This window comes from Phalacrocorax carbo, chromosome 1, assembly GCF_963921805.1.
Source record: "Phalacrocorax carbo chromosome 1, bPhaCar2.1, whole genome shotgun sequence".
NCBI lineage: Eukaryota > Metazoa > Chordata > Aves > Suliformes > Phalacrocoracidae > Phalacrocorax > Phalacrocorax carbo.
Window position 1 is genome coordinate 149,127,391 of NC_087513.1, and position 144,179 is coordinate 149,271,569.

Consider the following 144,179-nt stretch of genomic DNA (forward strand, 5'->3'; position numbering starts at 1 on the left):
ATTATGGATTTGCATGAATCCCGCATGAATGTAGACTGAAACTGAAAACATGGAAGGCATTATACAATCTATTTTTAAAGTCTGAATTACTACAAATGTTGCTTCATCAAGCTCTTATCATAGCTGATTAATTATGTAGAATGAATGATGATGAGTTCTCGCCTTATCTTCAATCTCTGCGCTGTAGAAGAAATTTAAGCAGGCTGTTTTGGGACATTCAGAAAGAGACATTTAGGCAGACAGTGGACTGAGTGCCACAACCTTATTTTTTTATCCTCCGGACATCCTACAGATACCAGCGTCTCTCCTCACGCATGAGATTATTGATCTCTGTAGCAGTAATGAAAGATGAAAAGGTCAATTTTTAAATGTGAACAGTAGGGGCACTTGCTAATACAACAGCTCATGTAGGAAATGTGTGCCCTTGCCTTTTGCAAAGATCTTAGTTATATTAACAATATTGATCTCCTGTGGGAAGAGCTTGTTTTCCTGCATTTTCTTTTCTTCTTCATACCTCTTCTGTCCAGTGCTTCCAGAACAAACCTGCTATTAGTTTTGATAGCTCCCCACCTTCTAATTTTCTTCTTTTCCAGCATGTGAGGCACTTGTATCAGGCCACATGAAGCACGGCCCCTGGCTGTGCAAGAGTCGTGTGTTTTCCAGCACAGCTCCTGGCAGCGGGGGCCTGGCTGGAGGGCACCCTCCCTGCTGCAGCACCCCAACCTCTCCTTGCAGGACCCAGACAGTGTCGGAGGGTGCCAGCACAGGAGAGAGCCCCTACAGCTGTCATTGTAGGTGTGCGGGGTAGCTGCCAGCTGCGCAGGTCCAGGCTTGGCTGCAGCAGACAGAGGTGGGACAGAGGAAACTAATGCAGTTGGGTGCAATCAGATGAGGAATGGGGGCAGCAGGGTATGGGGAGTTAGATTATTTTTATTAGGGAAAATTAAGAACGTGTGCAGGGGGTGAGAGCCTGGCAGAAAGGGAATTTAAGCAATCCCAGGACCAACAGCCCCACAGCCTGGGAATACAGGGACTGGGGACCACTCCACCCAACCCTGACATCCACGGTATGACAACTATAGCTGCTGCAAATATCAAGGCTTTTCTAAGTTGCAGATGCAGCTGCATTGTGATTCAGATAATAGAGTGCCTCAGTGTTGCCAAGCATTTTAACTTTCATGGGAACTTCCTAAGGGCTGTCTTAAAAACTCACTTTTGGAGTTATCCTGCCACACAAAAGATCTTTCCTCCTACCTTACTTCCTTTCTTCCTGCCTTCCTTCCTCCCTTTTTCCCCCATTATCCCTCCTGCCCTCCCTCTCTTTCTTTCTTTCTCTCTTCCTTTCCCTCTTTCTCTCTCCCCTACCTCACCTTTCTCTCTTTTTCTCTCTTTGATGCAGTGAAAAGTGTAAAAGTCTTATTCCCCCCCTTACTCCGCCCTGGTGAGGCCACACGTGGAGTACTGTGTTCACTTCTGGGCCCCCCAGTTTAAGAAGGATGGGGAACTGCTCAAGCAAGTCCAGCAAAGAGCTACAAAGATGATCAGGGGACTGGAGCATCTCTCTTATCAGGAAAGGCTGAGAGACTTGGGTTTGTTCAGCCTGGACAAGCGAAGATCGAGGGGGATTTCATCAATACTTCTAAATATCTGAAACGTGGGTGTCAGGAGGATGGGGCTGAACTCTTTTCAGCGGTGCCCAATGACAGGCCAAGGGGTGATGGGCACAAGTTGGAACACAGGAAGTTCCACCTCAATATGAGGAAAAACTCCTTTCCTGTGAGGGTGCCAGCGCAGTGGCACAGGCTGCCCAGGGAGGCTATGGAGTCTCCTTCCCTGGAGACATTCAAACCCCACCTGGACGCGTTCCTGTGCCCCCTGCTCTGGGTGTGCCTGCTCAAGCAGGGGGGTTGGACAAGATGATCTCCAGAGGTCCCTTCCAACCCCTGCCGTTCTGTGATTCTGTGAAAAGGATACCCCACATGCTCAAAGGACTGAAACACAAACAAAACCTGACTTCCTTCCCTGTTTTCTTGACCTTGCATGTTCCTTTTTTTTTTCTTTTTTTCTTTTTTCTTTTTTTCTTTTTTTTTTTTTTTAACAATATCACAGTTGTAGACAGGAAGGTTGATCTGGAAATTCTGATTTTTTTGGGTTTGGTGCAGCTGGAATTCTGTCAAGGAAGATGTTAGCCCAGACTTATTTCTGTTCAGCAAGAAGTGAATTAGGCACACAAGAGTTGTAGGAAAGTTTGATGCTGGTACTGACAATGATTCAAGTTTAAGTAAGCAAACCCCAAAAAGGCATTGTACAGGAGATTGCTGCTGATAACTAGAATTTTGGGATTAGATGTTTAGTGCAGGAGGTAAGAGGTGTGGAAGAAAATGTAGAAGGTGTTAATAAAATCAGTCACTATGATGCAATGGCATATGTCAATGAACAACCAACCAACATGAGTTTCTAAGAAAGTTGGAGAACTCTAAAAGAAACCACGGTTGCAGCATGTCTGTTTACAGTTCCCTCCCAAGAGAGAAAACAAAACAGAGGAAGAAGCAGGCAGTGTGCCTTTAGAAACCCTGCTTGTCAGGCCCTGCTCAAGTCCCCAGGAAAAGATAAAACCAGCAAGAAAACAAAACAAGTGAAAGGTAGCCAAAGGGGTATCAGATAAAAGGAGTCCTGTGCTAAAGAAGTGGACCCTTTTACAGGAGTGAAATAAGTTGTTACACAATGGGAATGATGCAGAACTATTTTCAAACTTTGTTTCGTAGAAAGAAAAATGAAGACGGAGTGCTGGCAATTAAGAAGTATCGACAACACTTTAATTTGTTGGTAAAAAAAGCATGTGAGAAAATATTTGGTAAATTAACTGCCCTGACTAAATGAATCCATATTATTGAAGGGATTATTATTGAATTACATATTATTTCTTACGTCTCAGAGAAACAGGAACATACACTAAGAGGGGGAAAGAATGTAGGGGAGGACTCAGCTTGCTGATTTAAGACACCCATAAACAGGGAGGCATCTGCACATGATGGAGGTATCAAATGTCCCATTATAATGGGTGGCAATTTTGGGCTTCGTTCAGTTGCTCACACATAGGCATAGCCTGATGGCCCCAGGGAACATGAGACAGGCCCTGGGGACTGACAGATATATCACAGGAACCACAGGAAACCCACAACTCTCTGGAGTATAGGTCTGGAGGCCAGACAGGACAGGACAGGCCTTGGGCATCTCAAAATGCACTGGGCACCTGTGGTTAACCAGCCAAATCAGGAGCTGAGAGCAGGAGGTAGCTCCAAATTAAGGCTCCAAATGCTCATCTCCACACATAAGCTAGATGTTAAAGGTCCTACCATATTTGCCCAGCGGACAGACAGTTCAGTATAGTTACTGGCATCTAGACATTGTGCCTAAAGATCATGTCAGCCAACCTAAAGCATGGGCACCTACGGCACTTAGAACAGAAGGCACAGCAGACAGCTTCAAGGCTGAACTGCTTGAGATGCAGGGAGGCCTCTTCCTAGTTATCTTCATTACCCTGGTCTCACTTCAGATGTCTCTGTTAGAGAGGTTTACGTTGGCGCAAGCTACCCCCTCCAGAGCTGATGAAGAGAGGCACAGAGGTGCAATCCCCCTCACGCCAAAGCAGGCCCCTGAAATAGGAGGGATTCCCTTGAGAATTGAAGGGAATCTTGAGAAGTGAGAAGTATTTGTTGATCCTGCAGAGTGATTTTTCTCAGCATTTACAGTGATGAAGCTAGCTTTCTGCTGGTGCAAGCAAAAGAATAATAGTTCTATTTTTTTTTTTTTTCTCCAGGGTTTGGAAGTGATTTCTCCTGAAGAAATGCTAGGAGGGCTAATTATATAAGGCAAAATGAAAGAGGAACTGTAACACGCTCCGGTTTGCTCCCTGGTGAATAGAGGCCTCAGCTCCCCTTCCTGCAGAGCTGTGTCTCTCCCAGTGACTGCCCCATGTCCAGCTCACCTGTGAGACTCCAGGTCCCATGGAGAGAGGCACCCACGCCCCATGGGGGGCAGCGTGGGTCACTGGCGAGGATGTGACACCCAGGGCGAGACTGGCCACCCTGAGTCACAGTGACAGGGACCAGGCTCAGGAAATGAGTCAATCGCTTGCCTTCATCTTCCATGGCCTATGCAGGGCTTGTTAGGCAGAGGTAGCTCTATTTAAAAACAAACCCTGTGTCAGTCTGTAAATGCATCATCACTTAAAACCATGGCACAGCAGACCTGGCCTGTGGCTTTCTCTGTTTGCTGTCTTCTTGGGGTGAAACAAATCCCAGCTCCTTGTGGGTGAGGGTTGCAGGAAGCATGCCCGCACCAACACAGTTGGATTGGCTGGCGAGTTGGGAAAATGCAAGGTGATATTTTGGAGGGGGAGTGGAGAATACTCCCTGCTGACAGTTCTGTGCCCTGATGAAATACAGCATTGCGTCTCTACCACTCCCACCACTGCAGAGGGCAAATAAAATGCCAAGGAGAGGGAGGCAATTCCTCCAAAAGCTATACCTCATGCAACTGGAAGAGATTAAATTTGCAGAGATTAAGGTGAACATTAGAGCAGAAATTCCATACAGATGACGTCTACAAAATAACAAGAGAGGAATTTGGAAAACACTGATTCTTAAGCGCTGAGGGGAACAACAGTGCATTATAAGGCACGGGATCTCTCAGGTAATAGCTGTATTACAGTGATGTAGTGTTCACACTATAGTTTAACATGAGTCACAGCACTGACTGATGCATAAATACCATATGATTGTATATAGGCTATATATACACCTTGCTTATGACATCATTTTCATCTGTCCCTGTAATGCAAGTTTAAAACTTCTCTGACATAGTCCCTAGGAGTTATGTACGGCACCTGGTAAAACCCTTATGAAGTTTAACTTAACCAGTGCTTGAGGCGTGTTCTAATTAATATTTTTTGCATTAGCAAGTAAATAAAATCAGGCGTACCTCTTTACAATAAGCATAACTTTATTTTCAAGTGGTTTTGGAATACAATACAGTACATATAAATGCAACTTGGGAATTCCAGTAGTTATCTGACAAGCGACACACAGTAGGGTTAAGAATGTGACCATCCACCATGAATAGTTCCCACTTACAGCTTCAGTGCATATATTTATAGAACTACTTATTTTAGGCTTAATGCATTTAGTGGTGGGGTAACTGGATTTTTTTCTTCCTGGGCCCACTTTCCTTTTAAAAAGCAGCATGGACTGCTGTCTGCTTGGGGTCTGACAGGAGGCTGTACTTAACATTTATCCTGTTTACACCTAAAAACGAGCAAACAGTGAGTTTGGTACCTGTAGATCTAAGCATTTGCATGTCCATTTGCTAGCTGAACATTCAATCACAGAAGTTGGACAAACAAACCTGGCATACAGCTATACAAACCTAGTTTAAAAAATTGGGCCATGTGTGGGTGTGTTGCATCTAAATATTTTACAAGCTGAACAATCACCCTGGAGTATTTTAGGTTAGAGATACGTAAATTATATGTCCATCTGAATTTTCATGTAAGCAAAGATTCAGAGATGAATATGCATAAAATTTTTCAATTATCACCAGGTTTGCAGGTGTTCTGGGTGTCCTTCCTGCAGGGCTGTGCTAGGCAGAGCTGCGTGCTTTTGCAGTTTGGTTCGGCGACATAAAAGCATCAATAAGGTTACTACCGGAGTCAGGGTTACCCAAAAATATTTATAAAAATCTATTTCATTGCCGCAGTATAGCAAATATTAACAGTGATACACAGACTCGACGAGCTAAATCAATGGAGTGACTGGGACAGGAGTCACCCAGCCCTGCCACAGTCAGCTGTGGTGGGGAAGGTTCACCACCAGGCTCAGGAGCTTCAAGGGGTTTTGGTGTCCTTCAGCAGGCATCAGTTCAGTGCAGCCCACAGGTCCCCATGCGATGTCTGGAGCCCACCAGTGTGGAGCTCCCTGCGGAGGGGCAGTCTGGAGCCTTGACTCTGTATCTCAAACTGAAAATGCATCGGCCACCTGGCAGCAGGCAGCAACACCTCCTCCATGCAGGCATTGACATCCCAGCATGGCTGGGCTCTGTACCTCCTTGATGGCTTCACCTTTTCCTTGCTGAGGGCATGGCTCCAGCAAGAGGGGTGATGAGCTGCTGCCTTTCCCTCCTGAAGCCACCTGGCTGAACAATTTTTTTTCCAGATCTGGGGCTTTCTTTTTATGATTGATGTTATAACTACAGAAACTGAGCTACAGGCCTGTGGAGCAGACTATCAAAGACAGGCCTATGACTAAGCCATGAGCAGAACTTGTGGACTTGTGGACAGGCACTGGCTTGGACCAAAGGACATAGTTTGTTTTCCAGCTGCAGACAGGTAGCTTAGTCTTGCTGTTTGAGAGCTCTCTCATGATTTCCCAGATGACTAACGTTACCTCCTGGCATTAAAGGCTTCCCTGCTGTAGTCAGTCCTACTACAAGGCTCATATTCTATCTGCTTAAGATAATTAGTGTTCGTATTGGAACACTCCCTTTTAATTAATGGGAGGGTTGATGATCTCATATGCTTATCTGTTAGCAGTTTTGTTACTTTTTAATAACTAGAGGCCTGGAATGACTCAAATGCACTGCATCAAACAATGGCAGCTGTCCATCACCTCAAATGGTAGAGGGGCCTGTAGTTTGGGGAAAGGCACTGGGGTTTGGGGCAAGCCCTGCCATTTGGGGCCACGTTGTTCCACCTGGCAGATGGTGTACACAGCCAGCTAACAACTGCTCCGAAAGGTCCAGCGAGTCTCTACAAAGGACAGGCAATGGAATAGATAAAAGCAAACCAACAACAATGAAGTAACAGCCTTTTACATGATGCATGTACAGGTGAGTAGTCCTCATTCCTAAGATGCTGGCAGATTACCACAGCGGTTCTTACAGCTGGCTTACTTTCTCAAAAATTAATAATTTCTCTTCTTTTCTTCAATGGAGATCTTTTTCTTTTGTCTGCTGACTTGAAGAAGCATCCCAGAAATATCTTTCCATTTCAGTTTCTGCTCATTTTTATCAGGATGGGGATGCAAGCAAGGGGAGAGGAAGGAAACAATAAGGCAAACATCTCTTCATGTGTATTTCCTGGTAGCATTGCCTGAGCTGGTATATATCAAACCCAGAAATACAGTAGACAGAGCACGCCAGAGCTGGCTCCAAACTAACAGCCTTACAGCTCTTCCAGCGGTGTTGCCAGCATTACATTTCTCTGCTCAGAAAGTCCCCAAACCACCAAGGCTGGGAAACCCTGCAGGGAAAGCCAAGCAAGCCCAAGATGCCTTACCTGCCCTAAGTGGTCCCTACGGGCAGCACCCGTGTGGGCACATCTACTCCACCTCTCCCTGCCCTGCTGGCCCCGAGATGCTGAGGGCTGGTATCTGTGGGGCTGTACAGGATGGGTGCTGTGGAGGAGGCTCAGCCAGCTTTTGGGCGTGGGAGGAATGCAGGCTGTCCGGAGAAGATCCCTCCATGTACAGATTTCAGAAAGTATGTTTTCTTCATCAGTAAACAAATGATGAGTCATTGGCTGTCGCATGGGAGAAAATGAGATTACAAAGAATGTATAAGTAAATAAATTAGTTCCCTTTAGTCATGGCAACAACTCAGTGTTTCCACCCAAATGTTTTATTCCAATTCATCTTTCTCTTCCTATTTTTGTAACATTGTTGCCCTTGTACTTTGGGGAAAAAAAATTCTAATAGGGTTTGCTTGGATATATATTTTTTCAAAATGCAGTTCTTGTGTTAGACTGCATTTGAAGAGGCAGTCTTCATTCTTTGACATTTATGTCCAGAGATGGAGCTGTGGGGGAAGGAATGGAGCTGCAAAACCCTCTGTTCTAATGGTGCTGCAGATCTTACATGTGGCATTTGTCACTCGACCTGTGAAAGGAGCTTTTACCATATGGGCATCTCTCGCTCAGCCCCCTGCCCCAAATGCAGGTGCATTAAGCTTCATCTGTTTTACAGATGCCATCCATAAGAAGAGCTTTGGAGGTTTTCTGATCCCTGTCCCTAAGCATCGATGCCAGAATATTGCGGTCCAAAGAGCTACCTCTCTCTGGGGATATCTCTATTTAAAAACATGCCTCTGCTCCAATCCTTTCCATTACATCTGCATCTTAGGGCAGCCAATGCAAAATTTTTTGTTTTCCCCAGATCCTGCGGAGAGGGAAATCTTGCAGGAGAGCTCTGTTTCAATCCTTAGTTTAAGTTCTGTTCTTCCAAAGGCCTTGTTTTGCTACTAGATAGTAAATAATCTAAAAATGATATAAGGTGTTTTAAAACTGCATATTTATTACAACTGCTGTAACCTCAGTCCATGCCAAAAGAGTGCTCTCCAAAGTAAGGGAAGTTAGAAACTGTTGGAGTCACATCTTGATTTAAATGTCTCTTAATACAGTCCTCATTTATAGGCTGACACAAATGGATGTTACCTTTTTCACTAAGATGGGAAAAAGACTTCAGAGAGCAATCCAGAGAACTGAATTATTTAAATATTACCTTTATTCATAGATTTCCCCAAAGCTATTTTCCCATTGGTTTTGTTCCTTATTATGTGAGATGGAAGGAATTTAGGTAGACGGCACAAGCACCTTTTCTGGTACACTCTTCAATGTTTGCAACAAAGGAAATGACTTCTTTTAAAATAATATGAAAAAGCATTTTCCCCTTGACTGCAACTGGTTTTATATCTGAGTGATGTTGTTGCATAAATCTGTTCTAATTGTAAAATTCAGTTATACTATTCCAAGCTATGAGGGTGATGGCATTTTCTTGGTCAGGACGACTGAAGAAGAACACATGCAGCCAGCATCAGCAACATAAATCTCTTTATACTATAAATGAATCAGTTTGATTTGGTTTGAATTTTCAGGTCAGTGAAGCAAAAATGTACTTTGACCTTTTGTTCTGCTGTATTTCCCGTACCTTCAATGACAACATTTTATTGAGAATATTGTCTTTAGTCACCCAAGAGATGATGCATGAGGGGAAGAGAGGAAGAAAAGCAGTGTGGAAGTATGCACCATCAGCTGCTGCAGGGTTTGCAAGTGGGCCTGGAGCTGTCTCTTCCCTGGCACTTATACAAGGACTCTTCTTATTCCTGGTCTTGCAAAGATCTTTAGGCTGCAATAAATTGAAACTGCCCTGTCAAATTCTCAAGGCTTTCAAAACTCGGAGACAATCTTAGTAAAGATTTAAAAGAGGGGACATCACAGATTATTCATGCAGGTAACTTAAAAGGCTGTGGGATTTGTTCCAGTATGGCAGAGAGCTTTTTCATTATCAGTGGTAGCAATAATCATAAGCTGAGGTTTGTGATTCAGTTTATAGTGGTCTTAATTTATGACGGAAGACTTTATTTTTAACAATAAAATTGAGGGGATAGGAAAATTCTGTTAAAGGTAATTAACTCCAGGGATGCAGGACTGAAGGCCACTCTGAAGAGTGCAAAAAAAAAATCTATATGGGTGATGGATTTTATCTTCTTTCTTCCTAGCAGGTTAACTTTAAGGTGTCTTTTTTAATTGAAACTCTTGATGAAACAATTTAAATGCTACAAAACTATATTTAGTTCCTGGAACTGTTGATGTCAAGGACATTTCCACATGAAATCAGAACAAGGACAGGTCAGGGAGAGTTACGTGTGGGTGAAAGCACTTCCTCTACACAAAGTATAGTAAGTCACACTGTATGTAAACAAGTCTTGTCTGTGAATGAAAGGAGCAGATTTGGTTCTAAATTCTCCACCTTCAGTTCTGAGTGAAGAACTGATTCTCCAATGCAGGACTGAATAAATCACAGCTTACGCTCTACTATTTGTTTTTTTGCTGCTATTTAGATGGTTTTTCCCTTTCAAGGATGAAAATATCTTTATAACAGTCTTACAGAGAAAAAAATAAATTAATTCCTTTCTAGGCATTCCATCTGATTTGAGTAGTTCTTTTAATAGGAAGAAAAGTGAGATTAATAACAAACTCTTCAAAGGCTGGTCTGGTAGACCAAGAAGGTAAGACTTTACCCACCTCCACCTGTCAGGAGCTGATGCTATTATCATGGAATCATAGAATGGTTTAGGTTGGAAGGGACCTTTAGAGGTCATCTAATCCAACCTCCCTGCAGTGAGCAGGGACATCCTCAACTCGACCAGGTTGCTCAGAACCCCGTCCAGCCTGACCTTGAAAGCTTCGAGGGATGGGGCATCTACCGCCTCTCTGGGCAACCTGTGCCAGTGTTTCACCACCCTCATTGTAAAAAATTTTTGTCTTAAATCCAGTCTGAATCTACCCTCCTTTAGTTTAAAGCTGTGACCCCTTGTCCTGTCACAACAGGCCTTGCTAAAAACTTTGTCCCCATCCTTCCTATAGCCCCACTTTAAGTACTGAAAGGCCACAATAAGGTCTCCCCGCAGCCTTCTCTTCTCCAGGCTGAACAGCCCCAACTCTCTCAGCCTGTCCTTGTAGGAGGGTGGCTCCAGCCCTCGGATCATTTTTGTGGCCTCCTCTGGACCCACTCCAACAGGTCCATGTCCTTCCTGCGCTGAGGGTCCCAGAGGTGGTTGCAGGACTCCAGGTGGGGTCTCACCAGAGCAGAGTAGAGGGGCAGAATCACCTCCCTCGACCTGCTGGCCACAATTGTTTTCATGCAGCCCAGGATACGTTTCGTCTTCTGGGTTGCAAGCGCACATTGTTGGCTCATGTCCAGCTTTTCATCCACCAGTACCCCCAAGCCCTTCTCTGCAGGGCTGCTCTCAATCTCTTCATCCCCAGCCTGTAGTGATACCGGGGGCTGCCCTGACTCAGCTGCAGCACCTTGCTCTTGGCCTTGTTGAACCTCATAAGGCTCTCAGCCTACCTCTCCAGCTTGTCCAAGTCTCTCTGGATGACATCCCATCCTTCTGGCGTGTCAACTGCACCCCTCAGCTTGGTGTCATCTGCAAACTTGCTGAGGGTGCACTTGGTCCCACTGTCTATGTAATTGATGAAGACACTGAATAATACCGGTCCCAGTATGGGCCCCAGGAGGACAAAACTTCTCACTGATCTCCAATTGGACATTGAGCTGTTGACCACTACCCTCTGGAAGTGATCATCCAGCCAGTTCCTTATCCACCGAACAACCCACCCATCAAATCTGTACCTCTCCAGTTTAGAGACAAGGATACTGTGAGGGACTGTGTCAAAGGCCTTACAGAAATCCAGACAGACGACATCCATAGCTCTTTCCTTGTCTACTAATGTAGTCACTCCATCATAGAAGGCCACTAGGTTGGTCAGGCAGGACTTGCCCTTGGTAAAGCCGTGCTGGCTGCCTTGGATCACCTCCCTGTCCTCCATGTGCCTTAGCATAGCTTCTAGGAGGATCTGTTCCATGATCTTCCCAGGCACAGAGGTGAGGCTGACAGGTCAGTAGTCCCCCGGTCCTCCTTTCTACCCTTTTTAAAAATAGGCACAATGTTTCCCTTCTTCCAGTCCCCAGAGACTTCACCTGACTGCCATGACTTTTCAAATATCACGGAGAGTGACATGGTGACTACATCAGCCAATTCCCTCAGGACTCTGGGATGCATCTCATCAGGTCCCACAGGCTTGTGTATATCCAGGTTCCTCGGACAGTCACGAACCTGATCTTCCCTTACAGTGGGAGGGGCTTTATCCCCCTGGTCTCCATCCTGCGGTCCATCGGTTTGGGAGGGGTGAGGAGAGAGGTTACCAGTGAAGACTGAGGCAAAGAAGTATTGAATACCTCAGCCTTCTCCTCATCTGTTGATACTAGGTCACCATTCTTGTTCATTGGGGGGTGCACTTTCTTTGACTTTCCTTTTCTGGTTGACGTACCTGTAGAAGCCTTTTTTGTCATCCTTTGCATCCCTCGCCAAATTGAGCACCAGCCATGCCTTGGCCCTCCTGACCCCATCCCTACACAATCAGGCAGCATCCCTATACTCTTCCCAGGGTACCTGTCCCTGCTTCCACTGCCTGTGCAGTTCCCTCTTGCTCTTTAGTTTGACCAGCAGGTCTCGACTCAGCCATGCTGGTCTCTTCCCTATTAGTTCCTATGCTGCCATATAGCACATTTGTGGGGCCAGTGATTAAGGGATGGATTTTTAAATTAATTTGGATTATAGATAAGGTAAGAAATTGAAGGCTGTGTTTATTTTTTTGAATACTTTTGAGATGTCAAAAGCACTTGAAGCAAAATAATTTTAATTCTTATTTTATGAATGCAAAAATATTTATCTTCCTGCTAAGACAGTGGGTGGGAGCAGTGGAATCAGAAGCTTTGTGCTGAATTTTGTCTCTGATAATAAACTGCATTTTGATCAAAGGCAAGTCTCCTAACTGCTGTAATTTCTTTGTCCTAAATGTAGCTGTATATAAAGCATACCTGCCTCATGGGATACTCCAGCAATGAACAGAACTGTATATATTGAAAGTACTACATAGTGCAACTATAGCTGATATTTAGGATGATATTTTACAGCCTGTGTCTGAGACAGTTTTCTCATTACCTCATTATTTTCTTTTCTGCTTATATGTGGCCTGTCCAGGCGGAATCAATTAAGCAGTGACAAGGAAGGAGGCAGAGGTGTTTATGGTCAAGGCACCATCTTTTTCTTTATATATTTAAAATCATGTGCAGCCAGAGCAGGGGATAGGGGGGAGATATGGGAGGGGGTGGGGGGTGCGGGGGTGCGGGGGGAGTTGGCATTTGCAGGTTTTTTGCTTTGTTTAGGGTTTTGAGGTTTTTTTTAAGACTGTGGTATTTTCAAATGTTTGGAAGGGTTTTGTGGTTCCCAACTGTTGTCCAGCTCAAGACAGTATATAAGATGCAAACGTACCAGCTATTCTCTGAGATTCTTGGGCAGTCACAACATAGGCAAAGGCTACCATCAGATTCACACTGGAAACATAAAAACCCGTGTGCCCCTGAGTATTTATTTAGGTAAGGAAAGTTTACTCAGTGTATGGAAGAATTACTCTGTGAGGAAATTCAATTTCTGTAGCTTTTTTATCTCATTTCCTCAGTTCCCCTGTCATCCCCCAAGCTCTACTCTTTCTCTAGGAGCCCAGAGCAACCAGGGAAAAATGTATTGAATTTAATGGTTGGCTTGGGAAATTCTTCCCCAAAGGACTGTTTGTCCATTATAACTGGCTGCCTGCTGCACTTATTTTATTTTGTTTTACTGGCTGTAAGGACATGAGTACTTACATTTACTCTCTTTCTCAAAATATTCCGGTTTGTCTAAATGGTTTAGACTAATCCAAAGTGTTAGATGGGTACTAGAGAGGATGGTTTATTTTGGTCTTTTTACCTGTGTGTTTTCAAACTCCACCTGTACCATGAGCATTGGGCTGTGCGTGGGAGCGGTGCTAAGGTGGGAGGATGCACAGGAGCCCCCATCGCCCATTCCTTTGCACTCACACACAGAGATGTGATTTCCCCAGCTGCTCCGCTCTGTTGTAGAGGGAAATTTGGAGATGGGAGCAGGGCCAGGGACCCCTGCACAGAGGGCTCAGTGCACTGGGGAAAGGCAGAGTTCATGGGGACTTACCGCCATGTCCCTCGCAAGTGCTGTGCAATTTAGCTGCAGGCAAGGTAGGGTTGACCGCACTGTGATTTTGCAATAATTGCACCGTGCAGACCGAGCCAGAGGACAGACTGTTGGCAAGGTCAACCGGGCCTGTCCTTGCAGTCACCCTGGCCTCACCTTTGGTGCAGAGGACCTGCACAAGCCCCTCACCACCCCTTCAGCTCAGCTGGGGTGCACTGCCATTCCCCAAGGACCTCATGCCGTTTCAGCTGCGACCCCTGGCTGTTCTGGTGAAGAAGGGGACAGCTACGTTTCACCAGCATCCAGTCACTTTGATAAAATGTTTTTTTAGAGGGACAGTCAAGACCCCTGAGACTTTGCAGCTTCCCCAGCAGCTTGGCCTCCACCTCCAGGATGTGCACCCCGGCACCCTGTCTCCCCTGGCCCCGGTTCCAGGCCATCTGCTCGCCCACAGACAGCTGGGAGCAGGCCAGGCAGCAGGGCTCGGCGCCCAAAGAAACCCGTTCGCACTCCGGCCACAACGAGTCCAGCAGCCTTTTCCTGGCTTCTTCTCTGGGAAAGACTACACTTAAGAGCCCAGCAAAGCAGCCCCGAGCTCGCTCTGGTCACGTGCAGAGAGGATTTGGGTTACAAGTCCTTAGCTGCATGGGCAGCCCAAGCATCCTGGCCTTGTGCAAATGCAGTGGATTTTGCCTGTTGATCTACCTTTTCCCTCCAAGAGGATTTTCATACGAGGACACAGTTGTTCAGAAATTAATTTGTGCTGCACTAGTAATTGCATTATTATTGCTCAAGTGCTGCTATGGATATAGATGACATTTTACAGGAAATCATGAAGAACACTATTGCCTTGAGTGGGTCTGTAATTTAAAGTTGTCCAGACAACATGACCTGTGCTCGTATCATCAATTCTATAGCACTGCAGCGGTACGGGGCCAGGCTAGTCCGGCTGACATTCTGACCAGTACCTACATTTTCAACATGTACATGTTTATTCTAATTGATAGGTTTAACATTTTAGACCTAGTTCAACATCCTAATATCTGAACTAGCGAGCACTTCAACTTGAAGCAAAATTTTCCTGTGTATGAATAAGAGATGCAGGCTTCCAGTATATATCCTCAATGCAGAGATGCCTCTCTCTTTACCTGCCTGGGTGGTATGAGATGCATCTGTAATTTATGGTTCTGTTTTATAGAAGGTATATTTTATTGCCTCAGACTTAATGAAAATGAAGAAATCAGTAATCATATTTGATTAGTCATTTACATTCTAAATGGCATCACTGCATCATTGGCAACAGGAAGCAAAATACCTAAAAATGTGCCAAAGTAAATTGCTTTTTGCATACATACTATTTCTTTTAGATCTGTCCTAGTGTGAACATCCCCCTTGAACGCTTTCCTGTATCAGACATACTGATTACTCTGTTCGTTTAGCAAGCAGTGAATGAATGGAAGTGTTATTAAAATACACCAAAGTATTTGGATTGGACTAAAGCCACTTCTCTGAGAAATGAACACTGGGAAGGGCATGTAGGAATAATAGCAAACGCATAAACTTAGGAGGAGCAGTTCAGTCTGGGAGCTGAATGCAGAGGCGATGCTCTTGTGTTTGGCACTGCCTGGGCAGGATGAGCCGGGGGTTCTGCTCTCCAGGGCCGGTGGTGTTACTGGGAGTGAGGGGAGCCGGGCGGAGAGGGCAGGGTTACTGCGTGCTGCCTCTCCCTAGCAGAATTAGAGTTGTCCACGTTCCACTGATTTATTTGTGGAAGAGGAGTTAGGGGAATTCATTTGCTAATCCTACACCCAGCCTCCCTCTTCCCTGGCTGCAGTCTTCCAATAATTTCCCAATATAGACTCTACCTCCCTCTCTGCAGCTGTTTTTTATTTGTTATTTTTAATAACAAAATGCTACTTCCTAAGGCTGACACTTGGAGACACTTGTTTCTTCATCAAATCCACTTCCACCTAAGGTATGTAAAGGATTTGTCCTAATACATAAAAATCTGTAAACACGCCACTTGTACTAGACTTTTTCTTGTCTAAATACATGTGACAATTTAATCTGAAGAAATCAGACACCTGCTCAAAGAGTAAACCAAATATTCAAGAAAATTAGGGAGAACTGGAAGGCTGATTTTCCAGTCACTCATAAATCATGAACGTACACTTTACTTTTGAGTAGCCATGAAATAGTTTGCAGGAATCGTTTTTAGATGGCTAACGATGGCTCACCACACTCCTGCAGTTGTTCAGCAGGGACAATGTAGGGGCAGTGGCTCTTTGTGACATCACTTCAGTTTCCTGACTGTATGACTGCAACTTAATGAGCTGCTTAGGGCTTGACCCAATGAAAGGTTTAAGTGACTAACAAAGGACTTATGTATTGTTAAGATGCCTGTGCTTAACATCGCAAATCCATACCTTCCTGTTTCATTTCATAAATCTCTGAACACCGCCAACTCTGTGCCTGAACATGCCTGGGACTGTCCCTGATGCTCTCATCGTGTCTGTGCTTGATGGGAACCCAAAAATACAGTGCTTGTTTGCCTTGAGGGCCTGCCAGAGTGGCCTTGGCACGCAACAGCAGGACGGATCCAGCACAGGAGGCAGCAGTGGTTATGGAGCAGCTTTGACTATGAATACCCTCCACCTTTGTTGTTAAAGGTAAAGGCAAGGCTTATGGGGCTGGAGAAAGGGTGTGTATCGTCACTGCTTAATATTTCAGACACTCATGTGGAAAGAAAGGAGTCAGTAAAATCCAGAGATCTCCATCTCTGGATGCAATGCAATGCAAGTTCGGGATCCCTTTGTCCTGGCCAGAAGAGCAGGGGTGGGATCTCTGAGAGACCTGTGTGCACCATGTCTCTTGGCACCGGACTGCAGGCGCTCCCTGCAGAAGGTGCTGGCTGAGGGTGTTGTTATCTTGACCTCTTTGCCCCAAGGGTTTTGTTTCGCAAGTCCTGGGGAGCCAAATAACCACATTGTGATCCCAAAGCTAGAGGTCCCACCCCTTTCTCACGTCCTTGCCACCGCACAGTCCCACTCTGTACCTCACAGTAACACTGGCACTCATGCATTGGCTTTGTACTTGAACCACCTCAGTTCAACAACCTGGAAGAAAACAAACTGCAGCGAAACCTACATAGCCTTATGCCACACTAGTGAGTCAACGGGGATGGTGCAGCCAGGACCAGACCTGGTGTAAGCAGGATGCAGGGCTGGGAAAGGAGGAGAGAGATGTGTGGCCTCTCCTCTTGGTCCTGAGCTGAGCATTTCGGTGGCTGCATCCACAGGCTCCGTGCGTGCTCTCCAGGGAGCACCATGAATAGCTCCAGGCTTGGGTCCTGCTTGCACATAATGAACACCTCTGAAAATATTAGCAAAGATCCAAGGAATGAAAAAAATTGGTATAATTTCATTAGGAAAATATTATTCCGTATGAACATAGGTGGCTGTCCAAATAATCACATATAGCCTAAACGGTGGCCAGTGAGGATATGTTCATACTAATACATGCTCTCCTAGATTTGAATAAACGTTTTCTCCCAGAGTATAAACATTTATGATTTAAGCTAGGAATTAGCCTTAGGGAAATCACAAATCTCCAGATTAATATTTACATTTGTTTCAGATAATCAATTATTGTTGGTCAGCAAATAATTAATCTGAATTAAAGAGGACTCGGGCAATACAGATCAAACACACACACTTCTGCATGGCTGCAGGAAAAGAACTGAGACCAAAATATAGCTCCGAATGGGACAGGTTGCTTCTTTCTTGGTGTTAGCTAAACTGATGTATGTAGGCAGCAGAGACCAAGCAGATTTAAAGCTTACCAATTCCTACCCTTCAGAAGGCAAGGAACTGCCAGGTGAGGGCACATATGCAGATCATAATTTGGCCCAGAGATACATACAAACAGTACAGCATTCCTCTAACTGAGAAAATTCATTGGCAGATATATTCCCCAAACTGCTTTATTCTATTTATGCAGAATGTTACCTTTAATTCCATGATATCTGCGTGCCTGCAGGTCTATTTTTCCAATATTTAACCAGCACTGATAAAAGACATAAGGAGGAGCGGCTGGGAAATTACAGCTGAGAAACCAAGTGGATTTGTTATAGGTCTAAATCTTAAATTATAGCAAAAAGACATACAAGCCTATATGAGATAGAAATCCTTTTCTCTATGTGTTTCTATATTAAAGAGAAAGAAAAAGAAAAAGAAAAAGAGAAAGGAAAAGAGAAAGAACGAAAAGAAGAAGGAAAGAGAGAGAAAGAGAGAAAGGAGAAGGAGAGGAAGAAGGAAAAGAAGAAAAAAGAAGAAAAAGATAAAGACAAAGACAAAAAACAAAAGGAAAAATAAAATGAAAAATTAAAAATAGAACAAAAATAAAAATAAAAATAAAAATAAAAATAAAAAATAAAATAAAAATAAAAATAAAAATAAAAAAAGAAAAAGAAAAAGAAAAAGAAAAAGAAAAAGAAAAAGAAAAAGAAAAAGAAAAAGAAAAAGAAAAAGAAAAAGAAAAAGAAAAAGAAAAAGAAAAAGAAAAAGAAAAAGAAAAAGAAAAAGAAAAAGAAAAAGGTCTTTTGAGATTTAGTTTTTCAGCCATTTTCCTCTCTTTTTGAGCTGGCACTCCATGACAAATTTCCATTATGTGCCATCTCTGGTGTATTGATATCAAAGTATACAGAATTTTTTCCATTGAGTGGAAAATTGGCAAAGCTTTCTTGTTTACAACTGCAAAGGTAACAACTCTGATAAAGTAATGGACATAATTATGCCACTTTTAGCCAAACTGTGGGAGAAATAACATTCTGTTCCGTTAGCCTGGCCGGTGCACCTGAATGTGTTATTCTTAAAACCAACACTGATGTTGCTCATTAGCAGCATCCCCGCTTGGAGTGGGCTGCATTCACGTAGTGACTTCCTGGCTTCAGCAAATCGTAAAAGCAAAAGCCTTTCCCTGCAAGTGTAGTTTAAGATTTTTCATTATGATCGGTGCTCTCAATAGGCTCAGCTTTGGCAGAAGAGTGGGAGATGATTGACTTTATTTCCACCCCACAGGTTAGAGGCGGGAAGCGAAGCTCTGGTCTAGAAGGGGACCAGGCGGTTGTACCCATCTCAGCAGATCCCTGCTGCTTGTGGGCTGCCTCTCACTACCTGCCCTTGACAGATCAAGTCAGGTATAAGACTGAAACATAAATGGGTAGATGCTGCACTGCTGTAGCGATCGTGCCACCCCCGTTATAGAGATTCACCGGCAAAGCAGTGCGGTGCAAGCCCAGTTAAGACAAAATACGCTGCGGTTGAAAGTAGACCTAGTCTATTTAGAAGTACTTAAAAACCACAGGACTACTACTCTTTCAATTCTTTGCCTGTGTGGATCTCAAAGCACTTTACGAACACTCTTCAAGCTTCTCCACTGCCCTGCAAGGTGTTATAACATCGCTACTTTCCCAAGGGTGGGTAATGCAATTTCTGGGCACCCACATGGTGATACGTGGAAGTTTCAGAGATACCAAACACCCAGAACTGCCAGCCACAGGTATGCATAACTCGTGACCCCAAACAGGCACTATTAAAAGTGCAACAGCAGAACTTATTTTTATTTACCACGTAGCAAAAAAGAGCTTAGGAGTACACATTTTCAAGAGCACCTCCACAGCTTTGAGAGCAAGAAACTTTTTATTTGCTTGTTTTTTATTTTCCTAAAAAAGCTGAGAGTAGACTATCTAAGCGACGATGCGATTTGGGCAGTTTGGTCTGTAAGCAAAACAAAGTACAGGCCATATTGGATGACTCATGGTGAAATTGCAAGAGCAGATGAAATCAGTGAGAGACATGAGATCTTCCATAAACAATTTCAAAGTTACAGACACCAAAGCACAAGGCAGCACAGTATTAGGCACCCGTTAGGGGAAGGTACCATTAAAACACACTGCACTGCGACGCGATATGCTGCACCTGGCAAAGTACGGTGCGGGGAGGCCAGCACAAAGCTTGGTTCACAACGTCCTTAGACCTACTTGACCTGTAACATCTCGACCAAAAGGCATAATTCATTCCCTCTAGCTTGGATACTTCCCAGGAATTCCCCTCCCAGGGGTATTTTGGTGGAGAGGGCCCAGTGACTATGAGGTTTGGGACAGGAATGGAGAGAATGCAACCACTCCCCGTTATCATTTTTCCCACCCACCCTCCTACGATGCGGAGCTCTTCTCCCACCCTGATGCTTTCGCAGGAGCTCCAAAGCCAGTAGCTGGCATAGGCAGGTGAGACAGCTACGGCCATGCTGGTGGGGGCTTTGAGGGGGGCTGCAGAGGAAAAGCACCTTGAGCCTTGACCATCCACAGGGTTCCCTGTGGTCTGCTAGGAAACTCCTGTGGTGAATGAACCTGTTTTGTGGGTTGCAGGCAGAGGAAATGGTCGTTTTCCTGACAGATCTGCAGAAGGACAGTCGGGACCTACCAGTATCAACACAAAGTAAATGAGCTGCAATTAAGGTTGCTCACACAATTTGCCCTGTCAGCTAGGGACTTCACCAACCAAATGTAAAATCCCCAGAGAGCAGCAGGGTATTACAGTGGTGAGCTCTGCAGGAAACCCTCCAGGAGAAAAGGAGGAAAACAGCATGTAAAAAAAAGTAAGAATTAACTCATTTCACATAAATTTAAACATCAACGTGTAGGTAATTTAAAACCTAGAATAGAACTGGTTGTTAGGTCAAACAGCTCCTTTATGCACTGGGCCACTGCACATTCGTAGGGCAGCTGAGCAGCGCGTGGCCACCCGCTCCTCATGCCTTGTGCCTCACAGCAGAGCATGCACTCGTGGGTACAGCGGGCAGTCTCCACTCAAGGGAGGGTTGGTATTGAAAAAGCTGCGATATTTCAAATCAGGAATTCGGGGAACTATGCGTACCCTTTGTCCGGAATAGCCTGTTTCTTGCCAGGAGCAGGAATTGCTCCCACTGCTGGCAGATGGCACCGGCTCAGACGCCCATCCAGACTCCTCTGCTTCATATGCCCATGTATGTCCACAGACTACAGATAAATGTGCCTTGACTTACGTTAATATGACAAAGGTATTTGTCTAATGAGTGTCAACACTATAAATACAACAGATCCACCCAAAATTTGTTGAAGAGAAAACCAGCACCCAGCAAGTTACAGCTGAGTGCTGGATTTTTCAGCTAAATCAGAACTGACTTCGCCACTGCAAGTCATAACACTAAAATACACCACCTGTATATGATGGCCTCCGTTCTTTACGTCTACAAATTAGCCCTCCATCATCCCAGCAAACTATCACTGTAATTGTATGAAAGATGGGAATGCTAAACTGCCAAAGCTTTACAGACTAAGCTAAAGCTATAGAGCACTTGGGCGACAGTGACGGATAGAAAAAAAAGAGGCCGGGAACACTGATTTCTGAATTATTTCTCTTGTCTCTAGACAATACTTGTACGCAACAGAGATCAGCTAAAAGAATGGTATCGGAGCAGATCTGAGGTTAGATATGCTCAGCCATTTGCTATTGCCAGGTTGCTGTCTTTGCAATAGCTGCTTAAAAATGGATTGCTTTAAACTTGAGAAAACCCACCCAAACCCAAGAAACCTGTAACTGTATTTTGCAACCTCATTATTTTTTTCCAGCTCTTTTGTCACAATTAAAAAGTAAGTTTGTTCCTTAAGAAAATTAACTGTACAGAACATGAGTTCTGTGTAAAATACAGTCAATATTTTAAATAAATCTTACTTTATCTTGGTTTCAGTTAACAACCTATATTTATAATTTCATATAGTTAAAATTTTCTCCATCTGATTTAACAATTCAGCATTTCCAGATTCTTTTATGTAATATTTGTATTTGACCAGTGATCTCTATATTGCTGTCTTGTATTCAGTTTTTCTACCATGTGTAATTGTTCAGCAATTTCAATTATAACTGATGGAGTCACACAACAATTTCTCTTTCAATCATGTTAGTTCTTTACACTATTTTTCTTTCAGCTAACTCTAATTTTAATTAGTTAGAGCAGCAATTGATTGCACTGATGTACTATTCAATTAATTCCATGGTGGTGATTGAGGTTATTTGCTGAGTGACAGCAAAATACCAGAGTACACCGGATTTTACAATAATTACGTACCAGTTCTACTGGAAACTGTGGTCCATCATCTTGTATATCCAAATGCTAATTCTAAAGTCACACCTAGTTAGATTTTTTAATCATATTTCTCATTAGAAAACATGAATGACTTTATTTGTTAAGTGTAGAGATCACAAGCTCTGTAACATTAAGAAGGAATTTTAAAAACTGATCATACAAAGCATCTTGAAGTTAGGTTTTCAACAGGAGTGGGTGGAGTCTTGGTTTGCTATTGTACGTGCGTTGTCTTTTACACCCCATTATTGTAGATCATGTAGATGCAGGGAAAATCATCTACTGATCACTCTACTGTTATGGTCTTTTTTGTCTTTGAATTCCAGATTGAAAGGTAAAATACAGACTAGACTTTCGTATTTTCTGCGCCAGACAAAGCAGATTTGGCTACGACCCATGTAGATCGTAAACGATGTTTGATCTGTGTGGACTGTACATCTGTGTAGACTGTAGACTAAAACCGTACTGATTGGTAACAGTCTTCATTACCTATTCAGACAGGAAACGTGGTAAGAAGGTAAACTTCATGCCAGCATATAATAGCAGAAAACTACTAACAGTATCTGACCCAATGCAGAACTGCCAACCTCAAACATTCAAAAATTCAATCAGGACACCAGTCATTGAATTAATGTAAAATCCTGATTTAAAAGCACATTGATTTTTCTTTTATCTGCAGGTTTCTAAGTTTATGGGGATCAGGCTTCCAGACTTTCCCTGGCAGTCATGACGGAAGAAAACACTGTTTGAAGGTTGAGCTTCTCGCATAGCCTTATGCTTCTTGGAATCGGTGCTCTAAGAGATACCAAGTATTCTGTATAACAGTGACAATGCTATAATAATTGGCAATACAGATCACAAAGGCAGGGCCTGTGATTAGTCATCAGTTATAAAAGAAATGGGAAGGTTAATAAGGATCATTTGTTTCCTTCTCTGCAGTCAGCTACAGTATTGTTAGCTTGTGAAACTCTGACACCAGCTAGAGCTCTTAAGGGTGAAGTCACCTCTCACGTATGAAGTTGGTAATTAAGGCTATAGGCACATAGTATAGAGTTGAGTAGGAGATTAAACCCAAGTCAGCGTCACGTTACAGGATTGTTGCGTTGCCTTCACTCACAGCCTGCAGCTGCTTTTCCAACCTCTTGGCCCAAATCAGTGCCACCGTCCCTCCACTCCATTTGCCCAAGGTCTTGGGTTGACAGGATCCACCAACATAACTGTCGATCTGCAGCAAGTCCCTTTGCCCACCTCCCCAGACCATGGCTGCCATGCCAACCTGGGATTGGCCAGAGGAGAGAGAAGTCCTGCCCATGCAAACAGATGCTGCAAGGTTGTGGCTGGTGGATCCCCAAGGAAGCTTGATGCCATGGAGCTGCCACGGGGCTTGATGAGGCTGAGGGCCCACCAGGTTAAGCTTTCCTCTATCAGTAGGGATAAACAACTACATACACTTGAAAAATGGTCCTTCCAAGCTAAGGAACACTGGTCCCTGGGCTTATGCAATCTGTAAATTGGTCATGCAGCCTACTGGATCTCCAAGTAAAAGATAACCTCCACTGTTTCTCTTCTGTTGCCTCTCTCTCCATGTTTTTCCCCATGAGAGGGGAGTATCAGGTTGAAGTCCTGAGCAAAGTCCAGAGTGGGTAATTGCATTTTGCTGACATACCCTTCCTTGGCAGTGGGACACTATATCCTGCACCACTCGCTCTGAACTCTTGCACGGCCCTGCCACGTGTCAGGGGGTTGTGCTCCTCCCTTGAGAGGGCTGCACCTCATGGCTGGAAGATGAAACGCCTGGGTCTGCGGTGCGCGGAACAGCCAGCTCTGGACAGAATTTGGTATTTAAATACAAAATGGAGATTACGCTGCAGAGTCAAGCCATTTAGCAGCAATATTTTGAATTTCAAAACTCTATGAAAGATCAGTTTTAACCTTTGAATGGAGTTCAAAAGATGTCCCTCAGCACACTTTCACTTTTAAACAAACAGGAGAATCAAGGGCCCTGACATTTCCAAAGCCCAAAACACCGGTTTGTTTTCCTTACATAAATACTTTGAATCTTAGCAACTGTCTACAAAAGATAACGATAGAATTTGTCATAATAAAATGTGATCTGCTGATAGATTTAGTGTGCAGTTTTACAGCACCTTTGGGTAGCTTTGGTCCATTGAAGAGAAGAATTTGGATGTATTTTGAGCTCTAAGGACACATTCTTCCCCCTCAACGTTTTTCGTAAATGTCATTGAAGATGCAGCAGCCATGCAGCAAGTGAGAAAAGCAGCTGCGTTACCGTCAGGCTGAATTAGAATCATTGTGCAAATATACTTAAGTGACTCAGCAGTAACTAATTGAGTATTTGGGATCTATTCTCCCCTGATAGTGGTCATGTAATTCCCCTTCATCTACATGGGAATCGAGCATATGCTTTAAGCAGAAACTAGATGATGTGTGGTGAAGTAAACCCTTTAAGAAGGAGATTTTTTTTGAGAGAGAAAAGACACTGACATTGCTTTCAACATTTTTAAATTAACTGAATCGTGAGCTGGGAAGTTTTCTGAAAGGTGTTACTAAAATGAACATTTTTCTTCTGATTGGAGAGAACTAAAAACCACCTTGCTTTTTCCAGAGTAGCCAGTGTTTCTTTACCTCTCCATCTGTTAGCGACAGAGTATTACAACCCCACGTGTATAAATGAATTCTATTACATTACCAATGCCTTTAAAAGACAGTTTAAAAAAGCAGGAGTAGTGATTTTTAAAACAGGTTAATTTAGATGTAGGTATATTTTCTCCTCAGTGAACTAACACAGAGACACCAAACGCCTTTGCTGTCCACCTCTGAACTGGACCACACTGTTTTTCAGATTTTCAAACAAATTTCCAGTCCCCCCCTTCTCACGTCCCTGCTAAAATGTCTCCCACTGGTCTATGCAAGTGGCTATTAGCTCACACTCTAGATAGAACAGCTGGTGAGAAAACCCGATGCACCTGGAAGAAGACAAAGGTATTTGCACAAGAAGGCGGAAGGAGCGGGTCTGGGAGGTGGCAGTCGTATCCTCGCCACTATGGGGTGTAAATACATCGGCGTGGTTTGGACCTGTACAGCTGGGATCTGTGGCGGAGATTACAGCAGTGCACCTGTCCTGTGGAAGCCACCGCTTGGCCAGGTGGGTGGTAAAGCACTAGCAGTATCGCACTGGGAACAGAAAATGGGTAGTCATGAAAAAAGAAAGGTGAAGAAAAAAAAAGAAATACAAGCCAAAAGGTACATGATTTTTTTAGCCTTTTGTGCAAGAGGCTGAGGTAGGTTATCCTCTCTCTCTCTGCTCTGCTCTAGTGAGGCCACACGTGGAGTACTGTGTTCAGTTCTGGGCCCCCCAGTTTAAGAAGGACGGGGAACTGCTCGAGCAAGTCCAGCAGAGAGCTACAAAGATGATCAGGGGGCTGGAGCATCTCCCTTATGAGGAAAGGCTGAGAGACTTGGGTTTGTTCAGCCTGGACAAGCGAAGACTGAGGGGGATTTCATCAATACTTCTAAATATCTGAAACGTGGGTGTCAGGAGGATGGGGCTGAACTCTTTCCAGTGGTGCCCAGCGACAGGCCAAGGGGCGATGGGCACAAGTTGGAACACAGGAAGTTCCACCTCAATATGAGAAAAAACCCCTTCCCTGTGAGGGTGCCAGAGCAGTGGCACAGGCTGCCCAGGGAGGCTGTGGAGTCTCCTTCCCTGGAGACATTCAAACCCCGCCTGGATGCGTTCCTGTGCCCCCTGCTCTGGGTGTCCCTGCTCAAGCAGGGAGTTTGAAGAGATGATGCCCAGAGGTCCCTTCCAACCCCTGCCGTTCTGTGATTCTGTGACACAAGTTTCAAGACGAATTGACTGCCATTACTTAACTGTGAAATAAGCCCATCACGCAGCCTCTGGGGTTTGTTGTTTGCATGTAACCCTCTTCGAAGCAGCAGTGTGAGGCAGGCTGTTCCTTTACCAAAGACGAAGAGGCATCTGTCTATTGCATAACCATTTTTCCTTTTATTTTTACTATACAGCTACAGCCTTAGGCTGGGAGAAATATTCATGTTCTTCTCTCCTGGGTATATATTTTCTAAGGACTGCACCACTCTGATGCGTATGCAAAAGTGCACATTTTGCATATTTACTTTCTTTATACAAAATAGCATTCCCGCCACATCATGCACCACTTTCACTTCTGTGCGGATTCCCCCAAATTGATCATCTTCTCACACTTAGAATGTAATTCTCACTGAAATCACAAGCAGCCAGCTCTTCTTAGTAAGTTATTCCAGAGATAACAGCTAATTATGTAATTTCAAAAAGCGTACATCAATATTTCAGCAGGCTCAACGTTTTGAAATACTACTTGGGGCAACATCTTGGTCTTTTTTCCTAGTGGAAACATAAGGATGCATTCAGCAGACAGTCAACACACCCTTTAACATACCCTTGCAAACCCTTTCTACAGCGTCTTCTATTCCTCATAAGCCACAGTTTGGAAAAAACAGCTTTAATGGATCGTTTCTTAATGTAATTAAATATATTTAACAACAGCGTGCTTCAGAGTCCTTAAATTAGTCCTGTGCCTGAAGACAATGTATTCATCCAAATCCCTCCTTAAAACATTCTTCTTCTGTAAATCCTATTAGCCTTAATCTGCTAAGGCTAGGTGTGCTTCATAATTTTTTCAGATACCTGGAAAGCTTTGAGAGCTACCGCCCACTCAGCGTCTTACGGTGCCAAGCACTTTCAGAGGCCTAATTTAGCCTGGAAACCTTGCGGGGTCGTATCACCTTCCCCTGGACATCCTCAACTCAATGGCGCTGTAGGGCAAACAACAAAGTGGAAGGGTTCTGTAGGATGGCATTAGCAAGGGTGTGGTAAGAAGGGACAAACCTGAGACTGAAACCTAACTGCGTATTAGAAATGCAAAGGAGAGGAGGGATAATTCACCTCTCCTTTATCGCTCCCACGGTGCATTTTGTTCCAGCAACAACAGAGACTTATACCTGAAAGTCCTTGGACGGCCGATCCCATCTGAATTCAGCCTAAGCCTCTGCAGGCTGGAGCAAGGCCTGACCGCATGGCAAGGTGGAGGCAGCAGGGACCCCAAATTTTTTCCAGCTCCAAAAAATCATGGTCAGATTATTGTTTCAAAAGGAAGATTGAAATGAACCAAACTGAAATGCGTGCACAAAAAGCCTGGAAAGGAAAGGGGCTTTCTGTTCCTCCCCGAGGTGCATGCAACGTCTTTTCTGGAAGAGAGAAGAGGCCGCATTTTCCTTTCAGGTTTATCTCACAGACACGTGACATGTGCTTGGGGCTTCCCAAGAAGAATTAGTGAAAGTCAACATGGGGAAGAGGGAGTTATTAGAGGATTTCTGAACTATTTTAAGTAGGAACATGGCAAGATCTCAGAGTACGCATTCTTTAATCACTGAAGAGTTGAAAAACTTTGTCCAAGGTTCTCCCTGCCACTTTTAGCTTGGTCAGGGAAAATAACACAGTGGGGCTGCTGACTTTATTTCAGATTTGGAAAAGGTGGCGTCGCGTAGCCTCACCTCCCAAGCCAGGAAACGTGTCCTGAGGAGAGACAGAACTGGTCTGGCTAATGCGTGAGCCTCCTCCCTTTGGAAGCCACCATGTTGGAAAGGGCTAATGGTTTTAGAAGGTTTCAGAGCAGCCTCCCCCCAAAGCAGTGGGTTTTACTCCAAACTCTCTGGGTTACTCCAGGGGGAGGACATTTCTGATTCCCCGCGGCCCAGGAACACTCATGCCCACCAAGGGGCTGCACCCCGGGGATGGCACCGGGGCCGGTGGGGACTGTGACTAGCCGGGGCCAGTGGCCAGGCCGGCATGTCGACCCTTCCCCTGGGGGCCGGGGTCTCCCGTGGGAAGGGCCTTCTGCCTGCCCTCTTTAACCACCCGCGGGGAAGCCGACCTCTCCCACGAGTTGAGGAGCGCAAGGGGGCGGCTAGGACCCGCCCGGGGACGGGTCTCGATTTTGGAAGAACGGGGCGAGCTTGGGGTGGTTTCCGTGCCCGGCGCCCTCTCCTGAGGGAACACCACCGGGGCAGGTACACACCGACCCCCAGCAGTAAAAATTAACCCCCAATCCGGCAAATACGCGGGGCGCTGAGGCTGAAGCTCTGCCCCGGGGCGAAAGGGAAAGGGAAGGCCGGAGCGGGCCCGCGGCCAAGGGGCGGCGGAAGCGCCGCGCTGCCATGGCTGGAAGTTCCCCGGGGGCGGCTCCGTGCCCCCGGCCCGTCCCATCGACCCACGGCGCGCCGCATTCCCCAGCCCGCCCCGGCCCCGAGGTGCGCGCCCCCCCGGCCCCCCCATCCCGGTTGCTTTAAGCGCTCGTAGGTACTTTCCCCAGGCGCTTCCGCTCCCGGCGTGGGAGCTTTACCGGGAGTGCCGCGTCTCCCGGGGGACAGGGCTGCGGGGGGTGTGTGTGGGGGGGGGGAGGGGGGAGAGTGCCAGGGCGCTCCCGCCGGGCAGGGAACCCCTTGCCCCACTCCCCTGGTCCCCACCCGTAGAAGCGGGGGGGCCCGCCCGGCCCGCCCTTCCCGCGGCGGGATCGGCCGCCCCCCCGGCAGGCGAGGGGGAGCCCCGGGAGCTCCTCCCGCGCGATCCCGGCAGCGGCAGCGGCAGCGGCAGGAAGGGCAGGGCGGGGGCGGGGGCTGGGGCTGTGCCTGTGCCGGGGGGGGCGGGCGGTTGGCGGGGGAGGGGCCGCCACCGCCGCCGCCGCCGCCGGGCGCAGTAGGCTGAGGGGAGGCAGGGAGCGGAGCTGCCGCCGCCGCCGAGGGCCGGGGCCTTGGACGCGTCCGGCGCGGAGTGGAGGAGGAGGAAGGGGAAGGGGGGGAGCCGGCCGGCCCCTCTCGGAGGACGCGACCCGCATCCGCCTGGGGAAGGGCAGAGGGAAGCGGAGGGGGGAGCGAGCGAGCGGGCGCCGCCGCTGCCGCCGAGGAGACAAAGAAGCGGAGCCCGCCTGGGCTGGGAGCCTCCTCGCCGCCGCCCGCAGCCACCCGCCCCGCTCCCCGCCCGCCGCCCAGCCGGAGGTAAGTGTGGCTGCGGGCGGGACGGGGCCGGGGCCGGGGCTCGCCGTAAACTTGTGGCGGCCGCGGGGAGCGGCGAGGAGGAGGAGGAGGAGGAGGAGGGGGGGGGCGGGAAGGGCCGCCGGGAGCGGGGGGAGGGGCGGGTGTCACCTGGGCGGGGGAGGCCCCGTCGCCACCCCGGGGGTGGGTGTGTGTGTGTGGGGAGCCGGTACCTGCCGGGGGGGACCGCGGGGTGTGTGTGTTTGTATGCCACGTCCAGCTGCGGGGGGGGGGGGTGGTGGTGTCGGGGGCGGCTCCTCCTCATCCTCCCGCGCTGCCGCTTGTGTGTGTGTGTGACAGCCGCCGCTTTGTGCCACCGGCGGGCCGGGACACCCCCCCCGCCCCCCCCCCCCCCGTGGGGCTCCGCGCCCGGCCCGGCCCGGCCCGGCGGGCGCAGGGAGGCGGCGTACGGGCCGTCCGCGGGGGCAGCCGGCGGGGGAGGGCGGCAGGGCGGGCAGCGCCTCCCGGCCGGAGCGCGGCGCAACCGGAAAGTTTCCCGGGCGGGAGCGGCCGCCGTGCGGAGCGCCGCCCCGGGACCGGGACCGGCCGGCGGCCAGGCCGGGCTGCGGCGGGGGTGCGGCCCCCCGGGCACCCTTCTTACCCTTCTGCCTCCTTTCCCTTCCCGACTTTAGACTTACTAGAGCCGAAGCCGGGGGTTTTCTTGAGGAGCGGCGGGGCACTGTGCCCCCGGGGGGTGTTGATGTAGGTAAAGGACGTAAAGCTAAAAAACAACAAAAAAATGAAGGGAAAATCACAGCTTGTGTACTGGCCGCTCAGTAAAGCGCATCCCTGGGTGTTTTGGGAGGAAAATTACTGAGGTTTGTAAGTCTTTCCCCCCCGTTTTTAATTAAAACCGTGCCGGCGCTAACAGATACCCCTTGCTGGCAGGCTGGGCGCCGTGGCCCGCCTCCGAAGAAGTTGTCGGGTCGGGATTCAGCTTTACGATTCAGGTCTGACCTGCGGCTGGCTAATTGTGAGTGCCTCTCGGCTCTAGCTCCTACCCTAACATCTCTCACTGTTGTGTTTTTTCTTTTACAGTGCATGTGGCCCTCTGCGTGTATCAGGGTTATTCCGTGAATTCCATGCAGAATTTCACTCCGAACTGCCTTGTTCTTTTTTTACTTTAAAACTTGAATGCCGACTGAACCTCGGCAAAATTTAAAGCGTTCTTTAGCTGAGCCGCATTTCTTCCTCTTGCTGTGAAGCAGTATTTGTTTCTGAGGAACGTACCGCTACTGTTGTAGCGGCTCAGCGTAGGAGAATCAGACTTTTCTTTCATGAAACGTGGTAGTGCCCTTTGTGAAAACAAATTTCCATGGCCTAACCATGCGTGGTTTGTATCATTGAGAGTTTGGACTGGTAACTTAATATGGAGGAATTTGAAAGGGCTCACTGGGTAGGAGCTTATGAAGAATTTCTGTCCGAAAGTACTTGTTTTGCCACTGCTTTTTAGGAATCTGAAGCAGTCAGTACCACGTAGATGATGCTAATGGTTCTGTGTTCACGTTTAGGATTACAGCTTCTGAAGTGAAATAATGTTGTTGCTTCTTAGAAATACCAATTTCACAACTCTGGAAATCAGAATCCTCTGTCTGACCCAAGTTACTTTTAGCAGTTAAGCAGATCGCTTTGTCTTTGTAACTGACTTGCGTCTTGAGGCTTTGACAGGAGAGGTGCTTTCGGGAACAGTGAATAAATGTAGAGATAGAAGGCAGCTCTACCATGAAGATCAAGACAGCAATTAGCAAATATTTTTATATAGGCCATGAAACAGATACAGACTCACTGTGATGTTAGCTCTCGCTGCCGTTGTTCTGTCATTGCAATATTAGGTGTTGTATTGGCCTTTTAATTCCACCAGATGACATTTCTGTTTGCTGTTGTGATATATTGATACACAAAATCTCTTATGCTATAGTTTTCCAAAACTAACAGCAGAGTCAGTCGTTGATTGTCCGGATGGACCTTTTTATTACATCCTTGCTACTGAATATGTGATAAACTAAAAACTTTGGCCTTTGGCTTCTTATTGCAGTGGAAAGAGAACTTTTTATCTGCCCTTCCTGTCTTTTCTTCTATAGTTTCCTGGCTAGCTGTGTGGGAGCGTAAGGAAGGGTGTTTGCTCTCTTATGTGCCACCTTGCATCTTCTGTCTGCTAAGGAAGAGGGACAAGGTCAGCAGCATCTGCTTCTTTCCCAGCCTCTGTTTTTTGTACCTCGTGTCACCGTTGGTACATTACTCCTTTGTGATGCTTGTGGCTTTCCTCAGTAGAAATTGTAACAGGAGCAACTCAAAAAGTGATGCCTGGAGAGCTTTGTTTGCTGGTCATGGTCAAGAAGCAGCAAAACTACCTGGAGTATCTTGTGTTTTTTGTGCTCCTTGAGCATAAAAGCTGCTTCCAGGCTCATGCAGGCAGGTGCTGTATCAATTTACTTGCTGCAGGTTTGAAATCAAAACCAAGGTACCTTTGAATCCAAAGCGTATGTTCTAGAAAATGTTTCCTGTTTGCATCAAGGGACTGAGGGTTTCTAAGCTGTGGGTATTCCCCCCCACCTCCCACTCTGTGTTTTGAGGAAGGTGGATTGCTGGTTGCAAATTATTATAGATTCTTGAAGGAGTTTTTAGATAGCTGAAAACGGCCTGTGAAACCAGATGCTGTGTTTCGATTAGTTTAGTCAGACCCGGGGTAAGGTGCTGGGCGCTCGTCGCTGGATGCCCTGCTCCCTTGAAGTAGGTCATCTGGCATGCTGAAGAGGCGGAGAGTTGAGGCACTCTGCAGGAAAGCTGCTTTCTACTTCTACTGAAACAATAAACTTAAAGGCAATACACTTTATCCTGGTATTTACTAAGCATACAGAAATGTCGTAGAACAATAGTTTCCACAGAGTGAATGTCACAAATCCTTATTAGTTTGCAGAGTGGAAGACCTTCAGAGAGAACTGGGGTGGTGTTCATACTGTGGGAAATAGTGTTGTTTCTTCCTCCTAAAGCGTGCCAGTGAGGCCTGCACTAGTCATTTAACCGCTGTGCCATTGTCCAGTCTTCCGAAAAACGTACTACATGCGGTCCTGGGGACTTACGCTTTTTGAAAAATGGCTTTTCTGTTTGTTTTGCTTTGCAGATTTATGAATGTTGGCCCAGGTATCCTAAACTCATTTTTGTTTTGGGTAGTTCCATTTAAATTTTTCTTGCAGATTCAATTAGGCCCTTTAGTTCCCTCATAATAACGTAGTCGTTGGTGTTCTGCCCAATTAAACCGTTGCTCCGTTCGGTGGTGGGTGAAGTAATTCTTTCAAGTGATAAGTTTGTTCTTTTTTTCTTTTTTCTTGGAGCAATCTTTATTCCCCATCATAAGGATTCTTAATTGTTTCATAAATGCTAATGAAATGAGTAGATTGGAAGTGCGTTGAAATATGAAATATATATTTTTATATTCCATTAAATATATGTGACACAACAAATGAATTTGTTTCTCACCATTAATGAAGTGAGTTCATATTTTAAAACCGGCATAAATAACTTTGTGTGCAGTGAGGTGGCCTGGCAGTGTATGTTTTTAAGCTTTAATAGAGTATTGTAAATTTTAAGAATTCAGGTGCAGAGGAATAAATCTTGATTAGAAAATAGCAACCCGTTACATTTTAAATTATTGCAGCTACGCATAATAACCCAATGTCAGTAAAGTTTTAGAAATACTCGTGCTGAGAAAAACATCTGTTAGAGTGGAAACTCAGACGTGCTGGTATAGCCAGTGTTTGTTCAAAGTCGTAGAAACAAACTTTGTGCCGTAGAGGCTTTTTTACTCTCTAGGTTTGTTGTGCTGGTTTTGGTCCTGATCTCTTTAACAAGTATTAATATTGATTATTCTGTGAAGCAGGCAGTGGAGTGATATACCTGAGTTCTCAGAAACATTGTATCTTTCTTAGAAACACGACAAAATGCGGATGCAAAATAAAATGCAGTACAGGTGTGTATTTAATCTAGGCTGAAGAAATCTGATCCAGTTTTCCTCAACTCAACTAAGTTATTGTCTGCAGAGTACACACAACTGTAGAAATAGAGGCAAAAACAGGTAGTGAGACGTACTGCAGATAGAGTATAGCTGAAACTTTATTAGACAAAACCTGGTAAATTTAGCATGTTTACAAAATCAGGTAATAACCTTCTTAGGCAACCTCCTTTTTTTTTCTTTTTCCTAAGCAAAGTTTCCAAGAAGATATTTAATTAAAAAAAAAAAAAAAAGCCCAGTACAGTTAGATTGTAACTCATTACCTTCATGTTTCAGCAGGTTGTGCTGTTTTGATAGGTAGGGGGCTTTCTTCTTCTGTCGCTTCAGCAGGTGTCTAACGTGTGGTCCTTGGAAGTGGTGTGGGTAGCATTTGCTGGGCCAGCGCTGGACTGTTTAGCCAAAATGGATCAGTAGCCAAAAATAAATGGGCAGGCCTTCAGATTATTACGTCTTTGATCGAAAGGAAGATTTTAGCTTTCTGAGCCGTTTAAAGTTTCTGAGTTCTAGAAATGTTCAGAATATTTGTGAGGGCCTCAATGAGGAGAAGTGATGGGTGTGAAAGAGGATACTGAAGTTTAGCGAGAGGCTGGAGGCTGTGGACACTTCTCCTGACGCAGGTGAACTGGGTCATGTCCTCTTACGGTGTGAGAAGCTGCTTTTAGCTGAGAGCTGTCTCTCGGCCGCCTTTCCCTACAGGTTACACTGGATCCAGCTCTATGCAAATACAGAGGAGCCGTCAGACCCTGCAGGAGAATGGGAGGAGGGTTAACAAAAGCAGGTGCTTTCTGCTTGTGCTGGGCTGAGATTCTGGGTTCTGCTAGCAGTGTAGCATTTTAAAAAAATGTTTTTTATTTTTAAGAAAATAAAAGTAATCTGTTTTTAAAAAAAATCAGTCCTCTTCTGAATTAACTATATTGTTCTTTTTAATATTGTTTTTAAAAAGTCATTAAATGCTGTATTTGAACCTTTCCTTCAAAATGAGAATAGATCCTTGTGGGGTGGGAAGGTTTAGAAAGGAATGGTGGTGTTCATTAAGCATACAAAGTATAAATTAAATATATTGGAATTTTCTAACTCAGCCAATTTAAATTTGACAAGAAGGACTAAATAATCCTTTTTGTATACCAATTAAGTTTCTAGTTAACTATATAGTAAAATAAAGCAGTTCATGTAGTCCCTTCACAGGTTTAGGAGAGAAGAGGAACACTAAATCCTGTTAAAACTTACTCCGCATATGGAGGGTTAAATTGATGTATTACTCAGAATTTTTTTAGGGCATTCTGGACTAATAAAACATTTTCAAGGAAGAGCAATAAATTAAGCCTCCTGTTTAGCAAACCCTGGCACTTACACCGGAGGAGAGGAGTCCCAAGCATCGATTGGACTGACCTCTTGGTTTTAATGCAATAGGAACACCCTCAGCATAGCATGGCTGCAGGGTTTTTCCTTCCTGTTCTTACAATAGCAGTGTATTCATCACACTTGTTTTCTCCCACATCCGTTGTGTGTCGGACTTGGCTCCTAGTGCCATCCTGGGCTACTGCAGTTCCAAGGGAGTTGACTTCTTAGTTGACATCCTAATGATGTTTTGTATGACAACACGGAAAGTGTTTTTCAGCTTTTTAATGCAGAAGGAGAGATACATGGCTGTATGATATGTTCTTGGGCTGAATTTTGATAGCTGTCATGACAACAAAACACACGTTCGTTTCCCTGAATGGGTGGTGTCCCTCCAGACACACACGGAGTGTGATCAGACTTGACAGGTCTTGAATGATGACATGTCAAGGATTCTGGATTCCAGCACAGGAGACTTGGGCTGCTGCAAATGCACGCTGCTACCTGGCCTAGCAAAACTCACTGTAGGCTTTTCCTTGGTTTTGAGTTCAGGTGGAAAAGCAAGTGCCTTTTGGGTTTTTGTTTGTTTTAAATAGATTTAGTGTTCGTTGAAAAAGTAATTGGTAATTCTAGATCGAAAGTTTGCCAGATTAGTAGGAGAAAAAAGGTAGTTGCACTTCATCCACTCACTATAAAGGTATGTATGTTTCAGATGCTTTCAGAGGTTTTAGTAAGAACTTCAGTGAAAGGATAAGTGTTAAGTATTTTTTAGGTTGGATGTGGGGATTTTATTCACTGGATTTTCATTTTGTGTTAGTGCCATCAGTCAGTGATGATACAAACACCCTGTGCTAGTTCTGCTGTGGAGGGCAGGGACAGGACCTGACACCTGTATAGATGGGCTGTGAGCAGGGGCAGTGGCACAGATGGTTTGTTTGGTTTATTTTTAGCCTTGGCTGTTGTTTATTTGTGAAGTTACATTTTCAGTTGGACAGCTGTTTCTGGTTTAACCAGACTTCAGACATCTTGTGGAGTTGGATAAAAACCTGTAAATACTGATTTTTGTGTGTTTTGTGTGGGAATGTTATGCTAGGTTACAGTCCTTCAGTACCTAGCGCTCTGGTAACTCTGATCTGCAAACAGCAGTTTTATGTGAGTGCTATGAAGTATTTATTTATTGTGTTGTGGATTATTTTTGATAGCAATACTGTCTGGCTATACCTGTAACATAAGTGAATTCAAGATTGGTGCTGTTTAGCTGCTGGAAAAAAGGTACCATCTTTGTATCTTTAATTAGTCCTTCCTACCAGAACTCCTCGAAATCCTGTGGATGTAGCAACTTTGGAAATGTAAGTTGAGACACAGTGTTTTTCCCAGCAAGTACTCAAATTTTGTAAAAGTTCCTGATACTTTTGCAGCTTTGTGGTTTTAATTAAGAATGTTTTTGTTCCAGTTGTAAAAGATTTTGGCTATGGTATATCTTGCTTAAATGTGTTTTCCTTTAGTCATCCCATGTTGATTACAAAAACATGTAAATGCTGTTTATAGGTATAAAGACCTACATTTTTGCATCAAAAAGAAGTGTAAGCCATTTAGAGTATAAACAGAGCTTCACCTTTCCTGTCGTTCAGAAAAAAAGATTAAAAGAAAAATTGATGATCAATCTCCTTCCTTTACATTTTCAGTCTGTAGGCGGTCTTTCTGTTAGTGCTGCAGGGATAATATAGAAATAATTATATTGTGGACTATTCATAAATTCACACTGTTTTGAATTCCATTTAATTCAAATAGAGAAATAAATTAATGCTAATATCCCAAATAATTAATGCTATAATAAAGGATCTGCCTTCCACTTGACACTGAATGACTTATGTTCCATTACATCAAAAGACTTAAATCATTTTGAGCATTCAATATTAAAATTCTAGTTCATGAATATTAGAAATTTAATCAGATATCTCAGTAAGGGCTGTGTGGATTGTATTGGGTTTAAACATGGGTAGTAATAAAGCTTGTGTTTAGCACAAGTATCAAAATATGACACATCGTTTTTATGAGCTCTGAGGCTCTTAAGGGATGCATGGGGATTCGTAATGACCTGAAATGTTATAGACGTCCTAAGACAGAAAACTATTAAAGTCTGTGTAATGTTGTTATTGCAGCAATGTGTGTCTTCTGCCATTAGTCCTGTCTTGTAATACTGATGGTTGTGTCCTTTAGGATCTTTTCTGTTTTTGCTGACAGGAGATCCGGGATGTGCGTTTTGTTCAGATATTCCTTTCATCTCTCTGGAATGTCAGGAAGATGTAACATCTTGGCTTTGCTAAAATGTTCGTTCCTTGTTTTATATCCCAACTTTTCCCCGCTGTGGCCCTGTGAAAGTGCAAGTGTGTGCATAGTACTGCTAGTAGTCCTATTGGAACGAGTGTCTCTTATTTACAAAACACGAAGCTGAGCCATAAGTAGGTCTCTTTCAAGACAAGAACCACAATTACATTGCAGGTCAACTCTTTTTTTAGTTATACGTTCTTTAACTTGTCACGGCATGTATGTTAAATTACATGTTGAACTTCTGCCTGCAGTGTCACATAGCCAGCTTATTTTTACAGACAGACTTTACACCTATACATTGTGTATTACATTATTCTGTCAGCAGTCCCATAAAGTCAGTGGGACTGCTAGTAGTTTAGTGTTGTGTAATGAATGATAATACTGAGATGTTAAAGAATGGGAGTGGATCAGACAGTGCTTGATATAATGCCTGCTTAAGTTGATGGAAGAAGGAAGTTAGTTTAGTTCCTCATGGGAAAAACAAGGAATGATTTAGTTTGGTGTTTAATTTTAAGACATGGAAACCTAGAATTTAAAACAGAAGACCAGACTGTATGAAAGCAGAAAAAAGGTAAAATTAAAATGCAATGCAAGAAAAGCCCTGAAATGCATTGAGGGTTATAATGTCTGTTTTGGAGGAATCGAGGTTTGAAGATAATGATCTGCATTAATATACTTGAAATAAACACTTTTTAAAACTCTTTCCCTCCCCATGTTTTAACTATAATATGTTGTTTAATGGTGCAACTAGACTTAGTTTCAGTCTTTCTATGATAAAAGTCTTATCAGCTTGTCCTTGTGATTTATCTGTTCTGTTCTTTGATTTTTATTTTTTTTTTCCTTCTTTCCAGGTGGATAATTCTAGGGGTTAAGTACTGGCCATTTGGATTCTTTTGAGACAATATAAGTGACATACTCATGGTTAAAAAGAAGATACCATACATAACTGCAATTTGAATTAATTGGCATTGCCTTACTCTTCTGCAGCAATGGCATATATACCATTCCTAAGTGTACATAGCATTAGAAGCAGGTTGGTATTCAGTAGATTATACTGTGCTTGCAAAGCAGATAGTAAAATTGTAAATGTTTCATTCTTCAAAGAACAATCTTGAGTCTGATGTCATTGAATCATGAATGCAGGTGAGTTGAGGTGGAGTTAGACTAGAGAAGGTAATTTTTCTGATGGTGGAGGTACAACACCTGTTGCTATATTAAGTCACTTTAGTTACAGAAAAACCTAGGAGGACTGTCTCTCTAGAGGCGTGTGTGTGTATATATATATCTCGATCCTAGATCAGCAAGATAATCATCAACTGACTTGTGATTGTAAAGCCTTTTTGTTGTTGGTTGTGTAGAGAACAGCTTGGCATTGCTAATTCCAGGTGCATTTGGCAGATTAGAAACTGTTTCTCAGTGCATGAACTGAATGTGTTTGGCAAAGGAGCTGGTAAGGATGAGCAGCGAGGGGAGGGCTGCATGTCCCCTGAGGTCTCCTGTGCTCCACAGCCACGTGGGGAGGTGCTGGTAAAAGTGCAGGGCAGGACTTGTAAACAGCGAGGGGCTCAAAACCCATGAAAATGAAATGCTATATTGAACAACTTCAGTCGTGTCCCCAGGTCGGCTCTCATCCCAGACAGGTGTGTGTGAGGGGAAAATCAGGTGTTGCCTTTCAAGCCCCAACCCTTGGGCAGCATCTTCCTGCCTGCAGGTGAGCCCTTGCTGTGTCTGCCTGGGCAGTGCTGAGAGCCGTGACCTCCCTCTGCCACGTGGCTGGTCGGCTCTTGCCTGCCTGCTGCCTGCCTGCTGCCTGCCTGACCTGCAGCAGCCCTTGGCTCTTGTTTCTGCCCCATTTTCCTGGGACTGGCCTTTTGAATGTAAGGGATGCGCCCAGCTTGCAAGACGCAGTGCCTGGTGTTAAGCAGCTGGATTTCAATGGGTTGTTTAAATTGCTGACACTGTCCTTCTGAAATTGTGGTACCAACTAGATGTAAGAAAACCCCAACAAGCCCAACCCCAAAAAACCCAACAACAATCAAAACCCCAAAGCCAATAAGAATACTTGCACCTGGTATCAATCTAATTCATAGTTTCAGTGGTTATGTAGATGCATGTTTAGATTTCCGTAGGGAAATGCCATTTTATTTTATGAAGTTTGTAAAGTTTTTCTAGAATAAAGATCAAATATTTAATTTAGTTGGTGCGTGCCTTGATTCTCCTGTTATCTAAGCAGACTGTGATTACCTCTGCTTTGTGGCTTTGTTAGACTTTTCCCTCCTCCTTTTCCATTTTGCAGTGTTTTGTACATAGTTAGGATTGGGAGGAATAGCCTTGATTGTGTGTGGATATGTTTTTGGGTTATCTGTAATCCATTCATATGGCAGAAATATTTCAGCAGTTAAAAAAAAATTAGATAAAATTAAAAATTAAAAACCCTGGTATCCTGTCTGGCATGATTACACTCATTTGGGAATAAAGTGAGCAAGATTTGACTGAATCATTGGAGTTGAAAGTGATGTTCAGAAACACAGGTGATGAGGCTCCTGAAATAAGGACAGATCATCCACACTTTTGAACCCTCACATACAGGATTTTTGTATAATTGTTTTAAACTTTCTTTCTCCATCAATGCGTTCTGGCATTGTGTTAGGGTATTGGGGTGGGTTCCTACGTGTTTCAGTCAGTAAATGTCTTTCACTAAACAAAAAGAAGCATTTTCACATTGAGAAACGTTGTGAATGTTTGATGTTAGTTTTGTATCATTTTCAGTGCAGTTGTCTAAAATACTGTAAATTTACAGAAGGCTAAAATGAATGCTGTGGTATGTGACCGTCCTGTGGAGAAGTTTGTATGTTCCTGCAGCTGCTGTGTGAGAGTGACCATCATACGTTGCCTTGGATCACACAGCCCCTTGCTCTAATCCCTCTTTGAAAGCATCTGAATCCGCCGCCTTCTCCGTCTCCCTTCTGCTCCTTTTGCAGTACAAGGGCAGGCACTGGTCATTGCCTTAGAAATGCACGTCTTCTGATTAATTCACTTTTTTCCAAGCAACTTAAAGGCTGTCAGGTAGCTGAATAGCATCCGGCTGCTGGGTTATGAAGCTCCTTGTCTAATGGCCTGCTGTTAAAAAAGTTACCGTGGAGGCTGTTACTCATGTCTTCTTCATGCCGAAAGAGTCTCTCCATTGAATTAACAGCTGTGAATAGGATTTGGATGAAGATATTTTTGTTCTTGTTTTATTGGCTCACTATTCTAAGCATGTAGTTGCACACCAGTCACAGAAATGAGGTTGTCTGCTTGCTTTATCTGCTCAGGCTGGGAGTAAGAACATGGTGCTTTACAGGTTATTCTGTTGATACTGTGTTTTCGTTTCCTACCTACATATATATATGCCTGCAACCTGGTATTTGGGAATGATTTGTTAAATATGAACTGAATTTGTGAATGTCGCAGTGGTCCAAATTGGGGTAGCATTTACCAGTGTGAACTGGCTTTGGACTAAAATGAATTGTATAAAAAAACCCCACCGTACTTCCCTTCCCTAAGCAGCATTGTCTTCCTGCTTGTCCACTCTCTCTCATGGGAGAGGGAGACCCGCTGTAGTGAGAAACGTGTGATGAGGTCTGGTGCTGGATCTCAGTGTGACAGGGAGTTGGGGGAACAGCAGAAGCAGTTTTACTTAGGTTTTTCTGTTTTCCAGTAGCTCGATATTCTCTTTTTAGTAATATTTCTCCAGAATGTTGCTGTTATGAAAAATCTTTGTTCTTCTGTACTGAAAAGTAGCACGGGGTTTTCAGCTTGTAGATGTACTGTAATATGCTTTGCGATAGTTGCCAATTCCGAGGCTTTTACATGCAACACCAGTCTGAAACTTTTAAATTTGTAAGGGAAGGTAGAGGAAAGTGTGTTGGAGAATAGAAATCCCGAGAGTTAGACAAGGGATGCAGGAGTTATGGTTAGTATACGCATTTAATGCTATAGCCTTTTTTTTTAAAAAAAAAGTTTCATTTGGCCATACTTCTGCTTTTTAAAGTCAATTTTTCTTTTTGTGCCTACTAGCTTATGCTGCAAAGTGGACATAACGCAGGTTGCTGAGTCATTGACTCTTGCAATCAACAATTTATATATCTTCAGCTTGTTTAGCTTCATACTAAGAAGCAGTAGAAAGTGATTTTTATATAAAATCACTAGGTGGATAAACTTGTTCACAAAGGAAGGGCTTTAATTTTTCTCTGGTACATCCAATTTTTTATCATTATGTGTGGACTTACAGAATGTGCTCAGCTGAGATTGATCACTGGTGTGTGAAATGACCAAATTATAACAATGGAGAGTTTTCTGAGGTGGGTAATATATTTTCATATGTAGCTTCCAGCAATGAGTTTAATACACTGAAGGCCACACTTTCAGTGCTTCTGTTATTGAAATGTAGTGCTCTGATCGTTTTTCTGCTGAACTTCAATTTAGAGCTTCATCTGGAAAACATCCAAGGAAAAAAAACATCAAAGCAAAATAATAAGAATTGTCTCGGAATGCAGGAAGATCTTTAAGTATAAAATTAAAATATGCAGCGAGAGCTTGAAAAAGTGCATAGAACACCTTAAAGGCTAAATCTGTAAGAAAGAAAGGGAAATAGCTTTACTGGCAAGTACCTTGATGTGGTAATAGTTTGCTAAGCTTGGGCACAGGAAGTAAACTTTTACTGTTTAGAGCTTCATTTCCCATCTCGAGTCTTTTTGGCTTAGCTTCAGCTAAAGGATTGCTACCATTTTAATGATAGATCCCGAAGGAGTGCATTACTACCTGCAGAGCTCTGGTTTGGTCTTCTGCTCTGGTTCAAAGCCACCAGGTAAACTCTTCCAAATATTTTATCAACAGAGTTATGATACTCAAGCCACTTAGGAATATGTTTAGTTAACTTTTCCAAGGCCTAGATTTGGGACTTTGGCAAGAAAAGCACATAACGTGAAGAAAACAACTGTGGTTAAAAGAAGTGTGTGCATAGCTGAGAATCAGTTCTGTCTCTTTACCATTTTAGTTGTGACAATGTGAGAACTGCTACTCTAGACACTTTTGTCTGTCTAGGATAGTTCATTGCCAGTGTAGTAATAGCTGTGGGAGGATGGTAGAGTGTGTGCAACTTCAATAGCTGACGACTTTTCTGTTTTCTAGACCTACAATTAAGAATATGGTAAAAGTTGAATTTCAAACTGATGGTCAATATATTTTATTGTAAGAACAATTAAAGAAGAAACTTATTCTGTATTATGCAGGAACACCTCCACATATCAGACTGAAGTCATTCTCTCATTTAGGCTTCCCATGTGGGATTTTCCTTTCTTTGCAGCAGGTCTAGACCTGTCAAACAGGGACTTGGGTTCTTCTTGAGTTGTTCTGGCAGCATCAGCAGGCGGTTTCCATGCAACCTACAAAACAAAGTGCTGTAAAGTACAGATTTTCTAGGGTTTTTGTTTGTTTTTATTCTGCCTTGCAATGAATATTAAAATGTTCAGGAAATTTAGCATACTTTATTTGTCTGCTGGGCACAGTAAAATTTTGCTGTAGCATGTGAAAGCAGCTTTTCATCCCATCTGCAAGCTCAGTATACCTAAAAAGGCCAGCTATTGGCTGGGGGGGAGAGATCTGCTCATCAGCCTAAATCTTAGCAGACTTGAGGATTTTCTTCACCTCTTTTATTACAGAGGACTCTTTTGCTTCCTTTAGTTTTTACATTGCCTTTCCAGCTCGGCCCACACATTCTTCTTGGTTTTCTAGGAATAGCTTCCCTAGGTGGCAACACCAGCGGCTGGCAGCTCTGTGCTTGTTACGCCTTGGGAGAAAGCCCTGGCTTTCTCAAAGCTCGCTGCCTCCAGCAGCAGCAAGCAGATACGCCACCATCATTAGGCGATGTGAGTGGTAGATATGCAGTAGTCTTGTCTCTGGATGGCTGAAACACTCATCGGCTGAAGCAGCTGAATGATCTTGGATGAACATGTTTGATTAGTAGACTGGAACAATGTCTGTGCTATGTTAAATATCCCAGTTGATGCTGCCATAGCTGCTTTAGGTGCTTGCAAGTGTTCTTTCCCAGTTAGGGCGGAAATGATCTTGATTTTCTTCCGTATACATAGAAACCTTACAGTAGGTTTGGATTAGATTCTGATTACAGAATCACCTGTACTTCCTTGCTGTCCTTCCATTCATCTCCACGTTCTGGTTAAATAATATACATACACTGTCTCCAGAACAAATTTTGTTATGAAGTATGTGCACGGGAAGTTCTTCAGAGACTCTTGGATTCATCGCTCTGGCGTAAGATTTTTTTTTCTTGATTTCTGTGTGTTTCAAAACAAAGTACCACCCCCAGAGTAGTTCTTGTCAACAGAGTCATTACTTGCTGTTAATTTTCATCCTTGGGGTAAAAAGATGTGTGCTAAGATAACTTAGTTTCAAGAGGGAACATGAGGAGAAAAGAGAGGAAGGTAAAACCGAGCATGCCAGCAAAAAGGTGAATGATTCTTGGTTTCTCTGTATCTGTGTCGGATAATACCATGATTTGTGATTCCAGCCTTGAAAGAAAAAAGCGAGGAGGAAAGTCATTCTGGTCATGTAATGTCATTTGATTGCTGCTTACTAATCTGCATTTTCTTTCTTTGAAAAAGAAAAAGGATAATTTCATCACAGATTGCAAATAGTGGAAAGTAGATATCACTGGAAGGTAGAAATTGTAATAGAAGGATGATTGAGTTGCTTTCTACCTACAGCACAAGACTTGCTCATTTTGGCAGCAGCAAGATGTTTAGCTCAGCTCCGCCAATTTTTTTTTTGAAATCTTGCTCTAATTTGCTGAGTTTGGAGACTCTGATTATTTCAGCCAGCAGAAGAGCCTTATTTCTTTTTCAGATTTTAAAAAAATCTGTTTGCTAATTGTGTTATTTTTTTAATGTTACTTCATAATGTGCACCATTAACTTTGTATGCAGGAATGGGAAGAAGTAATTATTTCTTCTTCAGTTGGTTCACACTGAAATAGCTATAAAACTCTTGAACCTGATTCTCTGCTGTTTTGCAGCTTGTAAATCATTTACTTTGTGCTCCAAGTGCAACGTGTTTGTATAATTCCAGTATTGATGTATTATTTCTACTTCAGTCTCACTTAAGGCAAGTGTAAATAACTTTACAGAGTTGCAGAACAGTAGGGAAATAAGCCTCCACAAGCTAAGGCATCAGATTTATTTTCTGGGGCAAGTGAAGAGGTTCTTTGAAGCCTGATCAAAGCCCAGGCTCTCCAGTTGTGCAGAGTATAAAGTTGGTGGCGTTTGAGCAGAATCCGTTGGCTTCAGGGAGGTTTTTTTGTTGTTGTTTTTTTTCTTTTAATTTTTATATTGGGGCTTTGTGTCTCTGGAACCCCTATTCAACATATTTCTGGAAATGACAAATGCATTGCCATATGGCATGCCAGATTTCAAGCCACTCCGAGGTGCATGTGTGAATTTTAGAGTGCCTGGAAGAAATGAATGAAAACCACATTCTCAATTTTATCTATTGCTCTGTAGGCAGAGGAGGGGGGAAGCTTTGAAGTAATTTCTGCTGGAGGGTTTGCAAGCTTATTTCTGAGCCGCTGTCCTAATGCAGCAAGGTGTAGATGTAATTTATGTTTCAAAATACGCACTAATTTCAGCAGGATTGTCAGTCTACGTGCCGCCGTGTTTATTCTGGGAGATGCTAAGAAGTACTGAGCATCCTTTTGCTACTGGCAACTCTGTTACCATTTGCAATCCTTCATTTCCAGCCCTTTTTGTTCTAAACCTCTCTTTCAGGCTTTAATGCCTGAATTTAATTCTTACGTATTGTTGAACTGTTATTTTTATATATGCTGTGTCTCCTTAAAAGGTTCTGTATTGATTGTGCTTCATGAGTAGATTTCTTAAGCTTTTGTTGGGTTAGTAAAAGCTGAGGAAGCATTACTGGAGGTATTTGTACCAGGGTTATTTTTAATCATGGAGGCTCTATGAAAACTTAAATGCAGAAAAGATGTTTGGGGAATTTGTGTCAGGTTTTGGTTACAAAAAGCATCTCTTCCTTGCGAAGGGCAAACTAATAACATAGTTCCTTATTAAGATTAGTTGTGTTCATGCAAACTTACACAAATTCTGTGAATTTTCTTCAGAATCCAAGACAATTAATTTTCAAGTTTTCTTTGTATAGAAGGGGGGGGGAAATGCTCACTTGTGAGATAGATCATTTGAATGATTAATGTTTTGCCATAGTAGTTGCTTAGCTGGTAGTATTTGTTAAAATTACTTTTGGCTTCCTACGGCAATAAGAGAGTTCACAGGGGAAATCTTGTTACTCTACTAAAACCTTTCCCCGCATTTTTCTTTTAAAAAGTGTTGTACCTTGATGCAGTATTTGTTCATAACTGCTTCCAACCCACAGCCCTTATGCTATTTGATTTGTATGAAACCCCAAGGCTTTTGCTAAAATTATGGGTTTCCTCCATGTTAGATCATCTCCATGGTTCAGTTCAACTTGATGTGTGCCAGTTAATTACCGTTTCTGACCTTGAATGAAAGTGTGTTGTGCACTCCAGTTGGAATTAAAATGTCACGGCAAAGGGATGGTATTCAGTGATGTAAAGCAGCGGTTTTACATGTGTTTATAATTACCAACAATTCTGATGTTCTTAGTCACACAGCCTTCTGGTGGAAAAATGTGTTCCTTCCTACTGGAAAATACCGATTCATTAATTAATAAATCAGTTTGATGAGGATGGATCTTTTATTAAGAGTCATGAAGCAGGAAGCTGCTGTTCTCACTGGTGGGCGGGCAGGAGGGCCAGGAGCTGCTCCTGGGATCTGGGTACGCACGTTCCTGCTCTGGGCCACAGGCCAGCCTCTCTCCAGTTAGAGGTCATGGTCAGGAGCATGAACTGATGCAGGGTGGGGGGTTCTGATGCTGAGAGCATGTTCTTTGTGGGGGGAAATGGGTAACGGTCTGAAAATTCAGGGAGATTTCTAGGAGGGGAAAACGATATCCTTGCTTTCTCTCTGAACGGGCTTTTTCTTTTTTTGTGAAATCCATCTTCAAATTATCTTCCTCTCTGAAATGAAGGAATTTTTTAATATATAATTTAAGCAAACACTTTTTTTTAGTACAGAATCTCAGTTCATATCTGTATTCCACTGAAAGACTTCTGGAGTACAAATGAAAAACCCCCAAAATAAGAAGGCATCATTCTTTGCTTTTGAAATTTTGTAACAGCATACGTAGCGTTAAGCACGTACTCAGTGTAAGGCTTATTTGTGATCAAGAGTTTGGCATTTCTGAAATACAACACTTTTTGTTTAATAGGAATAAAATAAAAAACATTTTAGAGTTTTTAGCTTTACCTGTTTTACACATAACACAGTTTTAAGCATAGTGTGCTGCGTCGGAATTGTAATGTACTTCTATGTTTTCTGTCTGTAGAGAAACTGGTTTTGAAATGGTTTAAGAGGTGTGTCAGTACGTTGTGGATTTGTTAGTTAGACCTCTTCATATCTTAATTTGAAAATGCTTCTCCCACTTGCTCTAGAAATGCTGTGCGTATTCACAACCTTCAAGGAACTTTGGAAAGAAACTTTGAAAAAAGTCAGAAAATGAGCATGTAGTCGGACATTGGAAGGATCCCTGTGTGCTGAACCTTTTCATTTGGTGTCTTTGACTTGGATCAGAATTAACAACAGAAATCTCCACAATTCTTCCCCTTCTGAAAGACTGGCTTGACTTCAGTATTTTATTTTATCTTTCAGGATTAGAGTTTAAGCTGCCAAATACAAAACCTTAACTAAACCTGAGATCTTCTGGTGTAATACTCAGTGTAGATGATGTGTGTTTCCATTACTGTTTAGAAATTTCCTTAAATGTATTATCTCTGAAATTTCAGTGTATCAAAAAGGATGTCTGCACCTAGGCTATTACCAGCCAACCCTTATTTTCTGTCAAATTGTTCTGAATACTTAAAAAAATCAGCTACAATTTATTAATAGTTGTTTGTCATCAGCTTAATTAAGAAAACAACGCTGCACAGCTTGTCTGTGTGTATTTTTCCTTCCCCGTTGGTGCAGGGAATTGCTAATTGTGTAACATTTTTCTGCATCTCTTTCAGTGTTGTTCCTCTTACATTTTGGCTGCTCTTGTCCTTTTTCTTCCTCCGCTTTTGCACTGCTCAACCCTCTCATGTGAGTTACCGCACCAGCCTCCCACTCCGTATTGTACGCAAGGCGTGGCGTCTTTACCAGCCACTTAATAAAAGACTACATCTGCTATCCAAGCTCTCATTTTTGAAGACACCAGTGAGGAGCATTTTGGCAAATCTGTCTGCAATAAAATTAAGTTGTGATTGCATGCCCATCTGAGTTTTAATCTAGATATTGCAGGTAATGGCAGTAATGAAGATGTGATAGCATGGTCTAGCAACCAGGATATATCCCCGCTAGATTTGTACTCTCGTTTATGTGTTGATGCTTTTTGGAGAAGCTCTCTAAACCTGAAGCAGAACTCATGCTGCCCTCAGGCCATCAATTTACACATACTTTTAGTTATGCAAGTTTTCTTTGAAACCATAGATGTGTGGGGGGGGGTTGGTTTGTTTTGGGTTGGTTTGTTTTGTGGGTATTTTTTGGGTGGTTTTTTTTTTTTAGGTGAAGAATTGTTTCGTAACATTTGGTGGTAATTAGCCTGAGTCAGTCTTTTGAGCTGTGGGGGAAATCCTGCCCTGTTGAGAATTACAGAAGTTCTATGGTTGATTTTTGAGGACGCCACAGTCTTACTCTGTTTTTCAGTAAAGCTTTCGTATAGGTGCGCAAGATGCCTTCAGAGTTTGCAGACATGTATGTATTAGTCTGATGGCTCATTCTTTAATTTGGCATCGTAAATTTGACTGACACGTGCCAAGAACTTTTTAAAGCTGGTGTTTATGTCGGATTGCTTACTCTTATGCTTGCCAGCATAACTCTTCTTCAAGTAGCAGGTCCAGGCAGTCCTCCTGCCTCTCAGCTCTGAGGAAAGCATTGATAGGAAAGAGAAATTTTTTGCCTGTGGGTGTATTAAAAGGCTGGAAGAAGAAACTACCACCCTTCTTTGAGGTGATCCTTCCTTCAAGAATCTGAAGCTTTATTCAAACAGGTTGCGTTTTTGCTCAGTGACAGCTTTGAGTTTGGTGCTCATTTGAAGCTCCCATCAGGTTGTACTCTGCAGAAAAGAGGAGTCATGCTTCTGTGGTGAAGCCAGCCAGCTTTTTTAGCAAATATGGCAAAGCTAATATTGGCTTCTGAAACATAAGTTATGCAAAGCATGTAACATTTAGCTTTACAGTTTTTTAAGTGCAGCACTGTCTTCTTCAGAACTTCTTTACTGATCAGTAATAGTCACAGAAACCCATGGTAGGGAATTTCGGTGGGTATGTGCTCTGCAGAGTTGCTGTTTTCCTGTCGTCTCTTTCCTTTACATCTCATAAAGTGAGGTAGTAATCTGACTGTAATAAAGATAAGTAGGCCTGAATTGCTTTGTTCTGTATATATTTTGAAATGCTGAATATTGATTGACTGTTCCTGACATAGTTGATGCTCGTCATCAGCAGGAAGGGTAAAATAATTCTAGTTGAACAAGTAAGTTTATACATGTAAAGTTACTACAACTCAGTAAAATGTAAGGTAAGAATCGTTATTTGGCAAAGGAATGAATTAATGGTGAACCCTGTAAGGGGGCAGAACCGGTACGAGATGATGCTTCATGCTTTTTGTCCTTGGTATTGCTTCACTGTGGTGTGTTTGTTTCTGACTGTTGGACCATCACCAGAATTTTTAATCCTGTTCGCACAGGATGTCTGTTCCTGGACTGATTTTTCTTTTTTTAATAATTTTTTTGCTGCCATATGTCAAATGTGCTAAGAAATTGAAGCTTGTTGCCCTGCTTTCTTAAGGTACCTAGTGCTTCTAAAAAAACAGTAGCTATAATTTAAGCACTTGGTATGTTCATAGTCTGTATTTAGGCTCTAGTTCTGAAAATTCTTGTTTTTTACTGGGAACTGTTACTTTATATTTGTCAAGAAGAAAGCACTTGTGGCATCTGTGATATTGCTTGTTTAAATGGAAGGTTGCTATAACTGTTTTTTTTTTTTTAAGAAAAATTTGATGTATGCTTTAGCAGTCGACAGTGGGTTTCTGAGACTGTTACTCCTAGGTTTCATGGCAATAGGCTTTGTGTTCTGAAGCATGTGGGATGTTTGTGCTCTTTTGCAGCTCAAGAAGTGTAACTTCCCTAGAAGATGAGTTCTTGTTGTAGGATCCATGTTTGCCATCATAGCTTACTGAAGGGAATGGTAAAATGCAATGAAAGAAAATATAATTAAAATCTTGTAGAAAGGAGGGGAAATCATTCCACCTCTGTGAAAGTAAACCAGAATTATCAAAATCATGTAAGTATACAAGTATGATTTGGTGTTTTCAGTTCTTCATTAGCTTTAACAACTAAGAGATTATATTCTTAGCTTCATTTTCGGGCAAAGACATTTGTATCATGAAGCTGGCGTCTTCATATTTTTGTAAGTGAAGCTTATGTTCCTTAAAGTCTGTTATGTTGCTCAATGTTGCAGGCTGAGTTAATTCAGGGTCTGTGGTCTTTGGCTTATGTTGTTCCCTAACTTTTTAGATATAAGATGAAGGAAGATAAATGGAAAGGACTTAAACTGGAGCAAAAGATAGGCAAAGCAGCAGGGAAGGCATTTTAGAGCATGTAGAAAAAACTCATGGAAATACACTGGAAAAGACCATGTGATTGAGTAATATGCATGGAAAAATGCCTCTGCCTTTTGCTTCCTTTTCTAGAAAAAGGAAAAAAAATCAATAATGTTACTGTCTTTATAATCTCCTCAGCACAGAGAAAGCTCTGGCCCAAATCTTTCCATTCTAATTGCAGAATTGGAGCACAAACCTTGAAATGACTTAATTACCCTCCCTTCCCCCATCAGCATCCTCTCTCCCTCAGCCTGGAACTTACTTGTTTCTCATAGTTTTACTGACTATTGGTGGTAGGCATGTAAAGGACAAAAATTTTAAAAATTACAGCTCATTTAATGGGATGACTAAAATATTTAAAGGTTTGTTCTTGAAACATTGAACCTTTCTGTCCTAGCAACAAAGTATCTGGGGAATATGTTTGAAAGTAGACAATGTATGTTTTCCTGGCTTTTGTGCCTTAACAACGGATCATGTGATTAAATGTCAGCATGACATTTTGATTTCTAGCCTGCACCAGGAAGATGATTTAGTCAGGTCAGCTATTAAGAAACTGACTGTTCAACGAGGATCTTACGCGACATTCAGAGAGAGCTTTGACTGTGGCAACTGCTTACCATGAATGAGGGAATTTTTATTTGTTTTCTATGTTTGTTTTTTTTAAATTCCCAAAAGAAAGGGTAGACTTCAACATCTATAAACAGTAGCTGCTGAGAAGTGAGACAAGCTTGGGAAATACTGTAATGAAGGTAGAGGGGCACATGATTATAGTATATCCATAAATTAACTCCACTGAAGTGGTGAAGTATTCAAAGCTTCTGAAAGTTGTGCAGTTTTACTTTGTAATATTTAGCAATGATAGTTTTTTATATCCAGATAGGATAAGAACTTACTGAAAAATGCCATTATCTTTTCAGTACCCTTCAGACTGGTGGGGTTTTGTTTTGCTTTCTCCTCCCTGCTTCCCAACCTGACCTTACCCTGTGTCAAAGGGTTCCTTACCCAGGAAATCTTAAACCAAAAAAGAAAACAAACGACCTGTGACACCTTTGGAGTAAATAAATTATGAATTCAGTAGGTGATGATTGGTAGGATTTACGTGTGTGTTAAGCACTGAGCACGAGGACAAACTTTTGTGCCACAAGCAGAAGGCTCAGGCATTTGAGAAGCAGGAAATAGTGATGGTCAGCTGGCTTCTTCGAGGGAGGGTGGGAACTAGAGGCGTTTCCCGAGTCTCCCTGAAACGCCTGGCAGAGAAAGAGAAAACTCAGAGCTACCTTCTTTGTAAATGAAATTTTATGTAGCTGTGATTGCCATCTATGTCGTACTGTAAAGATGGTTGAAAAACGTGCTGATGCTCATTTCGTTCAGTTTATTGTCATACCGTATGGGATTTAAATGAGACCTAATAGACTAGTAATTGGATTTGCAGTGCCTGTGTGACACAAAGGAGGATTCATGGTGCTGTGCTCGGTGTGTTCTAGAGAGCAAATAAAAAAATGAAATCTCTTGTAATAAAGAACTGGCAACAAATGGATTCCCTGTATATATTCTTAAACTTAAAAAAAAAAAAAAATTGAAGCTGAAGAATTTTGTTCGAGGCTTTGCCAAAATGCTTCTGACAGCCTCATCGACTGCATGATTCAATTGGAAGCTAATTTAAATAAATGCTGTACTTTTTCATTGTAAGAAAATACTCACAGTAAAGTATATTACTAACAAGTTTAGTTAAAATTATTGTCTGATATTCTAAGATATGCTTTAACAGCAGAAAATATGGTGGGTTACTGATTTGAATTTGGTCCAAACTGGTAATACCCAAAATTACTGGCTTACAAAGGGATCTCTCTGCATGTCTCTAAAAATGATTTTGAGGTTATATGCCCTGAGTGGATGAATACAGTAGCTGGTCTTCATGACACTGCTTTGCATTGAGGCCATCTCAAGTTCTGGAGTATAACCCTGCATTTGTGTATTATCCATTTCTTTTAATTTCTTTTTGAATTAGCTGTATGCTTTAGAACTTACTAGATTTTGACCAAAAAAGCTTCTTATTTTCAGACTTTTCTGAATATCCCTAATGACTGTGCTCAGGAGAAAAAAAACAAAAAACAAAACAATCCAACAGCAACAACACACCCCCCCCCCCCCCCACCCCCCCCCCCCCCCGCCTCTGACTGTATGAGTCTTGTAAGAAGCGCAGCCTGGAATGTGCAATCCTAAATATAGGCCCATTCATAATGAATGCTTTACTCTCTCCTGAATTTGATAGCCTGTTGATAGCAGAAGCACTCACAATATATGTGCAGTGAGTTATATCCTTACCTTTGAAAGTGTTTTCTCCAGCGTATGGACAGATCAGGGTTAGACACTTTATCTGAATCAGTCTGCTATTTTTCATCATCGTTCACGTATATTTATTTCAAGTTTTATTTATCCATTCATAATAGAGATAAAGGTTTCTTGTTTGAATGTAGCTACTAACCAATATATAATGCTTCAGTTATTTGGCACATATGGGTTTTTTCTTCAGTTTTATAGCAGTCTCTTGGATAGTTTTAGTTAAAAAACAGATAAACTTATATTTATCTGTGGTTTCAAAAGCAGTTATTTTAATATTCCTGCAAAGAAAGAAAACAAAAATCCTTGTATTTTTTCTTTGTTGAATTAAAAAGCTATTTTCTCCCCATCTTGATTGTTGTCTGCCTTAAAACCACAAATAAACAGAATCCTGTGGCAAGGTTCAGCAAACTGAATTTGCCACATAATTAAGCAGTAACAGAGACACTTCCAAGGCAAAAGGGAGATCAGTGGTTACAGTGGTTTACAGAAAGCAGTAAAAGCAGCAAGAAATCATACTCTTGAATTAAAAGCTGTGAATACCATTTGTCACTGCTGCCTAGTATTTAAGTGGGGGAGAATATTATTTTTTTGTAGGTTTTAGATAAATTTAGTTAGTACTTCTGGGAAGTTGGCATGTTCTACTACTGCTGTTAATATTTTGTTGGGAAAAAGAAGGTTTGGAAAAGCCAAAGCAGTAGTAGAAGTTGTAGAGGTAGGCAGAACTTTTAATTACTGGAGTCAATACATCTTTTTTTTGAAGAAGTGAACCTGGAAGCTATTACCTTGGGGGGCAAATTTGGACAAGGTAATTGGCTTTGACCTTTTGCTAGATGTCTAACAGTTCTTTTTCCCCTCTCCCTTGTGTCCAGATAAATGTCATGCCTTTAGGTTTTTGTTCCCTTGTTCTGGTTTCAAGTGTGGAGCTGCTTATGTAGCTAATCTGCGCTTAAAATTATTTCCACTTCTAACCCCAGTAGGACTCTCTTTTGGGGTATTCAGACAGAATTGACATAATTGGATTTCTGCCCAGATACTGTATTTAGATAGCTTTGGAGATGTCATTAATTTGACAGCTGCCATAGGAAATCTTTGTTTTGACTGTTGTTACAGGGCCTGCAATGTTTCTATTGCATTTTCATTTGTAGTCTGCCACTGAATTGACGTGATTAAAATGGGTAGAATAAGAAACCATTGAATGTGTACAAGACATGAAAGGGATAAAATCAGTGCTGAAAACCTCAGAAGGTAGGCTGTTGCCAAATTTTATTTGGGTATTATGAGATTTTGGAATATCTAGTTATCTTTCAAATAGCAATAATAGCAGCGCCTGCGGCTAGGGCTGCTGTATGCTGTGGCGGAACCAAAGCTGTGTTAACATTTCTCTTCTTGTAGTCAACCTAAAGCAAAGTTTCTGGGGCAGTTCAGGCAGGTTCTGATGATTAACTGGGAAGAAAAATGAGGTGTTTTGAGGGGCTCTGTTCTTGGGAAGCAGTGATCCTAGCAACTAAGGGATTGAATCGTTTTTGTGGATCTGAGGAACCTGGTGGTTTTGTTTTGACTTGCCCATTGAAGGTGCTGGCTTTGGGGACTGCTGTTCTGCCATGTCCAAAGAGGGTGGTCAGGGTACCATACGTCACTGACTAGCATGTAACACCTACGAAGTCGTGTAGGAACCAAAGTCGTTTCAAACTTCCAAGTGTTTGTCTTCCACTTTTGGCTCTTAGTTATGAACCCCTTGTTACGGTAGTTTTGTACTTGAACTGCATGAAGTTTGTTGTTTTTCTTCAGTTGGATCATCAGAGGAGACTCAGAAAAGCTTTAAATCTGGAATGCAAGTTTTTCCCAGTCTTTGATATACAAATATACTGGGAGAAATATGTCTTGCTCTTCCCAAGGAAGATCATTTTCATCAGTGCATTGCTGAATTTTAACTCCAGGTATTACTTGAACGTATTCCAGTTTCAGTAAGGGATTTTGTGTTGTGTTCCTTGGTTTTTTTTTCCCCCTCCCTCAATTTTACTAATGGGTTCCAGTTTAATGTCTATTTATGTGAGTTCTACAGCCCTGTGCTTTTCAACATTATAAATGAAATAGCAAGTTTGAGTAAACAATAGATCTTTCTACTCTCTCTGGTGGTGGTGGTTGAGAGATTTCTTCAACGTGCTCCCTCAGCTGAAGTCATTATGTATTTCTTCACCTGAGGGCCAAGATGCATCCCTTCAAAATGAAATGGCTCTTGTTTATGCTGACAGTACTTCAAATGCAGTTTGCCTGAACAGAACAGGGCAGAGCTTACATACTCTTCAGGATAAGATATTCTGCTTGGACAGTAATGCCTACAGCATCCTTATATACCCGGTGGCTGTGCACCTGGAGGAAGGGTAAAACCCAAACACCCTCAGCAAATGGGCTCAGGCGCAGAGAGTGAGTGATTACTGCAGCGGTTGGTGATGACAGCTTTTACAGCAGGTGGGGAGTGCCCAGACCAGACCTTGTTCTATCCGTGTATCGTATCATGTTGCCACTTGGCAGTTTGAGAGTTATCAAGAAGTTTCTGACAAATTTTTCTTGAAGACATCAGTCAGGATCTGCTCTGTCTGCCTGGTAGTTTCAAAGACAACCACTGACTTTGACCTATCCCTCTTAACATCACCATATCCATATATTTTAGCACCGAGACAGTAGTGGCACTATTATTTCAATTCAGACAGTGCTGTGTTGAACGTATGCATAGGAAAGATTTTAAGACTAAGAAAGAGTGAATAATTTACCAGAACAGGAACGCTAATCAGGATTGCAGTCAGCCTTTAACTTTGAATTGCCAGTGGGCTAAGTCTGCCTTACTTGACTCTGTTAGTGACCTGTAGTCTCTCTGTAGTCCCTGTTACAGTCCATTTTCTGTAACATCTCACCCCAAAGCAAATCTTCTCTGTGTAGATGTGAGATTTATTTGCTTATTTTAAACATTAGTCTCCTTAGCCAAGAGTGGTAACCAGGTGTCTCTGCCTAGTGTTTCTCTGATAGTGAGTTAATGTTGCATCCTTCTGTGGTAGCTAATTCATCGGAATCTGTGGCTTTCACCTCTCCAGAAGGCATCTGTGAATGCCTTTTTCCAGCGGAGGTGTGCATTTTCAGTAATTTACATGTGCAGATTGCTAGATTACTGTAAAGAGTATATTAATATATGCTGTTTGTAGTAATCTTTCACAGCCCTGAAATCCACAAGTATTGAATTAAAAGCTCTGACTCTAGTAGAGAGTTGTGGAAGAACTGGTATGATTCAGTGAGTCCTATATGCCTTCATGTAAAACATTTTAATGGCAAAGGAGAAACAGATTTGTGAAGGAGCTGCTTGGGCTGATGAGTTGTTAACCACTCAGGTCCTCAAAGATTCTGAGCTGCTTTTACTTAATGGAAAAGACTGTCTTTGTGCAGTTTTTACAAACAAAAAATTAGAGTATCAATCAGAAAAAGGCTGAAGTTCCACTGGAATGAATTATTAAACTATATATACAAAACATTAATTTCCAAAGTGCTAAAGAATGTTATCTAACTATAAATGCTAAGATGTTTCTAAAAATGAAATCTGTAATTTGAATAATGAGGTATCCTATTAAGGAAACCAAAATAATTATCTCATGTTCAAACCATGGCCTGAGAAGCTTGCTTAGTTAAGCACTACCTAAGGTGGAAGTCTAGTCCTTTCCCTTCCTTAAAGATACTCTGAAACAGTTTAAGAACAGTCTTGGTACATATAGTTCTGTTTCTGCTTGTCTGTCTGCAATTATAATTGGTAATTCAGGTTTTTCAACATACATTTGTAAGGGTTCTTGAGGTGTTTAGAGCTCTCCTAAGCATAAATCAAGACCTTTGTTGCTTCTCCTATGTGAGCTTTAGGGTTAGTTATACATGCGCTTACCTAGCCAGCTTGTAAACCCTTAAATAGGGAAACTTAGAAAGGTTGTGAGTTCCTATTCCTTATTGTAAATAGAAAAGAAAAAACAGAGAAATTGAAATAAAATGGAGTTTGAATACTTCACCTTTCACAGATGGCTCTTGAATAGGAGTGCTTAAAAAAGCCTGGGGCTATTTTGGTGGCGTGGTACCTTTGTTGCGACCCTCCTTCAGCTTGCAGAGGGTGTCTGGACACAGCTTGCAAAGACAGGTGGTGGTGGTGGTGGTTGTTGGTCGTGGTGGTTTTGTTTGTTTTTGAGACTGCAGTATTACATGTCCTCTCAAAGATTTTGTAGCCTTGCTGGGGGAGGCTTCCTGGCCTCCCATTTGTGATTTCTCCGCTCTGCGTTGTGGGTTTTTTCTCCTTCTCATGCAGGGACTGCCCTGGAAGTTTACAGCTCAGCTAATCAAATTTGAATTAGGTCAGTGTCAGTAAGTATCAAGATGGAAAATCCTGCTTAAGCCAGGAATAAAAAAAATTTGCATAGTACAAAGAGTTTACGTAGTAACTTGGTATCAGTATTGGGTTGTTTATAGCTCAGACTTTTTGGGGAAACTTCTACCTGAGAGAATGTAAGAAGCATGTGATTCCTTTTAATAAAATAATGTGAATCTGTACAATATATATTGTAGAATTCTTACAGATGCAGTCACTAGCAGATGTAACCCTCCTCATTTCTTTCCAATTTAAAAAGATGGTAGTCATACACGTATTTGGATTACAACTACAGAGGAAGCTGGCAGTGGAAGTTGGTTTCTGAAATGCAGTATTTATTGTGAGTGTTTATTATTTAGAAAATCAACTGCTTGTGTTTCATGAGTAGATTGGGAGTTGATGGTTGTGCAAGTAGATGTAAAAAACATATTTTTTTTTTAAATGTATCACATATACACCAGAGTCTGCAGATGATGTGCATTTGAGTGCAGGAATATCAGTCAACGTAGCCTCTTTGATTGCATATGGTTAAACTGTGAGCCATTGCACGCTTTCTCTAGCTGCACTCGCCTCTCTGTGCCCCCTGCTAAGTATATCCTTATTTAAACAAACAAACAAAAAAAAAGTTGTTTGAGTGACCAATGATACATGTTTAATCGCTTCCTGTTTGATCCAGGCAGCTTTGCGGGGAGGTGTACTACAGCTCTTGCATGCCAGATAGGAGTGCAGAGAAGACACTCAACCTCCTGCCCGTGCGCTGTTCAGAAGAGACCCAAATTTCTTAGGCTAACCCTTACAGCCTCTGGTGATGGCTCCAAACCTGGACCTCTTAAAAAAATGCCCATTTAAACACAGAAGTTTGTCTTTTCTTTAGTCTCACTTTCACAGCTGGCATACAGGCTTAAATATTTTCCAGTGTTTTAAGTATCTAGCAGTCTTTCCTGCATGCAAGGAGGTGAACCTGTTCTTGTGCCCCATTTCACTTGCTTCCTTGCTGTTAAGGAGCTGCAGTCTTAAGAAGGAAAAGCTTTGTTGTGTAGAGTATGTAGTATGAAAGGATTTATTTTTTTGTTGTGTTTTTTTTTTTCCCCAGAATGTTATACACATTGTAATGCAATGTTGCAATTTGCTGCCTTTTTGAAATCTTAAATACAATGTGAATCCAGTCTTGCTTTGTTTACTCCCTGTGTTTCATACTTGGTTTTAAAATATAGTATTCAATGAATGCTGTGGCTTATCTGAGTTAAAGAATGGTTGTGTGTTTTAATATTACCATTTTCTTTGCTTTAGAAGAAGGTAATATTAAGTGAGTTTTGGGAGGATGTATATGACTAGGAGGTAAAAATACTAAACATATACTAGAGTCTTGAATATACTTGGTGGGTTTCTTTTCCCTTTAAACAAATTCAGGCATTGAGCGTTTGAGTGCTTAGGCTGATCTGTCTGCTGCTCAGTGGAACTGGAATGTGCTTGCCCAATTGTCTGCATAGTTAAAATATTTTGAACATAGCCTATTTTGATGTAACTTCATTTGAAATATCTGCCTAATGGAGAAGTCTTAATGGAGTACTTTAATAGCCTGAAGTGGTTACCTGCAATTGCTCCAGCGTATTTCAGTCAATTACAAAGGAAGGCAATATTTAAAGTTGGAGTGGAGCTAGATGGTGTAATGAACTGGCAGATTGCCAGCATGATCTTCTCCACAGGAGAATTTGTGTTAATGTGATGCTTTTCATTTGTTCTTCAGAAGGTCACCAGTAATATGTCAATTGTTGAATTTTATCATAGTTATCAGAGTCACTTGAATGCCTTACCATTGGAGTTAAAATTCCCACTCTGTGGAGTACAGGTTTATGGTCAGGTCATTCTTGTGTATTAGCATATTAAGTATCAAAGAGATTATTTTAGCTGTTTCCTGTCAGAATTTAAATAGGAGGTGGTTGGGTGTTGGGAAGAGAGCCTGAGAGAATTGTCATTGAAATAGTCATTGGAAAGCTGAATCTGGATTTTAGCCATGAGGGTAAAGAAAATGAGGCACATTAGAGCTGTTAGTGAAAGGAAAGGTGGTTAATAACTTCAGATGTTACTTGTAATCTAATCATTACAAAAGCTCTAATTTATTCTTAAGGTTGTAGTCTTTAAAGATTACACAGTTAAATATAAGGTGCTTATTATATTAGATGTTACTGATATTTATCTTCTGGTGCTTGTTGGCAAGTATCAAGTTCAAACTTTTACTCTGACTATTCAGAAGTGCTTTTTACAGTGGGGCTTGCATAGTCCTTGCGTTCAGAGGACCTTGCTCTAGAAAACAGATGAGTGAGGTTGCTGTTCAGACAGACAAGTTTGTCTTTCTACATCGCATGTTTGTAATCATGTGTTCGTCCAATTCCTGTACTCAGCCATTCCTGTTCCTTGTTGTTTTCTGTTCCTCTGCTCTGGGCCTCGTGGTTAGCGTGGGATATAAAGGCAGTCATGAGTGGTAAGGAACAGTGGCATTTTGCATTGAATGGGGCTGGCATTACTGCGGTAATATTGGTATTAGGATTGAGGTATGGCAAATGGACGTCACATTAGATGGTACAGAAGTGATAGGCGCTGGTGATACCGAGGGATGTGACTGCCCAGCTCTGTGCCTCCGTTTGCCTTGCTGCCTTTCAAAAACGTTGTTGGCTTAATTTCCCAAGTTTTCTAATGTTGTGCCAATTTGTCCTTTGAGTGGGCAGTAAACATTTGCCATTTGTGCTCCAAGACTTTTGAAGGTTGATGGACGTTATTTTAACTATTCATTCCCCAGCCTGGCTTTGCTATCAAATACAGCTGTCTGGAGTCCTGCCTGGGTGGAAGGTTGTAGCAGCAGAACTAGAAAGCCTCACGTGCAGTGCAAACCCTTTGCCTGGGGGCAGATAGTCCCAAACCCTAAACACTGTTTCTGTTTCCATTTACTGCCCTTTGAGAAAAAAGTTCTTGAACTTTTATAACTGAAAGATTGTTTCAAGGAACATATTTAAAGTATAAGTGAATTATTTGCGGTCCAGGTTTCCATCCTGAGTTTGAGTTGCTCTGCAAGTCACAACGTTGCAGGTGAAGCTTTGGGCTGCGGGGGTGTGTGATGGAAACAGGTTACTCTTCTGGGGAAGTGACTCTTAGTATGACTGGTAGCAGAAAACTTCCTCTGGCTTTTCCACAGCAAAGTGAAGGTTTTTACCAACAGAAAAATAGAAAAGGAGGTCACATTGCAACGGAATTGAGTCCAGAGAGGACAGACCCCAGTCTGCATCTTGTGCTCGTGTGCCTATTAGATAAACAAGTGTTATTTCAAAGTGTTGGTAGGAATGAGGTTTTCTAGTGCATCTTCTTCCCTTGACTCTTTGCACTATCACCTTTAATATTCTGGGCTACTTTTAATCAATTAATATAAATCGAGCCACAAAAATAAAACCATTCTTGCTGTATAGAAGGAAGTTAGCATTGTTATATTGAAATAAACACATGACTCATTTTTTCTTATGTGTTTAGATGGAATTTGAACTCTAATTTTCCCCAACTGTACTTCCTTTCCAGTTGACTAATAAATATAAGGTTAGTTTTTCAGGCATTGATGATTAACAGTATTGTTTTTTAGCTCACTGTCAAACACAAGTTCTATATGCAAATGTGCATTTGCAAAAGTGGAAGCAATAATTGAGAGAGGTGTTGAGTTTTTCTTTAAGGAATAAAAAAATTTAAAAAATCAGAAGCTTGGTACAGTACATCAGTGGTGGATGGTAATGGACAATAGATGACTTGTGAGGTAGGAAGGGGGAAGATGGTACTGTTCAGAAGATCTTGTAACAAAAAATGAAGTGACTTTCATTTTCCCCTTAATGTTAATGTTCTTGCATTATTAGCAGGAGAAGAGCACGTACTACAAAACATTCAGCCAGCAGGAAAATAGATCTGCCCTGCCTCAGGGTTTAAATGTTACTTCATTTATTAAAATATCTTTCCCATTTACTTGGTATCTGTCCTGTAATTTCAAATATAGAGCAGTTTTCAGTGAGAACACAGTTAAGGTCTGTAACTGGGTAGCAAAATTGATATAGGAAGGTGTGGTTGCTCATGGTCTGTGTCTGCAGAAAGCTCAAAACCCAGGTTGGGTGGTGGGGCAGCAGGCATTCCAGCCAGCACCCTGGCAGAGGAGGAGGGGGTAGGTCACCCTCTAGTCCCATCTGCTCTCTGCTGTCACAGGCATATCTTCATTCAGGCGCTGGACTGGATCGGGAGGCTCTTCTTTTTGAATAACATCTCATGGTTTTCCCTCCTCCATTGTGTGTGGTTTTTTTTTTTCCTTGTGTGTTTTTTGGGGAGGGCTAGCAATGCTCTGGCTCCCCTTGCAGCTGCTGGGGAGCAAGGGTTAATCTGCCAGGGAGCAGAGAAGTAGGGACTCTCTCGTGCTTTACCCCCTAACAATATGTTTATGCTTGAATGTTTGTCAAACTGTAGTTTTAGTTTCTGTTACTCCACTTATTAATGGGTGGAAGTCTAAATCTCACTTTTAAACATGTATGTATGGTCTTTGTAATACCTTTGTCAATATTTTTTTTTTCTTCCCCTTCATTATGATGCTTGGGATCGTCGGTTGAATTGCTCTTTTTAATTGATTTTCTTTATTGGATGCTTTTGTAGAGTGGCAACTGGTTGGAATCTGTTCAGAGAAGACTTTGAACAGAAACGTTTGTGCGCGAGTGGCCTCAGGTTGAGTGGGAGCTGTAATATATTGATTGTCCTTATGAGCTAGGGACTGCGGTACAGGAAGACGCTCAGAATTTTTTCCTTGTCTTTGAATTGGATCTTAATGGGTTTACACTGTCTGAATTTGTCAGGCAGTTAGAAGCATCATTAGAAAACAGAAACAAATGTCTAAATACTTTGAAGTAACTTCTGAAAGGTTACTTTTGTGGCTAGAAATACTTAACAGAACAATGGAGACTGGGAGGGAACTCAGGAGGCTTGTGCCATCCAGCTCCTGGCAGGGCTAAGGCCACAGCTGGGGCCATGTCCAGGAGAATATGAGACTCTTCCAGGAAGAAGGTCTTCTCGGGGGGCATGTGGCTGTGCTTAGACACCCTCCTGGCTTCTTTACATCCAGTCAGAATTTCCCTTAACAGAGTTCTCCAGCCCTACGACCCGCTTCACACCCTCGGTCAGAGCTCACTTGTGTTGGCCCAAACCACACGCGGTAGTAATCCAGCTGGATTACACATCCAAATCTGTGTGAGTGCCTCCTGGGTGGAAATAATCATGTCCCACAAAACTGCTGGCTGTGCTTTTGCTGATGTACCTCAGTTTTCCACATGTAACAGCATTTCCCTTTTCTTGGGATGTATGGGCAAGTTAAACTGAGTAATGTAAAAGTGAAGGAAACAGTAAATAATAGTGCTTTGTGAAATGTAATCTTTATAAAACTGGGCCGAATTTTTAATTCCATTTCTTGACTGATTTTTCTCTGTATTATGATGACTGGGTTTGTAGTCACCTTCTTACCTACATGGTTTGGATTGTGGTTAAATTGACCTTGTATTCATTGAAAAAAGTTAAATATAAAGATGGATCCTATCTATGCTAAACAGGTAGATCAAGTTAGAGCCATTCTTCCTGCTCTTCAGGATCTCTTAGGGCGTTTTGATAGTACGAAAACTAAATTACCTAGCTAAAGGTCTTCCAAGTTTAGAGTTAAAACTAAAGGACGTGTTGTTTGTTGTTTCAGATAGTGGTGTACATAACTTCATTGGAGAGTCCTGCCTTTCACTGCCTGGATCCTTTTAACAGTGTGCCAAAGGTGAGTGGTTCAAGTTCAGTGGTTATTTTCATAACTAAAGATAACAAGTGAACTGGATGTATTCCTTGGTTTTTGCTTTACGTAGTGTAGTACTTGTGGGTTTGGCTTTTGTTTTATGTTTTTTTTTTTAAACTGCTGAATGGATGATTAAATAGCAAGTCTTTTCCCTCAGTGATCTGAGACAAAGCAGTATTAGCTCTTTAAGGAAAAAAAAAAAAAGATAGGCTCAGACTATTAATTAAGCACTAGATATTGCTACCACTGTGTTTTGGCTCCTGTCTCCTATTACGTACTGCTTTGACTTGCTGCATTTTCCCCTGAAGGTGCTCTAGGCAGGACATGGTGGCGTGGGAGGTATAGACGAGTAGCGGCCATCCATAGCCTGTGGTGGAGCAGGCTTTCATATGATTCTTTGACTGGGTTCTAAAAAGTTAAGTAATAGCTTATAAAGTATTGAGAGGAAAGAAGGTACATGGGTTTTCTGTGAAAGCAGAACAGCATTGCATTCAGTACATGTAGAATATCTTCCTGGCCTGGCTATGAAGACCTGAAGTAACCTAATGAAGCTGATGTTTTCCATGGGATCCATTTTGTGGTGGAGTCTGGCTGTCTTCTTGCTGTTGATTCATGTACCCTGTTGTCTGTTTCTAGTAACTGTAGTTGATTTCTGTGGCTTAGTAGAGATTTATTAACAGAAACTTATAATAAAATGAAACTTCATTACAACTGTACCAAAAAATAAAAGTAAAAAGGCAAACACTGAATTCAGCATTGTAGTCGCTGCAGCACAGAGCAGAAAGCTGGGAAACTTAGTTTCATTTGTCACTTCACCAGGTGGATTTATTACTTCTTACTCAAATTCTCTGTTTATAAAATAAAAATAATGTTACCTCTTCAGAAGGAAGCTCTGATGGCTAATTATTGACATTTTGAGCCTTCAAATGGAAAGCAATGTTTGAAGTCCTTGTGTGCCTTGATATTTGTTGTGAGTTCTGTTAAATACTTGTTCAATGAAGTGTTATCAGATGTTGAAATTAGACTTAATTTGTTTAATAAAGTGCAGGTGAACCAGTTAGTATTATAAATGCAATCCAATCTTAAGTGTAACATCTACATATGTTTTTGCAAATGATTCCGTTTCTTTCAAACTGAAAAAAAAAATCTGAAGTACCAGGATAGAAACTCTGAGATGCTACAATTTGCTTTTGCACTACAAAATTTAAAGTCATCTGATGTATGTCTCTTAAATGTAATGGACAAATTTATAACCCTGGCCTTTCCAACAGATCAGAGTATAGCCTTGAACATTTTGTATTTGTGTTTAAAGACTAATAGTGAGAAATCTTTTGCAATAATTTTCTGGAGTGGAAACTGCAGTAGGTTTTCTTTATAAAGGTTGGACTAGATGATCCCTGAGATCCCTTCCAACCTGTGATTCTCTGATTTTGTGTGTCATGTAGGTAGCGAAATTAAAATGTTCTTGAAAGGGCTGTTAATGTAAAAACAAAACAAACAAACAATCCTAAGGCCAGTGATTCATCAAACTGTAGGCTTAATCATAGTAAAATTATTCTAATTTTTCTCCTAAGATTTCTACTCAAAATAAAGCTTGCCTTTTACTGACTATGGCACAGACTTTGTATTTATTTCAAATGTGTAATATAAAACTGTTTAGTGAACTCTTCAGTGAAAATAACTAATGAAAAATCCACTGCTTTGTTCAAGGAAATAGGTGTTTGGAATCTGGGTTATGGATTTAGTGTCATCTTTATTTATTGAACTTCTGTGATATTTGGCTTATTGAGTAATTTTTTTCTTCTACCCTTTAAGACAAGAATGGGGGAGGGGACCAAAACATGCCCAAAGTGAAGGTGTTTACAGCAGGTGAAGGCTTTATATACTTCCCAGAAAGGCAATAAATAGATAATAGCTCACTGAAAAGGGAGAGGAAGAACTATTTGGACATCTCAGCTGGCGGGAGGTGTAGGGGTGTCTTATTAGACAACACTTTCAATAATAAAATTAAATCCAACTTCTTTATTAATATATTGTCTTTCCTATCCTTTGTATGCATGTTCCTGGTGGACTATATTCAACTTGGTAAAGATGTTATTCTGCAAAACATGGAGCATTCTAATGCCTTTCCTGAGAGGAAGTAGGCAAATGTGTAGGCATAGGTTCAATAAAGCCTCGCTTGAAATGCTGTGTTGAACGAGAACGTAGTAAACCTTCTCCCTTTGAAAAGGAAATGCAATTGGCAACAGAGTAAATATTCACAAATTACACTCAAAATGTTCTTAAACTTCACTGAACTGCAGACAATAATGTGTCCTTATAGGATTTTGTTGAGTCAGAACTACGGTGTAATTAGTATATGGTTGTCAAGATCTGCCAGCTCATCTTTTATCTACCTGGGCAAGCTGGCGTGCTTGTGGTCTGCTCCCCCCCCCATTTCTGCAGTTAAATTAGTATGAAGTTACAGATGAAGTCTAATGTTCTGGCAACTTATTGCAGTCATTCAGTTGTTGCAAATCTGAAACTACATGAAAAGCATTTAACCTATTTTAGAACATCATATTGTATGTAGTAGTATTCCGTACTTTTGAACTTGTTCGTCATTCATGTACAATCTTTGAATCGAAAAATAAATTGCATCTTGTATTTTGACAATAGAATATTTTGAAAAGTGATGGCAATATTAATATGCCTTGAGCAATTCTTTTATGTATTTTAGATAAAATCTTCTGGGAAATGTTCTTTAATAGTATAATTTTTTGAGACTCCATACACCTTTATGGAGTGTACTCTTTGGTTCTTCAGGGATACCTCTGTACACAGAAGGGAGATGGATGAGATCAGAAGCAAACAGGTGCAAGCAAAGTTATCACTGTCTTAATACTCAGCAGATTTGCCAAACTGTGGTCAGATGTCAATGGCTACAGTACCACAACATTTGGTGGAGAGCCTAGTCTGTAAAGGTACTTGGAACAACCACGACCCAAGTGTGCTACACATGTGGCGAGACCTGTTCCCAGCTTCTGAAAGACTGGCTCTCCTCCTTCTTTAAAGAGGGAAAAGCACCGCAGACATTTCAACTTGATGGAATTGTCTGTGATGCCTTATCAGAATATTTTTTTGGGTATTTTTCAGTGGATTAGCATGTTTGTAGTTGTTGATTTTTGAAGGAAAACAGTACCTATTCTTAGTATTTCGTAGGAGTTATTTATGGAAAACTTTTATTCTGACAGTAATTAAGAGAATGAAAGGTATGTACTGAGTGGATGTCTGGATTCCTTTCCCTTAAACAAAACAAAACAAAAAAAAAAAACCAAAGCAAAAAAACACCCCCAAAGTTCCTGTAATTACTTCAATTATCCTAGATGCTTGAAGTGTTAATTTTAAGCTGAAAGTGAATGCAACTTTTAGCATTACTTAAATATATTTACAGACATTTAGTATAATAAATGAATTTATAGATTACTGCCTATTATGTTATGCTAGTGGCATAATACTTTCTAAGCTGTAATTGTGGACAGTAGGGAAGAACAGTTTCATCCCACTCCTGCGCCCCCATAACCACAGGTATACCCCCCCAAATAAATTGATCTTCCCTGAATTATGTAACTTTAGTACATTCCTTTCTTAGATTTTTTTTTATTACATTTTTGTTGTTTCTCTTTGTAGTAATTGTATTTCTCTGCATGAAAATACAGGCATGGTTTTAATTGCTAATAATATCAAAATAGATTACTAAGAATCGCTTGTCTACAATTTTTTTTCCAGCTTTGGTAGCTTCAAGTGCAACTCAGGTTTGTAGATACCAATGGTACCTGTTACAGCCCGGAAATGGCCTTCGCAGTATACTTTAACTGCAGTCCGTGTGGATTCCCCATCAGAGAACACTGTACAGCTTTCATCGACACATGAAAATTCAGCTCAGTAAAAATAAAACAATGACCACGTTTTTCCTGGTGGAAGTACTTGTGTGGTTTGATAGCCAGTATGGACTTTGGCTGTCTTCTCATCCAGCATGTCACTTTTTCTGAGCCAAAAAGTGCTTTGCCTGCTGAAAAGAATCTGGCATGTTGCTCATACTGATATGAGTTAAGCCATATATATATAAAATACATACATATGAGTAAGTTAATCTTAAGCTTGTGCCCGAGTATATCTGTGAACTGAGCACAAAACACTCAGTGGCCAATCTTAGTGACTTGACCAGTGTTCAGAGAAATGCCACTGGCAGGACTGGTTACTGAGCCCCTATTTCTGTGGTTTCTAAGTAAACGTAATCCTGTGTTAAACCAGGTTCAGTTAGAAGATTTCAATATGTCCTGCACTTTTCAGGGATGAGCGATGAGGCTTTGAGATAGGATCTTGAGAAACTCTTCAAGATAGCTTATGCAGTTGAGCTACATCACAGGGAGGGTGTATCTCCCTGGGATGCTGAAAGCGTTTGTGGCTTAGGTGGGTGCTATACACAGGGGCATAAGTCAGGGAAAGTCAGCTCGAGGCTTTCGGGATGTGGGGACTGTGCGATAGGGCTGTATCGGCACGGGGCAGGGTAGTGATCGCAAACCCTCCTTAAGGAGGAAGCAGATTAGCAGCTGAGGTCACCAAGTTACTCCAAGACCTAACTGCCCTGTAAAGGAGCTGTTGTCATACCCTGCTTGCAAATGCTTCCTGGAGATACCCTTCCTTCAGGTTTCTGAGGAGTGCCGTGCCTGTTTTGTAGCTCTTTAGGGCTGACTGCTTGAGCTGGTGCTTTGTAGGATGCAGCTGGCGCATTGGCGTATGTCACTTATAAAATCAGCTGAAAGCCTGTTCCTCCATTTGATAATGGCTGGAAGGTGGTTTGTCTGGTGTGGAGGCTTTGAGGGAACTTTAAATGATGCATTGCTCATGTTAGAATTGGTGTGTAGTAGAAATATAGCTAAAACTGTAACCGTGTGTATTTTCAGTAGTGCTCTTAACTTATTCCGTATAACATCATATTCAAATGGTATATTTTACAGCAAATATGATACTAAACAACAGTTTGGCTTGCGAAAATACTGCCTTTTAGTGAATGGGAAGAGACTATATGCAGCTTGTCTCATTTCATATCTGGCAAATGATTTTGTGTGTGTTACCCAGAGGCGCTCTTGATAACTGCTGAAATTGGTGGATTTCACATAACAGAAAATATTTAGAGGTTAGTGTGGTATATTTGCTATGGAATTCTGTTTCTAATGACTTTGTTAATTAATCTTGGATTAGTATTAGTGTTTGCACTGTAGCAACAAAGCTTGGATTGTACTAAGCAGAGAGGACTGAGAAAATGAGGTTGTCATGTTTATTTTTTGAACATGAAGCATAGAATACCATGCATACAGATACAAACCTTTTACAGTCTATTTTTCTTTCCCTGATTTTGAGGGTCTCATTTTAAGACTTCAGGCTTGTTTGAACTCTCCTGGTTTTAACCCCTGCTTTTTTTTGGTGCTCTCTCTTCACACCCTTTTGTTTCAGGGACCCCCTGCAGCTCTCATCTTATACCTCCTTATTTTGGAGGCTGTTGTCTGTGTCAGCTGCTCTTAGTTGTTCCCCATAATAGAACCTCTGTGCAGCTTATTTTCTACCTTCTCTATCACCCTCTTCCCCCCCCACCCCCCGCCCCTTTTAAATGAACCTAATCCTGTGTTTTGATTTAGCAGCTGTACGTGAAATCCTTCCAGCAAATCCTTGATGCTGTCATTGCTACTCACAGATTTTTTTCCTCATTAGTCTAAGTCCTTGCATTTCTTCTTAGCTCTTCTTTTCCCTGTGACCACTTGTTCTACCTCTTCCTGCTATTCTATAAAATTTACCTGTAGCCTGATTTTTTTTTTTTTTAATGTGAAATACTGACATCTAAACAGAGTGTTCCTATATGCAAGTTAAGTATCTGCCTCTGATGCAAGCAAGCTATCGCAGGTGATGTCAGAGAGATCCTTTGCCTGAAGCAGCAGGTATTTTGGAGAATCCAGATTTTCACAAGAGGCTGATTTTTAATTCTTTATCCTGCCCCAAAATCAGTAGTTTTTCGTCCTTCAGTGCTTAGCACATTTGCTGATAAGCAGGGTTGTCTCATACCATTAGTTCTCAAGTTATCACATACCAGCCCCAAAAATGCTGTTGAATGAGGGTTAGACCTCTCTTTATATTTGATCTCTGAATTTGTCTTTCAAGATTAAACAGTCTGAGAATTACTTTTCCTTTCTTAGTTCTCCCTCAGGACTAAAGAATGGCATTTTCTACCCGCTCTGGATTTGTATAGGATCTGGAAAGGTCTGTTCCGTTATTGCTAGAGAGATTGCTGGTTTATGATGATGATGATCAGGGTGTTTGGTAAGCTAAAGCATTTATCTCAAAAGAAAAGGGTGTGACATCCTTGGGTTTACGTGAATGTTTTGACTAGAACTACAAACCTGGTGTGTGGACGTATGTTTATAAAACTGGTTTTGGAACTAGCTTGTAAGCAATGTTTTGACAGTTGTGCTCTTTAGAAATTGAATTTACCATCAGAGGGATAATGGAATCTCTCATTCTCAACCATTGCCTTGTACTTCAGGCACTCTTTGGATGCATGGCTGCTATAACATACTTTCTGACTGGAGTAAGTTACTGAAACTTCAGGAAGTCTTGACCTGTGAGCTGTAATCTTTTAACTGGTAACACGACATCATGTGGCCAAAACGGAGGCGTCCCATGTGTGCTGGGCTTATGCCAGCTGTGTGAGGAGTGGCTGCTGCTGTGTATTCTTTGTGGGGGGAAAAAAGGTGGTGGCAGAGGGATCAGTAGGTTGCTCGCTGGCTGTGGTTCAGGAGGAGCAGAGGAAAATGACATCACAAAGCAGGCCACTGGTCGGACTAAGGATTTTGGCCTGTAAATGGTGACTGGGCATCTCTGTATCCTGAATCAGTACCCTGACTAATTCTGTAGAATCCTTAAAAATAAGAGTAACAAAAACTGAGGGCAGCATCTGAGGCAATGACACAGTGATTCTTACCTTTTTGGAACTAAAGCTTGGTTTCAGGTTTGAGGTTTTGAACCTCAATGTACACCACACTAGAGGAGCAGCAGCAAGGCGTCAAGTAACACTTCAGTCCAAGACCTGTTCCTTAGAACTTAATTTTCAACAGGGAGCTTAAGAACAAGAATAAATAAAATAAAAATGCTTGGTATTAGTCTCTTGAGGGATTCAGAGATTCTGTGATGCAGGAAAGGAAAAGGGATCTCTCTTCTGGAAGTTCTCCCTGAGGTCCAGGGAGAGAGGGGATGCATGTGTTTTCCCCCTTCTCCCTATTCTCTTCCCCACCTTGAGGTAATTTGTGAATTTTTGTATACTTGCTCCTACTTTTGATGGTGAAGGACTCCCAGTATTTGTGTATGAATTATCATTGAGGCCTGATGCAGATTTGGTAACACTATTGGCTTCTCTTAATAAGGCCTGATGTAGATGATGAAGATACTGTCTACTTCTGTTGTAATATTATAACAGAGTTGTGGCATGTCACCCTTGAGTTTTGACTACAAGTAGTACTAAGGTACTACAAGAAGCTAAGTATTTTGTGTGGCTCTCAACTAGCATATGAAACTATGATTGCATAGTCATTTTTGTTGAAACTCTGTAGCAATATAAATTTTAAAATTTGTATTAATCTAGAAGTAATGGGAACTCTGTGGCTAAACTTCCAAATTTCAGACCTGTAGTTTTGAACCTATTTTTCCTTTATTAAATCTTGATTCCAGTACAGGTATTAATCCCCATAGTATCTCTCCATGCTTGGAAATTATTTGGCTACTATTATGTCCCTTTCATATCTGTTGATGCATTTTATTCTTATCTTGTGAGACTGAGGAAGAAAATGTGTCCATGAGCATGTGAGGATAGAACGTCTCATCAGTGTAAGAGTACATAACATTTCTGGAACAAAGGGAATGTAGTGTAGCAGCCAAAGCCAAATGTTTAATTTCAAACCGATTTGTTTATTGCAGGGAGACTTTATTCAGAGAAGCTAGCTGTGGAGAAATGTCTGGCAGAAGATAAAAAGAGTAGGAGAAGATTTAGGAGTTTGGAAAGATTCAGTTTTGTTCAAGCACTGGAGCTGAGAGTGGGAATAAAAGAGGACAACTGGTCTCTATTGAATGTATTTTGCTCATAGACGTATAGACTCTTATAACTGCTATTCTTGGTTTTGGGTAACTGTTTCTATGGAAAAAAGTCGGATATTCCTAGTCTTTATCCAGTAAAAGCTTACTTTCAGAAGCTTATCTTTTTAAGCAGCAGTTCTGGTGCAGTGGAAAATCATGTTGGGGTAATAATAGTGGAACAACTTCTTAGGTTGTCTGCGTAAGGCATCTTAAAGCAGCTGACACCTGAACTGCAAGGTAGGAGTTCAGAATAAGGAGCATCTTCCTAACGTACTTACAGCAGCCTCTGTTCTCTGGAGCGTACCTGGCAGAAGCGTTTCAGTAAACCCCTTTCATCCTTTTCCCCCTTTGGTGAATGTTGTTTCTCTCTTGGTTTTGTGTCCCTCCCCTTTGGCTGAGGAATTAACAATGGCTTGCTGCTGTAATCGTGTGGCAGAGCACTCACAGTACTACTTTTTAGAAGAGAACCTCGTTTGAACTGGAGGAGGGTATGTAAGAAATAATTTGATTGAAAGAAAATAATATTGCTAATATTCCAGACCAAAAATGCAGCCCTGACTTAAAATTTAAATATTTTTAAGAGCTATAGGACAGGTTGTTTTCAAACCTGTTTTATTTGGAAAAGTATGAGGGATAGAGTTTCCTCTGCACTTGTGTTTTGGGAGCAGTAAGAGAGGATTTCAGTCTTGACTCTGAAGAGCTGTTAGATAGAAAGAGAACAGAGAACTTTAGGGAGGAGACTAGTATGGCTCTTTCTTGCCTGGGCTGATACTTTCCTGCTTGTGTAGCATTAGCACAGCAGTCAGTCTGACCGACAGGAGACTTGTGAAGCTGCAGCATTCACTCAAACCTCCTACAAGATCCAAGAGTGTCTCTTCATTTAAACTGTGCTTTCTCTTCGTACGTGCCCCATAAGAAAGTTAAAAGGATAGCTTTCTGAGTACTTGTCGTGATCCAGTCTTCAGGAAGATGTACAAATTCATACAGGAATAAATGTAATGGTATTAACTGTTTCTTAATGAAAATCTAATACTGTATCTTTCAAGCTGCCTCTTTGGATATGTACATAAGCACAGAATGAAGAACGATATCTTGCATCTGGTGATTATTTTTACCTGTACTATTCAAAGACCCTGCTTCTATAAAGTAGCTTTTTGGCTGAGGCAGTCTCCTATATACTAGAAATAGGTATTCAGTAACCCCAAGTTTAGGTAAAAATTTGTGGAACTTTGCCTTGAGATTTAAATTGAGAAGTATCTTAATGGTGGTTTTTTTGTGTTTTGAGTGGTTTTCTTTTATGCTGCCCATATGTACCTTTTTATGTTGGATGAAAATCCTGGTCCAGATGACCTGGTAAAAAAAACCCAGAAGTAAAAGAATTTATTCAGTATTTGAAATGACAGTAAACTAGAAAGCTCACAGGAACAGAATCTGAATAGGGCCCTTAAAATACTTAGTGCTCTGTGGGCTAGAAAGTTAAAAATTGTTTTAATATACATATTGTTCACATTTCCTACTGTCATGAGGTGGATTGAATGGGGTTTTTTGTAAAGCAATTGACAAATTGCTTAAGACTATAAAGTGAACATTGTCGAGAAACGGACAATGTACTCTATTTTTTTTTTCTCCTTTCTTAAAACAGCTTTGGGAATAAATGCGTTTTTGAACTGAACAAACATCTCTTCCTCTTTCTAGTTAAAAAGTGAATATATGATTTTTCTATTGGGGAACAGAAGGTCAGCGGTTCAATTTTATTTTCAGAATTTTGTAGACAGTCTAAAGTGAAATACCTTGAAAAGTAGGTAGCAGTGTTTCAAGGGATTAGCAGTAAAACATAGCAATCCACACTGATTCTGAGCTTTGTCCTTCTGTGCAAGATCAAGGTTAAACTTCTTATGTCTGAGGACTGTTCTTTGTTTATACAATACATAAACGTACTAACAGTTCCAGTGAAGTATAATACCTGCAGACTATTGAATGTTTGAGCTAGGGGAAAAGAAGCAGCAATGGAAGCAAATAATTCAAATGTGCTTTTTTTTTCCTATTTGAATCTTGAGAGAAATTCAAGGATGTCTCCTTTATAAAATTTCGTGGTGTTCACAATATCCTGAGTTGGCTGGCTGTTTTAATTTCACGGCAAGAAGGAAAGTTTATTGTGAGGATGAAAGTGCATGCACAGTGGTAGACTTAATTTGTTCTTCTGTGGAGCATGTTTCACCAGTCTATCATATAGCTAATATTACCTAAATGTCCTCTCAGTAGGGTGTCTGGGTTTTTTTTCTGTGATCTTGTGTGCTTGGCTCCCTCCTACCTCTTTTTTGTAAGGGACTGTGGAGAGGCTGGTAGGTGTAAAACGATTTCTAACTTTGTCTTGTCTGGACACCTAATGTACGTTGAATTGTTCCTGGACTTCCCCCTCTCTTCTGTCTTTTTTGTTTGTTTGTTGCTGTCATGTATTTCCAAATGTATAGGTAAGCTTAAATGTTGTCTGCTGGGAGGAATGGAGAGATAACAGCCCAGAGCAACACCAACAAACACTAAGCTTATCTGTGTCTCTGACTTAGTAGAAACACCTATAAACCATGCGGAGATGTGGCCGTTAATCATTGCTGCTGTTTTAGAGGTGAGATGAGGTCTCTTTTCCCAAAAGTTTGCTTTAGCGAAGTTGAGCTGTTTATTCACTGGGTGGCTTTTCTGAAACGGCTTTTAAAAGAATTCAGGAAAAGGTGAGCCAATGCTCTTTTCTGACCCTCTCACTGTGTTTGTCTAAATGTGAGGCAGCATTTGGGGTTCTGTGTGTTTTCTCTGCAGCCAGGAAACAAGCCAAAAAAGCTGCCTCATCCCAGTTTGTCTCTCTGCAGCTGAAGGGTCTGAAGATGTCCTCCCTGCCTGGGCTTTACTATTGCTGTCTAGAACATGGAAGAGCACTGCTCTTGATGGTAGTGCCTTCAAAATAAAGCAAGATGCAGCTTTTTGCCCTAATAGTGGAAAAAGTCACCATGGATTGGGTCATCGGCAGTAACTGCATCTGCGAAGGCTGCTGATGGAGGCAGAATGAGAACCTACAGCCGCTGCCGGCACTTGACTGAATCTTGCCTACTGGTGGAGCTTGCAGCAACAGATGCAGGAAAAGGAGGTTGAGGGCAGATGGCATGAGCGTGTGGGGCCTAGAGGCTGGAGGAAGGGGTTGGTAGGAAGGGATGTTAGCTAGCTGTCTGTGGTTGGAGTTGCTTTATACGCAGACTTCTTTTATTTTCTCTTCTTTCAGCAGACTGAAACCAGCGATGATAAATTAATAATTCACACTCCTTGTGTTTTCTGATAAGTGTATAATAAAAGGGCATGAAAAGATGGAATTTTGTATAGTCTCACAGATATGGGGAGATACATTTTTCCCAAAAATACCATCTGGGTTGGGCAAAGCACTAATAGAATCATCCAACTACAAAAATCCTCCCTCAGTTTTCTGTCTGGTATCTAGAAGGTTTCCAGTACTGTTTGTTAGTCTTTGTCCTGCTTTCTGAACCAAATAAAAATGCAAATTTCTTAACCCACCCGCCCCACCACCCCCCCCCCACCCCCCCCTTGAGATATGTTTGCTTGGTTTTTTAAAATCCCTTAAGGTTGTCCTTAAGAGATTTCTTAATAGTCATCCCATATTTATGGAAAGACTTGATCCAGGTTTTTATTATAAGTGCTTTGCCCTGCACGTTGGTGACCATGCTCAATTTCAGCTTAGCTAAAGACCTATTAGAGTGTTTTCTCTGTGACTTCTGTTATCATTATCTCTCTTAAGCACGGGTGAGTTATAAGGCTCCTAACTAGTACTGCTAAACTTTAACATATGTTAATATAATACCAGCTTGTTCCTGTAGAATACCAGCTTTTTGTCCTTTGAAATAGAATTTTAAATCATCTGTCAGAAGCTAAGAACACTACCAAATTTATAATAGGCATGCCTTTCCAGAAATAGCATAGAAATATCCTTTCCTTTTTAAGTAAGACATCAAAAGATTTTTACAAACTTAGCTTCCTGAAACATCAGAGTGCTTATCACATAAATAGGGAAGATAGTATTATGTGTTTTAGACTGTCACACTGATTAAGCATTTGTATTTTGAACTGCCCCAGACCAGGAAATTTTGTGGCACAGCAGTATTACTAATGAAATTTTAAAAAACATGAAATTGGGAAGGTTAGCTTGTGTGAAGGTCACAACATGAAACAGAATGAACGTCATATAAAATTAGGTTGGTATCGCATGAATTAATAGAAGGCCAGAACTCAGATTTGTGTGTTTTAGTGCTGCAGCAGCCTACCTTGCAACAGCCCTGATGTCTTTCTCTTTCTACCACTAGAGATGTAGAAGGCTAAAGTATCTGCTACTTTCTCAAATAAATGTTAGCAATTTTATTCTTATCTAATAACATTTTCCAGACTCTTACTGTTGTGACAGCATTGCGTCCTTTTCTTGCAACTTCAACTTTTTCTGGAACTGTATGCCTCATATTACGAAGCTGTATTAGCCTGAATAATGGGCAGCCATGGCTGTGAGGTGACCTTGGTTTACAAGAAAGGTGGAAAGATGTGAGCTGGGGAATTGCTCTCACTGTGTTCGTTGGCCTTGCAGTCTCTACCTTTGAGGGCATCCCCGCTGCTCTTGCCTGGTCGACGCTGGTGCTACACCTGTGCTACACAGGTGCTTCCTTCTGGAGTGGGCTTGGAGAGCTGGAAAGGGCCTTGCCATCACCTACAGCCATCAGAGATGGTCATCACTAAGACTCTGGGGCTGCACGCAAAACATACGTGAGTCTCGCCAAGGAGATGCATGCTTTGTGATTAAAACTACTCCTTTTCCTTAAATGGCGAGTTTATATTTTAAAAGATCATTTGAAGCAGTCCCTGCTTATTTCATCTGGGCAGACTGACTCGTGTGATAGGCTTCATGAAAATGTTGGGTGGAAAATTTTTTTACCGACGCCCTTTTATATATTGTTATATAGAAAATGAAATTTCTTTTTTGTCAAATGGTAAAGTGTTGTACCGACTCCTCAGCAGGAAGGATGTATTTCTGGGTGTTTCTAATCTGTATTCTCCTTTATTTCTTTGTGTGTCTTCTAAAAAAGACTTCTAAGCCACTTATAATACAGAAAACAAACTTTTGTGCTCTATTGGAGCTACGCAGAAATTCGTTACCACTAAACTAGTCTTGAGGTTTCCTGTTTGCAGTTGTTCTGTAATGCAGGATACAAGGCGCCGGAGTATAGCTGCTGTTGTATTAGAGATTGGGATATCAGATATGTTGTGGGGCCAAGAGAAGCAAACACTGCTTAGAAGCTGTCAGAGGCATCCAGTTGAAGAAACAAAACCCCAAACCTCGCAGCTGCGAAACAATGACAGCCGACATGGAGGGGAAGAGGGTTTGAGGCGTGCGGGGGCAGGCTGTTGGGTAGCATCAAGATGAAATTACTTAGCTAGGACAGTTCTAAATTGCTGGTTTATTAAGAGCAATCCTTCACTTTTTTTTTTTTGAAGATATACCACCCGCTTGTATTTTAGCAAGGAGTATCATCTAAAACCACCACGCTTGCAGCGCCTGTAGAAGTGGGCTGTGGCAGGGCAGTCCCACCTGTGGCGCACAGGCTGCAGCGCCTCTGATGTGATTAACCGTTCCACCGGCCTGTATCACCCTCACATTTTTATTGGGTGTTTTTTTTTTCTTTCCCTAAGTGACTCATAAGGAAACCAAGTACTTTTGCACCTAAGAATACATGTTTTGGGACCTGCCAGAAAGGCTGGTGGTGTCTGCTGAGCCTGCTTTTGAAGTCGCCCCTGCAGCTGCACCTGCTTGGCAGCTGGTTGTTAGTCTGTCCAGCATGGGTGTGGGCTTGGGTAGGTGGATAGACCTAAATTAGGAGCTCAAAAGAAGTGAAAAATGTACAGAAAAAAATTGTTTGTGCCTATCTTCCTTAAAGCTATTTTAATAAGTACTAATTGCACATCCATAATCCACTGGTATGGTATGTGGGTTTTTGGAGGGGTCCTTTGTCTCCTTCCTTTATTTTTCTTTAGGATTAGACGTCATCTGACTATGTGGTGGTGTTATCAAGGACATCCAGTTTAAGCTTTCAAATGAGCGGCACAACTGTAAACTCTCCAGAACTTCTTTGTTGCTCTGAAGTTTCCTCAGAGTTGATGCTAAAACTGTAAAAGCTTTTGTGGACGGTTCTGCTGTCTTGGAGTGCATTTGAAGATTAAAAGTGTTTAATTTTTCTTATTATTTTTATACCCTGGGGTTAGTGACAGAGGTGATGATGGTTGTCACTGTAAAATAATCCTCCAGCATAGAAATAGTATTCAACATTTTTTCTTACATCACATGCAGGAAACTTAATGTTCTGTCTAATTCTGTACTTATTCTATTGCTAATATTTAATTTATTCTAGACGCAGTTTATTAACTTTTTATAGTTCTTAATGAGTTGAACTGCACTTCTTTTGATACCTTCAGTTTACATTTCCTGACTCGAGCTTGTTGCTTGTCAGTTTTCCTTTTCAAATAAATTACTAGGGAGAGGGGAGGACAGAGAAAACCTCTAGAGCTTTTTACCTCTCTTTTTAAACAGGATATTCTTTTAACCATGTAGTACTTCCTTCATAAATGCTAAATTGTGAGAGTATGTTGGGAAATGTGATAAAACATTCCTCCTTTGCAGTGGATCCATTTATTTCCATCTTTGTTCACATCTGTACAGCTTCCACTCATCCTTGTTTTCAACTTTGGAAAACTGACCCTCCTAAAGTACCGACAGCAGCTTCTATTGATTGTGACTGTGTCTTCAGTTTGCACATCAAAGTGAATTAGGTAAAAATCACTTGCACTTACTCAGCTCTCACTTCTAGTTCAGCAGCCAATGCATCCTAATGAGACCTAATAGCGAAATACCCCAAATTAATTGTCAAGCTTGTGATAAAACAGACAGCAATTTTAGGCAGCCAGGTACGTGGGGGTTTTTTCTGCACAGGTATCGGTTTGACACCTCAGAACTGTAAGACAGATGATGAATGTTTGGTGACTATTTAGTTAATTTTCTTTAAAGGGGGGCGGGGGAGGATATCTTACAATAATTTTGGTGCAGTGACCTCTTTCCAAAGAAATGTGTCCCTTGGGGTAGATTGATACGTATTATATGCAGCATTAAAGTGTTAAACTGCAGAAGCAGTTAGCCAAGGTGGCCTTTATGTGATCCATCTCCATTTGTCTGGGGACCACAAAAAGCCCATGTAACAAAGCATGGAAGGGGTTTTACTAGTTTTAACACAGGGCAACGATTTGCCATAATTTGGGTCAGCTTGTTTACTCTTTTTAACTCTGTGTTTTGAGATTTTCTTGCAGCTGTCATTAGAAATACAATATTTTGCTTGGTTTAGGTTAACTTTGGCCTTTGCATGAAGATGATGGTATTTTCCTGTTTTTTCAAACATACATACTCTAAATGTCAAAAATGCTGTGTTCTACTGGAAATAGCTAAAAATGTGTCCAAAAAGTATATTCTTTTTCACAGGTTTTAATTTGAGTTCACATTTCTGTTCTTTTTAATGCCTTATGAATTCTGTCTTTGAGTTTGGTGCTTTACTGATCCCCAAGAATCAAGTGAAACAATCTCAAAGGTAGAGATGCACTTTTAAAAAACCTTTCTATATGTCAAAACTATTCATCCAGGCTGATTTAAAAAAAAAAAAAAACACAACACAAAAAACACCCAAAAAACTAACCACACACCCACACATGCAACAAAGAAAGCAACTGTGTAAGTGAAAACAAAGCTTCAAACCTCCTGAAACAGTACACGTAGATTGCATCTTCATAAATAACAAAGCTTCAGATTTAGAGTGTAGTTCAGATTAAGTGATCTAATACAAGTTATTAACTACAGAATACAGTAAGCACATCTGCTTACTATGAAAGAGGCCTTGATAGAAGGAGACTTTTTAAAAAAATTTTCCACAACTGTGTTACCTTAGAGAACCAAATATTGCCTGTTTGCTATATCTTACAAAAGATTAACCAGGTGGACACCAGATACCAGAAACCAGATGCTATGGGGTTCAAAACCCATTTTGATTTTCAGAGTTTGAGGGCAGAAGGAGAGGTTGTTCAGCCTTCAAATCTCAGAGGAAACTGTGATATGTCATTAGTTATCTTTTCATTCTCCCAAGACAATGAACTAAATATTGTATGGTAATTATGTCTTACGTAACACCGTTTAGCAATTGTGTTTTATGCACATCAGTGTCATGTAAAAGCCTCCGTATCAATTTAGTACCTTTCTTTCAGTGTATCTTAGGAGGACATCCAATTCCAGAACAGTCTGTTATATCAATTGGCACTTCCTATTAATAGAATTCTTGCTTGTTCCCTTGGTGAAGGATTAAATTACAAGCATTACAGTCAGTCATTTTTAAACCATGTTTCCTTTTTGCAAAATAAATTATGAACAGGGAGAGCAACTGCTTCTTTTCTCACCGCATCTTTAAAGCTCGACCATATCCCCTGTTTGTACTATCCTAAGTAACTGTATCCCTGACACAACCCTGAAACTTCCTCCTGAAGGCAAGAAGAGATGCTGCTTTTCTGCCCATCGGGTCAGGGCATTAAACCAGTGGGAGCGCTAACTTATGTCAGTCTACAGGAGAAGATTCCGGTTCGGGTGGCATCCTGGAACAGATCCTTTCTCATTTATCATTGTGTGAGAAATGCATATGGGGAGAGGGAGAGGGGGAATAATCTGGGCCCAGTAAAATGAGATCTGTGTAACATTCATATATAGTTTGATATTCAAAATAACATACTGAGCAAATTTTTTCACGTGAAAAATCACTGGCAGATTTACAAGTTTGTGGGAGGAAATTCTCTTATTTTACATTTAAGTTTCCATAATCTCAAATATTGTTTGCTTGGTTCAGTTTTAATCATTGGTTCAAAATGGCTGGTAAGTGGCTGGTTGTCTTTGGGTTTTTTCCTGCCATTGATAAATTCTTGAATCATTGGATAGTTCATTAGACTTAAATGTTTCCTTTCTGGACTTTCTTCTGATAAAGTCTATAGAGGAGCTACAGTACTAGATATTCCACTGATGTCTGCTTTTGCTCTGCCTTAGGGTTAGCTAATGTTCCTCACCTGTCTGAGCAGGCTTTCGGTGCGGTCTTCTTACGACTGACTTTACCTTGGCTGGGTTTTTGTTTACTACCTTCCTAGCCTGGCAGATTTTTCCATTTTTCCCTCTCTCCCAAGCATGTTTTTTGTGTTACAACATTTTCACGTGTGCTTCTACAGAAGGGCAGCTGCTACTGAAGGCAGGCTTCTCTCCTAACAAAACCTAAATTGGAGGGAAGAAACAAAGTGGCTGAAAATACCTGAGCTCAATCTAAACTAACTAGTTGTAACATTTCAGCAAAACAATATTGGCAAAAATACAATATTGGTAAAATAAATTAGCTTATTACCACTGCTAGCAATGAAGGAAATGCTGGCTTAAAAGGGGTCGGAAGTGGGCATTGGTCACGTAGTTAATATAAGAATTACTTTTTGAAGGTCTGGATTGTGGAGCTTGCTTGCTTGCATGTTTAGTGTGGTGTCTTTGTTTTGGGGGTTGGAGAAGGTTGGTTTTTTGCTTGTTTGTTTGTTTTAAAAACTGCAGTTGGAAATTGCAATATGGATTGCCATAAAAGTAAAGCAAGTGACTGCTTGATAGAGTAAGCTAAAAACCAAGGCCATACATACACTTTTTAAAGCGAAACAATCTTGTGCTGAGAAATGGCTGTGTTGAATTTGATATATTTACAGTTCCTTGCATAGGTATTTAAAAACTTTTCACTGCTGCTTTTTAAAGTGGGTGGTGTTATCCTGTCGGGTATGAGAAGACTCTATTTCAGTGCTAAGACTTTTGAGCTCTTCGAGGAGGAATGTTCCAGAAGGTTGTACACTCTTAGCAGTAATGGATTTTTCATTTCCTTGATGTGAAGGAGTCTTGTGTCAGCATTAGAATGTATGGGGACTCTGGTGTGTTTTGTGCGGTCTGTAAGCACCGTAAGCAGAGATTTCACATTTTGAGTGCACATTTTGAGTTTTTATGGGGCACCCGGATGCTTTGGAAGGTTGTATTATTGGGTTTTTCTTATGTTTTTCCCCAAATCTAGCTATGTCGTTTGCTTATAATCTTTTCTTTGGCACACAGCTGTGTTGCAGAAGCATTTTAAAACTATACTATACTACTAAACTATACTATACAACAGCCCCCCTTCTGGGGAACAAATGTGTCCTTATTCGCATATGAGGAAATCTTAGCTCTGCAAATGTCACAGGAAAAACCTTATTGTTCTTGACGGAGCCAGTTTAATGATGTAACCAGAAGAAAGTAATTTAAAGAACTTTAATACTAGTTCCCCGTATTTGGAAAAAAAACTGAACAAAACAACAAACAAAACAACCAAACAAGGCTCCCCAAAAAACAGAACAAAAAACTCTCCCCCCCCAAAAAAACCCAAAACAAACAAAAAACCCCAAACTAAAAGATCAGCATGACCAAACTCCTCCACACACATGCATACGACTTTAAATGGACAAGTGCTTAGCTACAATTATATGGTGCATTTTGACTCATTATAAATCCTGTCCCCACTTGGGTAAGAACGCTTGTGCTGTTAAACATTCAGCAAAACCTGGAGTACTTTACTGACTCAGGTCCTGCGTGAGCATGCGACTTGAGAACATTGGCTTCTCTACACTTGTGCCAAAATTGCATCATGGCAAGGGGTCTGCTTGTGAAATGACATTGTTTCTAAGGCAGCGGTTTTACATGTCGACAATAACTGGAATTGTAGAAGTCTGGTAGCTTGGGGCTCCCCTTCCTGTGTGAATGTCAGACAACTGTATAGTTGATACGGTCAGCCCTGATGTGTGGTCTCTTCCTGGGCTTCCGTCCTTGCCCAGCACCTCGGGGAAACACTTGGCAACTCTTACAACAGGCCTTCAGGGGCATAGGAAGAGTTTAATAGTTTTCCGACAGCCACTAGTCAATGTGGGGTTTTATTATTAATAAGCTATAATATTGATAGATAATTTTAACTTGCTTGTGCTGTGAAAATAACCTTTTTTAGGAGTGGAGCCTGTGTAGTGGCAACATCATCCAACTGCACTGACGGTGGCCTATTTCTTCATGTTCTCCATGTCCCCAGGAGTAGTAAGAATTGACCATTTTACAATTGCTGAGACAAAATAAACTGATCTAAATTGGAGAGGGAGATTATATTGACAACGCTGGCCTCCAGAACATGTTTGATTGCTGTCCCCCTGTGGCTACATCAGCTTATCGACCTGTAGGCTATCTGTCCATTTTATGTGAGTCAGAAACCAGGGCAGTTTGTTGGAGTCTGCGGTCCAAAGCTCAGGCTCTCCTATGTCACTGTCAGACAGGATTATTATTTTAGGGGAAAAAAACTGTTGAAGGGTATAGTGACTTATTTCTTGTAAAATCATCAATTCCGCCTGCATAAATCACAGTGTGTTTGAACTGTAAGGGTTGTGTTTCTTCTCAATTGTTCAAAACATCATAACTTCATTTTTTAATTCATCTTGGGGCTCTCAGCTGTGCAAACTCACATTTGAATAATGTTTTAATTGCCATTTGTTCCTTTGTGTTTTCTAATTGGAAAACGAGAACTTAAGCCTGTTGATTTCAGCTTCTGACTTTCAAAAACGTTGTCCTGCCTTGGCCGCAAGGGGTGACGTTGCTGGTGCTTTCAGGAGCTTTGCTGTCAAACAGTTCAGCAACCGTAGCTCAAGCCTATATGATGCTCTCCTGGAAACAAAAATTATTATAAGAGAAGGCTATTAAATGATAGAGTCCACTATGGTGTCTTATGATTATGGGTTAACTTTAGGTAAGGTGAACACTACTTCTTTCTAAGAGCAGGCTGCTGGGCTGTCTAGCATGTAGTTTTCACAGCTTGTACTGTAGCTCAGGGGAGAAAGTGTGTGTGCGTGTGTTTACAGACTGCAGAAGGAACTGCTTCTGAATATAGGTGATGTAACTTACATGCTGAACAGAATTTCTGAATGAGGTTTCGGGTTTTTAAAATTACCTTTCTGTCATGTAAACGATCAGGTATTGGAGTTCATAGGGTTGTAGACTGCTGAGAACTAGGCAACAAAGTCAAATCATTTTCAAAAGAACCTTGGACATCAGTAGTTTGAAATACTCTGGGACCTGTTTCTACTAATCTGTAATTTAAAGGAAATCCACAGCTTTTACTAAAAAAAAAAAAATCTGCTACATCAATTTGCAAATATACTCTCACCTCCCACTCTCTCCTGTCCTCCTCCACTTTCCTCTCCCCCAGAAACCCCCAGCAGTGATAAGAAAATTTTAGGTAACTTCTCAGAATTTAGAGAATAAGATCAACATGTTTTGCTTGGCATTATAATATGTGTGAATGTCACTGGTGCTGGCATAGGACTTCTCTTCCTCGCACACTTTTATGCTCCCTCACATTGTTCCCAGTAATTACTGGGATGCGTAGGAAAACGTGGAGGCATGCAGCTGCCTTTTGTGCAGCTGACACAGCTTTGGAAAAGATCGTTCTTATTAAAGGTAAGCAAAAAAGACAACTTATTCAGTCGTAACAGAACTCTGCGTAAGTTTCAGTTGGGAAGTAATTAAATGCAATCGAGGGAGGCGCAGTGGATACCCTTCTCCACCTGGCTGACTTGTGCCCGGCACAGGACTGTGAGCTGGGACCTTCCTGGGAGCAGAGGAGGAGCGAAGGCTTCTCCTAAAATGCAGTCTCGGGCTGCCTGCGCAAAACATTGTGAATAAAGGCTTACTAAAGACAGTACCATCTTCTTGATGGCAGATTTCCCTGCTCCGTTTCGTTACTTCTTGAAATATTTTTAACTTCCAACTAAAAAAAGACAGATAACTTTGTTTAAACTTATAAATAATATGTTAGTATGAGGATAAGGAACTAGGGCAGAAGGAAAATAGATTTTTGGGAGGCGGCTATATTTTTTTTTTCCTCAGATCAGAACTTTGAATACCAGGTGTGGGATAGTTTTATAATGCTGTATGCAGAAACTAAATGGGTTTTATAAATTAGCCTTTGTTAATATATATCTGAATAATATTTTATATATGTTCAGGGGAAGCGAATGTAGTACATTAATGACTAGAATTTACTATCAAGGTGTTATCATATTTCAGTGGCAGAAAAAGCAAGAAAGGTCAATACGACTTCTTATTTTTTAAAAAAGGAGTTCCAATCTGTGGGGTTTTTCTCTGTATGGCTTTCTCATTTTTTCCCCTACCCTTTTCTTGCTGATTTCAGAAGAACTGAAAGAAAAAGTTGAGTAAGAATTGCGTGATATAATTTACTGATGAACATGTCTAAATATTTTGTTGCAGAAGGACTCCATGAAAGATGACAGAAGAAGTTATTGTTATTGCAAAGTGGGATTACACTGCACAGCAGGACCAAGAACTTGACATCAAGAAAAATGAGCGTCTTTGGCTATTAGATGATTCCAAGACATGGTGGAGGGTAAGAAACGCGGCCAACAAAACGGGATATGTGCCATCAAACTATGTGGAGCGAAAAAACAGCTTGAAGAAAGGTTCTCTGGTTAAAAATCTGAAAGACACGTTGGGTAAGTCCTTTTGTATTTTGGAAGAAGTTAAGTAGATTTGATGGATTTCAGTTTGGGAATGTAATGTGCATATAAATATTTTTAACATCCTTGTTTGGATTTTCTTAATCTTTAGTTTGAGGTGACATGGTGGATGATTAAGGGAGGGAGGAAGGGAGTCGGGGTGTGGGGAGAATCATGTGGAAAAATCTGTAACAGGTTTTCTTGCCTCACATCCAGGAGAATAAGATGTTATTTTTGGTCCAGTTTGTCAGAGGTTGTGTATTTTTAGTGGCTTAAGAACTCTGTTTTCATTGAGATCCTCTCCTCTCATGCCAAGTCCTCTCACTCTGAAATAGAAGGATGTAAACTGGATTGTTCGGCCTAGCTATCGTAGCAAAGCTAAATCACTTTATGAATGGGATTATGTGATGTGGCCATGTGCAAGGTCAAGGGTTAAGTTTCTGTGGTCCAAGATGTTCCTTCTGCTTCCAAGTCCTTAATATGTACTCTGTTTTATACTTGCACATGAATTCTTCACAACAGTGTACCATACATATAAAATAATATACCTTTGAAAAATTTTGAGTGTATTTTGAAGAAATGTTTTGGAAGTCAGGTTAAATGATTTTTTTCTTCATTTTTGCAGTGATTTTTAATGACAGATGAAATTTAAAAAAAAAAAAAGGCTTTGCTTATGGCTAGAAAAGGTTACGCACAGCAGTAAGTGATCATTTTACTTAGAGGCCAGAAAAACTCTACTAGTGGTATTATAGGATGTAATGAATAAAACAGAAACAGATATGCACCTGGAGGTGTTTTGAGGTTTTTTTTTGGCTTGTGTTCTGTTTTTTGCCTGTGCTTTGTGAAGCCTTACGTAGGGAAAACTTACTCTGTTGCAGTTTGCTGTAGAAAATACTGACTCTTCAACAGAAAAACCAGAATTTGGGATTGGACTTGTTAGAAAATAAAAAGGTTCACTTAAAAATAACATAGCAATAGCTTGTGTAAGTTTATCGCAGGTGTCCTGTGCTAGTGTTGTGTCTAACAGGTTAGGTGTCTTGGTCACTTCTTCATTACCGTGTCCTCCATTCCTGAGCTGCCATGTAGTATGTGGAAATTGAGGAATACAGGACAGGTGGCAGGCAAACAAGGTTATCACAAGATTTACGATGGTGATATTTAAAACCGTAGGCATTTCTACAGATACTCTTAGAATATACTCATTACAGTGCCAGCAAATGTGAGTATGCCTTTTCAAAGATTTGTATAAAGAATAAGCTCCAACATCAATTAACCAGTTAAAATCAAAATCCCGGTTGTGATTTTAAGCTCCTTTTATATGGATTTATGATGTTTAAAAATACATATTTTAAATATTTGGATATATATTTTTTAAATATATATATCCTACTTTATGAAAGGATTGTGTTTCTGTTGCCAAAATATATCAAGTGTTCATGTAAAATGTGGACACTCTTTACTTGATGTAAACACATATTTTTATTTATAGCCAATAGAAATGTGTTTAAGTGAAGGAACAGAGGCACATCCTAGCACATACACATGTTTACCTCCTTGATCTTAACAAGGGTGCATGCTGCAGGGTGCTTCACTTAACTATGGTGGTGACCAGCGAAACAGTTGAACAAAGCTCGATGGTTTCACAGCTGAGCTGTGGCTGGTGTCACATCTTCCAAACCTCAGCATTTTGCACGCACATAGTTTTTTAAGTTCTAAAGGACCGTTATTACAATCTACTGATGCTCCTGTACCTTTTCTAAAAGTTTTCTGGGTGTGGTTTTTGTTCGGCTGAGGCAGAAAATACCACATAGTGGAGCCTAGTTTTTTTTTTTGTGGTGACCACATGTACCTGCGAAGCACGCAGAGTGCAAAGCGCCTCGTGCTCTTTTATTCTCATACATCCTGTGACAGTAAGAAACTGCCTGAGCCATACCTAAGCCACAAATTAGCTCAGGATATTCTTAACACCCCTCCAAAAAAAGTTGATGCTTGACGGTATTCTTTTTTTATCGTTTTAAGGGCTGCGAACTGCGTAGCAGAATGAAGCTTATGTCTATGATATGCACCACGTATCTGTACAATTTTCTTTTAACCTTTCCTGAATCGGAGTCCTCAACTAAACTATAGTCTTTAAGCCTTGCTTTTCTTGCGGCACAGTAATTTCCCTTTCAGAACAAGGAGACCATGTGTCCTTCCTTAGAGAATCCTTTGTTCTGTGCGGCCATCAAGAATGCACTCTCTTCTTCTTTTAAACAAAGGCTTACAAATTGCAAGGCTGATGCTTGATCTAGTGAAACAGCTTTTGAGAGTTTTGCTGCGCCCAGTGAAACAAGTTCTTAATTTCTCGTTATAGAAATACGTCTAATGTCTCATCAAACATGCCTCTCCTAAGATCACAAGAAAATTCACATTAAAATACCCGCTAACCCAGCACAGATGGGGATGGCAGTCAGGAGTATTAGTCCTTAAACCAAACCTTTTTCCAACTGTGATGTTGAAGCTACTACCAAAATAGCAGGTACTAAACAAACAAACAAAAAGTAGTAATTTAGTAATCAGTCAGTAATTAATCATAAATCTTGTGAAATCCCAGGAGAGAAACAGCAGGCTCTTAGCCACTTCCAGTGATGAGGCTAGTGGGCTTTAAAGACAGGCATCCTCTGACGTACCTGGACCCACCTCTCACGCTTGCAGCACTCCAGCAAATGTTGCTTCCATGGAGATGCACTCTTTTCTATCTCTTCCTTAATCAGTTACTTTTCCTTGTATTCAAACAGATTTCATCTGAAAGGATTGTTATCGCACAAATGATGTAGTGTGTTGTCTGTGTGACTGCCCATAGCTATCTGCCACTCTTCTGCTTATCCACAGCAGTGGATGATTTATACTCTACTTCCAGATGTTCAGTAAACATGAAAAGTGCCAGCCATAGTTCAGATTGTGGCAGACCCCATAAAAGCTGTTACTATTTAATTAATGGTCGCCATAGTCGGCTGTTGAAGATACATCATCTAAATAGTTCTTAATCCGTGTCGTCTGTGTTCTAAAGAAGGTTTATGGCACCAGTTAATACATCGGTGTCTCATACATAAAAAGCCAAATACACCATGAAAGTTTAGTACCTTTATGAAGCTGTCTTTATCGGGAAAACTTTTAATCTCTTCAGAGAATGAAGTCATGCCTATTTTTTTCTGGAACTTTGTTGACTGTCATTAATCGAATCTCATCCCTTGAATGCTTTCTTAATAGAATCCCATCAGCTTTACTGTTGTTTGGCTTGGGGTTGGTGGAAGGTTAATGGGCATGTGGGTATTGAGAACATGCAGCTTGATGGTTTAAGACATCAGCCTGGTTTTGGCAGTCTCTTAAGGCTTCTGGAATTTCCATTGTATTTCAGCATTTTTGGAAAAGAACATCAGTTAATATAACGTGTTCAGAGCCAGCTCTGTTAAATGTGTTGGATGCGTATTAAAATGCTGATTAACGCTTATTTAGCATATGTTCATTAAATCAGTTACGTGTGGACTGAAAAAGGGCTCACCTCAAATCTCAAATACTGCCAGTAATTTCTGAAGAGATACTTTTGGATCATCCTGCATCTTTTTACAAAACAATAACCTTTTCTGCACCATTCACTTTGTCTTTCACCTTCTAAGGGCTTACTGTGTTATACTTCTTGGAGTCCTGTCATCAGGGAATTTCCCCAAAACTTTTAGCTTTCCTTAAGTGACTTGGAGACATTTTGAGGTTTGTAATTTTGCTATTGATGACTGTCTGTTTTTATGATATTTCCTTTTGATATACATTACTTCTATGTTCTTAAATCTCTTTCTGGAGTAAACTCTAATGGATACATAGCTACAACAGCCCGGTTTTAATTATGGAAATGTAGTGTATAGGCCACTTACTACATATTTTAAATGATTCATCTTCCCGTTCCCTTTTTTGTCTTAACTGGATGTTACTCCAAGTAAGAAGTTAATGGCAATTTAGCCATTTCAAATTACTGCCTTCTGTTTGCTCATATTGAATGAAATCTGGTAATTATTACTATTCTTAAGGCAAAAGCCAGCTTCCAGGCCAGTGATTAAAATTTCATCTTCATTCATTATAATGAAGTTTAAAATAGTTTCCTTGTACAGTATTTCTTTTGCGGGGAGGGTATTTTTTATACATTTTGATTAAGTCTTACTAAGCAAGAGACCTCCAGCATGCATCTTCCAAACTGTAATCTTCTGTAATATAATTCTTCCCATGCACTGGGGGTGGGAAGGAATTCCCATACTCATTTGTATGGAGTGGGTGTTTGCCAGCACCACCCCCAGAGCTGCCTCTGAGTGTGGCTCCGCGGCTTTCCCCTTCTGCAGCAAAGATGATCTCTACGCATGCTGGCTCATCTCTGTCATGTCGAACAGAAACCTTATCTGAAGGAAGCAAAAATAATTAAGAAGTCAGTTGTTTGTGTAAGCAAAATAAAACTTGTGCATTTTTTCCATCCCTCTGCATGTCATTTTCCTGGCAACAGCACAAGTCCCCAGGCAGCAGCGTGCCACGGGTGACTGATGAGTGTGATCCAGCAGCAGGGTGCCGTTTTCATGAGAATCCACAATTTTCTAAATGTTACTGCTTTTGCTTCACAACCAGCATTGGATAATAGGGATTTCTTAAAGGTGTTCAGTCTTGCTCCCTTTAGTGAACAACCACATAAAAAACCTTGAAGACATTTCCACTCAGTTCTTGGTGTGAGTTTTTGAACAGATGCCCAGCAAAACAAAGGTTTATTAAAAGGTATTGAAAGAGAGATCGGACACCAAGAATGCAGGAGATGGGTTTGCAAAATGCGTAGGAACAATAGAAACGGTAGAGATGAGTGCTGGCAATGATGGGAAATAACAGTAATCTCAGTAACATTTCACAGAGGTGTTTAAGTTTCACAAGAGACTCTTCAAATGACTTCTTTATTAAGCTTCTGTAAGTCAGCAAAACATTTCAGTAGGTTTTCAGTTTTGATTCATTCAGTGTGCCAGATTTTCATGTGGAAAGTAAGAATTGCCAAGTGAGATGTAAAGTACAGAAAGCAGTCCTTACTTGAATCTCTGTTCTTAGCACGTTATTTCAGAAGTGTCGTGATCATCCAGGAGTATTTCCTGTGTTTGTCAACCTCCACGGTGTCTACCTGGGTCAATCTTGTAGACCTGTGCAGCAGTTCCTGAGTGCTATGTACACTGTCACTTCCAGGAACCAACAGTTTTACACCTCTCCCCTTCTTCTGTGGTTATTTTAATTTATTTATATGAAAAGGGTTTTTTCACATTTATAACTTCACATTTTCCCGTTTGAGAGCTACTTAATACCCCTTCACTGTGCCTTTCTGGAAATTGCTGGGGAAGTGAGCTCTTTTTTCTTTAGACAGCCACTGCTTAGTAACAAGCAGAAATGTGGAATAGGTCATTTCACAATGCAACGTTTTCTTTAATGTTGGAAAATACTGTTGGTTAAGGGGTTTGGTGTACTTCCTTTTTAGATACAAATATTTCAACTCAAACTTACACTATTACCACCATAGTTCTGTATAACACGGTCATGAAATCTCATTCTCCAAATAAGTAATTAACCTTTAACTTCTGGTGTGTGGGTTAGTGGTCTTTATTTTTTATCTTTGTTTTGGTTTTGAGGAGTTTTTATTCTAAATATCTGTGGCCCAATTCTGGTAGTTCTGACATGGTATGTCTAGTAGATTTAATTGTACAAGGTGGTATTTTGACATTCATCAGGTCTTTGTGTTGATGACTACTTAAGTCTCTCACTGGTGAAAGCTGCTTCTGTGACTCTAATTGTTGTGGGTTTTAATTGAATTTCTTCCAGTTCTTCAGTGCTGGTTTTTAAAAGTGTAATCATGAGAAGTGTACACAGTATTTCTGGCACAGTTATAGCTATAAATTGAGCCTTCGATACTCTTTGCTTGATGAATTGTGTTTGTTTATCAGCGAACTGCCGTAGCCTTATGAGCTACAAGATCACAGAAAACACATTAAGTTGGTAATAGGAATGAGTACTAGTTTGAAAATATTTCTATTAGTTCTTAATTAGTTGTTTTCTTTTTTACTACTTTATGGGCACCATGTGGGTGTAAAATTTACTACAGAATGAAAGAATGGTGGAAATAAGAATAAATATGGTGTCATTTTATAAGTACACTGTTGTATAGCATAACCTCTTAAGCCTTGTAGAGCTCATGTAAATAAAAAGAGCTACCTTATAAGGCAAACAGAAGTTATTTTAATCTCTTTAGAACTTTGAGTTCCTGATGTTGTTGGACTTCCTTGTCACAGACCTATAAGAAATGTTAGTCTTTCCACTCAAGAGCAGGCATTTGATAAATTTGATTTGAAAAAAAAAAAAAAAAACCCAACCAAACAAAAACTACCAACCTTCAGAACTTTCTACACTGAGTAGCAACTTGTCAGATTATTTATAATGTATGAAAATTTCTAAGAAGGAATGATACGAAGTCTTTTGTTTAGTCAAACATCTCTAGTTGAAATTCAGTAAAATCCCCTTGTAGGAATTCCACACAAATAAAAGTATCTTTCCTTTGTTACTTTACGTTGCTTTGAAGCTTTCTAGCTTGTCAGCAAGTGTGGGCATGGCAGTAGTGGCACATCTGTTGGTGGACTGGGTGAGGGTAAGTCATCTGTATTGGCACTTTTAAGCAGTCGATATACAGGAATTTAAGCTCATCTTTACAGAGGGGAAGTAGTTGAAGTTTTTATGTACAGCACATTCTTACTCAGTTTCCTAGAATCTGTGTATTAAAATAGCTTATTCCATGGTTGAATTTGTTCAGCAAAAGCACTTTCTCTGCTGCGCTTCATCCTGCTTTTTAGTTATATTGCTCAAAGCATGTTTGTTTGTGGGGCAGGGTAGCAACAGTGGTGACTCTTCACCAGTGATGAAATGGAGGAACATGGGTTTGTGGCAACGAGAGAAGCTGATGTGAACTCTATTTACGTATGGTGTCTTTGGTGCAATTGTTGCTTTTCTTCCATCTTCACAATAATAACAGATCAGCCTGGTTGCATGGGCTACTGTCACTAGATGCAGAGAAAGGCTAAATGGGAGATGCTCACAATGATTTCAGAACACAGGGAAGAGATTTCTTTCATTCCCATCTAGAGCATGTGGAGTTAGGAGCTGGCAGTGCTGATACCACTGGGGTGGTAACAGAGGATTTGTATAAGGAATTCAAATGCTTTGCTACTTTCTGGAAGCATATCTGCCTCATGATCATCATCAAAACCTAGACTTTGCTTAAACAGCTGGTTTCAGTTCACTGATGATCTCCGAAGATCTAGAGACATCTTCAATAGCAGTAGCTCTGTATATGGAAAATGACACAAGAAGATATTGCTGACATGGTAGGGTCTGCTAATTTGATAGGTACTTAATGGCAGAAGAATATATTAATTTTGAATTAGTGTTACTGTTATGCATATAAAATATTTACCCAAAATGCAAAACAAACAAACAAATTTATGGTTATGGACCTGTTGTACGCCTATAAAAATTTAAATTAACTTTATGCATATCAACTATGTCCAGTGAAAGTAGCATTAAAGGTATTGAAGTCTCTGCTTCGTGGAACTAAAATCAGACTTTCTAAAAAATAATGTGTTATAATTACTAAAGGAATGTGCGATTAAGAAGGAAAAAAACCTGAAAATACAGAGCAGAGTAACGGAGAAAAAAAAAAAGAAAAAAAAGAGGAGGAAAAAAAAAGAAAAAACCCCAACACCCAACCCCAAAACAAAACAAAACACAACCTTAATGCTTTTTTGTTACCTGCAGCAGAAAGACTTGAAAGCAAAGAAAATTGGTAGATATTCTGGAGAACTCAAGGTACAGAGCAACGCTTCTTTTACAGCCTGATAAAAGACTTTCTCTGCCGGATATATACATCAGGTCTTTTATCTGATCCGAGGCAAAAAGCCAAAAGCAGCAGCAAAAGCAGAACCTGCAGCTTGTTGCAATGCCCCTGAGCTCCAGTGCTGTCTGGCAACGGGAGCAGAAGTTTATTCTTTTTTTTCAATTTACAGTTGCATGCGTTATATTCTGCTGAACGTTTGTCTTCTGTGAATTATTTGTTTGGGTGGATTATTTAAAGGATTTGCTGCTTCAAGAGTTTGAAACAAACATATAATGGAAACCATGATGTGTCCTACCTTTCAGCAGATTTTTCTAATACGACGGTTGCAGTAAAATGTTGCAAGGCTGAAGGCATAAAGAAATCTTGCTGGGTTCCACGTTGAGTGAATAAATTTGTTCTTTGTATTATTGTATTAGAAGTTTTGTGTAATGGGTACTTCTCTCCTCCCTCCCCATGCAGTATGTGTGTGTGCTTGGAGGTACAATTTGATGTTTACAGATGACAGAATGAGCCTTTATTTTAGTCATAATTATGTTTCAAAAAGATAAAAGGATCGCCTTAACTCAACGTGGCTGTGTGCACTGATGTCTTTGGTAGTGTTACTTCCCCCAGCTGTCACCTTTGAGGACCCTTGGTTTTGGCCCTCTCTGAGCCAGTTACGTTTCAACATGTAATCATGTTTTGCCTTAGGGCAACCCATCAACTAGCTCCCAAGGTATTTTCATCGTTACCTATTAAAGAGAGTCACCCCACTGCCTGTAGCTCTTCCTACACCCAGTTCCAGCCACGGAGGCAGAGCCTTTTGCTCTCTTAGTGTTAAAGGATTGTGTCTGAACCCTCAGCTTTTTTGACATTTCATTTTTTCCATAGAATAAAACCCTGTAAGCAATCTGCTAATCATGTCTCCTCTTCTGAGACAGTGAAAATAGAATATGTATTTTTTTTTCCTAGTGTCTTGTACTGGACTTCAATTGTGTTCCCTTCTGTCCTCCCTTTCCTCAGCTCCCTGGGAGGACCCAAGTCTGCCGAGGCAGCAGAACTAGGGCTGCAGTGTGGGTCACCGCATTGCACCCTGCTGCCTGAGTTGGGCCCTTCCTGTAAGCATGTGGATGTAGTGACCACAGCTCTTCAGAAAAATGTGGTCTCTCTGCGCTCTGCGTACTGTCCTGTCCTTTAGCTTCACGTCCTAGCGCATGAAGGCAGTAGCAGAGAAGAAACAGTCAACAGTAGCTGATTTTGAGGTCTTCCATATACCTTGTTTGGTGTGTATACCTGGCTCACCCTTATAAAGACCAATCTAAGATGGCTGGCAAAAATCAATAGCCTGTGTATGTGCTCTCGGGGACACCGTTTTCCAAAGAATTCCAGTGACTCAAAGGACCAAGCAATTTTTCTATATTGAAGTGACAGTGGCTGTTCTTCCTACCATCTTGGCATCATCGGGGGATTTCTTCTCATTTGGACGTGGATATTTCCTCCAATACACATCCCTAAATAATTCGTCTAATATTACTGTGTTTCTCTTTTTGAGGCCTTGGGCTGTCTTAACATTTGATCTTCCAGGGTCGTCTTTTGGGGTATTAATTTATTTGTTTTTCTCTGTGTGGTCGCACTTGGGTTCCATTGCTTTCTGTTCCTCAGTTTTTTTGAAGATCTGAACCACAGGTGGCCATTCTGTGATATGTTTTCATACCACACAAACAAAATTTCTAAATTAGCATTCATGCAAAAAGAAAAAAAGGGCTTTGTCTTGAATGTACAAGTGAATATTTCCTTCCTTTTTCTGAGTCTGAAAAATGTTTTGTTTTGTGGAATGCGTCCATAAAACAGGAATTAAGATGCATGCAATGTATGCAAACACCCAGCATAAACCTGCTATGTGAGAGAAAATGTCCACCTGTGTTGTTTCTAGGGAGTTGGGTTCCAGTGGCAGAGATGGCTTTCTCTGAGAGTCACTTCAATGGTAAACATGATTGTTTACTGCCAAGTAGTTTCTGCGGTCTCAGCAAACAGACTGGGACAGACACCGTTCTTAATGCGAATGGGTGGTCAGGTTGGCCAGGTGGACATTCAGGGGTGCTGTTTCTACTAGATGACTGTAGCTGTATATTGCACCAGAAAAGTAATTTAGGACTTTGGCTGTAGACCATCTAAACTGTATGCGGTCATTGCCATTGCTCCTGTTTAGGAGTCTGTGGGACTGTAAGCAAAACAAAAAGGAAAATGAAAGAAAAAGAAAGGGAAAAAGTATTTTGATGTAGTGAAAACACTGTTGTTCTTGTACACGGGCTCTATCAATTGACAAACCTGTAAGATGTTTTTTAATTGCTCATTCAGGAAGTTGTTCTCTGGAACAGGAGCTAAATTTATTACTATATTACTTACTAATTCATTATTGAGTTATAATCTACAGAAGAAATTGTTTTAGTTTGTGTGAGAGTTGTGGGGTTTTGTGTTTTGGCTGTGAGGGCCAAACCTCAGCGGAGACAGGCTGTTTTGTTAAGTGAGCCATTTTCCCGTTACTTCCCCTTCAGTGACGGCGACGTCTGGTTTTGTGTATGTAGTTGCAAATAACCTGAGAGCTCTTGATTAACGAAGCTACGGGCATTGCAATTCAGAGAGGAACTTAGTAAAGAAAAGGTGGTATTTACTTTTCTTTCCTTTCCTAAAAGGAGCTTTGAATAAAATTGCCATATCTATGACAGGCTTCTAAGGAGTCCTGAGGTTTCCACAGAAAAAAGTAATAAACACCTTGGGTTTTCTTGTAACATGGTATTTCGTGTTTCAAAATGTTAGTATAGTATAGCGTTGTCATTCTGACCTTACAGTAGAATTACTAAGGCTTTACATCATGCTTCTTGTTGGTGTGGGCCAACTAGAATAAAATGCTATAACCTCAAAAGGTAGCTGGCCATGTGACATTCAGGAAGGACTATCTTGAGCTTTTTGATGCTGAGAGATTGCCCTTCTTTAGTCAGTGTTTGCATCATTGTCTTCTAATGCATTTCTTCATGTTGAGGGACTGTCTAATTACTGCTCGGTAATTTATCTGCTTAACGATCTGAACTTCAGTCTGTGTTTGTTAACAGCTATTAAGCATTTCATTTTCATGCACAGAATTGAGGGCAAATTTGAGAAAGCAAGAAATGAAAAGACCAAGGTAGTGCTATAATCACCCGTATCCAGAATAGAATGATTCCGTCTCAGTTATCTGGAAGAGTCTTAAAGTTGGAGGGTCATCATCTTACATTCATGGTAGTCTACTTTGTACTGAATTTAAAAAAAAGTAGAAATTGAGTGGGTTCATGTTTACAAGCTGTATTTGTATCCAAAGCTGTCCTTTGCACCTCTCTTAATTCATATAAATGCGAGATAGCTAAATATAAATCATATTTCCATCAAATGCTGGAGGAGGAGGATGAACATAAGCTGCTATATATTACTGAGGAACAGGAGCATGTATTGTGGTAGGTAGTTTGGGGTACCTCATGCGTATTAAGGATTTCTTTGTTAATATTCTGTTAGTGTTTGTGAAGGAGATGCAAAATGGTGTAGCTTTCCTTCTCTACATGAAGGGAACAGAAGGCACTGTGAAGTCCTACAGAGCTACTGTGCTTTCTCCCCATACCTTACAAATCTGTTCTTAGAATGACAGGGCTAGCCTAGGTTTAAGGTATTCCTGGTTAATTTTTCTTATCGGGTTATCCTACAAAATCAAGAGAGCATCATTAATAAGATTACAAAGTAGGTGGAAATATCTTTAAATTATCTCTCTTTGAAAGCAAAGACTGTGTATTTCAAGTAAGCTGTCTTCAATTTAAATTTGTAGACAAAAATTGAAACCATAGATCTTGAGAAGCCCCATGCATTTTATACGCCTTCTATTTGAGACCGAGACAGCTGTTTGCCTATTTCATAGAGTATTGAGAATCCCAAGGCCATCTTAAATTTGCCTCATAAGACTTTATCTACTTCACTTTTCCATTGGAGTAAGAACATACGTGAGGTGGTTGGTGGAAGCCTTTGGGTTGTGTGTTTGATGCCTTTGGAAACTCTGTCCACATACATCCCTGTAGTAAAATCTTTCATTTTAACCTCTTGCTCTAAAATGCTGTGGGTACAGGAAATCCATTATCTGGTACTGGAATTTGAATGTACCTTTCCTGCTAATAGATAGGCATGTTGAACGCAGTCTAAATTACAAGAATTAATGCAGTATTTGTTTTTAATAGGGTTGGTGAATTGATTTCTTTATGGAAGCTTCCAGACCAAATAGTGTTTGATGTATGGGAAACTTTGACGCTACTTTTTCCTGTGTTTGAGAAACATAGTGATAAAGCAGCCTGGTCGTTGAAATGTCAGAATTTCACTTTGACATTTAAAGAAGAGTTTCCATTTTCTGATTTGTTCTAGTGTGGCTTTTTTTGATATTGAGCTTCTTAAAGAAGATACGAAAAGTCATTAATAGAGCTGTAAGGCTTCATTTCTGTATCATAAATGCAGCTGAAGATCTCTGGAATTTATAGCAAAGAGTTCTGTTGATGGAGAGGTTGCTTCTAAAACCAACTATCCTGTATGGATCTTGGCCTTTGAATGTTTGCTTGGAAACTGGACGTGCTGGTGGAGGGGAGAAGGAAGGGTGGGAGGTTGCAGACTGAAAATGTGCAGAAACATTAGGTTTTTCTTTCTGTGTAACAGAAGAAACTTAAGTCTGCTGAATTCCTTTTTAATAAAGCAGCAACCCCAAGTTATTTTAAAATTATAAAAATAATAACGATAAACAGCATAAAGCTAAATGAATGTCTGATCTGGACATTCCAGCTGTCAAGAAGTCATGTGTTTATCTCTATATTGGGGGAATGAATTACTTAATTTACATAATTTTATGGTTTTTCTTAAGAATTTTCCTGAAAAGTTAATTACTTCTTTCTTAATACATTTTTTGTTTTTAAAAAAGACACTGTAAATGTTGCATACTTATTAACTGTATGCATTAATATGCAATATAATTCAGACCCTTAGTATTAGGAAATGAGTAACTTATTTGGTAAACAGAAAAGGATCAATTTTTTTAACTGCATATGTGCGAAGCCAGATGAAATTGCGGTTCTATTAAAATCACAGGTTGGAAGGGACCTCAGGGATCATCCAGTCCAACCTTTCTAGGAAGAGCACCGTCTAGACAAGATGGCCCAGCACCCTGTCCAGACGACTCTTGAAGGTGTCCAACGTGGCCGAGTCAACCCCTTCCCTGGGGGGATTATTCCAATGGTGACTGTCCTCACTGTGAAAAATTTCCCTCCCGTGTCTAATCGGAATCTCCCCAAGAGCAACTTGTGTCCATTCCCCCTTGTCCTCTCCATGGGACTCCTTGTAAAACGGGAGTCTCAGTCTTCTTTGAAGCTACCCCTTAAGTACTGGTACATGGGGATGAGATCCCCTCTGAGCCTCCTTTTCTCAAGGCTGAACAAACCCAGCTCTCCCAGCCTATCCTCGTATGGCAGCTTCCCCGTCCTCTGATCATCTTGGCGGCCCTTCTCTGGACCCTTCCAGCCTGTCCACATCCTTTTTGTATAGTGGGGACCGGAACTGTACAGAGTACTCCAGGTGTGGCCTGGCAAGCGCTGAGTAGAGTGGGATAATTCACAAGAAAAATAATGATTTTAAGTATCTTAAATAAAAATTGGCTAAAACATTAAATAAATGTTTCCTCTAAATAAAAATGGGTTTTGATAAACTTGCTGTTTCTGCTGCATCTAACATAAAACACTTGATTAGTAAATTGAGTGGGATTTTCTGCTTACCTTGTCTTTGAAGATTTTTAGAACTTGGAGAGCTGTTTTCTCAATTTTGGTTTTAGATTTGGGGGAACTAAGAAGTATTTCCATCTCAGCTGAAATAAATTTCTTAACTTTTTGTATCACTAAACTTAACAGAAATTATTTAAAAAATGTTTTTCTAACCCTTTCAAAGATGACTATTATTCAGTATTTTAACAAGCTCTTGCTCTAGGTATTTATACTGGGATTTCTCCTAGGTCATTTGTTTGACTTCCCTAAGTTTGTCAGCCTCAGACTTGTTTTGCTTGAACGTTTCAGCTGTTTAATAGAAGTTGTCTTAATAAATTATAGTAATGTTCAATTTTTCAGCTCTGGAGTGCCTTGTTTCAATTTGAATTGTAATAGGTTTATTTTTAGAGAAGAAAAATATTATTTTAAAAATCCAATTAAAATTTTCATAATAAACATACTGTACTCAGGTTCTTCGAGGTGGCTTCTATGATCTTTTTTTTTTTAACCATGAAGCTAGTAGTACTGTTTAAAGCATTTTACTCTAGAAGGAGGGTAGACAAATTGAGATGCATTAAAATTCGTATGAAAAATTTTACAACTAACTGCTTTGTTTTGTTTGTGGGGATTTTGGGTGTTTTTTTGGGGGGGGTGTTTGGGGTATTTTTATTCAGAGAAGAATGGATAGTAATGTAAAAAAAATTTCAGTTACTGGGTAATTTGTAACACCAGTGAAAGATCCTGGCTTTAAATTATTTTTTTCCCATAAATAAATTTTCAAATACTCATTCATGTTATGTTTAAAACCCATGCTTTGACAGCCTGCGTGAGACTTGTGGCAGTGTGGATAGGATTTAAGGCAGAAGCTGAAGGAACTGTCTTCCAGAATATTCTCCCTTTTTCTTCCTCTTTTCAATACCTTTGTTTATATATATTAGCCAGTTTGACACCGAGTAGCTGTGAACTCAAGTGCTGAAGTTGAGCATCGTGCTGAAAGGTGTTGCCATCCACCGCAAACTGGGAAGCTGGGCAAGGGCGTTACCACTTGCAAGGAAGGAGGCCCTCAGCCCCGCAAACCCCAGTGCTGCGGCTGGGGGCCGAGGGGCACCGTGGTGCTCCTGCTGATGCATCAAAATCAGCCCATCATTGTGTTTGTCTCGCTAAAATCACACCAGTTAGTCAGCTTTCAACAGAACAGTGCATCACGGGTTGATTTTTTTTTTTTTTTTTTTTTTTTGGGGGGGGTACTAACCTGATTGCAGAGCAAGTCTCTTTGGGGAAGGCATGGCTGATTTGGGCAACTTGGGGGCTGTCGGGGAGCCAGGAGGTAGGAAGGCAGGGGTCCTCACTAACCCTGCCTCCCTTTCCAAGTGGACATTAGAAGTTGTTGGAGACGCTTCAAGCAGTTGTATCTGGCTTATTTAGTGTCATGGTCTCATTCATTGAGTTCTGGATTGAGGAATTGTGTTTTGGAAATTTAGTGTTGCCTCTATGATTTTTCAAAGCAAAACAGTTTTCTTGTATTGCACCTTTTTTTCTGAAAGGCCTTTTTTTGACCTTTGTACTCGAACTGATGCACAGGTAAGCTACAGAAAATAGTTTTGCTCATGATTTTTGTATTAAAATCAGAGGAGGTTTTAGAAAAGATAGGTTGGGAGAATTCAGATAACTCTAATTTCACTTGCCAACTATTTTTCAGAAACTGGCTTTGGATATTCACTACCTATTTTTTTGTACGCAGAACATGGGAGAATGGAACAGTCGGTAATCTGAGGTATCAAATAAACTTAAAATGTCTTTAGAAAAGAAGTGCAAATGTATTTAATCTATTTCACCTACGTACGAGATGTGATAAATTTAGGGAGCAGTCTTGGGGATGCTAGACAACTTGACTGCAAATATCTTCAGTGTTTAGTGCATGTTATTCTTAAATAGAACTTAATAAAATAAATGTGAGTATGGATAAGCCTACAGAGAAGCATTATACAGCCACGTCAGTGAGTCTGTTTTTATACCTCTGGGGATGAGCAAAAGCAGTTAAAATACAAAATGTGGTCGCTCATCAGTTTCAGGCAAGGACAGCAGCTCCTAGAAACATGGAGAGACTCATCAAGGAAGTCTTCCTAAAATTAGAAAAAGATATCTGTTTTGTAAATGGGCTTCTTCTAGTAAAGCTAGTATGTAATACAAACCATAATTAGAAAAATGGGATATGGATTTTTACTAGTGGCAACAAAATCCCTTTCTGTGCAAGTGTTATGTATGTATTTGATAAGGTATGTATTAGAATAAAGTTTTAAAGACTATTAAACTTCTTTATCCTAAGCACCAATTTTCTTAAAGATCATTGCTACACAGCCTTGTTTCAGTGCCTTCACTGGAGGCAGGAGGAGAGAAAAACCCTTCTTTCGGTTTTAGCAGAAGGCTGGGCAGTCGGGGCGGGTGTGCTGTCTGACAGACGGCCAAGCTCTGGGCCAGGAGCATGGCCAGCATGGCAGAAGGCGTAGGTAAGAGTAGGGGAGCTGGCAGGATCAAAGTGTTGAGCCCAAGGGGAGTGATCAGAAGGAAATTCCACCACTTTGAGGTTTGGGGTTGGGGGAACTAAAGTAATTTCCTGAGGGAGCTTAAGGAGCCTGAGGTGGGAAGGCTGGAAGTCCTATAGGGAGAGGGCATTAGAAGAGCGAGCTGGTGGACTTATGGGTACGATGGGAAGGCCCTCACGGGGACAAGCTGGTAACGAAAGGGTGCAAAGCTGGGGTTTGCACAATGGGGACTTAAGAGACAGGAAGCAAAGTCATAGGAAACTGGTCTTCCTTCGGCCTGCTGCTCGCAAAACAAGCCATTCTTTAGAGCCGCAACTGAGCAAGGAAAGGAAGAGGGCACGAAGTAATGTGGGAGGCACATTTCTAAGTCTCCCTAGGACTGACCTCGGGGCCAGAGGGTTTCTTTCACTGCAGAGAGGAGGAGGATTTGCAGTGGATCCCTTCTGTGGGAATGATGCTAACAATTCTTTTTTCTCAGCAATATATCCGCCTGAAATTTAAACCTACTCACATTACTTGGCAACTCACTTCTAAGAAAGAAAATGAACTAGTTTAGCACGGGTCAACTGTAGATTGTGAACAGTGTTACTTCCTGCTAGACACCATAACATAAAACAGGCTTTCTGCTCCTTTGCAGTGCTTTTGCTCCTCCTGCTCTTTTTCCCCTCCCTTGAAAGCTAATCCATTGCTTTAGGTTTCTCCTTACAACAACTAGTTGTAGTTGAACTGTAACCAGTGAGTCAGAATGGGAAAATACAGCTGTATTTCACTAGTAGGTAAGTTTTTCATTAAAACAAAGACAATGAAAATGCCAAAATTATGACTGCAATCACAAGTATATTTGACTCTTTGAAATGTGAATCCCAAAGTGCTTGAACGTGGTGTTTTCCGTGGAATTCCTTACACAGGTTCCATTCTATTCAGACATAAGAATGGGGATACCCTTACAAATCATCATAAGTGAACATTTCTGCTAGTAACAAGTAATGGCAGTGTTTACTCTTCCAGAGGTGACTCGTAGATTGCACTTTATTTTAATGGAGTTACAGTTTTTGTCATAGATGCATATGAAGTTTATAATGGTCCTAACTTTATTCTTGCTTAGCTAAGACCAGCTATCCTGCTAAACGGTATTTTTAGACTTGCTTCCTAAGGAAATGAAGCTTACACTAGTCATGCTGTCAGAGTCAGCTGTCATCGTCCGTCCATCTGTCCACCCTCGATAACTCAGCCAATTTTAAGCAAACTTGACAGACTGGCAGAGATAAACTAACTAGTTTTCCCCAGCTCAGTGCCTGGGAGGGTCATTGCTGGTCTCCCTCACTGGAGAAGAAGCCAGAGCAATCCAGCTCTCTGCTCAGTCCAGGCAGGGCTGAAAGGCAGCAGGGCGCCGGGCATCGTGCTTGGCTGGCCAGCCCAACAAAGGTAGGGAGGGTAACACCGGGGGAGATGGAGTATACAGTGGGGAGCTGGAGTTATGAGAAGGACCTGGGGATGTGAAGGCAGTCATATGGTAAGGGGGCTTACTGTGGATCCTGCAGGATATGGGGGAGGCAGGGGAGGAGTAGTGCGGCAGGAGGTGTAAGTAGAAAAACAGGAACAGATTTCCTTCATTCTGCTCATGGAACAACTTGTTTCCTCTTCTATCATAGCTGCAGTTATGAATGTTGTAACTTCACAGGAAAAAAGAGTGTTAGCTAATGCTGTGCGTGCACTTCGCTGTGCTTGGTTGCAGACGGGTCTCCGCATAGTTAGTTACCTTGGTCAAACCAGCTGGAAACACAATCTTTGGTGCACATCGCTGCTATTGCAAGAGGCTAATCATTACCACACTATCAGCCTTAAAAAGTTCAGTTATGTTAAATGTTAAGCTAAAACTGAAGAGTTCCAACAGCCTTTACTGATAAACTTTTTTTCTTTATGATCTGTTTTCTTCTGTTGCTATGGTTTGTCTTGAATGGGGAGGATAAAAAGGAACATTTAAAACATCAGAAGGTGTGTGGAAAAAGGCACAATTTATGAAATTTTAAGTGAAAGAAAGTGCTTAGATGATAACATTTTACTAAATGTTTAGATACCTTTATCAAACTTCAAAATCTTATATTTTTTTTTAGAAAATTGTTTCTTTCACCTGTTTGCCAGCAATTTTTTCTCTGGATACTTCAGTTTACGGCATTCTCTTATCACACTACATCCCCATATCTCACAGTTATGTCTGTGCTCTGATTTTCAACTAGTTTCTCCTGGCCGGCTACTTCATCATCTGCTGGGCTTTTTTATTTTATTAGTTCTTCTGCTGTAATTCCAAGAAGTGGTGCTGCATATTTCCATTACAAAGCACATCAAAACCTAAGCTTTTAATCTGGAAGGTTCAGTCTCAGTCTAGGGCTTTATATAGGTGAATCTACTGAACTATGGTTGGTTGTTTTCCATGAAGTTATAACAAGTAATTTCCCCCCTTTCCGAACAGAACGACCCTTAAGTTGTATTTGTTTATATCTCCCTAACTTAATGCTCCTTGGTTCTCATACATCCTTGTCTTTTGGTTGAAAATTATCTTTAAACTGGTGAAGATTTCCAGCCTTGGCAGAGATCAGAGCCTGGCCAGCTTCTCATTAGTGCTTGCCTGGACACTCTTTTCCTGCGATTGTCTCACCCAGTACAATAAGCTGCTCTCCCTCATTTTGCCTGAAGGTGCAGCCACTGGCTCTTGGCTGAAATGATGTAGTTAGAATGACATTAGGATGTAAGCAAGCTCTGACAGGAAGCAAGGAGCTGCTGGGGAAGGTCAGGAAACACTTCAGGATCATTGGAATTTTCTGCTGTCTTCTGAGACCTCCAGACGGTATTAATTAATGTATTTAACCCTTCTAGTTAGCAATCCCTGCGTGGCGCTGTTTGTGCCGTACAGCTAACCCTGTGAAATAAACCAGGTAGTTCTGCACTGAACAAACAGCTCTGAAGATATTAATCGTGTATTTATTTTTAAAAATGAACACACTTTTCAGCAGTGGAGTGGCCAGATTAAATAGTCTTGAATTGTTAAAAACGAAATAGCATGCATCTCCTTCTATCAGATTATTTGAGGAAACAAAAGCAAAGTCCTATTTTTTTTTTTTCTATTCAATCTGCTACAATCAGCATGTACTCCTTGTGTCTCAAGTAAATATCTCGCCTGCCAACAAGGCTCTAGGAGCATGGAGAAATGTACAAAAGCTCCTGTTTCTGTGTTGGTTTTTGCTTTCTGTGCCCTGCATGATATTTTGGCTGTGGCTTGGTTTGTGCTATAGTGAGACTTCATCTTTTGGTTTCTTTTCAGAACTTTCATAAGTGAATTTCACAAGAGAGGGCTACTTGTTCACTTTATCTTTCTGTTTATATATAAGCTTAAGCAGTCCTTGCTAGAAAAGTTTGAAAAGTACAGCAAGTGTGTTGTGTGTGTAGTTTTTCTTCCATATTTAAACAGACATTAGCGGGGTTCCTCTAATTAAGAAAAAAAAATCTATTTGATGTTATTTCTTCTGTATGTTGTATTTCATGCTATAATTAAAGCCATGACAGTACCTGAGAGTTTACAGATTATAGGGGAGCATATGCAAATGGTCTTCCTCACCATCAGGTTTACGCATTTGTAGTACGTGATGAAATGTAGATGAGAGGGGTGTGGATTTTAAAAGGGGGCTTGCAGTTGGAAGGAGTCAGAGCTGTAGCTGCCTGGGGAGAGACTGAAGAATGAAGAAGGCAAAATGTAATCTGCAAAGCTTTTATCACTGTGCTAGTTTATTTTTGTAGATTTTCTTTCATGTTTTGCTTGAGCCAAATTAAAGTCATCACTAAAATTAAAAGGCATGATCATTTGGCTGAAATTTTAAGAGACATAACAGCAAGCTGTGCAGCCGTTCCAGTGATTAGCTGTTCTTGTAGTGAAGAAACTACTGTTTTTAAGTGTGTTAAAACTGGTGCTTCTGGGAAGGGAAGAGAGACATTATAATGCAAATTGCTCCTTACCTAATGGTGCATCAGCTGGATGTTAAAAGATAATCCCTTGAACATGTTACTGTTTTCTGACTATGTAGTGTTACAGAAGAGATCTCCATTTAGTAGTGTTATCAAAGACGGAGGTAACACATCACCAAATCCAACGTTTGCAGCCTGGGAGCAAGCATTCTGAGTGACCACTTCATGTTTTCTCTCTTTTAACAGGTCTGGGAAAAACCAAGAGAAAGACGAGTGCGCGAGACGCCTCACCCACTCCTAGCACAGATGCAGAATACCCATCCAACGGCAGCAGCGCTGACCGGATTTACGATCTCAACATTCCAGCTTATGTGAAGTTTGCCTATGTCGCAGAGAGGGAGGATGAACTGTCCCTTGTTAAAGGATCCCGAGTGATTGTCATGGAAAAGTGCAGTGACGGCTGGTGGAGAGGTAGCTACAATGGACAGATTGGCTGGTTTCCTTCGAACTATGTGGTAGAGGAGGTTGAGGAGGCAACTGCAGATTCACCCAGCTTTCTCAGCTTAAGGAAAGGCGCTTCCATGAGTAACGGCCAGGGCACCAAAGTACTCCACGTTGTTCAGACACTGTATCCATTCAGCTCCGTCACAGAAGAAGAGCTCAATTTTGAAAAAGGGGAAACGATGGAAGTCATTGAAAAGCCAGAAAATGACCCAGAATGGTGGAAATGTAAAAATTCCAGAGGTCAAATTGGTCTTGTTCCTAAAAACTATGTAGTAATCATTAGCGATGGTCCTACCATTAACACTTCCCATCCGCCTCAGATAAGCTACACGGGACCATCTTCTACAGGTCGGTTTGCTGGAAGAGAGTGGTATTACGGGAATGTTACCCGACACCAAGCAGAATGTGCCCTGAACGAAAGGGGAGTGGAAGGAGACTTCCTTGTTAGAGATAGTGAATCTTCGGTAAGTGGTACTCAGCCGCGCAGGCTTTGTAATACCCGATGCTTGGGTTAGCAAGCATGACAGTTAATAGCTTCCCTATCTGTAGTAAAGGGTTTTTCACCCTTAAACAAGCAAGCAATACTTCAGCATTACCTATTGATATGCTTTCTGCTTGTGAGACTCGGTCTGTTACTGAAATGCAGTGACATTTACGCTGAAATTTAACAGCCATGGTCTGTATTATCCAGGGGTTTTAATTAGTGGGCAAGCAAGTAAATGTTTCAGGCTTCAATTTGACTTTTGATGTGCTCCTCGTATGTGATCCTCCTCAAATTTATGATGCTAGGAGGTAGAAAAATTCTTGTGACTTGCAAATTCAGTCATTAATCTGATTTTAAAGCTAATTTCAATTGGAATCTTTGCATTGGTCAGTTTTGTTCTGCTTTTAATTGAATAATAACATAGGTTCTTTAAACTATTGCTTAAAATTCCACTTTAATGTATTTCTGCTCTACTTAAATTATTAAGGTTGTAATACAGTAAAGTAGTTATTTTATCTAATTGTTAAGATTATGGTACACAACAGAAAGAGTCAAGTCAGCAGCACATATGCTTTGTAAATTGAGCCTTGATGGCATCAGAGGGATATGAGTAATACTGATTAGAGATCATAGCAATTCTGAAAGTTCAAATTTAAAATTACACTGAAAGGCCTTTCATGTATGCTGAGGCCAGCGAATTCATAGTTAAAGCACTCAAAATTTAATTATTCCTTGATTGTGATTTTGAAAAGGTGACAGATTTTAATAATTCCCTAATACATCTTTCAAAAGGTACCAAAAAGGAAAAAAATCAAATCTGAATTTGTGATTAGGGCTTTTCTGCATTTATTGTTTCAATTGTAGGGCAAATTGTTGTTTAGGAGATGTTTTCATTAAGTATTTTGCTGCTTCATGTATAAAAATTCAAAGTTAATGTAGCTATACTAGCTCAGTCTTCTAATTTGACGGTATGGTACTACTAAAATAAGTATACCTCCTACAGCTACAGATGTCTATATGCCATATTTGTATCAGATTTCACTGTGCCTATATTGTGGGCTATCCTGCTTTACAACATAGATTGCAAATAAAAACTAAAGCAGTGTCAACTGCACATAGTTTGAGGCATAATATGGTTTATAAAATATTTCCTGACTCTAATGTCTTCAGAAGGCTGTATTGATTGTATATATCACTTCTGGTTAGAACTTGTGATAGTCTTTATCATAAATGTCTATAAATTGGGGGAAAACTGTTCCCATATACTATTCCTTGTGTAAATTATCTCAGTAACTAGTCAGTAGTAGGTCTTGGCATGACTGCATGCTGGAAAAGAAAGAATTTGCTTTAAGTAAGGGGGAGAATTAACCCTGAGCTCATATCTGGAAGTAAAGATCCTTTTAGCTCCCGATACTTTTTGGAAGAATTTTTTGCCTTTCATTTTCTGATTCTGTTCTTCCTAAGTTACAATTTCAGCTACTCAGAAGAGGTCCCAGAATGAAGTCAAAATCTGAGGTGGTATTGAGGCAGATCCATTAGGTAGTGTAAAGGATAGTCTTTAGTGGATAAGCAACTAGATATTTCAGGCTTCAGTCTGACTCTTCATGTGTTACTCATATGCAATACTAAGATTTGGGATTGGCTGGCGTGTGTGGGCTCTTGGCAAGGGAGATGAAGAGAGGCTTGTAGTGACAGCGGAACAACAGCTGAAAGACAAGGAAATTGTGAACTCTAGGATTTTCTAAATCCAAATAAAGCTTTGCATTCTAATTTTTGGAAAACGTTACTACTTTAGTATCATTATTGAAGTTATGACTCTTGCTATTCCCTGAAATTTTTACCTCATATGTAATATTGATAAAACATAGTTCTGTAATAGTCCCGAATATTTTTTAAATTTTTTTTTCCTGGATACAGTATTGCCTGATTAAATTTCAGGCATCTTTCCTTGATGAATTTGCTCTGCAGAAGATGTGATAGCTGTCAAACTATCCTTTCTTTGAAGCTCTGTGCTGTTGACTTCCTATTTCTGCTCTTAGTTAACTGCAATCACTAAATGCAGTCAAGTGCAAATAAATAAAAATAAACCAGAGGAGAACAGGAAGAAAAATAGAAATGTAGGAAACATGGCTGAGTGATAGAGGCTGAGCAGAATCGAGGTTGTTTAGTCAACAGAAGAAAAGGCTGAGGTGTTGCATACAGTCTTCTAAAATGTAGAAAGCCACTGGAGGGTTGTGGTAATCATTAAATTAAGTAGTTCAGCTGTCTCTTCAAGGTAGCACCTGTCTGGCAGGGGCAGGCGGGTATACTGGATATGGTGTACCCTTGGTGTGTGTCGGTCCAGCATATAGGAGCTCACTTTCAGACCTGGATGCTGCATTTTGGGTTATCACAAGACAGGAGCTATCAAACTGCTTCTGTCTTCTGGGAAAGTGCCAGAAGGACAGCTTGAAAATTAATAAATTAGTTGATATACAAAAATACGCAGCCATTTCTCAGCGCATGCCATGTCATAGTGACCGCCATGTTACGGCTTGTTGTTTTGCTCTTAAGAATGTACCTTACCTCTGGAGTAGACAAATTTCCTTGAAAGGACACAGCAGTAACCTTTTAATTTAACACGACATCCTAACACTAAATGCACTTTATTCAAAGCAGCTTCAAATTTGCTGCCTGCATTGCTGCTGGGGAAGTTGTTGCTTGTGGAGCACCAAAATTTTCATTCAGAATGAGGTCTTCAAGTTGTTTCCAGTATCTAATACTTACTGGAATCCCAGAAAACTTACTCAATTCATATTACAGCAAGTTTTTTGCGCGCGCACACAAACAAAAAATGTGCTGAAGATAAGAGGAACTTATCTATTTTTTTTTTTCCTTTTTGTAATCTTGATCTGGTCTTGCAGATCCTGTGTTTGGGGTGTTCTTTGAGCAATGAGAAAAACTGTAGTTATGCATATAAATGCCTCCTTTGTTGTAGTACTGCTTGATAGTTTTATTTTTTATTAGGTTTAAAGAAATATTTTACTACATCTCAAACTTTTGTCTTCCCCAATCTTTATATATCATACCATCATATAATTTGTTTATGTATGCGAATTATAAAAGCATTGGGGACTGCTAGTTTGTTGTGTGGTTTTTTTTTCCTGAAGCACAGGAATGATATAATAAGCGATTCGGCATACTTGATAGTATTGGGAAAAAGATCATAAAATATATATTTCAAGCTTATTATGTATGGAACAAAGAAAGATTTTAGAAATAACTCTTAAATTCTTGATGGTTGTTATATGTCACGTGTGACTACAGAGGCTGTTCGTGCTGTGGCTAAAAGTCACTAGGAGTGTCGGCATGATCAGAGCAAAAGACCTCGATTAGAGAGAGCGGACTGAACAGAGCAAAGTTGTCAGCTCTCCGGTTTGCTCATCTTTCCACCAGACCAGCACTTCCCATTACACTGTGTTATGAACCCACCTATTAAAGCTATGGATGCAAGGGTTATTCCTTTCTGAAAAGGCCCATAGATAAAACCATGAGTCATCCTGCTAGTCCTGTGCCTGATTTTTGACCTGTTTTAGGATTTTCTATAGCCTTCCCATTTCTATAGCATCACCATAGTTACAAAAACTCATCTGTATAAAAGTTTTCCTTCGATCTCTTTGAGTTTCATTCTTATTACTGAGCTATGAAAAGCTCTCCTTGACTAGATGAAGGTTTGTATTATTCTGCATTCACTTGATGTGTCATGTTTTTCCAGTTCAAATTTTAGTAGTTGCAAGATTTTACAATGTGTCTCTAGATTTAGCTTACGAGATGTTTGTCTCACAGTTAGACTCCTTTAGCCAAAAATACTGTCCTCAGTTACACTTAGATCTAAGGGATGCTGCCATAGTGGAGAATATCCTAGGCGAAACTCTGTCGGGTAGCTAGAGGCCTGATTATCTTAATTATGAAATACTATTTTTAGAACCATAAACTTGTTTGAATCGTTTAAGCCTATAGTTTATGTAACAGGCACGGTTACCTCCTGATAACACTTTTGCCAACTCTGTTATACCTAGGTAATGTCACCTTAATTTTGGAGATGTAAAGGAGGAGACTGAAGTGCAACATACCAAGTTGGAAATACTGCTTGATTTGTTCTTTCTGTTGCAGGCTGCTCAGTTGGTAAAAAATGAAGTTGGTTGTCTCGTTTAAGTAGCGCTCCTGAACAAATGATGCAGATTTAATCTATGCGGTCTCTGTACAACCACTTCTTACCCTTTTTGAATTGCAGGCTCTTCGGTGGTCAGATTTTTGTTCTGTCTGAGTAGTACCTAACACAAGACAAACAAGTCTTGGCTGACACTGTTGGCCTGGGTTGGGTAGGTGATTGTCATGCTTTGAAGATCTAAGATTCCTCTGGGGAGAGAAGGAAATTTGGAAGGAAGAGGGGGTTTTGTTCAGATTCACCCTGGGAAACAAGTGTACTTGCTAGCGCTGTAGCTAACAGGAAGCAGTAATACGTTGTGGCCGGTGATGAGGGAGGGCAACCACCCCACACCTCTAGCTTCTGAGCAGACCCTTTGCTGCGGACACCCTTAGATTTCAAAGGGAGCCTCTGTCAGGACTCACAGTCCCCTTGCACTCTGCAGTGAGTGGGTGCGAAACTGGTGATTAGGCAAATACCACTACTTCCTAGCCCTGTGATGTCTTCCCATGAAGCAGGGAAGATGTTATTTTTCTCAGACCACTTCTGTTTACTAGCATGCATGAGCTTTGCAATTTTTTGGACAATTTCAGAAGCAATTATTCGTTAGGAAGTAATGGCTACCTTCTGTCAATCGTGTCACAGCTATCAGATTATAGTAACCAGTCCTATGTGGGGTTGCAGGGCATAATGTTAAGACGATACTGATGACTGTAGATCTGTTAAGGTGATACTGAGGATTGTAGGTACAACTGGATTTGCGTCAGTCCTTTGAGATCGCATTTAGCTTCTGTGCTCTTTGTCCAGTAATAGCGACAGCAGAGGGAGGAGGCACAGGTTGAGAGTTTGTATGCTTTTTGAGGTGCTGATTATGTAGTGCTTAGGGTGTCCCATATTTTCCTGGGGTTTTCATCCTGCAAGTGTTGGATAGAAGCAATGAAATGTGGCAACTGTTCAAAAACTGAGGCATTTGTCATGTTCTGTGACATGCTGTGATTGATGAGTACAGCAGAGACGAGGAGAAAGTTTATCTTTAAAAACAGCCGTAAGGAAATATCCTAGTGGTTTATTTTAAATTGAAGAATAGAAATCTTATTAGAGCTGTATTTGAAGATCAATGGAGCCAATTCATGTTTTTGACCTGTGTACTGTTGATTTTGGAACATGGTGAACATTACATAGAAAGGAAGGGTATTTGTTTATGTCTAAACGAGGTGGAAGGGGTAGAAAAAGGAATTGTTAACTCTCCCGGATGGTTCTGTCCAGTCTGACCTTAGACCTCTGACTTGTTTTTTTTTTGGCTGGGTGACTGAGTAGGAGGAGTGAGGGAAAATGTGGGAATGGAAGTGGAAGGAGTTGGGGAGCTCCAGGCTCACAGATGGGAGCTCAAAGGGTCTAGAAGAGTCTGAAGAATTAATGCATTAGAACATCTTCCATAGAGGAGGGACATTGCCAAGTGGAACTGGATCGAAAGAAAAAAAAAAAGTTACAGGATCAGTAAAAGGCTTTCAGAAGGAATTATTTTTCCCAACATTGCTATTTATGATAAAATTGTCTTTTCATTTTCAAATGGAGATTGTAAAGAGGGAACCTTCTTGTTTGGTTTCACTTGTTTTCCTTTATATCACTTTATAAGTTGTCCTCATGATAAAGTTTTCCATCTTTTTTGAAAAAAACAATGAAGTTCCTAACCAAAGAAGTAGAATTGAAGGAACGTCTTCCTACCTGTTGTCTTCCACATGCTGTAGGCACCAGCTAGCTTATGGTCATCTTAGTCATAAGCAGGAGTTAAAATAAAAGTATCTGAAACAATTCAAAGTACTGCTACATTTGGACTGAAATGCTGCCAATGCATAACAGCTAATCTTCCATTTTCTGGTTTAGGAATTGATTTAACTTCAGGTTTTAGTCTTACCAATTATGACGGTACAGAAATATTCACAGGTTCCCTGCCACGAAGCTATGCTCTGTAATTCTCTTGAGGAATCAGCTCCTCTGTAGATTTAAGGGATTAAAGCTTATTTCTGATGTGCCTTTATTTGGTGTATGTGAGACTTTTATTCCTGGAAAAGTTAGTGTGCAAACATCCAAATGTAGCAATTAATTTAAGAGGGAGAAGGGAGAAAAATTGGCCAGCAGTTGAAACAAAATAGCTTAAACAGTAAATAAAATAAACAGGCTTGGAGCAAATCCAAGGAGGACAGCAGGGAACCAATTCAAGCTGCATCGAACCAGCATACTTTGAAATGGTAATGTTAAGAGCAGTAGTTTATCTAGAGGGTTTTTTTTAAATACTCTTTTTAACCATTTTGCACGTTTCTTAAGAGTGGGTGAGAACCAAAATAAAAACAAATGCAAGTCCAGTTGCTTTTGCTGGTTGTTCTTGAATCCCGTACAAGTTACTACACTGAGGCCAATAAAGGGTTTGAGGATTTTTGCAACAGCTGTTCAAGCTTTTCTTTCTCTTTGCACCGGATGATGGCTCTCAAAAGAGTTAGATTGGCCTTTCCGCCTTTTTATTTTTTTAATTGGGTCACGAAAAGAATAAACTTTGTAACATATTCTGGAGAAAATAAGCGATAATAATGTCTTCTACTTATGCATCAATCTAATTAGCAGCTCGAAGGCTGGGAAGAATGGACAATAGTTCAGGAGAATGTTCATTCATTAAAGTTATAATTAAAATGGCAGGAAAAGTATTTAATGTATTGTGTAGATCACCTCAGAAAGATATAAGTCTGGCCAGCACCTGGGACATAGGATAGCAGATCAGATGTCTAAGACCTATTCCAGCCCCTCTCTGTGTCATTAGCATATCCTTTCTGGTCTAAAGATAATTATTCTTAGAAGATACAAGGAGCTTTGAAAATTCATAATTTTGACATGCTGAAAACAACTGCGCTATGTCAGAACACAGTAAAACTTCACTGAGCGCGAAGTGATTATTTCACTTATTTTTAAACCTTTGTCAAAACTTCTTTTCCTGTTCCTAAAACAAACAAAAAAAAAGGTGTTTGGTTCAGATTATGAACTTCCCTGTTTGTAAGCTCTTCTATTTTAAATGAGGGCCTTTTGGCTACTGGTTTCCATTTGGCATAGGCATCGCCCATGGAAGCAGCAGAACTTAGCAAGACTTGATCTCTTTTTTTGAACCCAAAGCAGGTAGTCCATAAGTAATCCCCTCAGTGCTGTCCTTGAAGAGACCCTGTGGACCTGCCTGGTAGCCTGTGTTTAGAACACAGCGATCAGCTCGCTACCCAGAACCCGTCCCCTAAATTTCTCCTCCATGAGCCCAGGGTCCCAGAGCTTCTGCAGAGCTTCGTTTGTGCAGCCTGTGCTTTGTTACTGTTTAATGGCTGCTGCTTCTTAGGGCTAAGGAGATGTCCATTGAAACGGGTCCTAGGCCTGTGTGGTTGTGGCTGTCGGAGTGTTTGTCCACACGGTGTTCAGGGTCTTAACCACAGGCGCAGTGTTGGTACAACCATGTTAGCTGTAACCCAGTAAGGTCGGTGTTGAAAATAGGTCAGTTTTGGTGCAAGTTCTGTGCAGCCTTGTTTGCAATGCTCCTGAGGCAGGGGTTTAATATCAGCTGGCTTAAAATAGCAGGTTTTGAACTTGGAGCTAGGCATGGATGACAGGGCATGAAATGTGTCTTGGGTGGAGCACTGGAAATCCCAAGGATATGCTTTTATGCACATTTCTTTCCATCCATTTCCCCCGCCCTCCCCGGTCCTCTCCTCTTGGCAGTCATGGGTGTCTTGCATGTATTTTAAGCTGGTGGCTTTGGACCTGCTCAATGCCTGAGGCAGCCTTCACTGACCCAGCCAAGGCCCAGTGACACTGGGCCTTGTGAAGGCCCAGAAGAAGTAGTAATTCTCCTATGGGTGTTTTGTAAAATAATTTTTAAAGAAGTGATGCTTGTGGAACTGGAACGTCATGGCTCCAGGTAGAAGAGGGTTAGTCCTGAGGTGTGGGGAGCTAGCTGCTGGCCAAAGTCAAGGTGTGAGCCTGGGGAGTTGGGCCAGAGCAAGGTCAACAGGTGCAGCAGGAGATTGTTTGCTCTGGGCAGGGCAGATGGAGTCAGAAGGCAAGGCAGAGAAGGCATCAAGTATTAAAACAGGTGAGGGGGAGATGCAAGGGATGAGATTTTGGGATAGGCAGAACATGGGGGATGTGTGGGGCAGAGACCCACATCATTGCAAGAAAAAAAAAGTATGCCTGAGAAAATGCTGTCCTTCAGCTTACTCGGGTATGTACTCAGTGTGTATCTGACCCCCCAGAGTGTAGAGGGCTCAGCAGGCTGTAGTTTCGTGAACCCGAAGTCTGGTGATGACAGTAACATCTGAGGGCTCCCCTTGCTCGGTCCTCTGCTGTGCCGCAGCTGTGCTCAGGGTTGTTTGTAAAGCTATGCTGTGAACCAGATAGTCCCTTGTGGGTTTTGTTTAGCCTGGACGAGTTAAGTTTTACAGCACTGGCCTGACCAAAGCAGCAGCATGGTAGGGGGAGGATGGAGGGACCGCAGGAAGGCTGCACCTGAAGTCTGGCAAGTGGCGCCTTCGACAGTTTCTGCCTGAAGCCATGCCTTCAGTGGGCAGACACCCTGCAGCGGCACCTCCAGAGTTGAGTCAGGCGTTAATTGTCTCCATTAAGTGCTTGCTGCAAACTCTGGTGTGTGCTTTTTATTTTTTAGTATTCTGTTTTCCTGCTGGCTGGTGACACCTGCCTCCAGCCACCTCTCGCGGGGCAAAGCCCATACTCCCATCTTTACAGCCAGCCAGCAGCGGTCGATGACTAGAGATGGAGTTTGGCTGGAAGCAGGGGACAGTGTGTCCTTTCTACCCTCCTACAGCAGCATGTGGCACAAAAAGCAGAATGGTCTCATCCCGGCTGTTTGGATGACGGTGCCGTCTTCATTAAAGCAACCAATTGCCCAGATGAAGAGATTTATCATATGAAATTATTCTATCCTGAGTAACTTAATTAGTGCTTAAATTGTCTTTCGTGGGCAGTGGTTTGATGGTGAGATTTGTACTGTGTTTTTATTGTATGGCTTTATCTGTGTTTTTGGTTTTTTACAAAAAAGGTGTGTTCAATAGGAGAAATTATTCCCCATACATGTGGTAACGAAGATAAAAGGTGAATGTATTTTTGCCTTCTGCAATGCAAAGCGAGAATGGCCCTCTAGTGGTCATGACTCTAAAAGAAGCGATATGGGGAATTTTCTTTATCTCACCCAAGCAATATTGCAATAATTGCTTTCTCCAGAACTCTCTAGCAAGGAAGCCATACATGATGAAAGTTTTTCCCTTCTCCTTGAAATTCTCGTGCTTCTAGACTGAGTAACTAAGATAATATTTGCAATTTAGTCATGTAATTGGCAACTTCAGACTGTGCATCTGGGGAGCTTTCACTTAACTGACTTAACTGTGGATGTTAATAATGATGGCAATTATTTATTGAATAATAGACTATTGGGTTTCTTAAGTAGCTAAAGCACTGAGCTGTGGAACAAAGACTAGCATAAATTACCATCAACTGTATGACACAGTTTGTTCCTGAAACCGCAAAATTACGCCTTTATTTTGTTCACTTTTATGTAATTCTTTTTTTTTTTCTTTTTAAATTCTTCTCAACAGCCCAGTGACTTCTCAGTATCTCTAAAGGCGTCGGGGAAGAACAAACATTTCAAGGTGCAGCTCGTGGACAATGTCTATTGCATTGGGCAGCGTCGCTTTAATACGATGGATGAGTTGGTGGAACACTACAAAAAGGCTCCCATCTTCACCAGTGAACACGGGGAAAAGCTATATCTTGTGAAAGCACTTCAGTGACGTTGAAGATGGACTTGGCCGCCTGGGTCTCTTATAACTTACAAGCCTTAGGTCCTAAATTCACTTTTATAGAGCAGAGCAATATCTGAAGCAGGCTTAAGGAATAGCTCTTTCTAAAGTGTTTGCTCTGTCAGTTGCTATTTGTCCTTTTTTTTTTTTTTTTTCCTGTTTGCCTCTTTGTGTTCCAGTTCTGTTAATCTCCGACCACCTCTCTTCAGGTTGAGAGTTTCCCTTGGGTGGCCGTGGTGAGCACTCACCTTCCCAGCTGAGTTCAAAACTCCCCTCTCCTGTGTACGTTTACATAGTTAGCTCAGATCAAGGAGGGGTGTTTTCAATTCAAACCAGTGTTAATCTGTTCAGATTGCTCACGCAAGCAGAACTCTCCGTTCAGAGACATCGGGCACAGTTTGAATGCACTGAAGCTGCAGCTACTTAAGTGAGAGAGAGTAGACATAACAGTTGTGGCTGTGAGTTCTGTAGGTATATCGCTTACCGAGTAGTATATTACAAAACCTCCTAGTTCCTAGAAGCACTCTTTACACTGTACTCTGCTATTACATTGCCTCTCCGACTCTTTGTAAAGAGTACACTAATTAAAAGCATTTTGTAATAGTACTTCTTAAACTACTATGGTAAGATTGTAGTAAAAGAAAACTATCTAGTGTATTTTGGTCTGTAATTGCAACAAAGAGAAATTTTATTTGAAAGTTGATTACTAGAGAAAGAATCATTGAATTGTAAAGGCTGAATGTTTTGGTAATCTACAACCAAATGTGCCATCCACGTAATGCTTTTTCCTCTTGCCCTTCTGCTTGTTTGAATTAAACAATTATGTATTTAATTCTCAAAGTAATATGTATCTGTAGCTGATTGTTGACACTAATACGGAAGATTAATAAAAACTGATCTTGGGACAGGGTGGGGCGGGCTACCAACACTATATATATATTTGCTTTACAGAAAGAAATCTTCGGGTTTTACAGAGGATGGTGTGGTTGGTAGGAAGACACACAGAGAATGTTTATGAAGAAAATGCATTTTTCCTCTTTTCTTTACATTTAAACTCCTTTATGGTTTAAATATACAGTCTTTAGATGGCACATTCCTGAGATTGAAGAAGGGATCGTGAGATCTCAAAATCTTGCATACTTGGTTTTTTGGATATTGTAATAAAAAAGGTATTATGTCATGATGGAGTACTGGATTTATCCTTGGGTGGTAGTCCTGGTGTTGCTTTAGCAAGGTGAAATAGAGTGAATAATGAATTTGTTTGTCCTGGAATTTGTGTGGCCTAAAAAGAAAATTTCTGTGACAGCAGAGGACAGTTTGATATGAGGCAGTGTCTAATGAGCTCCGTGTTACTTGTTTCTGTGATAAGTAAGTCCTTTCATAGCTTTAATGAAAACTGCAAGATGAAGCTGTTTCCTGGTACTTTTTTTTGCTATTAAAACATGTTCCTTGCCTAATCTGTATTTCAGCCAGTGGTAGTACAACTACCTCTACGCATAACTCCAGTGTAGGTTAAGCAGACACCAAAGCTGTCTGACTTGCTTTGGTGTAAATCATACCACTGCCAGGAGACTGCACTGGTACATCCACACATGAATTGCAGTCTTGCTCAGACCCGGGAGGCAAGTACAGTTTTTGAAGTTCTACAGGCATACTATTTTCCCACCACTATTGAAACCTTATTTCTGTAAGGTTATCTGAATTGACAACTGTATTTTTCTGTACGTGCATTAACTAAAAAACTGGGCAGTGACACTTCTGCTTGGTCCAGCTTAATGAAGGAAAGCAGTGATTCAGAGCAATCCAGAAGGGTCATGCATTCATTATCCTGAAGAACATCTACCCATGCCTGGCTTCTAAGAATATAAAAGCTTTCCTTAGGAAGTTGGTGAGAAGTATCAGTTGTTTACTGTCTACCTACAGAAGGACTCCACAGTGGGCTGCTGCTTAAACTTCGTAAGTGAATTCCGCAGAGGATGTAGGTTTTTGCCTTCTGATACCTAGTTCTTTCTTTAGGTGAATCTAAGCATGTGCGGAGTATGGCAGTGATGTTAAGAAAGTCAGCTATATGTTGTATGAGCATTTTCAGGTTTGAGTGAATTGCTTTTCAGTCTTGTTGACTCTTTGTATTTGGAAAAATGATATATGGGAATGGTTTTTCTTTTCAGTAAACTGATTACTGCAATTACTCTTTCATGCCACTTGTTCGTTTTCCTGAAATGTTCTCAGTGTTTTATCTTCCAGGAGCCTTTGTATGCGTCTTGCGATCCTTTTTTCCACTTTTATTTTTTATAGTTCCTTTTTATAACCTCTGTTAGCTCCTAACCCTTTTCTAGTCCTAGTAGCTTAGAACTAAATCAAATAGACATACAAGTGAAGTTTTTACCGTATGCTTTATATTTTAATGGATTGATCAAATTTTTTTTGTTACCTCATCCTCTGTAAATAGCCTTTGTGTATTGAGGTGTGAATTGTTAAAGTATTTTGTTTTGGAATTTATGACCCGTCAATGTGAATGACTAGCTTGAGGGGTGTTTGGGGTTTTTTTCAGGGTTTTTTTGCCTTTTTTTTGTTTGTTTTTGAAACAAGCCTCATTTTGGTTTTGCCCATGCTGTATTTAATCAACAGGGTCATTAATAGCTCTTCAGTTGTTCCCGTCTTTACTAATTGAGATAAATTTCTGCAAATTTTGCTGCCTTTTTGACCTCATTTGCTGGAATGAGCCTAAGCATTAATAATCTTGACTACTAACTGCTTAATAAAGGGGCAACAGAGATGGATTTTATTTTCATTTTCCTATTTTATACATATCTTTCTATTGTTTGGCAAAACTTCACCCTTATTTTTTGACTACTTTAAAGCCTCTTTGTCAAAGCTTGGGGTTGGGAGTGTGGGGTTTGGTTTTTTTTTTTGCTTAAGATGAGAGGAATTGTGGTAACCTGGGTTTCTTCACCTGCAGTTTTCATTAAAGGCTCAAATAATTTCTGATGCAGTGGAAGTGGTGATTTTTCTTTATGGAATTCAGTCTGGCTTTTCATCATACCTGGCTTGTATGGGTGCACAAGTTGTACTTTAAGTATTATTCCTGTACAGCTGTCAATGTTTTCTTGCCTTGCTGGTGTTTACATAGGAGTGTGAATGAGTAGCAGGTGCTGTACTTTCCATGCAACGGCAAAAACCTGAGATCCATGTTTTCACTTTCAGCTCTGGGAGCTTGTTGATGAGCTCCCTCTTCCAGTTATCTCAGCCATTTGTGGTGTCACCGAATAGCCCTACCTTGAGTAGGCACAAAAAGACAGTCAAAATCCTGTCACTTCTGAACTTAGGCATCATAGCCCATCTGCTCTGTAGTGCTTCTTTTCTGAGGATGTTTTATTTAAAAGATGCTGTGGTGGCTTTTCTTAGTAAATATCTACGGCGTAGTCCTTGGTCCCAGATTTTATGATGTTCAGTTATACAAAAGTATGCGTGTCAGACATTTTTCAAAGGGTGGGGAAACTAGTGTTACACCAGTCACTCTAGTGGTGTATAGCCCCACGCCAACTGGGAGACGCTGCTGTTTGCACAAGCGCCTACACTGCCGCGCTACTGCTACTGATGGTGGTATTCAGCCAAGAACATTGTAGAGCTTTGAGGTTTACACTGGTTTGCAGACAAATGCATGCAAGGTTCTGCACAGTCCCAAGCCAGGCAGCTGCTAGCCAGATCCAAACTGGAAGAAGCGTGAACCCATAGCATGGCGCTGAGTCTCAGCCTGAGTGTCTTGCAAAGAAATACAGCAGAAACACTTAATACAGCTGTGCGGTGTTCAGCTGGCTTGCAGTGTCAGTCAGCAAAATACATCACAGTCGGGTACCAGGTAGCCGTGGCTGACATGTTTTAGTGTTGAGGGTGGTCACGTATTAGGTGGGGACAAATTATTAAAGGATTAATCTAAGAGTGAACGGAGAGACAGGTAAACCCACATGGATAAACTGTATTATAAAAGCAAAGGGCTTGCTTAGTCTTTGCTTTTGGGGAGAGGAGAGAAGAGGCGATGAAGAGGCGCAGCTGGGTTATTAACGTCGATATGGACTATATGAATGGCCTGTGAAGTCCCACTCTTGAATGATTCTGTTCAGTGTTCTCACATATTTTTGTCTCATAAATTTATATGAAATCCATAAAGTTTACAGCTGTTCTTCCAAGTCTTTATTGTAGCTTTTCTATGCTGTAAAGTTTGCTGCCTGGTTTAATGATTTCACTAAGGCTAAATAGACATCTTCCACACTTAGAACGGTAACTTTTGTAATAACACAAAGTTGAAGTACTTCTAAAAGACCACTATACAATTTTACTCATAAAAATGAGTCAGATTTGCATAAATTATAAATCAAAAGCTAGAAAAGGGGTCGCACTTCTTTTGAATTAGGTCTGGCAATTTACTTGGCAAAAGCTACTAAATAACTGTGAGGGCTTTCATCCCTTCTTGGTCTTAAACTAGTTAAGTGATTTAGAGGTAAATGAAACCTGTGCAGTCTCCAGAATCTGCATCTGATGAGTTCTGTGTTCTTAATCCAGTGGGATGGGATGGCTCATTTTTAAACGGAAACTTGTTAACATATTTATGCTGATAAGCTGTGGAAGGTGTATTGCTAAAGTAACTCTCAGCTCTTAAAAGGCACAAGGGACTCTGAATCGTTCTATTCCTTTCTCTTTAGTACATGCAAAATTCAGTGCCTTTTTTAAGAAGTTGAAAAGTGTAAACCAGCAAGAGTACAGGGTGCGCAGTCCTCAGTAGTGTCATAGATTGCCTGGACTGCATAAATGAAAGGTTTCAGAGTAAAAGGGGGGTGCAGGCAAATGTTGCAGTTCGTTCACTAGCTGCTCCTAGGTGGAATAAGCTTTTAAGTAACAAGTGAGTCGGTTGTGCAATACTATTCCGGAAAGTATACTGCAGTTGCAACCCAAATGTGCGCTAATTTTAGTATATGATAACAATGCCTAATATGTGTATGGTCGTGTGCTCGTGTCTTGGGAAAGCAATACCTTACTGTCTTTTTCTCTATTTTAGGTGGGTATTCATATCTATAGCTGTTGGCTATAGTTAGTTTGTTGGAAAATCCAACATGCAGAATGTTTTTTGACCTAAACTGACTTAAGATGAAATAAAACCTATCTAGAACATACTTAAAAGAATAACATTTTCTGGTCCTTTGCATGCCTCTGGAACTCCATGCTAATTTTGTACTTTAAAATGCAACTTTCTCTGGCATATTCTTGGTGTTTCTTTTCTTGTTATAAAATAGATTGTTTCCCTTCTCGTTATTTGAAATACCTACCTAAGCTCATATGGGAGCTGACTAACAGAAGCGGCATGTAACCATTGACAGATTAGACAAGTTTTCCTTGCATTTTCTTTAATATGTGGTAATACTAAATGTTTTAGGAGTGGGATGTTTTTAAAAAAAAAAAAAAAAAAGAAAAAGGAAAAGAAGACTCTTGACCTTGACAGATTATCTTCAGCGGTGGGAGTCCACAGTTTCGAGGAAAAGGTAATGGGTAAGAAATGTTCTTTTCTTACCTTAAGAAAATGTTATTTTCTTAAGTGGATTTTGTTTGGAATTTAGCTTGACATCATTTGCCAATAGTGCATGAAGTATCACACAGGTTAACAAATTAATGCTGACTTGGTCCGGCTTAATAAAGGAATGGGTGGATAAAATTGTTACTCTCAATGTTCTAGTCTAGAAAAAAGTAGTAATCTTCAAAAGGGGAGAACTGATTTTGGGGACGTTTTTGTTGGTAGTGGGGTTTTTTGTTTTGATTTTTGAGGGACGATGTCAAAAGAGATGTCTTGCTCCAGTTTTCAAGCCAAGTTTTGCTTCCGAGCGTCTCTCTGGGTATGAGCCAGGCCACAGAGAATAGGTTAACTGGAATTATTCTCCCAGCTGTAATTGAAACTGTGGTGGTGAATAATGGGTTACTTTTTTAAAATTTTGATCTCTGTTAGATTGGATACATACATCTATATGGTAATTAATGAGTAGGTTCCCAGGGTTACTGACTTAGCTTTTCACCTGGGTTCAACTCTGTTGAGTTACAATAAGGTTGATGATTTGTTTGTTTGTTTGTTTGACTTTTTTTTGTTCCTTTTTATGTCACAGACCAGTAGTGCATTCAGTGTAATTATAATTTGTAATGCAGAGAAGCCCTTCAGTTGTGGGTGGCTGGTATGTTTGGAATATAAGTCCGTAGATTATGATAATACAGCCATACAGAGTTGCGGGTAAGGGCACCAGCAGACAGAGAGTGCAGGTTCCTGGGATCATGAAGCAAGTATCTGATGGTTTCTCTTTGGAGAATTAGGATGTTTATTTTCATTTGAATATGCACAGCTAATTTGTAAAAGTAAAACTTAACTTTTTTTTTGCGTACAGTCTGTTATTCAAAAGAAAAATTCCAGGAATTAGCATTACAGAAGGGAAAGTGGATGTTGAGTCCTTAAAAGTGAAGGGTACTGGTGTTTGTGGCTGCTTTCCTGCTGCAAATCCTTACAGGTTTATATCCCAGTGAGAAGTAGGATACTCTCTTTTACTTGGTTTTGAACCAGTGTTGGCCCGACTTTGTGCTGGCATAACCTATGTCCACTGAAGACGAGGTAACTGATGTCGTTAGAAGAGATTTCCATAATGTAGTCAAGGCTCTTGTGCTTGGGCTAAGCACAGAGTTCAAGGCGAAGAGCAAGTTGTTGAATGAGTGTTCACCAGTAATGGATGGGTGCCACAGAGAACTCTTTTAATCCAGTTATTTTTGTCCTTTTCCCTTACCAATTTAACAGTGTGTGCTGACATTATCAGTGTTTGATGTTCTGTGTTAGTAAAGCACAGTTTTTTCTTGTGCTAACAGGTAACTTTGATCAGGTGTGCCACTTCTCTGGCTTGTCTCTGTGAAATCATTCTGCTGTGAAATTCAGGATAGTTTAAGAGAAATGATGTAATTTCTTTTTAGCTGGCATTTCTGATGCGGTATATAGCACACCTACATTGTCAGCCTTATGATGCTCTTTAGTGTAACCTCTCCTGCAACAATGAGAAGTCTGAACATTTCAAAAGTTAGCCATCTCAGCTCAGTCCTTTGCCCTGTGGTGAGTGTTAGATTACCAGTCATGGAGCCCTCGATGGCAGTATCTCATGCTTTTTAGCTGTGGTCTTTGAGACTGGTCTCCAAAATTAACATCAGATTTGTCTTACACAGACACACTCTTTTTTTCTTTCTTTTTTTTTCTCCCCCTTTTCCTCAAAAATGCACATGCATCTGTCTTTGGCAGTCCTGTTACTTCCCAGAAAATCTCCTTGGCCATTAGAAACTTTGTGGACTGTTTGGAACAATGGCATTTCCATCCAGTGTTGGCTTAATGGGAAATAACACCCTTCTTGATGAATTGCATGATCCTGTGGTGGGAGAAGTAAGAATTGAAGGTGCTTTCCTAAATTATGCTAGTTCTTGGGAGCACTTCATGCTAATGGAATGAACTCTGGCTGCTCTTTAGGAAAAAAAAAAGGAACAGGTTAGAGTTCTGCTTTAAATCAAATCACTTTGTAAATGCTTGTGAGCCATTTTAAAACTGTAAGAAAGGAGAAGCTCATTATATAGTGCAATGTCAGGAACTACTTTAGTTACAGATGGAAGGACGAGATGGCTTTCCCCAGCATTAGCAGAATGTTAATTCTGCAATATTAGTAGAATTTTTGAAAAACAAACCCAACCACCTTCATAACATATTGAAACACAAGCTGCGCATGCTAAATATAGTTCTGAACCTTTGAGGATAGGGCACCAGGCACTCATCTAGCTTGAATTTTTGTTATTTTTCTGTTAACTGCAATGATTTTACTTTTATGATGACTCAAATGAAAGAATTTTTCTTGTATGTTTTCTAGTGAATTGCGTGTGGTCTGGCATTGCTTCCATTTGAGCTGGTGGAGTTTCCAGGAATCCTGCTTGTCCTGTGCTTCTTCCTGCACTGCTTTCCTCCCCCATTTGCACTTGGTCTCCTACCCTGCCTTTTCTACTTCCCTTCTCTGTTTTCTCTCTTGCGCCCTAAAGCTGCTCAAGTTTTTCAGCTCCTCCTTCCTTTCTTCAGTTGTCTCCCTTCTCCCTCCATTATAAACCTTTAATATTTAGAGCCTACCTAATGGTCAGGAAAAATTGCTGTACTCCAGGCTTCTCCCGTACGCGTCCGCGTTGCAGAGAAGCAGGCCCACTTCCCTGGGTGGAGCTGTGTTTGTGCTGTGGGTACACCAAGGAATAGACCATCAAGCGACTATTGCTTGAGCAAACCTGTTCTTATCATTCACAGAGGTGATTTGTTGGACGATAAAATCCCAGCCTAAATCAGCAGCCTGACTTCAGGGCTTCAGTGCATGTGTTCTCACTGTTGAAGCCTTGGTGCTCAAACAGGCTAAGGAGCTGCAACTCTGAAATAGGGAGAGGAAAATGCCATGGGCACTATTTCTGCATATTTACCCCAAATGTCGTACAGCATGCTCATCAAAACGGGGGCAGTGAAATTCTTAAGTTATGTTGGTATTTGGGGGTGGTTGTCCGCCCCTCCTTTCCTGCTTGCCTAAATTTCTTCTCCCTGACCTACTGGGTGGTATTTTCCAGTAATGAAGAGAGAAAATACCAAGGATTCCTCCAAGAGAGCTGCGATTCAGCAGTGGCAGTTTTTCTGAGATCTGGTTTGCTTAAAGTGCACCGATGCATAGTTAGGCTGACACAGTGGAGATGTTATGCTGGCGTATAACTATAACACACTTGTAGCTGTAAATGACAGTTCGTGCTGTTTATTGGGACTATTATAATTATGGAGTCTGCTATAAATCTTCATTCAAAAACCTGATACTGTAAACAAAGCCTTTTAATTAAAAAAGAAAATAAAATACCCCCCAGCCCACGTACAAAAGGAAGGAACAGCTCCAACTAAAGAGAGCAGCCAAAATAATTGATGTGCACTGTACAATGATGATGGAGAGCAGACAAAGATCATACACTGAGGAGCCATGGAAATGAAGCATCATAAAAGGCCTGGTGACAGATAACGCTATTAGGAGTGCGCTCACCCACACGAATGCGATGATACATATCTTGGCACCAGTGAGCAGGAGGGAAGTTCGAAATGATTGCACAAGGCGCTTGCTGAGGGACCAGGCTCCGCAGGGCCAGGCTGGAGAGGAACTTCAGTTTTGTTCTGAAGCAGATCTTGCTTTTTTTTCTCTCAAGATGCAGAGACTGAGTATAAACAGCAGTGGGCTTGAATAAGCAGTCAGCCTCTGCTTCTGCAGCAGGAAATGAAGACATCTAAGAAACCTTCTTTGTCCTGAATAGAAGTGTGTGTGTGCATGTGTTTACTTTCCCTCCATTGAAAAGATTTCTTCAAATTTGAATTGTTCCCAGGCTAACTGCTTATCGTTTCAGAATCGCTGTGCACCTTTCTGGAGCTGGTGGATTGCTGGGGAAAGGTTTGGTTACGTTTGAACATGTGTGCAGGCTTGCTCTAGACTGCACATGGGTGACTAATCCTGGATGAGCTCAGTGCTTTCTGAAGGGAAAGACCGTATTTGAACAATTGCAGTTGTGCCCATGATTGCATGAAAAGTCCTCTTCCACCTTCCCTACCACACTGACTGTTTGGGGACACGTACCCCTTTGGTTTCTGCGATCTGTTTTGCAGCCCTGATACTTGTTCAAATTTATTCCAACTTTAAGTCTGATACTTGGAAAAAAAAAACCACCTTCAAGCGTGCTTGTCCTCACATCAGCCTTTCCCATTGAACATGAGAAAACTGCTGCACTTGTGTAGTAGTACACATGCCAGCCAGGGAACCTGGTTGTCCGCTGCCATAACCAGATGAACGTGTTGCCTGCCAGCAGCATCCAGAAAATAAAGGATTGCTCCATCACCAGTGGAAAAGCAGTATGAGGCTCTATGTCGAGCCTATGTCATTCCCCATCCACATAGATATGAGTTGGATCGGGAGCTGACAATGTGTGAAACTTGATGAGAAGAGGTGTAATGTGGTGTGTGTCCATTCTGAATTGGCTTTTTTAAATGCAGTGGTCTTAAATGGCTGTGCTGGTCCTCTTATAACTGTACAGTCGTACTAGTAGGCTTACCCGTACGCATATGTTAGGGCGATGCAAGGCCTGAAAAGCACTGAAGTTCACAGTGGTGTTTCGATTTCTAAAGCAGGAGAACATAACTGTTGCAAAAGCAGTGAATCTGGACTAAAATACACCCTTCTTGTTAGTGGTATTGGCTGACCCAGTCTCTTTGCTGGTTCCCCATCAGTTCTTTTGGGGCCTTCTGACTTCTGGATGGGGCCCATCTCCTCCCAGGTGGGATGGGTAGAAGTGAGTTATGAACTTTTAGCATGGTGATCTGAACTAATTCTTCCCTGGGCTTTAGACTGCTGAGCTTCCTGGTGAGGAAAACCACATCCATCTTTTATTGGCCTGAAAAAGAAAGTGGAGTTATTTTCCCAAAAGCTTGGATCTGTGTCAGCAGAAATAAAAAAGAACAGTATTTTGAAATTAAGCTATGATAAATTGTGATCTAGACAGCTAGAGATTTTCATGCTCATCTAAGATGACAGATTGCCAGTTGCTGCAAAAATAGGAAGAGTTAATGAAGATGCTTCTTTCTCTGAATGTCATTCACCCTTCCTGTAAGGCTTGGCCTTTCCAGCCCATAGGGAAGTTTGACAATGATTCCTCCCTTACTAGTTTCTTGCCCTAAAACTCAGGAAACTGGCCAGTCTTGCTGCTGCCTTCTGGTAAATGCTTACAGTTTATACTTGCCACATGTTGAATGTACAGATTTGTCAACATACTTAAGCAAAATTCTTGTATACTTATGCAAGCACAGGCACAAAATCACTGACCCTCAGTGACGCTGTCTGTACTGGTAAGCGCACATGTACCTCTACATATATATATATATTTTAAATACTTTTAACATATTTTTGCAGACTTCTAGCTGGTCCTTTGTGTACATGGCTGCTTTCCATAACTAGATGCTGCATGCAGATTCATATCCTTTATCTGCCACCCTGATTGTTACATTGATAATGCTTTAGGTTTTAATGGGCAGTGGCCGTGAACTGAGACACAGAAAGGGAAGAATCGTTTGAAAGAGCCTTGCAACATTATGCAATAACCACAAAGAGCATCAACATTTACTTTGCATGTTTTCTAAGGACTTATACCAAGTCAGGCTGAAATTTAATGGAAAGATCAAAGTGACTACACTTGGCTTTGGATCAAACTCTAATACAATTCATTTCCTACAGACTTTTTTTTAATATCAGAAAGTATTAAGGCACGTACCCTTATGATTTTAAGAGGCCTAAGTTTAGAGGATAGAAGGGATCAGAAATGTTAACTTCTGTTCCAGAGCAGCTGGCTGAATTATACATCTGTGTTTTCTATACCATCAATAGGCAAAGCATATTTACTTTACCAGTCTTGCAAAAAGGATAAAAAGTGGAGATGGTGCCAAATCTGCAAAGAAAATGTCATATGAAAGAGGATTTCATGCTTGCTTTGGTGTCAGCTATTGCACTGTTCTTTAACTGAACCTGCCTGCCAACTTTTTCTGCTACAGACTCATTATGGCTTTTCCCAGATTTTCTGCTTACTAAAATTCAGCCCTCCAACTCCAAAGGTCCATTTCCTAATGTTGCTTTATCCTAGCTAGTGGAAAGTGGTTTAAGTGATATATTTCTTTGTGGACAAAACCTTCATACTATTAAGAATTTAAAGAATATTAGACGACTTCTGGACTCAGAAACCTGGTTGGAGACGAAAAGCATGCTATTGCTTTCTTGTTGTGTTATTTCACCTTTTGAATAATGTTCCAGCTCACCAAGAAGTCTACAGTATTATTGTGCCTGTGCTCTTGGACCTTATGTTCCCATGCCACAGCGATTCTGCATGTTTTGTTCATATGTAATAAGCCAGCATTAAAAAATAAACTCTGGGTGTAGAAACATACTTTCCCTCGGTCTTCTGGAATTACAAGCAGACAGTGCCTGGGCATACTCCCAGTTTTGGATGTTGTTTTCCAGATAGTCGCTTGTTGCATCACTGTAGTGAAAACTTTATCAATATGTGAATGAGCTCAAAGGGTAGATTGTGAATGGTTGTTTTCAGATCGTTCATCTCATGGGTTTTGATGTCTGTCTTTGCGATGGGACAGTGATATAACACAAACCTTAGCTAACGTTTGGCAGCTTGTTCCACTTGGGTTCTCTTTGTTTCAGCTTCTCAGTCCTTGCTGTTTAGTGGTGTTCCTTTCTACTCTACTGGCTGGAGCTGGCTGGATTCACAGGCTTAATATTGCAGTAATTATTCTGGAATTCATTATAAGATGTTTAGTATCAGAGCTTGGCTACTTACAGAAAAGAGCAGAGAGTTTCCCAGCAGCGATCAGGTTCTGACAGCTACTTACAAGAAGGATTTAGCGAGGTTACACCTGTTTATCTGCTACAAGCTGGTCTTTTTTTTTTCTCTTGCTGCCATTTTCCCACGTCTGCAGTGATTCACAGCCTCCTACACTGCGGTCCACTGGGACTGCCAGAGATGACTTTGTTGTTAGATTATATTTCTTGGATGACCCAAGTTTTCCTTGTAATCTGATTCCATCAAGGGGATGGTGTCAAGCCTCTGGGACTTTCGGGAATGGCTTGAGTTGCACACACTTGAAGGGAAGCTTGTTCAGAGTGACCTAAAAGCTTAAAAGTCTCAAAGCAATCACCAGTTTTCAGCTCTGGGCCCCAAAACATGAGTTACTTAAGTGCCTGAGCTCTTTAGGGTGAGTCCCCTTGCTCCATGCTCAGCTCTCCTGCTCATCTTTCCTCTCGTCTTAGAGCTCCTCTGTGCAAGCAGGGTCACGATCCCGCATGTGCATGGGGCACCCGTGTCAGACAACCCCCAATATCTATAGAGCCCCAGTGCTTTCACTGTTGTGGCCTTCTCTTGTATCTGTGTGCTTAGTATGTGAGATTTCTCGATCACGCGTAGAACAACCTTGGGGCCTGTTTATGAGGCACCATTAAAAAAAGCTCTACAGACTTCTGCTTGTGTCAAATGTATGAAAGTCCACCTTCTTGACAGTGCCGTTTCCATTCTCTGTTTATGAGAATGAGAACAAATCACAAAATATCCAGATTACTTCTGTACACTGCACACACTCTTTGTGGATACTCCAAAAAATAGACATGGACTAAAAAGAGAATTAGAAAAATAAACGGTGCTGTGTGTTTTCTGCCACCTGCTTGTTAAAGCTCCCACTTCTTCCACATGCTTTGCAGTACTGGAAAGTATAAACACAGCTAGTCTCTTCCTTTTTCAGCAGTGCTTAGAGAGTGCGTCCCTCTGCAACTCAGATTCCTTGCCAGCGTTGCCGTGTGGCAAATCACGCTAGTGAATGGACATTCATTCACTTGAAATGGCATCGGTGCTGCAAAACTGTTTCCTTTAATCACTGATTTGCTGTCATTCAGGTGATCAGCGATGTTGTTAATAATTTATTTTTTCTCTGGATCTGAGCACTTTTTAGTCTGTGAAGAAGGGTGCAGAGGGTATTCAATATAAATCTGAACTGTGCAATTCTCTCTTAAGGTACATGTCATAAAGATGCCAGGGAATTAATTCCCTCGCTGCTTCTGCCACAAATGGGATTTAATGTGAGCTGAGAAACTTCAGCTGATGTTCGGTGGTTTATTGTGTGTCAGGCAAGCCCGGAAACTTTCTCCATGAGGGCTCTGCGTGCTGTTGACTGATGAAATATTTCACCCACTTCAACAGTGGGAGGCTTTTAATTAAAGAGAACAGGTAGCACGTGCTATATCAAATACTTTAATTCTGAAGACTTGGAAATTAGAATTAATAGATTCATGCAGAAGCACGCTTACAGGGGATTAATGACTTTTGTTAAGTTAGTGATTATTCATTTCCATTTGAATACATTGCTCTGAGAGTACTCTCGGGATCCAAAAAAGAAAAAGAAAAAAACTGGGGATGTGGGGGCTTGAAGGTGGGAAGATGAGCACTGAAATCCGTTTCCCTCCAGAGTCATGGAATTAAAACCCCTGGCCTGATGCTTCAGGTAACTGACTGTCATTTCAGCCCTGCACGTGGCCCTGCAACCGGCTGCTCTGTTTTCAAGCATGCAGGGGACATGTACAGGGGACAAGGCTTAAAGAGAGCAGAAAAAATAATAGGTGTGAAATATTAAGAAAAAGCCGTATTTCTTGCCCATGGCTGGGGGCGGGGGGAAACACAGTGAAGGTCTGTACAATGCTCACAGGGGCTTTGGTGTCATCCAGCTCTCGCTGACGTCCAGAGTCCTCCTACAGGCTTGGAGACTTGGATCAGACCTAGTTTACCTGGATTATCAGCACAATCTCTTTTCTCATGTCATGCTTCATCCAGAATAAAAGAAATTGCCTCCCAGGTATAGGATTGGGATTTAAAACAAATGGGCAGTAGTAAGAGTTGTAAGTAAGCCCTTGTTAAGGAGCTGCCCGTTAGAATGGTATCTGGAGAAAAACTGAGCGTGCGGTAGAACACGAGAAAGCCGAGGTACCCAGGAGTTGAGCATTTGATTCAGCAAGAAGGATAGGGAGGTGATGGGGAAGATCTGGAGGAGGAATGAGTCACCACCGATACTCACACAGAAAGGGAAGAGCATTAACTCAGATCTATTGATTGGCATCGGTACAAAAGTAATACTTTTCCCTTAAGCACAACTCTGCTGTCACAGCTGTTTGGTTACTAATGTCTCCTCCTAACAAAAGACATTACCTTAATGCAGGGAGGTTGCTGTAAGCTGCAGGCATAACTGAGGCTGTGCCATATTCTCAACCACAGTTATGCAGATTTTTTTTTTCCTAGTGTGTTTTTATGTCTTTATATTTTTCTCTCCTGAATGCTTCTGTTGATATTCAGACTTCCTCAATAGTTACTGCTCACATTAAATGGTAGAAGGAGGGAAGGCTAAAAACCTGAGTGATGACAATGGGAGGCTCATTTTCCCCACCTCCTGAAAAATCGTTATTGGCAACAACTGAGATCAACATAGGCGATTAAAGAAGCACAAATAAAGTACATGAGGGGTTAAAAAGACAATGTGAGTGGCTGTAGAACAACATCTTCTCTCAAATCAAATGCTCTCATCCACTAACCATCTATCTCAGTCCTCATTAAAGTTAGTGGGAGCCTTTCCATTAACTTAAAAGGATATTGGATCAGCCCCAGATCCTCCGTGCTGGGTGTAACGGGCACAGCCTTTAAGCTCAGAGGTGAGCAGGAGGAATTTTATGACTGAAGAGTCTGTGTGAAATCCCAATCCTCTTGAATCCAACGGTGAAACTCCCATTAACTTCATTAGTGCTGGGATTTTGCCACTAGACTCAGCGTGAAGTGAAATCAATGCGGTGAGAGACGGCAGGATGTTTGACAACAGGGATGCTAGCTATGTTTTTCCATGGCTGGAATGCCTAAGCGTAAACTATTTTCGCTGTTAACGTTTCGTGCTGCCATTTCAGTGGCAACAGGAGTGAACTGAGCCCGACCGCAGCTGCCTGGCTTGTACAGAGAGAAATCCTGGCATGGCACTGGGTATGGGCTTTCCTTCCACAAATGCCCCCTTGGGAGTTTTCCAGTTTATCCAGAGGTGGCTGTGTCTAATATGCAGCGGATAACTGGAATATAGTACACTTCCATCCAGCAGCAAAGACCATGCCCATAATGCGTAGCCAGGTGGAAGAAAGGATAAAGCAAGAGCTAAAATAAAAATAAGGAATTTGGAAGAAAAGAAGCTCCTAAGAAAGTAATGAGCTGTACCCATCCAGCTGTGCTATCTGCAGGGAAATGATGTATTTTTGAATTGGAAGGAGATGTGTGTGTAAGGAGGAAAAAATGATTGAAAACACATGCGAATGGAAAAGATTGTCACCAGACTCTCCCCCAGTCTGAAAAGAAAGCTGTCCATTATAATAATTGCAATGTAAACCCCAGGAATATGCTGTAGTGTGAGGCGAGATCCCTCCCTGGAGGGCTTGGAGGCAGAGAAGAATATAAAAAGAAGGCACAGGAGTTCAGGGGTAGGTCAATACAATGATTTCAGTTTTTAAACGACTAGTACAGGATTTTCTAGAAGGGGCTGAAAATCTATTTCCTTTAAGCAGTTGGAGTTGAACTCTGAAACCCACGGGCTCTTGAAGCCCCAGTTGCTTTCAGAAATGTTTGTGGTTATCAATATCTAATCCTGGCCTTCTTCCCAACTTTGAGCTGCCTTTGAAGTATTGCTACCGAGAGCTGTTCTGCGCTCCTGCTCTGCCCTAGCCTCCTCCCTAAGCAGGTTCCAAAATGGAAGGGTTTGTTGTAAGTGTGGAATTAATCTTTTATTTCTGCATGTTGTCAGCTGGTATTAGCAGTACCTCCCTCGAAAGAGATGGGGATGATAAGGTGACACTAACTGAGATCCCTAAAATAAGAAGCTACTCGCTTTAAGCTCCCTCTGTAGCCACCAAAGATCTTTGTCCCTTATGAAGAGCACGTAGGCCTGGATGCTCCATTGTACTGCCCATGTTTAGATGGGCTGTGTGTATGTGTCTTACTTTTCCTGGGGTTAAATGGTCCATCCCTTCAAATACTATTTAATGGCAGTGCCAGCATGTCGTTCATGTATAAAATCATTAAAAGGTGAACATTTTTTCCCCCTCCCTTTCTGTGTGGTAACACTCAATGTGGTCCCCCATCCACCCCCAACCCCCCCAGATCCATTTCTCTTTCTGGAGCATCCAGAGTGCATGACTTCATCTGCTTGATTATCTCGAGCCTTGGGAATGCTGGCATTGTCTCCGAAACCACCAGAATGTGCTGAGCAAACACCGCTGCTAGTCAGGCTGCATCAGGGCTGGCTTTTAAAGCTTCCTATGCAAGAAAACTTCCTAGGAGCTGCTTTTCGATGAGATCATCTCTAGTGATACAGGGTTGTCTTATTTGGTGAACTGGACTAAACACGAGGGCAGTATTACGGCCAAATAAAAGAGCTGTTGTTTCCGAATGTTTTTATAGCTTTCTAGGATTGCATTTTTTGCACAAAAGTGGGTATTCATTCTTCGTTACGTTGCGGTTTCATTTTTCATACTGACAGCATGGTTTCTGTTGTTGGAAGCACTTCCGGTAAATTCTGTAATGGATTTCAAAAAGTTATTGGGGAGGGGGTAGTTTTTCTCTGAGTGATGAAGAGCTGTGTCTTTAACGATGCGAACTTCTTAAGCAGATCTGTTATTCACTCAAGTCTGGCTATAGGACCGCTGCTGCTCTTGGGCATCGAGCAGCTGGAGTAAGCAGAAGTAATGGAAAGGGAAGGAGTGCTAATGGGGGGGCCTTTCCACGAAAACCCCTGTGACGTGAGCGCAGGAGCGCTCTGTGCAACATCGCCAGCTTGTTGAAGGCTGTCCTTGCTTCCACAGCTGTTCTGACATGCCGTCTCCTGAGAGAAAAAACAGGAAATTAGAATGGGTTAGATATTACTGGGATACTAAGAAGAGGTATTAAGTTTCTATATTAGCTGATAGTATCTAGGCTATGCAAATGCAATCTTTATGGTCTGCAAATATCTCCTTTTGCCCTCCATGAGGAAGATCAGTTTTTTACAGCTTGCTCAAAACTTCAGAGAAGATCAAGCTGCAATCTTACACTGTCAGAAGTGATCCAACAGGGTGTGGGGCGGGACACGACAGATAACTTGAGTTGTGTACCCTGACCCCTAGCCTGGGAGGAGGCACATACTAGCATCTTGAGTTTCCTCCTTGAATATTCCAGAAATGTGGGCCTGCTACTGTTCGTACGTGACAGAGGTAAATAACGCAGATGGCAATTATAACTGCTGTTCAAATCTTAGTCAAGCATGACTTATTAGTCTGAACAGTGTCAAGGCCCCGGCCTTCTCCCTGTCAGGCAGTCCAGCCCCTGCAGGTTTAGGAGCTGCCAGTGCATGTGAGGACATTTGCTGGTTTCTGTCACTGTTCTTGTGATGTGTAAGAAGTCAAGCATTACCCTGGTGTTAGGGTGATCACTTCCAGCGTGGCTTTTTCGGGGGAATAAATCAGTCTGGGCAAATCAGGAAGTGGTCCAAGGTATTGCTTATAACCCACATTAAGTAGAACAAAGCTTTTATTTTATTCTAGTTTAGAAGAGGTTTAACTGTCTTTGGCATGAAGCCCTCTATACGTCCTCCTAGTCCATCATGCACACATCAAAGGCATTGTTACAGCTCAGCCAGAAATGCTTAAAGATGTTCTAGAAGAGAAATTATTCTCATGGAGCTGAGAGAATGAGCTCGTGCAGAGCTGAAACTCGCTTGCGTAGTATTTTCAGGTAGAAGCTTTGAATGCTCAACCTGGAGACTGGCTCAGTTTTGGTGGTTTCTATTGAGACTGGCGTTCAAGCCAGTGCTAATACACAGAGTTTTGCATGGCCTAGCAAACAGATGATGTAGCTCTATCACAGAAGATGAAATTGAAGTATTTTCTATTACAACAGCAGCTAGAGAAGGTTACACAGGAAAGCTGCTGACTCTGAACATGTTAGTGTCATTAAATCCAAGAAATTCGTATCCTAGACTTTTTAAAGAGTTAGAAAGAGGAGTTCTGTTGACCTCTATATGTTGCTTTTTAGTCAGTGAGTGGAAAAAAGCGTATTGTTAACATGCTGTGAAAATCAAATGCTGGTGGTAAGTACAGGTCTGTCAGCTTGACATTGATCCAAGGCAAATGGAACAACTAAAATAGGACCCCTTTAATAATGAATTAAGGGAGGACCGCTTTGTTAACGTCTATCTACCTAGGCTGAAGGAAAACGGATCTTGTCAAATCAGCTTCATGTATTTTACTTTACCAAGATTACAAGCTTGCCTGATAAAAGATACAGTGGTCTTCTGAGTGGACCTCTTTCACATCTTGATCCACAGGCAAAATGAACAACGTCCAACAGAAAATGGGTTTGACCCTGACAGATCTCCAAATGGAGGTGGGAGGAGGGAATCATCTCTGAGCTGGCATGTCTATAGCTGGGTTCCTCAGGGACCGTTTGCTGGCCTTTTGCTGTTTAACACTTCTATCGAGTGTTAGATGATGTAGCTTGCTAGAAAACATAGTCATTACTGTTAATGTTTGTAGATGTGCCTGCAGACTGGAGTCAGCTCACTGGAAAAGCCACCTGCATTGTATGATAAACTAGGAGAACGTATGAAATGCTTCTTTATTATTTGCCCAGTACAGGGGCTGGTATTTAGAGCTCAGGACAGCAGGTCTTGCAGGGGCCCGAGGCTTCGGTCCTGCAGAGCAGCGACTGCAAGGCCCTGACGGATGGAAAAAGGAGTATAAATCCCAACGCTCTGCCAGGGTGTGGGGCTTGATAAGGCACTGTTGTGGATGTGGAAGGAAACGTTAGAAAACTAAACTCAGTATTGGTAAAAGGAAGTGGATTGTTTACAGAGTCACTGTATGTTGGATAAAATCCACTTTTGTGCAGAGGGCTAGCACAGATGATATCAAGGCTTGGAATGAGATTTTCATCTCAGGCTGCCTTTCAGTGCAGGGGCGGAGTTTATCCTTTGAGCTTCTATATGTAATTGTGCTACATCAAGGTTTAAATTCTGTATTTACTGTTTTCCTGGCAAACATTTAGGTAAATGTTGCATTAAGTAGACATTTGTTTTTAATAACATTGACATTTATCTTGCTTTTCTCCTGACATTTTTAGCATCTTCACAGATATCTGCATAGCTATTTCTGTTCTAAAATTTGCACTAATTAATTGCTTTTCTGTGTATCTATGGGAGCAGCTATGAGCAAAGAGAATGGGAGGCACTGGAGTTACACATCGTTTGATTAAAGATAAATTGAAATAATTAAAGATGTGGTATTTAACGTAGATGCTTTAGGGCTGAAAACCAACTTCCTGGTACCTGCTGAGAAATACCTGACTCCGCAAATAATCTCTGTTCTAGTAACTTCTGCTGTGACTAGGGCTAGCATTGGAATGTAGCCCACAATAATTACTGTTTTGAGACAAAGGGGACGCTTTCTGTTCACTTGGAAATAAATCACTTTGATTGCTCTTCTCCTTTGGCAGAGCACCGTATGTATAATTTAAGATGTACAACACAGCAGTGAAGCTTTTTAGAACGGGATCATGCCAGCAGTCAGCAGTGAGAATAGCTAATGCGAGTGATGGGTGAGCAGATAAACACCAACAATTTCAGGAGCTGGCTATTGTCAGGGATGCTACAGGGTACTTGTGCAGCTGAGAGCACCGTACATCTTTCAGTCACTGGTATCGATCCTTCCAGAGGTGAGACCCAGCTTGCCCAGGTGCGGCTGAGCTGCAGGAACGTCTTGGGATTGCTCTTCGGGGGATTGTGTGAGCACTGAGTGGAGCTGCAGTCGCGTCGAGAAAATCAGTCTGTCGTGTCAAGTGCTAATAACAGGAATTAAGTAATTCTGTGAGCATGTTTTGGAAGTATAAACAAGCACTATCGGTTTGCTGTCTCTTAACAGGCTGGTATGTGATGGCTCTGGAGAGCCATGGAAAACCTTTTGGACAGAGAGGCAAGGGAGAGCATCCCCTTTAAGAGTGTATTTTCTGAAAGCACAGGGCTTTCTTGTAGCCGTGCGTGGAGCTGCTCCAAGCACAGCCGGGGGGTGACCTCACGAATGCAGGGTTGTGTGTTGAGTTATTAATCAGTCACTTGGGAAGGGTTTCTAAAAACAGCTCTTTTTTTATTACTTGGCAAGGACTCGAAACATACAGTCTAAGGCAGAAATTGCTGATGTGCCTGTATCAATTTCCTTTTGATGGTTGTCTCTCCTTTTTTAGCTGGGGTCTGAGATGCTTTGGGAAGTCTGGAATCTTCCTCCCTCTTTTCCCTGACTCCAGCTCCTCCTAAGGCTGCAAAGTCAGCTTCAGTGTCTCTGTCTTTCATCCTGCTCTGAAGTCTTTAAACCTTTAATCAACACCACAGCCAAACAGCCCGTTCTCATGGAGCTGTGAAAGCACACCTTGCTCTGCATGCCCTGAGTTCCTGTCCCGGAGGCATGGCAAGAACTGGAGGAACTGCCTCTCCTGGCAGCCACCCACTTCTTGCAGGGCTTTCCACCCGAGCAGGCAGTTGTTGGCGCTCGATATCATCCCTGCTCTGGATGAGAGGAGAGTTTAACTGCAGGCACCAAGGTTCTGGTGTCACGGAGCATCTGGCAAGGTGGCGTAAGCCAAAGTTTGTGAACCTGGGCTTGATATCGTGTTTTCTCTTCTGGCTCAGCTGGAAGGCTGACTTGGAAAGTTCAGTAAAAAGTGTTAAGTAGGCACCCAGCATCTGCCACAGGTGAGACTGCTTCATTGTCTCTCATGTGTTCATTTGAAAGAGCAAATACATGTAGTTAGCATGTCTAATGCAACTAGAAGAGCCAGAAAAAGACCAGAAAAGGGTGTCTTTCATTTCTGGAGCTGTTCTACTTTTGTCTAAAATCAGCATTGTGATTGAGGCATTCGTATTATAATTTTGCAGACGTGTTTGCAATGTGAGGCATCACCATGTGGCATTCTTACACACACACACACTTTCCTCCCCCACACTTTTCTGTAAAATTTTATGCTCTCAGTTCTGAAGTAAATTGATGGTTTTGGATTGACAGCTCCAGATGTAGATGCTGTCTGTTCATAAAGCAGGTGCTGTACAGTAGCAGAATTAAACTGCTAGTTTAATTTCACTCAAGCACCTTTGATCTGATCTGGCACCTTCGTGCCAGTAGAGAAAGTTAGCAATTGTGTTTTCAGTACTAGCATGAACATTTATGATGCAGAAGTTATGCAGCTGACTAAAATGAGCTTGGTGGTGTTGCTGTTCTTCCATCCCTGTCCTCACTTGCTGGTTATAAAAACCTGCCACTCTACCTCAGTTCATAGCAAGTTTCCTACTTTCTGGATCTGCTGGGCTTCAGTAACATGTTTGCTAAGAAAAATTCCTGTTCTTTGAGTCTTAAGTCTTGTGCACTTTATGCGTTTTCCTGTCATTTGCATTATAAAAAAAAAAAAAAAAAGATCCAAACTTCCCCTCTGCCCCCCACCTTTTTCCTAACAGAGAGGCTATTTAAGCAGTAAGCGCAACTTGGAGGCTAGACTAAACTTTTCCCTTTTGAGTTTCTCCATGGGTGGTGCTGCTTCTGTACAAGCACAAGGTGCCCTTAGTGTGTTTATAATGCAAAATTATTTCCAGAATATGAGTGCAGATGGAGCCAATAATCAGTGCTTATTTCTAGGCTCATTCTCTCTTCTCATGGAGGAAAAAGTCTTTCTGATGCCTCTTTGAAGCTGAGCATGACGCAAAAATCAGGCAGACCTTTCATCTTCCCCCATCCTCATGCTCACCATCTTCTCTGCTGAAACATGGGGACAGTGGCATACGTCTAGCCTATGGATCGAGGCTCCTATGCGCAGGGCCAGAGACAGACCACAGCCATATCTCCCGTGCAGGACCCTCATCCCAGCCTGTGGGACGAGCAGTTCCCATGAGGGTCTGTGCCCGGCCCTACAGCAGGGCTGGATCTCCATCTCGCACCAGTCCCAGGCGGGAGCTTGTGCGGCCTGCCCCTCGCACGGGGACAAGATACAGCGCTGGCGCAAAGGGCCCTGCCTGCACCTGTTGCTATCAAAACCCGGGGGAGGTTTCTTTTCCAGAAGCCTAATGGGAGATGTTTCAATCTCCTGTAATTGAGTATTACTCCGAAACAAAAGGCCATTTAAAAATCAATGTTCCTCTGTACGTGGCTTTTCTCACAAGGATGGAGGCATGGAGCTGAATTACAAGCTCTGCAGCTGAATTACAAGCCCTGCAACAGCTGGGTAACAACTGGTAACAGGGCATATTTGCAAGGGGCCAAAACTTGGTCTAGTCTGGGGGCATAGAGAAAACCATCTCCTTTAAGGAAATCTGCCAGCTTGAACAGACCGGCACAGTTTCTCTGTCTCCCATCCTGATCGTGGTTAGCCACCAGGCCAGCACGCCGGTGGGATGTTCTCCACACCCATCCTCTCTCTACCAGGCACAATCTGTCCCTCTGTGCCGGCTGCTGGAAATGCATGTAGGGGTTATTGAACAAAGGTCTGCCTGTGCAGCTGGTGAAGTGAGAAGCGCTCACTCTCAGATGGAAACAACAACAGCCTTTTTTTTTTTTTTTTTTTTAACCAAATCGTTTATTTGAGTAGATTAGATGGTAACTGTGCTGTCTTCGGAGTCATTTAAAACCAAATTAATGGACCGCACTCGTAAACTGAGGCACAGGGAGGCAAGTCAATCCTTCTTCCCAAGTCTCAGGGGAGTTGCTTTTTCCCTGCAGCATGTGAGAAGGACTCACGTGTGCTTAAAATATCATATATCAGTTACAGAGCCCACGCTGCTGTTCAGATGGCACCACTGGTAAGCACGCAGTTTTCTTCCCTCTTGACCTAGTAATGTGTGTGCCCTGTCATCATCATCATCCCCCATTTTATTTTAATAGAGACTAGGCTATACCAGCAGTAGAACAATTTGTTTCACAGGGGTTTTTTCCTCATCTAAGGACAATATTTAGAAAAAGGCTGGGGTTGGATTGACACATGCGAAATCACTAGACGAAGGCTGGAGTGCACGCAGAGTCAGGCCTAGCCCATCTGCATTCAAAGCTAATGCTGTTCTTGCCTTTTAGGATTACTATCCGGCAGAAATTCAGTCTGGGTGCAGCAATGCTGCTGTTTGCAGCTGGAGGTGCAGGGAGAGCGTTGCTGCTCCGTTGTGCCCCATCATTGCCTGTTGGGTTGCTGGAGAAGCTGGCAGGTTGCTTCAGATAACTGCCTGGGTGGGGTATTTTTCAGTAACTGCTGCTGGGATTGCCCTCAACCCAAATGCCTGTTAAAGTCAGTGGTAGTCTGCTGAACAGTGATTTCTGCTCACTGGGACAAAGTCTAAAATGAGTGGACAGAAAAAGCTATCAGTTTCCAATTCTCCTTGAGCAGATGTTTCTGCCCAGGATAACTCCCCTCTGGGGGTGGGGTTGAATGGAAATTAGTTTTAGGGAGTTCCAAGGGAAGGCAAAAATAAAAGCGATTTAATTATAAACTGTTTATGTTGTGGAAATAACTAATTGGTTTTGAGCAATAGTCATTTTAGGATATAAAATAGAGGAATTAATTATTCTATGCATGGAAAAGATTTTTGGTAGATTCTGAATACTAGATTTTACACTGAACTAAATATGTACTATTAGTTCTGTCCAGAAAAATGAGATTTTTGTAATGGAAATAGTAGCAGGACATTGTCTTGTAGAGGGATATGACGAAAAAGGGGCTTTCTCTCATCCTGCATTTACACTCAGAGGATTTTGGTTTTTCCTGTTTAGTAGGTTGACCAAAACCCCGAACATTTTTAATGCATACTCTGAATGCTCCTTTGCACTGTACCGCACAAAGTAGCGGCAGCTGACTGAAATAGACTGATGGGGAAAACATAAAAATTATTGTACAAAGAGATTGTTTAGGTATCTTTATTTAGCCAGTGAAGTACATTGCCAATAGGAAGGAGAAAAACGAAGACTCAGCTGTGTTTACAAAGGCAACAAATTTTCCTGAAGTGAGGCCAACTTTGATATAAGCTATTAAGTTCACTTGATTTTTGCAGGGCTAATTCTGAATAGGATTTGAATGTCATGTTTTCGAGCGAGGGCATGAACAACTTGCTTCCAGTTCACGTTAGCTTTGCATTTGTGCTTTTAAAAACTGACACTTGGTCTGGCGCTTGCAGACCTGTAAGGTGGCTGAGATTGCAGCATGACCTGAAGCAATTTCTGCGCTGAGCCCTGTACGCTTTTGGGAAGAGCTGGGATTCTTGTGGCACCAAAAGAGGTTCTTGATACTAGTGCCAAGTGCATTGTTTTGATCTTGTAGTTTTTGGCCTTCCCTTCTTCCATCCAGCCAATGTTTTCCGTGTGGCCTTGATCCAACAAGCCGTTTAACTGCATGCAGGTGCAAGCACGTGATGGGACCTACTAGCACATCTCACTGTATGCTAAACTGTATTTTCAACGAAAAACAAACTACAAGACGACCTCTGCGCCCACCTGCCCCTGCCAGCCGCAGCTTTTGTTAGTGTTGAGTACAAACATCTTGCCAAAGCATTAGTGCTCATGGTGGCAAACCAGGAAATACCAAAGCAAGGTACAGGTCCCAGCGCTGCTCTCTCTGACCTGCTGGGAATTACCTGCGGCACTTTGGCCTTATCCATGAAGGCAGTTTTGCTGGGTGCTTGATGTGGCAGCTGGGCAGCGTGGCAGGCTGTTCCCGGGTCTCATTGCTCCATGAACGCAGTTGTCTGAGCACAGGTTGGCTGGTCATGCAAGGCCACCCGCAGCACTTGCACCATCAGTGATCCGCATTGTGCAGGTTGTTGGCGGCAAGCACAGGTGGTGGTGGTCTGGGGACTGCGATCCATGAAACACTAGAGGAGAGTGAACGTGTTTCCACAGGGTTTCCTATGGATCACAATTCCCATTACCACAGCTATCACTTGGTGGCTTCAATACCTGCAAACCTATGTGAGATGTCAAGTCGTTTCCATCTTCATCCTGCCTCAGGTAAGTTCCAGGCATGAATGCCAGTACATCAGCATCCTTTTTCATCCCACCAGGCCACTCATGCTGCTGAACCATTGACCGTTAGCCTTGAGTCTTACTCCTTGGCCCCTTTACTGCTGGAGATGTAGGTGAGAAGTAGCTCTGAAGGGTCTCCTGTATCTCATGCCCCCTCTAATCACTACCCTTTCCCCTTAATAGGAGCCCTTGGCCTTCTCTTTCCCCACTGATTCCTTTCCTCATAATTTCACCCTTCCTGTTATTCCCCCATTTCTGCTTAATCCAAATTTTTCTGTCAGGAAGAATTTATTTAGCTTCCAGTGCTTTTTTGATTTCTTGCTGTACTCGAATTGCAGTGCCTCAAAGTGGGCCCTGCCCCTCCCCACCACCTTCTTAGCAGAGCCAGGTTGTGAGAGCATGCCATTACTTTACTTCCTTCCAATCTGTGGTTGAAGAACATATTTAGTAGGTATTGTTCAGGTTTGAGGGCTAGCGAACACTCCCACTGATTCTGTTGAGCAAAAGAGAAAAATCAGAAGCTAGAAATTTTCTTGACCTGCCCAGCATGCGTACTGTGATCCGTTTAGCTGAACCTCTTGCACGTATGACTGCCCACTGAAGAGCTCAGTAGTTGTGGCAATACAGTGTTGAATTGGCCATGTCCCGGGAGGGACTTACTTGGCGCTACTTAAGTAGAAATGTCAACAGGCCTGCAAGTATCAAGTTATGACCAGAATATGCTCCTGAGCAAGTTCGGGTAGACTTCTATCCACCTTAAGAAGATGATGGATTTGTTTGAAGATCATATCCTCTGCTTTGCACAGACAAGCGTCAGTCCCATGGAGTTATTTGTAGTGTCCACCTTACATCAATGATGTTTTCCTCCTTTGCGGTCCTGTGAGCTTTCAGTGGGTACAGCCAAGGCTGTGAGATTTGCGTGGGAGTTTTATTTCAAAGGGCTTCTATGTAACATCTAAATAAGGTTTGATTGGAACCCTGAGGAGGAAAATACAACAAATAGGCATAACCCAACTCCCACTGAGTTAGAGAGAAAAATATCTACTGACATCCCTTGACAAATGGACTTGATGGAGGCTTAACCAAGGATGCTAAGCTATGGGCCCAGATGAACAAGTTCCCAGAGAGGTCTTTTTGCTTCCTGTCCTTCCCTTCGGTATCCCTGAGCTGATGGAAGCTCAAAGCTTCGTTCCTCTCCGAACCCAAACCCTAACCCTAGACGTGGGCTAAGCCCTTTTCCAAAGAACACAAGCTGTAGGAGAAATCAAGAATTTATCAGGGGAAAAATATTTTTGCAGTCTCCCTTTTCAGCTATAACTCAACTGGAGTTTGAGGATTTTCCCTCTCCTAACCTTAATCTTAAACACTGGCCTTGGCTGGACTATCACCAAGTAGCATAAGCCACACCAACAATGAAGTTGTCAGAGGCGAAATCCTAATGAAGCCAGTCCCTTCCTCTGAGGGAGCTCCTTGGCAGCCCCACACCACATGGAGCTCTAGGCTTTGACGTTCACCCAAACCTAACCCAAAACCCTGTGTGCGAGCTGAGCATTTGCCAAAAAGACCAAGCCATGGCCAAGATAAAGAAGTGGTGAGGGGTGAAAGGTCTCTGCAGCCTCTCCCTTCCTTTGGCAGAGTGCTGACTACCCCACGCCAGCTGGAGCTGTAGACCTGCAAGTATCCCCACTGTAACCCTAAGCCAAGGTGTGGGCTGCTCTCTAGATAAGAATACTCAGCTATGGCTGAGGTGAAAAATTTAGTAGGGGTGTAAGTGTTTTGCTGTTTAGTCCAGCCTTTCCCAAACCCTTTGCAGACCTGTACCATCTGGAGCTCTAGGCTTTGTCTCTCTTCCATCCCTGTCCCAAAAGCCTGCGCACAGCTGATCCTTAGGCAGGCACCCAGAGCAATTGTCCAGATGAAAAGGAGGAGAATTCTTTCTGTGGCCTGCACTTCCCTTCAGAAGCCCTTCACCAGTGCCATGTTAACTGGATGTTTAAGCTTTGTCCCTTTCCCAGCACTAAACCGACCTCTTAACACTGTGCATGGGATGAACCCTTTGCTGAGGACCCAAAGCCCAAATCAAGCAGTTGCCAAAGGAACGATCTTTTAGGAAACTGCTACTTCTTTTGGCAGCCTGTGAGAGATGCAACATCACCTGAAGCTTTCAGGCTTCTCTCACTCCTAAAGCAAACGACTGACCTCGAATTAACTACAGCTAGGGACAACCAGCCATGGTCTCAAAGAAGAAGTTGGAGGAACAATTTTTCAGGTAACCCATACCTTAACCCTAACACTAAGTGTGGCATGAGCTCTGGGCCAAGACCCCCAGCCATCATTTAAATGAAAAAGTTGTCAGGAGAGAAATATTTTTGCTGCCTGCTCCTTACTTTGGAAAACCCTTGGCAGCCCCATGCCAACCAGAGTTCTTCTCCCAGCCCTCTACCTGTTCCTATCCTCTACCGCAGACTCTTACTTCAGCTTACCTACAGCAAAAGGCCGGTATCTGTGGCCCAGATGAAAAAGTTGTCACGGCATGTGGGTTTTTTTCAACCTACACATTGCTTTGGCAGTCCAATGCCAACTGGAGCTTCAGGTTTTGTCCCGTTCCCAACCACTAATGTTACTGTAACATCAGTTTTAACTTTAATCTGATCCTAAACTGGACTGTTCAAGGGATAACCACGTTAGTCCAGTGCTGAGATGTTGGCAATTTCTAGCTTTCCTTCCAGCTATCAAATAACTCACTTTTACTTTTTAGGGTCTGTGTTCCTTTTGATTATTTTTCAGTATTACAACTATGCACAACACAAAGATTATTAACAGAGCCAAGTGTTGCTAGTGTGTTTGTGAGCGGTATGTATGGTGGTTCTTCTCTAATTTAAAAAAAAACCCAAACACACACAAAAAAACCCCCAACCTCTGCCAGGTAGCACTGTTGTGTCTGTGGTTAATTATGGGGAGGATGGAAAAGCAGACAACATCCTTGTGAAATGAGTGCATTTGTCCACTAATGTAGGTAGGGCTACGTGAGGAAGTGCTGACAACACGGATTCCTGGCACCATGTATCTTCCTGTCTGTCCTGGTGCAGGCCAAGCACTGTTTCCCCCCTCTCGAAGACTCCCCCTGGCATCCAGCTGGGCAGAACAGAAGGATCAAACCAGCTCCCTGTTCTTTTGCATCCGGCTCTTGCTGTTCCTGCCAACAGAGCTGGGAGGAAGACCACGTGTTTATTTTCATGTAGTGTCTCCCACCCATCAGCTGGAGCAAGCCATGGATCCCCTACCATCTGAATCCTGAAAGCAATTTCCTTTTCCCCCTCTTCAGCTCTGTATGCCCATGCTGGAAAGCAACTTAATAATAATAATAATAATAACAATAATAATAAAATAAAAGGCTTCCCATGTTAGGAGAGATTATTTTCTGT

General features: G+C 41.5%; 1 protein-coding gene across 1 annotated transcript; it reads left to right on the forward strand.

Moving 5' to 3' along the window:
- Nucleotides 1-28,525: 28,525 nt before the first annotated feature.
- On the forward strand, nt 28,526-116,198 carry NCK2 (NCK adaptor protein 2). Its single transcript, XM_064439522.1, has 5 exons — nt 28,526-28,860; nt 61,835-61,906; nt 83,544-83,785; nt 104,251-104,972; nt 114,815-116,198. The coding sequence occupies exons 3-5, from the start codon at nt 83,560-83,562 to the stop codon at nt 115,007-115,009; spliced, it is 1,143 nt and encodes a 380-aa protein (XP_064295592.1). The 5' UTR covers nt 28,526-28,860; nt 61,835-61,906; nt 83,544-83,559; the 3' UTR covers nt 115,010-116,198.
- Nucleotides 116,199-144,179: the final 27,981 nt, after the last annotated feature.

Bases quoted from the DNA above. Each gene is read 5' to 3' on its own strand.
- NCK2 (XM_064439522.1), top strand. From the start codon at position 83,560: ATGACAGAAGAAGTTATTGTTATTGCAAAGTGGGATTACACTGCACAG. The intron at 83,786-104,250 runs GTAAGTCCTTTT...CTCTTTTAACAG, and splicing joins AAATCTGAAAGACACGTTGG to GTCTGGGAAAAACCAAGAGA. The intron at 104,973-114,814 runs GTAAGTGGTACT...TCTTCTCAACAG, and splicing joins TTAGAGATAGTGAATCTTCG to CCCAGTGACTTCTCAGTATC.